Genomic DNA, 144,179 nt, shown 5'->3' with positions numbered 1-144,179 from the left:
ACACAATTGTGGGTATGCTGGATAGAAGTCTTTCTAATCCCTTTGTTCAGGAACTTACTAAGAAATATTGACTGTGTAGATACCAGACAATTTATTGAAGCTGTAGCCCTAGGGAGCTAATGCAAGTTGTAATGCATTATGATGTTCTGCTCTGTGGCATTAGTGCAAAATATATACCCTATGAGAGTCAATCTTTAATGCATTTTTCTAGTGTGATGAATCATAGTATATAAGACTTAGGGTCTACTTCATATTTTGAAATCTTCTTTATCTGGTATTGTTTATCTGGTAAAGTAGGTATTGTTTATGCCTTTAAAAATTACAGACTCCTTGGATGCATTATAAATTATATAGTTTAAATTAAAGACATTACAAATATAAGAAAACTGAATCAATAGGACTTTTGCATGAATCTTAGCTAGAGATTTGAACCATGGCATGAAGAGAGATGGAGAATCAATTGTATTAAGAGATAAAAGACAGTGTTTCAAATGGTTAGAACTGTTGTAAGGTAGACTAACTTTAACTATGTTGTGGCTGTGCTAAGTAATAGAAAGAAGACTGGTTGCAGATAAAGGACTAGATGTATTGGAGAAAGTACTGAAAATTATGGTTTAAAGTAAAATATAGAAAGGAGGAATCATCAAGGAGGGATGGTATGAGGGAAGTGTTTCTTATTTTTCTAAATAAGGCAGAAGAGTTGTGCAAATGCTGAAAGTGGTAGTGCTGGAACCTAAATTTGCAGTAGTGAATGCAAGAAGATGGTGCTGAGAACTGTAACAAGTTCGAAACAATTGAAGGTGTTAAGTACAGAGCAAAAGGAAAGCTGAAAGTCAAGGAAAAATCATGTCATTAGTGACAAATTATTTATCTCTGAATTTCTTTTGTTTTCTGGAAGTTCACAGGAGAAAATGTATTGTATGGCCAAAAACATGGTTAAAGTACATGGAAGTCATATTCAGTTTACAACAGGAAATGTTGTAGAATCATGGATGAGGAATTTCTTTTTTTTTTTTTTTTTAATTATAAGAAAGATAACAATTCTATAATTCTATAGGAACAGACAGCATCTGGTAATGAAGCCATTGCTCAAAGTTAAATAAAACTAAAATAAAATTAAATTAAACTAAACTAAACTAAAATAAAATAAAAGCATAAGAAGGATTCACACAACTAAAATTTAACATGTAAAATACATATGACACAAGGATAAAAGGAGTGTCCTATGTAGAATTCCCCCCTCCTTATTTATTTATTTATTTTTTCCCCAGTGAACATGCATTCCAATGTAAAACCAGGATTTCTTAGGAATTAATTTCCATTGGATGAAAAAGCAGGTTCTTCCCTACTGCTCACCAAAATGACATTTGTAGACAGAATTCATTAAGAACTTTGATATTCTTGATTAAAACAGAGAGGAAAAGCAAATACCAAATCTACCTAACACAAGCAAATAACTTGCTTTTGCTTCTCTGAGGCTGTAGTATAGTCACTGTAGATGATTCTTGCTTTCAGAGTCTACTTTGTTCAAACGCTCTAAAGAACATTTAAGAGGGTCATAACTTCAAAAACAAAATATTTCAAACCTTTTGTAAAGTGCAACAGGAGTTACTGTTGGTATAAAATGAATGCATAGGAGTCACTGAACATTGGTAACAAGAACAGAAATTAGTGTATTTTATAATCAAAACATTAAACTCAAAACTAGAATTAAGAATTAAAATCTAATGTTGGGTTGTGAAAGCATATTCTCAGTACTACTACAAAAGGGATTTATTTGAAGATCTCACGGAACACCCAGCAGTTCCTTTAAGATTACTTATACTATATTGTTACTTAGTGCCTCCTCCATACAATTTAAAATTTATAATTGTTGTAACCTGAGAGGCAAGAAAGTACTTCACAGGCAAGTGCAGAAGAATAGTAGAAAAATGCAGTAAGTAGTCATGATCATCAGTAAGGATTTAGAGGAGGAAAGGACAAGAAAAACTGAGCTTGTTTGTCATCAAAACACACCTGCACAAGGTGCAAGAGAGAGAGGATGGGGTAAGCCACTGACACCCAGAGGAGCCATATTATAAACTAGGTAATTTACAGCTGCAAAGAAAAGGGGTCATAAGCTCTGACAAATTGCAAGTGTGTTCTTATGGGCTGGTGAAAGAAAGGAAGAGTTGGAGAAATGCAGACAGCTACTTGGGAACATAGAATTTATATCTGGGAGCCAACTAGAGTATGCAGTATCTTTAACAGCAGTTCTTGGTAAGTGCTGATTCTTAATGGGAAGTACTGAAACAAGATCTCCCCAATCACTATCAGACATATTTCACCTTACAGACAAAGAATATTGGCTAAAGTACCCATTAAGTATTTGAGCTTTATAGTTTGTTTTAGCTGTACAAACAAAAAAGAACCAATAAAAATGCTAGAGACTGACCTTATGCTCTTTTCTTTACAAAAGAAAGAAACATATTCTGTGTAGATGAATTAGAAGATGGGAAACTATAGACTTGAGTTTAACTAAAACCACTGATCTTCACAAATTACACTTGTTTGACAATAGGGATCCATCAAAGTTCAGTAGCATAATGCCAAAAAAAACTTTTTTTTTGTTTCTTTTTGTAGAAAAGACTTCAGTTTTTTTATCTTTTTATCCTCCTGTTTCTGATTATTGTCTCTATTTTATGGTGATGGTGCTAAATGCTAATGAGGTTATCCCTGGACCTGTCTCAGTCAGCCTTTTTTGGCACAATTATTTCTGGAGCTGAACAAACTTTGTTGGATAAATGAGATTAATACAGCAGGAGACACTTTCAGAGGTTCATGTAGGAGCTTCTATTGATAATTTATCTTGTTAGTTTACCTGCATTGTTAATTTCTGTGTGTGAGGAGTATTATCTTCTGCAGTTAAGTCCCATGGAGGCAATAGTTCTAGCGGGTGGCTTTCCCATTTGCCATGACTATGAGAAGGATCTTTTTCCCCCTTTCTTGACAATATTTTTTTATTGATGGTCTGACTATAGAATTATAAGGAAGGCTAAGAAGTTAAAAATTCAAGAGAGCTGAAACATGACCAAGATTCTGTATTAATATACATACAGAGCATATGAAGCTGCATGAAGCAGTCATCAGGGGCAAAATAAAAACAATTAAAGGAACCTCCAAAGATCAGGCAGACGTGAATTTGGATCATATTATTTTTATTTTATTTATGTATTTTGTTGCAGTGTAGGTTTTGTTATGCTATTTTAAGAGAAAGTATGGAATTCTGAGCTGACTGATCATGGGTTTGGTTAGGGTTTAAACAAATTCTGATTGTTTAATTTCTTGTATCTCGATTCATTTTTTTATTATTATTATTATTTTTTCCCCCTAACTTTTCATATCATCTTTTTTTTATTTGTATTTTTTTTTTTTTTTGAGGGGGGACGGAGGGGAGGGAGAGAGTGGAAGAGGTTTCTTTTATTGCTTTTTTCATCTTTTTTTTTTTTTTCCTTTTTCTGTTTCTCCACAGGGTATTGCTAAACTAAGATAGCATATAACCTATTCATTTGTTCAAATCCTTAGCTGGGCTACAGTAACTTTGATGACCTCTTGTGAAATGGAACTGACCTAAAACATGCTTACTAAGTAAATGAGGTTTATCTACCAGTTTAATGTCCAAAAGGATGCTATGTATAACTATGTTATCTCACATCTGTTTGTTGCTGAACTCCTTTTGGTTCTGACCAATGAACTAGATAGACCTTCACTCTAATCCAATATGACAGTTGTACTGTCCCTCTGTTTTGAAGGATTTTTGGCTGGTGAAGAGATTCTGCTGAAGCTCATATGCCATTCCCATGTCCAACTACAGAGCAGGAAATAAGGATAGAGAACTGTAACAACACAATAATGCTTAACTAAAAATTTAGTTGCTAGTCCCTGAAGGTTTAGTGAAAGTGTCTTTTGATGTGTGCATTTGTTACCTCTTCCCTCAGGGATTTGTTAAGTATTTAAGAAAAATATGCATATATTCAACTTTTTCATTAAAGCTAAATGTTAAAGAAAACAAAATAAACAAACAAACAACAACAAGAAAGCAACCACACAAAGCTAAAACCATCTGTGTAAATGTTCTGATTAGCTCTCTAAATTGGGAAGCATAGAGATTTATTGTTGTGCTCTTACCCATTAAGCTAGGAAGTAGCTGCCTCATCTTCCCTAATTTGCAGCCAATTCCTGACTCAGGTTTTCCTGACTTGATCAGTTCAGAGTCAGCAGAAGTGTTGTAAGAATAAGGGCAAAATATAAGCTGAGTAAGGACTCCATTCTTGATCTACAGAGAGAGAGAGAGAAAGAGAGAGAGAGAGAGAATGATTGTAGGATGGTGGACATTCTGCTATTTTTAATGGAAACAATTTATAACGGAAAATATTCTTGGAAACTGAAGGTCTTTTCTTTTAAGCTGCTGCAGATTTCACAAAATATTTTGCAATCTACTCCTTTCTCTAACTGATCAACTAGAGAAAAATGAACCCGGAGTTAGATAATGTTTTCAAAGGTATGACTTCTGGCTCTGTGCATGCTCTGTACACAGAGTAGACTTTAGACCACCGGCAGGTGAAAAGACAGTACATATTATTAACGCCATATCATGACCAGTCATAGAGCCAAAGGACCCTTATCGTTTTTGCTTTCCTCAGTCAGAAAAAGGAAGAACGTAAGCTGAGGCCCACATTCATTCCCACAAATATGAACATCAAATTATCACTAAATCTAAAGTGGCAGAGACAAGCAGTGTATGAGCTCCTTTTACCTTTACTCACCTCCCTTCCTCCAGTTGTGAAGGCTTCATTTCATATGTTTTTTTTTGTTTGTTTGTTTGCTTTCTGATATGTCATAGCTTCCCTTTCCCTGCTCAAGAACATGGTTCCTACAATACAGAGGGAAGGAGGGTGAGAAGAGGGCAAGCCTGCCTTTTCTTTCTAGAAGTTGATAATGCTTTCCTCTGAGGTAATAGAACACTATGAGGTGTGCTCTTGCATATTACTTCCTTTCCTAATTAAATTGAATGTGATGGTGAGAGCAGGTTGACATTGTTAAAGTAAATGATCCAGGGCTTTAGTAATGAAGACACATCCAGAGTGAAGTTTATTGTTTTAATTTTAATCCTGAACAACCCAAATACTATTGAGTAGGTTGTTCTAAAATATCCTGCAGTGCATTTTCCCTGTGAACTATATTTCAACGTTACATACAAAATCATTTACAATAAGTTGATTTATGGATTGAAATGGCTTATTTATATGCAGTGTGAATTGATATAAAGTGTTTACTGAATTTTCTTCATAATAACCTGTCATTAGCCAGAATTCCCAGAGTGGGACAAAAAGGGCTAGACACTGGAGACTAAAAAAATGCAGTACTATGTCCCATCTGCTTGGATAGGATCCTTTTTTTATGAAACATGAATTTCAAAATTAGTAATTTGATTTTTCTTGTCTTTAAGCCAGAAAACAGATTTTGAGAGAGGCACCCAGGATATTTAAAAATTGGGAGGTTTATCAAATCTGGGAAACATGAAATATTTATTTATATTGGAAAAATACTTTTTAAACCAAACCAAACCAAAACATATATTTCTATAAAGTCCTTGCTTACCTGCTTATTACACAGTATATTTTACCTTTCTATAATTTCAGGACTTGAATCTCCTGTCAGTGCACTTCACTGGTATAACACGAGTATAAAAACTTCACTAGAATTATACCAATCTAGCAGAACACAAAATCAAGCTGATGCTCCTTCCAATATTAAGAAGCCATTTAATAACAGACAGTATGTCTGTTATACTACGTTTCTGCAGCAGAGCAGCTTTATTATGTACTGTTGCTTAACAACTGTTGCTTAACAACGGATGAGGGTAATCCTGACTCTTCTATCACTGAGCCCTCCAAACTAAGCATCAGTACTAACATCAACCTATCTGTAAGGATAAGGAGGAAATTAAAATATGTGAGGTAGTCACTGCAGATATTCTTACCCTGCTAATCTATTTTCATCGCACATACCTTGAGCATTCTTACCCTTAAGTGCCTATTGCATGTGGCAGCTTCATGAAAGATACTAAATATGAATAATAACCTGTAGCACTCCCACCCTCTGTGTTCACGTTTCTACCTACCTCTATTCCTATCACTTCTATTTTCTTACTCATAGAATGGTTATCTTTATTTTTATTTAGTGTGCTCAGGAGAGTATTTATGTTAGTTACAGATTACTGCAATTCTGTTACTCAATAATAGCATCAGTAATGAGAATAATGTTAAAAATTCAGTCAAACAATAAATATTACTGCATAGCATCAGATTTTATTATGTATATGTGTGGCAATTTGAGGGTGATTTCAAAATGACAAAGTACTCAGGGTTTCAATAAAACTTCCTGCAGCTGTGCTCTCCTTTAAGCTTTACTCTCCATTTAAGAAAGAAAAAATCTAAATCTAAATCATACATTATAAACTCACAATTTAGCCATTTCAATAGCAAGGGAAAGTTGAAAGCCAGCTCAGTCATGAATAAGCACTATTGAAAGCTTCAGACAACAACCACAATTTAAAAGCAATGGGAGGGAGAGGAAGAATGTACAGAGGAAACAAAAAGATTTCAAAAATCTGGAAAACAACTTTAAATCAACATTTACACATAGAAAAATGCTAGCTAAGTTCTCACCAGCTTCTCTTTCAGAAAGGTGCTCTAATGGATTTATGACAATATGTAAAAGAAGATTTAAGGTGGTAATCACATCTGACTTAAACAAAGGGAGCCAGGCTACCCTAAACCCCCACATCCATAAAGAAATACTTTTTTCTCTAGGGCAAATCAAATCAAAGTCCAAGTTAGGATTTTTCTCTAAACTGCTTTAGATAAGCCTCTCTTTCTCTATGGGGACATCTGAAGCCTTAAAAATCTAGTCCTTAAGCAAGGACTAGATTTTTTTGTACAGACGTCCAGCAACTGGTGTTTTTGTGGTGAATGCAAGTATTTTCAGTCTGCATTTGGTGTCTTCTGAGTATGTCTAACGAATTAAACCTCTCAAAGCTGAGTTCATGGAGATATGCCACTTTCACAGTCTAAATTCAGGAGATGCTCAAGCCTGGACAAGAAGTGGTGTCTTCTGTGGGCTTTCCCATAGCACAAGTATACTACCCCCGCCCAGATTAAAAGAAATCAAACCACTAGTAACCAATTTCAGCTACTTAAAGACTTACATATTTTAATTCTCTTTTTCTCCTTTGAACCTCTACTCTCACTTCAAATGTAGTTTAGGAACCAGGCCTTTTTCCTTTTTTGTTTGTTTTATTTTTTAATGTACCAGTAGTTTCCATGCCATGTTTTTTTTTTTTTTAATTAATTAATTAATTAATTTTAGGAACAAGAATGGATTACCTCAGCCAAAATGTAAACATCTAAATTCATCTATTCTCATCTCTCTGTCCAGCTGTCTGTTTTATGGATATTGTAAGGGTATGTAGAAGGAGTATGTGTGCTTCTTTAGGGGTCATGAATCTTTTCCAAGGCAACAAGGGATAGTAAAGGGAGGCAGAGGTGGGAACCAAGTTTGGTCAGTCACAGTAATTTAAGAGAGTATGTGAAAAGGTAGGAATGTTTATTCCAGCAGGATCATTTGATGCCTTCCAAGCTGGGAGACAATGACAAGAAACAAACCTCTCAGTCACACTAGTCAGTGGGCTATCAAAAAACAGGTGCTGCTTCCAGGAAGATCAACCTGGACTTGGCAGCTGATAAGACTGTGAACTGGGGCAGCGAATCCAGACTGGGAAGGTGAGGGAAACTGCAGAGTTCTGTGAACCCATGGGGGCTGTGTAGGGTGGGAGCAGGAGAAACAAAGAGGGGGATAGGTAGTAAACTGTGTAAGAGGGCCAGTTGTATGTAAAAACAGGGCTGGTAAGCATGCTTGTCTGGCCAAGCCCTGTGCTTGATCACTGCAGTCTGTCCTATCTTGTATTTGTCTCTCATTAAATCTTTCCTTAACTGCCTCTGCGTATTTGCATTCTCTCTCCCACGGCTACATAAAATGCAAGGATTAAGTGCCAGGTCCATTGGCAAGGATGTGGGTGAGTGAACCTCATTGACAGCTACTGGAGTCGGGCAGGGGAAAGGTACCTCAGCTGTGGTGTCCCCTACTTGAGCAAGTGAGGTCCCAGCATCAGCTGCTGGAGCAAGGGGCTCCCTCCTGTTGGGGCAGGAGTGTTGTATGCTCCCAAACAATCACCTGGGAGGAGGACAAGCGTGGGCTTGTATGTGTATGGACATGGACAGAGGAGCTCTGACAGACACTCAAAGGATCTGTGAACATGTGTACACTTGTGAACCTGGAAAGTGCTGTGTATGCCTATACTAGTGAACTTCTGTTTCTACCAGAAGGGAGGTAGAAAGGTCTCAGCTGTTTGTGTCTGTTTTATGTGAGTCCTGTGTGCAAGTGCTGTTGAAGGCAGCCTTTGACTAGGACAGCCTTTGTGGCTGGTGTGTCAGTGTCCTGTTTCTGTCTATGTGTGTCACAGGGATATGTGCTCAGCTTTGCTTTTGCTCAGATTGAACCTGCAAAGGGGAAAGTGGAAGCCATGTGCCCCTGCCTGGCCAGAGACTCCAGATTGCAGGGACTGGGCTGGGCCCCAGCAAACGGGCCCTGGGCCAGAGCAGCTGGAGGAGGCAGCTGGTCTCATCACTCTTTATCTCCCTTAACGTATCTATCTATATTTTAACAGACCTATTTATATTTGGAATATATCTGGTCTTAAAAGGTTTACTGATAACAAATTCATTCATGACCAAAGACTGCTCAGATTCCCTGTTGATGTTAGAAAGAACAACAAAAGTTTTTTTCTTTATTTATAGACAAATATGTTTTCACCAATTCGCTACTGAGTCATTTCTTTCTTCTTTCTCACTACATCATTATTTCTTAAAGTATCATGTTTCAGTACAACGTACTACCACACAACACACTACAGAATATTCCAGTATGTTGCAGTCCATATGCGTGCAGACACCTAGCGTCTGAGTTTACTCTGACTTGTACTGAATTATCAACCACCTTCTTACATGGGCAGGTCGGAGCAGAAAACACACACAGGCAGACAGAAGCACAAGCACAAACAAATTAAAGTTATAATGTGATTAATCCAATGATAAATTAAAACTTAACCCTTCATGTCTGATTGCTCAGTCACAGAATCAAAATGTGGTGAGCAGTGAAGCTAAAAGCTGTGCTCTTTCTCTTTCAGAGGGAGAAGGACCCTCTTCAAATAAGCAGTGCTTTTTGCCACCCTCACCATGGAATTCCTATTTATATCTTTATTTATATCAGTATTTATATCTTCCTATTACCTGCTTTGCTTTTTCACTTTGCATGGGATGTTTTATTTTTGTTGTATACATGCATGTTTGTTATGCTCTAATTCTACCTACTCACAGGACTGTACTCTTTCAGTGACAATTTGGGTGACAGTTATGCCCTTGATGCCTCAGGTATCATCCTGAGCCTCTATTCCCCAAACCTCTGCTATTTGTGTGCGTTGCTTGCACTCTTGAGGCCTGTTGCTACACTGATCTTGCAAGCACTTGTGAACATATTTAGCATTTCCCACAGCTGCAAATATCATTTGTAGCTGTCAGCTAAATCATGACTTGAAAAAGCAAAATTCTGGGCATACTGATTTTGTTGCATATTAAATCAAAATATTTTATAATGGGACAGACTAACGTTCAAGCAGGTATATTTAGAAAGATTTTTTCTTATATATATACTATGCCACACTGCATAGGACACACAGAACTCCTATTAGTGAAACCATTCAATATACACAACATGTTCTATCATCTCTAATGAAACAAAATGTGGAGAGAGGTATTGTACTCATCTTATTTGCAGTGCCTTATGAAACAAGTGCCGCTTGCCTGTGGAAATACCAGAATGGGCTCTGGGCGAAAATGCATCCATGGATGAAACTAGTCTAAATAATATTTATTTATTTATTTTTCTCTTACTGTGCCCCAAGAATTTTGGGGTGACATACATTTTGCCTTTTAGCAAAATGAACAAGCATTTAGCAGTTATGCAAGAGCATACATTTTTCTTTTTAGATGTGTTTGCAGTTTCATTTCCAAATTGCATGTGGGATGGAATGACCTCATGCGGCAGCACACATTGGGATCAAGTAGCTAGAAAGTAGTTTTGCTTTCTTGCTTTTGGGTCCTGGTGAACAGTAAGCTGACTATGAGTCAGATCTCTGCTCTTGCAGCAAAGAACACCCACCACATAATAGGCTTTATTATCAAGAGCGTAGTCAACAGGTCAAGGAAACTGATTTTTCTTTTCAGCATTTGTGAGTCCACATCTGGAGTACTGTGTCTAGTAGTGAGCTTCCAAATATAAGTAAAACAATTGATATAGTGGAATATATTTGCTGGAGGAACTCCAAGAAGGTCAAAGGGATGTAGGACATGCGATATGAAGAGACACTGAGAGAGCTTGGTCTGCTCACCTTAAAAAGAGATCATTAAGAGAAGGCTTTATTCTGTCTACGGATACCTAGTAGAGAAGGAGGAGCCTGATTCTTCTCAGCAGTGAACAGTGGAAGGATAAGAGGACACAAGCTGGAACACAGAATTTATTTGAAATGAATAGACAGTAAAAAACTGTACCCTGAGGATCACCAAACACTGAACAGGTTGCCTGAGGGGCTGTGGGGTCTCTGTGCCTTAATATATTCAAAACTCAATTGGGCACAGCCCAGGGCACCCAGTCCTACTTGGACTTACTTTGTTGAAGAGGTTGGAGTGGAAACCTGTGGGAGGTCCCTTCCAGTCTACAAAATTCTGTGCTCTGATGATTGCCTAAATTTCTCATTGCGCCAAACATGAAAGCAAAATCTAATTAATATTGTGTCTTTAATTCTTATCTTTCTTCCATTAATTCCCAAAAGAATGTAAACATTTTTTCCTATTGTAATGAGTTACTTAAGCATTATTAAATCATACCCTAGAAGTGCCTAGGTGTAGTGGGTTTACGTGGGTTTTGGTAGCAGCGGGCCATAGAGGTGGTTTCTGTGAGAAGGATCTAGAAGCTGCCCCATGTTTGGGAAGGGCCCCACTGCTGACCAGAGCCGAGCCAATAAGCGATGTTGTTTTGCGCCTCTGTGAGAGCATATTTAAGACAGGAAAAAAAAAAAACGCTGCCCCACACAGCAGCTGTGAGAGTGAGAGGAGTGAGGAACAGCCTTGCAGGCGCCAAGGTCAGTGAAGAAGGAGGGGGAGAGGTGCTCCAGGCGTCGGAGCAGAAGTCCCCTGCGGCCTGTGGTGAGGACCATGGTGAAGCAGGCTGTCCCCCTGCAGCCCATGGAGTACCACGGTGGAGCAGAGTTCCACGCTGCAGCCCGTGGAGGAGACCACGGTGGAGCAGGTGGCCCTGCACCGACGGAGGCTGCCGCCTGTGGAAGACCCCTGCCGGAGCAGATTCCGGGCCGGACCTGTAGCCCATGGAGAGGAGCCCATGCAGGAGCAGGTGACCTGGCAGGAGCTGCTGCCCGTAGGGGAGCCAGGTTGGAGCAGTTTGCTCCTGGGGGATGGACCCCGTGGTACGGACCCATATCTGGAGCAGTTCTGGAAGAGCTGCTACCTGTGGGAAGCCCACGCCGGATCAGTTCATCAAGGACTGCATCCCATGGGTGGGACCCCACAGCACAGGGGACGAGAGTGACCGAGAAGGAGCAGCAGAGAAGAAGCGCTGTAGACTGACCATAACCCCCATTCCCCCGTTCCCCTGCACCGCTCGGGGAGGAGGTGAAAGAGGGTGGATGGGGGGGGAGAAGGTGCTTTTGGTTTCTTTCCTTTGTTTCTCACTTCTCTAGCTTGTTAGTAATAAGCAATAAATCTTACTATCTCCTTATGCCTAGTATGTTTTGCCCGTTACAATAATTACTGTGTGATCTTCTTGACCTTATCTCAGTCTTTGAGCCCCTTTTATCGTATTTTCTCCCCATTCCTCTTTGAGGAGGGGGAGTGAGAGAGCAGCTATGGTGGAGCTCAGTTGCCCACTCAAGCGGAACCACGACACTAGAGCTCTGTCAGAGGCCCTGGTGCAAATGCCTCCATAGAAATGTCTAAATTCTGTGAGATGAAAAGCACATGCCCAGTCTTCTTGTTAGGTGTAAACCACTTTCATGTAGAATATAGAGAATTATTAGAAAAGAGTGGGTGCTCCTTTCCTTCAGACATTTTGCTAAGCTTTTTTTTTTTTTTTTTTTTTTTTTTTTTTTTTTTTCTCTGAGTACCTGATGGGGTTTCACGTTAAATTTTTTTACTTTGTACTCTAGAGTTGCTATTCAGAAATCAGGAAATTGGTTTTGTAAGTACCACTCAGTGTAGGGGAGGCTAATCTCGCTATACAGGGGAGGAAAAGGGGGTGGTAGAATTATGGAATTACTCTCTTTGTTTACAGACATATTTTTGCTTTTCAACAATGAAGTCTAATGAACAACATTAAGGAGCCGGGTATGGTTCCATGGCTTCTTACAAGGCTGGCAGCAGTTCCCCGTTTGCATACACTCGGAGACCATCTGCTGAGAAGGCCATGAAACACACGTAAGTAGTACACTCCTGGTTATCCACACCTCTCAGCTTCCTCTCAGGTTTGTCTCCAAAATGGGCCTTCAGTAGATAGCCTTGAACTGATACAAGTCATTTAGCCTTGTGGGCAGCAGCTGATCTCTGTCCCTGTTTTATTTAGCTGTATGGGCACAGCCATGGTGGCTCATATTTAAGACCAGACGCATGTCTTAGCTAGGAACATTGCATTTCCCTGCAACACCAAAACATGACTCATACAGCTTTGTGAGACTGAATATTCTTCAACTCACAGTTTGTAGAACTGGGAAGAAAAAAAAAAAAAGAAAAAAAAAAGTCTAACCAAATTTTAAATGAACCTGGCTTCATGCCATCCCATGTTTTTGCAAACAAAAAGCCCAACTGACAAAATATAGGCAAAATAAAAGTAGAACCTGGCTTTCTGAGCCAGTCACTATAATATACCTAGTATCAATTACAGGTTGAGATTTTAGTCTCCTGTGGCAATATTAAAATATTTGCTATTTTCTTTCCTGATTTATGACTGATGGAGTTACATTGCTATTATACACATTTGGATGTATACTTGTTTTATTATACTTTAATTTTGGAGTGGCTTTTCCAATGTTATTTTGTTACTATATGTTTCTGTAATTTAAGACAGGCACTTTAACAAATATGTCTTTTCTGAACTTTATATTTTGAGAAGGGAGAAGGAAATGTCAGGTATCAGAAAAAAGAGATTACTGAAGGTCTTCTGCAGAATTTGTAAAACTGTATATGATTATACATACCAAGAAAACAAAGGTTATAAAATGAGAAATGTTAAGATAAAGAAGGGTCTGTTTTATGATATGAGAATTCTTATTGGCTCTGGTCTCATGTACATATGAAGTACATAATTGATGTAATCAAGGTTGAACAGGTTTAAAAATTCATTTCCATGTTAATCATTTAAATAACATGATTTAAAGCTATACTGAATGTGCATTTTCCTATAATTATATATTCAAGCCACAATGAAACTATAACACTGAAAAATAATGGAATTAATAATCTCTATCAGCTTATAGTAAAACACTTCCCACAAATATTTCAAGGAAAGAAAGGAAAAAAAAGTTTTTGTTTTTTTTTTTTTGTTTTTTTTTAAATAAAAAGGATTAAGAGCTTACTAAAGTTCACTGAATGGACTCCTAAGCTTTGAAGTATGCTATTCAAAGAAGTGAGGCTTTTACACTAAAATCCACATTGTGTGGGAGCTTGTGACACCGTTATTGTTTCAATTATGTATCCACAGTAGCTTTTTTTTTCACTTTAACAAGGTTTTGTGTTAATGCTTCTCAAAAGCCACATGTGCAATGTTGTTTAACTGTTTAAGACATAACTGCATTAATTTATTATATTAAGATGTAGGTTATATAAAAGTGATATGAAGACTTTCCCTGCAGCCTTACAATATTTTTTTCTTTCATTTCACTTCTGTAATCATCACTACTGCTATGCAATATACTATTCTGAGAGTGAATTGGATTTAAACAAGTGTGTAGTTACAATATGTAGTTACAACATGTAGTTATTGTCAGTGACACTTAAACACTGCTAAATGTCAAGTACAGGCTTACATACTTCCCTGAATAATTTCCTAAAGGAATGGTTTAGGTCTTTGTACTTGTGTATGCATTTCTCATTCCCTTGCTGTTCTTCAGCTGTCCACTGTGGCATGCCAGACAGGTATATGTTATGCAACACAATGTCATTCCTCATTAAGACAAAATGACTGGGAAGTTTACAGAGGTGCAGTTGATATTTTATGTACCTGTGAGATTACAAAAGCCACTTATTTGACATATCTACCTTGCGGCTATTTACATAAGAAAAACAAACAAACAAAGAAACAAAAAAAAGTCATTCTAAAACAAGAGAAAAAGATTTGTGTGATAGCTTAGTGACTGATTGCATTCTCATTGAATGTAAGTAAGTGCCTGTAAACAAAATTGCACCTGAGTAGTCTATTTTCTTTGTCTGTGCTGAAAGTGAGGCAGAAAATCAACAAGCAACTTAAATAACATCCTTTCAACTTCAATATCCTAATATACTGGTAACAGAGGGAAAGCATTTTTAATATATACACCATATATCATATGTATGATCATTTACTTTTCTAAATTTTTTTTTCTGACATCTGGTTCTTCCAAAAGCTTTCTTAACCCTTGCAGGCATGTTTATTCAGCAGACATAAATGGACTTGCAGTATATATGTTGACATGTTCCAAGGTAATTTTGACGAGTATTAGCAACAGTGATGTTGGCACGGGCTTGCAGTGCTTACCTTGCCCACCGCCACTGCCTGTGTTGCCAAGCCTTTTGTGTTACTGATAGCTAAGAAAGTCCAGCTCTGCATGTAACGCTATCGCCTCTTAATCGGTGTGTGCAGTATAGCTCATGAGATATACATCTTCAGAGTGGCCTTGTTAATTCACAGAGAGGCAAAAAGCCTTTTATGAATTTTCATTCTACTTGTAGATAAGTCATTAAGACAGACTTTTCTGTCTTGATTGGTGTATGCATGTCTCCATAAGGAAATTCATAAGGAAAGGGCTACATATATGCATAGCCCAAAAAGGGAGTGGAGCCGAGGTGAAAGTTAAAGCTACAGAATGATATAAAACATATTGTAAATTAGAAGGAATTAGCATCTCACATTATATGCTACCAGAAGCCTCATGGTAGTGATTCCTTTCTAAGGTTTCTGTGCACTTAGTCTGAAGACTTGGCCTTAGTATGTGTCATTCACTGTTAATTTTAAACAACTCTCTCTCTAAAAAACATTTTTAAGAGTAAGTAAAGAGTAAGTAAAAAGCATTAAGAAATTTTGTGGCCCAAGTGGCTGAACTTTTGTCTGATAGTATTATTGACCTGGAATTTATTTCTGAAGAAAGAGTCAGAAAAGATCTCTGCATTTCCACCCAACCTTGTGTTACTACGAGTATTACCACCCTGTACTTGAACATTCGTTATCATAAAGCTGGATATAGTATTGACTTTCTGCCTTTCCTAAACAGTAGATTAAAGTGACTATTCTTCCTGTTTTGCTGGGCTCTCTCAAAATTTTAAGCAGATGACTTCCAGAAACATTTTTTAAATTTTAACTCAGGTTTTCTATTTAATGATTTGGAAATACCTATTCAAAGGAGAAATGGGGTAGAGAAGAGTTATACTCAAGGCCCTAGGTATATAGCTCCTGGGACATATGTTCCATACTTTTTGTTACTACATTTGTCTTTCTTTTTGTATGTGTGCATGCATAACATCGTAAGCAAGGAAAGCTAAAAATGAAATGAAATTAAATTAAATTAAATAAATACTTTATCTCTCAGTGAATTAATATACTGCAGAAATCAAAGATCTTTCCTCACTGGAAATGCATTGGTTACAGGCTCTGCTTTTGACCTTCAAATACCTTGGCAAGAACAAAGATCATCTGTGTAGATGGATTGAACTTCACAACTCAGAGAAACATAAGAAAGACAAATAGGTTTGCTGAATTTCCCTTGCTCCGACAACTAAATAAAAACTGTCCTGACTTTACTTAATATGGTGTAAATAATTATTGTTTGAAGAGTTAGCTATATTGTATTTATAATCCTATGTCCTTATAATGTATACAATGTACAATAGTTTGAAAATAGTGTAACAGATAGTGAAAGTTTTATGTAGTTGCATTGCATTAAAAAAAAAAAAAAAAGTGTCTGGAGCTCTTGATTTTCATTCCCCACCAGGCTTTTACCATGACTATTATTTTTAGGTGTCATGGTAGCACCTGTAGATAGTAAGAAAAATATGTGCCTCCCCTTGTCATGATGTTGGCCTTCCAAACGTGTATTTTATTGCTCTTGACTTCTATTTTTTCTGTGGTGACGCTTCAAAATGAACATCACATCCCTGATTTCCATAAGCACAGATGGAATTCATCAGGGAGACATAATTCCAATTCTTTCCCCCTTCCTCTCATTTTGAATGACAAGTGTAATAATAATGAGATCAGACGAAGACATAATCTTTAAAATTAGAGAAGGAATGGCTAAAGTGAATGGTCATATTAGTGAACTAAGAAATTACATTTCCATAAAGACAAAATTAGACACTTTCAGAAAATGCTTGGACAAAGCTGAAAATCACATGAGCTTTTCAGAAGATTAGATGCCGCAAATGAGACAGGACATCATCAAAGCACTGGGAAAATTATGTGCCATGAGGATGTGATATTTAAAACAGAGGAAAAATAGGAAGCTGCAACCTTTTCTATCTGAGAGCAAAATGGGAACTGTCTCCAGTTGTCATTCTGGACACATCTCTTATTTCAGAGAAGTCTTATCACGAGTAGATGTTTGACGTATTGCATCTACATCTGGCAAACACCAAAGTCTTTTGGTTTGTTTCTTTACTACTGTGCTTCAGCATGAGTGGCAGAGCTTGTTACTGTGATAAGTATGTTTGAACTGAAATGAGCTATTTAGGAATCAGTATCCAATTTTATATTCTTTGCTAAAGCCAGGGCTAAACACTTCCTACTGTAGAAGCCAAGGGATATTCAGTTTGATGCTTCTGTAACAATTGTGGATGATGCAGATTGCTTCCCTGAAGGTAGAAACCCCTTAAAAACATACAAACAAACAACAACAACAATAACAAAAACAGGATCAGAAGATCAGAAGATGCCTTCAAATATATTTATATTTCAAATACATCCTTTTTCCTATATGGGCAATGTCAGCATTTACTTTAGAAGGATGGCTTCTCTTCTTCTTCAAGAGAAAATAATATTCTAAAATGAGGTGGGATGGATGCCATTTTGTTCAGCTTCAATCTATTCTCTCTCTGACAGTCTTGTTAGATCATAATCAGCACATCACATCTGCTCCTTATCATGAACAGAAAAAGATGGTGGGAAAGCAAAATGATTCTTTCCATGCTGTGTTTTCTGTGTTTTACTTTATGGGTAGCTATTTTAATGCCTGGATGCAGAATGCAAGTGAAACCTGAACTTTTATAATGTCCTGTTGAACTCACTGTCAGCATTTCCTGTTCCATACACACTGAAATGTTTGTATTCTTGATAACAGAGTGAATCCAGACAACTAATTGAAAATTAAAAAAAAAAAAAAAAAAAAAAAAAAAAAAAAAAAAAAAAAAAAGTCTAAGATAGTCACCTAGGTTTCCTTGGTTGCCAGTGTGGAGACAGAAATCTTTTAAATGGTCATCCAGTCTATCTCGTGATAATGTCTAAGGTAAGTGAGGAAACTCACTCTCTGGAGATGTTTTTGTTCATCTCTCACCTTGTCTGTTGTTGTCTGCTCCATTGTAATGAATTCTGTGCATTATACATCTATAACTCAAACTATGAGCTGCAGCTTTTGGTCTGCCCTAGGTCTCTGGTACTGTGGTTTCCTTTTCATGCCCATAGTTTTACGCCACTCTTCAGCCTCCCTAAGGGCTGTCCTCTACACTGTGAAAAACATACCTTGGGCACATTATTTTGTGTTAGTGTGGTTTTGGATTTCATTTGAAATGGCATGAAATAAAAAAAAAAGATTAAAATTAAATTTTGAAATACATTCTTTTTGAAAGAAAAAAAAAGCAAACAACAACTATCTTGCATAAATATGTGTGATATACTGCAAATAAACAATTTCATTTTAATTATAGCAAGGTAAATGCAGCACTTCTATATAACAGATGAGTGATAAATGTTGTTTTGAATTCAGTACTCCAAGACAACTGCTAGATGAATAGTGAAATACAGTATTTTATTATTAACTATTCAGTATGCCCAGATTCAAAATCCAAAAGTTCCAACGTATCAGCTATATTTGATTCCTAAGGAAATTTGAATCCTCATCTGCCCTTATTTCTTTTTAAATTTTATTCTCCTAATAATCGTAGAAGATGAGTAAGAATTACATTTAAGGTAGAATCATTATTATTTGTGTAGCCTAGGCTTTTGTTTAGTCAGGAATGCACATTTTTTATTACAATTCCTGGGAAATATCCCCCGAAATTCCCAGTAGTTTTGTTAAGTCCAATAAATAAATAAATAAATAAATAAATAAATAAATAAAAGATGTAAAGGTTTCATAAAACTCAAACACATCACCATGGTATTGCCATCCTGCTGTTTAACCTATGAGGAGAATATTGCAGAACTACATTCCATGCTGTGCCTGTGCTTTTGACTGTGTTTTCTCTCCTGTTTCATTTATGTATTTAGGGTTAAAGAGCTGTCAGGGAAATGGAAGCCTCAGGGGTCAGATAGCACTCAGACAAACCTTTCATTCCTGGGTATCCAAACTAAGTGTATTCCTAAACCTGTCTCTGCTGTAAGCACTCACTCACTGAAGTTCCACATAAAAATGTGCTCATTGTGCTCCACATAAAAATGAAGCCTGTGAGAGACGTGTTTCCAAACAGAACATGTGAAAGTCAAGTCTGTAAGCAAAAGGCAATCTTTCTACTGGTTACTAAGCACATATCTCACTGAATTCCCCAAGTGCTAAAATGCAAGGCCATATCAATGGTTGAGCCTTTCTTCAGGTTCCACATGTTTTGAGTGATTTCAGCTGGTGCATAAAGAAGGAATAAAGAAGCATCATCTATGCCCCCAAACTTGATGCTGATGGAAAATAGAAAGGAAAGCTGTGACTTTGGAAAAGAGAGATTGGAGAAACTGGAGCTTTGGACTAGAAAGATATAGGAATTTGATGTGTAGGACAGGAGATGTGTGTGAGTGAAAAAGAGGTGGTGAGCACTGTGAGGCACCTCCCCTTCTTTCACAGCATCTTTGTTGTGGGACAGGAAGCACTTCTACCACAACTGTGGGACTATACAAGTTGCATTTATGTTATTCATTAAAAGAAAGCACAACATTGATCTGGCTTTGAAGACAGGTATCACAGAGCAACAGTGCTTAAGATTAACCCCCTCTGGAGGAAACTGGCCATGCTGCAAACTGCTAGCTACATCATGCTCAATAATGGAGTTCCCTGAGATGCTCATGAGTCGTAAGAGCCATAATTATTTCAACATTTTTGACAGTGATGTGTGGGTCTGTTGCAGCTTACAAGAGGACGTAACTGAGAATTAGTACTCCATGTGATACAGCATATGGGTGGTTAAGAATGCAGTGTTATGTGTAGGTGTTTAACACATTAGGGTAGAGCAAATAATACGAATGTACCTTATACACATTGACTTTTGGGAGTGGGATCTGATGTGAACAGCCTCCCAAGACTATGGGGAGAAGGTTGCTCTGTTTCAGCAGGGGAATAGAAACTAATTACTGTGAAAAGCATATGGAGGATGAAAGGTTATAGTAGAAATAAAAATTTGATGTCAGTTTCTGATATGGTGCTGTGATGAAATCTTACTGACATGGTTGTGATACAGTGTTTGAAAACTATGTGCCCTTCATTCATATTCTCTTGCCTAGTATAAGCCACGTCCATGCTAAACCCCTCCTACTACATATAAACACAGATATGCATGTGAGGTATCTGAATTTCAGAAGAGTACATCATAGAAATGCTGCAATTACTTGTATATTTTTCATCCCATTAATCACTTTTTAATCTATATTTGCTTAGGAACTGTGAATAATAACTCCCCTAAGACCCAATTTTCATTGATTTTTTCAAAGTAGGATTTCAGCACAGGTTTTTACTATTTGTGTAAAGCATCGTTTATACCTATGTAGTACTACTACTACAAATAGAAAAGATTCCAGCATTAAAGCTGCAAAATGATTTCTACCTGTATGAACAATTTATCAGCAAGAATTTGTCATTTCACTTTACATGTTGCCTTCTCATCTTACCTTACAAATTTTGAATGTATACTTTTTCCTGAGTCCTTGATTCTGATAATTGCAGAGTTTGAACATTGTGTTGGTAATGGGAAAGACAAGGAATGAGCAAGAAATTTTCCATCTTGAGCAGACGGACCATTTCTAAATCCTCCCCCCCTCTTTTTTTTTTTTTGTTAGAATGTAAATGAGGAGAAAGAGAAGGAGAATGCCACAGACCCTGAGATATGTTCTTGTATGTATGTGCCCATCTGCAGCTGTAGGATAACATTTAAAAGTTGTACGTATGATATTATTTTAGTTTAATATTTGTTTAAATAAAGACATGCCTCATCTTTACACATAGCTATAAGCAATTCTATTCCAAACGTAAAGAATAATATATATAGAATATGTTAGCAGCACCCTGTATGTCTCTTATTCTTCTTGTGAAGTAGAAGTTCAGCTGCTTTTCTAAACTCCAAGGGCAGGAAGATGTTACTCTCAGTGAGGGGTTGAACAAACATGCCTGGAGAATATATAAATCCAGGGAGGAGTAAATCAACTGGGTGACAAGGAAGAAATGGGAGCAGAGAGAAGTATGTCTCTTAACCTATCAGTATTGGAAAGGAATCTGTCTGAAGGACACAATAAAAATTAGTAGGATACAATCAAAGAGATGAGTAAATTATTGCTTAGTGCTACAAGGTCTCTTATAACGTCACATTTTTAATTTGACAACTGAGTTATAATTTACAGCAGGAATGAATTTGCCGATGGCAGATTTGGCTTGGGATGAGGGAATGCTTACTATATCACTGCAAAATATCAAACCATCTGTTTCATATATGGAGGCACAGATTGAGAAGAATGAATAGTTATCAATGCTTGCTAGTATTCCTGATCCCCATATTTTGAAACATAATTTTATTGCAAATCTGAAAGTACATATATACATATAAGTATATATATAATATAGAATCATAGAATCATAGATGTAGATATATAGCCATATATATAAAAAATATAATATATAATATAGTATATATATAATATATACTGCATAATACATATACTGTACCTTTAACTATTTTCTCTCTGTCAATCTCTGTCTCACAAATACATATGCACACACACAAATACTCAGCTGAAAGTAGAGTCTACATGCAGTTATTTTCATGTCAGAAATGGAAGAAATTCCATTTTAGAATTTAAAGTAGGCTCTAGGATCAGATGGATTTTCAGCCAAATATAATAAAATATTTAAAAACATTTTATTTCATATTACTGAATGCTTATACAAATGACTCAAGAATGAAGCTCTTCCAAATTGCATAGTAATTGTTGTTCTTACTTTATTAACTAAAAAATAGCCATTTCTGGTATGTGGTTCATAAATATCCTGTTACTGATTTAAAGATTAGATTTCAATGTGTTTTGAGGAATAAAAAATATCAAAAGCTTACCAGTTATTACATCTTAAGAGTTTGCCCCAGGAAGCAAAATGTAAAATGCCAGATTAGAGGAAGTGGTTTAATTCATTGATATCTAGGTGGTTTTACTAGCAGCTGACACACTTTCAGGAATATTCACAGGGTTATAGAGGTAGTAAATTTTAGAAAGGTTTTATATAGCTGGATATATAGTTAGTTGGAAAATCACAGTTCTTTTTGACTTGGAGACCCTCACCTATATGGAGTGACATTATATGCTGGCATTTGGGAATAGGAAAGCTAAACTGAGGCCATCTCTATTTAATAAAATAAAACATAATCAGAAACATATAATCCAAATTACTTAATTAATCCAAAAATTTTTGGACCACTTAGTAGATTTATAGAACTAAAAAGAATTTGAAAACTGATTCAAGGTGATGAATATTATCATTTGGGGTGAACTGGAAAAAGATTAAGACCCTGGTTCTGGGAGCAGGTTTAGGAAATAAAACGTTAGGAATTATGTGTATGTGGCTGGCTCATGGAAAAAAAAAAAGTAAGATCTCCACTCTGTTAATGTAAAACATCCAGATATGCATGTTTATGAGTATATCTGGAATTTGTAATCTGTCCAGAGAAAGCAAAGAAAGAAATACAGGCACAGAGAGATGAAATGACTTGTGCAAAGTTACCCTGAATGTCTTCGGGTGCCTATTTCTGTTAACTGAATAGTTACATACAATTTATGTAGCCTAAAAATACCCTTGAATTGTCAGAGGAGACAAGACTTAGTCCGGCACTGCTAAAATGTTTTAATTCCAAAGGGATGAGCTATTAATAGAATTCAATGAGGGAAAAATGTTTCAAAAAGCTTCTCATCCCAACATAGTTTCCCATTTTTCCTACCAAGAACCAGTCTCATTTCCCTTCCCACAGCTGATGGCCTTTTGCCCTCTCCTTATTGTCCCTGGTGACATCTTGCTGATCCTCTTTAGTCGCACCAGATGTGAGCCCCAATCAGTACAATGCCTTTCAAAGAGGCTAATCAAGCATGCAAGGCAGGCAAGTGTACTAGGATGGTGAAGGGTGGAGAAAGAGGAGGTGGTAGAAAGCCTTTCCCCACTGTTCATCATACACAAGAAGCAATTATAAACTGTGTTCATGGTGTAAGATACTGCTTGTTTTATGAACTATGTTTTAGAGGGGTGGAAAACAACACCAGACGTTCTGATGGAAGCTGACTGTGCTTTTCACAGGATGATGTGCAATGCACTCATCTCTCATTTACCAGGAATTTAATGAAAGATTTTCCTTACCGAATCACAACGTTGTCCAAGCTGCCCTTGATTTGATTCTGCTCTGTTCTACCTTCTAGTAAAAATTCTGTCAGAAAAACACAGTGTGGCACAGAGCTTGTCAATATTTGTCACTGAAAGAAATTTGGGAGAGCTGTTTTCCCCAGAGGCAAAGATTTCCGGCTGTGAGTAATTATGGCCTGTTAACATGTTCTGTCTATTCCTAAGGTATTTTTGGAAGCATATGTCGCACCTCTTCAATGTTCTCAGAGAATATTTGTGCCAAGACTTTGAAAACTCCAATCAGATAATCCTGAGAAAGCTACCATAAGATAAAATTCTGACTACCAAATCTGCAAGGCAAGTTTGGCTGTGGAACAGGAAAAGTTGAAATCATCAGTGTGATCCTGGTTTACCTTACATCAGCTGTCATTGAATTAAGCAGACCAGATAATGTTGTGGGGGAAAAACAACAACAACAAAACCAGCAGCATAAGATGAAAACCAAATGTCTTAAGTCTCTTAGAAATAAATATATACAGATTTCTGAATCTACTGCATCTGCATTATCCAGCTTTTAGAAATCATATTGCCAATGTTTTATATTTATGTTTAAATTTATATAAAACATTGCCAATCTCTCTTCTTCCCATACCTCTATAGGATCTTAACTTAAGATTCATGTATATAGTTAGTCTGGAATAATGCACCAATTATAAATTTGACCAATACTTGCAAAGATGGTTCCGGCGTATCCAGGTTTACCAACACTGGAATTGACCACAGCTGTCTTTCCTTTTGATCTCTCTGTACTTGCACATCAGCGATTTCAGTTTCTGATCCAGTAGTCAAGCTTGACTTGCCAGTGAAAATGGGTTTGCCTTAAAATGCCTCTCAGTAAACTGCAGAGACTGAGACTTAGACCTGTGCATGCAGGGTGGAAACTTTTGTAAGAAGGGTGGATGAACTATGTTTAGAGCTTTTCTGACAGAGCCTTGAGAGTTAAACCACATATATTTGCTACCAAAGAAATCTACAGAAGAAAACATAGACATCCACACACTGGAAAAATAGTTTCCGAATGCTTTAAAGGTGAAGATGAGATTGATTTTGTTTTGTTTACCAGTAAGGAAGCAAGGTCTACTGGAGAGAAAACTAAAACGAGTAATTCTTATTTCTCCTCTGCTTCACTCTGTGCTTTTCACTGACAGAGATTTGCAGTGTTTGTTTTTGAAACTTATACACAGGGAAGTAGGGAAAAACACAGTAAAGATTCTGACAGCTTAGTCTTTTTTTTAACTCATTCAGATGGTTCTGGGTCTTCCTTCAACTGTTATTTCAAAGCAGTTTGGAAACAACATAATATTGTTTCATCCTTTGATAACCCAACTTTGATAACCTAGGACTTAGAAATTGTTACCACCAAGAGTCTCAACCATTTTTATCTTCAATATTTTCAATATCTTCAATATCTTCAACCAACTTTATCTTCAATAGGTAGTGAATGCTCCAGAAAGTACAGTCTACAACTAGCAGTAATAGTATTAGCATAATGTAGGACTATGGCCACACTAAAGTGTGGAGTAATCTTTAATGTATTGTCTTTAGCCTCAAAAATATTGAAACATATTATCTCTGAGTTTTCAGGTGTTTCCTGTATTAACTTACATCCAGAAGAGATTTAAAAACTATTGCAATTTAGGAAAAGAAAAGCTTCTTGCTCTTTAGTCTATTCTGCACACCTTAGAAATGAAAGCTGCTGATTCTAGTTTAGCCTGAGCAAATAGTGTCACTTCTTAAATATCACTTATTCTTAGGACAATTAATTTGATTTTGGAGCTGCTTAAATAGCAGTTGTTACCTCTTTAAATAAACTGTCTATGATATACATAGATTGATATTGGGTCTTGATCTCAGCAGATATTATAATATCAGAAGATATTATAATGATAAATGAGGCCTGATTGCATTGCTTTTCAATAGTATTAATTTACATGTTTGTAGAAGTCTATTGGGATGGGGTTTTATAGCTATTGTAATTTGTAGGCTTTTGAAATTGCTTTGGGATAACTTGTCTAATTGGCTTTTTTCCTCTCATCAGAATGGTGGATATTTTGAAACTGACATCACTGTGGACATTATGCTACAAGGGTTTTCTTTGGCTTGTTATATGCAGGATTTTTTCCTCTTGTTAGTCTTTTGTACTTGTCATTGAAACTTTTCTTTTAGCTGTAAAAGCCTCTCTTTACACAGTAAGAACATGACGGAAAAATGGAAAATGTGTCAAATAAAAATTCATGAAAGGACCACCTATACAGTGATCAGCTGGGGGGAAGATTGCTTCCCTTGATAATTCTAATGCAGATCATTCTAAAAAGATACATCAACCATGACAAAATGTGCTAAAAGAACAAAGTGCTCAATAATCTCTTCTGAATGCAATTTTTTGTAATGGCAATTTGTTTTCAGAAATTAACTTCTGGCACATCCAAGATTACAATAGTGATATCGTCTAAGTTGGGGAGTTTTTGAGTAATTAGAAAACTAACCAACCAGTGAGTCTAATATCACATTTCCTGCATATTGAAGATTTCCTTTGAAGAGAAGAATGCTTGAATATACTTAGATCAAAAGTTTGGGTCTAATATTAACTTCTCCCAAGCACAAAAAGTAGATACCATAGTAACCTGCTCACAGAAAATTAAAGGCAGATGGTATGTGTGTTTAAGGAGACATAAACAGCTACAACCCGTTAAAAGATGTAAAGGTACTGTTCTTTTTGTCTGAGAAACTTAAGAGCTGGTTTTAGAAACACTAGGAAGGGAATCCTGACTTGTTGTACTCTCCCTTTTGAAAGATTATCATTGGAAGATTTCCTTCTTCCTTTAGGGACAGTCTGAGAGCCAAGTTCACTGTGAATATTATAGCTAAGGCTTCTTTGACAAGATAGAATTTTTACTCTTTCTAGTTTCTTTTTCTTTCTATTCAAACTTTTTATTATTATTTTTTTATTTATTTTGTCATGTGCAACTTCTGTGCAACAAATACTTTCTACGCTGCTCCTCTTCACCATTTTCTGCCTGACAGAAATATTAGCAGTGGCTAATACTAGATTGTTTTTCTCTTGCCTTATGCTGTTTTACCTACAGAAAATAAAACCCAGTCCTTAAACCCAGTCCTTGTCATTGCTCAAAATCTTTTTTTTTTTTTTTCTTTTCTTTTCTTCTTCTCCCTAAAGGTAATCAATAGAACATTGCTAAAAAGATGTCAAACTATAGGCATTCATTAGGTCCTGGTGGATAAAATTCCTCTTTTGTCTATATGTGTGTAGATCTGTTGCCCTTGCATTGCCACACAGATAAAAATGAAGGTATGAATTGGTCCAAAGGCAGTAAGAAATGGCAAAGGATTGCCTGCAGAAGTGAGTATTGATTTATTAAGATCAGTCACTAGAAATCCAATGACGGAAGTATACTAAGAATACCTTTCATAATACATTTTCTTCTGTTGTCTGATCTGTGCTAATACCAGATAGATTTTATATAACTGCAGGGATCTCAGTCATTTCATATCAGCACTTGAGATGGGAATTCATTGCTTTCCCAAAATGTAAATGTGGCCATCATTTCAGGCAAAAAAAAAAAAAGACAAGCCACATAAATTCAGCCATAAATGTCACCTGGCTTCTTTACTTCTCTTCCAGGATATTTGTTTCTAGAAAATAAAGGAATTTGAATATCTGTTATGTGTCCTAATAACTGATATAACTTCTTTGCTCTAACTATATTGCCAATCTTCAAAGAAAATGCTTATTTTAACATTTACTCCAGCATTAATTCCAACCCAGAGGGAATAGATTATTTAGTTATCCAAGGGTCATATACCAGAAAGTTAAAACGAAGTTCTTACATATTTTTAAGCAAATAAAAGCATCTGAATACAGAGTTTATGCATTCTTATTTGACATCTCCTTAGTTATTGTTTATTTTGCCAAAAAGGTCATGGAGAGTCCATGCATTATGTTGGTTGTATGAAATATGAACAGTGTAGCTAGAGTACAATCAATTCACTTTAATGAGAGATGATTTGATCCTTTTTGAATTTCAAAATGAAATAAATGTTAATATATATATAGAGAGAGAGGGTGTTTTGTGAACATTTTCATGTGTCTTGTTATAAATCAGCATGTTGGCTGCACCTCTGCTGCTGTGTATAATGAACTGCAGCGTGGCTTCCATGGATGAAACAACTGCCATCCACACTGGTTGTCTCTAAAAATGTTGTGGGGGCTGGCTCTGAGCTTGCTAAGTGTTCCCATCAACAACAAAAAATAGTGCTCACCAGCATTTAGAATTTCCCTTCCGGTATGTGTACCTTCAGTGTGGATAAATTCCATTTCCTTTTCCCACCTCATTATTTCCTGGAGGACACTTAACTAGAAGACTTAAATGCTGGTGGTCTGTTATGCAAAATGTATTTCTGGCACTTCATCTCAGCCCATCCTGAGACTTAGGAAGTACTCCTAGCAAAGCTTTCCTAGGAACACGCTGCTAGCTACAACACAGACCCAGAATTACTGTGCAATCATAATTACAGTACAAGAACCTAACAAAGTACATGAAACAAATATGGTTACTCACAAATAATGATTTACAGAAAACATTTCTGTTGTTAGCCTTCCAGGTCAGAAGATCTGTAAACTTCCACTCTTCTTTACAGCTTTTCACCTCCATTCATCTCCTTTCAATGGTAATACTAGGAGGAGAGTCTGTAGAGAGCTCAGAGAAATGACATAGAATCAAGCCCTCTTTTCACTATGGTTTTCCAAGAATTTGCATTCTAAAGTGGACCCTTTTCTCTGCCCAGACAGAGTCCATACTGTCATGTTTATTTTCTTTTTAAAAAGCTGGATTGGTTGAATATTCAAAGCATCCAGAAGAGATAATTTAGTCTGGGGAGCCAAATCATACAGACTGTGTTTATTTAGCCACTCCAGTGAACAGAAAGTGGCTTCCAGGAGGTAAGCTTTTCTGAAACAGTACAATTAGTGCATGAAAACTTGGACTTGAACCATGTCTCAGGGTTAGAAGTAGTATTAACTGCTAAGTATTTATCTGCACTCTGTCTGTTTGGAATAGGAGAATATACCAGCTGGTTCTCCATTTGCCTATTCCCTTCCTGTAAAAAAGATGTAGCAGATAGATAAATTAATAGTATAGTTAGCAAAGAATCAAAAGCTCAGGACATTTTAGAGAATGAGCTGTTTGCATTACTTATGCAAAGGACAGTGTATTAACTATACAGACCATTTGAGCAGAGTCCATATTTACTAAATGGACGGAGAAAATGGTAGATAAGAGAATTCTATACAGACATGGTGATGCGCAGCTGGTCTGTCCATTATTCAAAATTTGCTTTGAATGAGCACTGCTCATCTGCCAATTAGTCTATACTTACCTCAAGCACGAAAGTGAATCCTTAGTGGATTGTAAAGTTTATAACAGACACTGTAAGCAATTTACCTGGCTTTAGTGTAAGACACTAAGGATTTGATTCAGTTGGTTACACATGGGAGTCTACTGCCAGTTGGTATCTTTGGCCCCTTCATGAAGGCCAGGCTTTTCATGCATTCTTGATCATGGCTGATAGCCCCATATGAGTGTCTCAGATATTGTATGGCATCTCAGATGTCTGTGCCTGTGCAAATCAAGTATGCATCTAAACAATAACAACAAAAAAATTCCCTATGCTTCCCTTATGTCCATAACTCTGTGTTTAGATGTCTGACTAGAATAATCAGACTTTCAATTGTCTATCTACAGTTCTCTGTAATGATGATGAGGAAATATTATGTACTACTCTGAAGTGTTTTGTTTTGTTTTGTTTCTTACTTTTTTTTTTTTTTTTTTTTTTTTCTAGAGGGAGTTCCCATAAAAGCATTTAGGTTAACTACCACAGGGAATTCAAGTTGCTGCAGTTACAAATCAACTATACCTTCTTTATTTTATTAATCTTTGAACCAATATAGAACTCTGAAATTATAAATAAAAAAATAAAAATATTGATGTCCTATAAGTTCAACCGTGCTGGAAACCATCATGCAAAAAGCATAATCCTTAAACAAGGCACATAAATACTACTGTCTTTTAATGGGGCTTTAGGCTCTATTTCAATGTCCAGTTCATTCTTACTTGCCTTCTTGAACCTTGGCAAAGTAAACAAGTACTGTAAAAAATCAGATCCTAAAGACCAAAATTCCATTTTCTTACCTCATTTACCATAAAAAGGTGTGTTCATTGCTTCTCCCATTCCTACCCCCTTGCAATCTGTCCTTCAAGCACAATCTTTGCTTTAATGAGGTGCAAATTTTAAAGTCTAGTGGGACAACTTAAATGCTAATATTATTAAGCATGGGCAATTTTTCCTTCTTTTCATTCAGCTTCCCCCGCAAGGATATTAAACATGAAAAGCTATGTTAATGTAATGTAAAGTAGTATAGCTTGGCTGAGAAAGTTAGGAAAAGCAGTGTCTATTTTCTGTACCAACATTCAGTCAGCTATACTGCAAATCCTGTCTGCTTTATTGTAACATAAACATACATATGTTTTCCATATAAAATCATTGTTTCATAGCAAAACAAAATGAAAACATAAATGACATAAATCAACAGCACACCATAACCAGTTCTGTAAAACTGTGGCTGTCCTCTGTCATGCTGCAAGTTCTTGTATTTCTGAGGTGTATGGTCACTGCTGAAATCTCCAATAATAATAGAAAGATCTCAATAAAGATGAGGACTGGTTAAAATGCTTTTATTGATTACCACCAATAACCCTACTGGAATATTGAATTAACTGTTATATTAAATTTATTTTAAATAATAGTAATAATAATAATAATAACAATAATAATAATAATAAGGGGGGGGAAGGGGGGAGAATAAAAGTTTTCTATTCAAAGTGTTATGTCTACAGTCAAAATATTCTGGTGAAAAAGCTAAACATTTTTTTTCACTGTAATATCCTATTGGATATATAATATCCCATATATATAATATCTCATATAATACCCCATTAAAGGTGTACTTGAAAACATTCTTTTTTTTTTTTTTCTTTGTTTTGTTTTGTTGTTGTTTTCTTTGTTGGTAAAACTACCTTGTCAGATTGTGTTGCAGCAGTGCCTGTTCTGAAAACTGTACTCCCAACAATAGGGAAAACTCTATAAAGAAACCAAAAAAGACATTTTAGTCTATAAAGAGACAGAGGCTATAGAATATGGATATTATGGGTTTTTGTTACTGGATTTAAAAATAATAATAATAATAATATTTATTTATTGAAGATGAATATCCAAGTTTTTGGGTTAAACTATGATAAATTTTCAATTGCTTGAAAATTTTCCATGTTAAGAAGCATGTTTGTTCATAAAAAAAGACATAATGCCTTTAAACATGTTTTCTAGTGTCTTTAAAGAACTTGAAAGGGGAACTGGGAACCCCAGTGGGAAGATAGGAACTTCTCATTTCCAAGAAAACAAGCTCTCATTTCTAGCTCTGTAGAGAAATGTGATAATAGACTTTAAAATCACAGTATGGTTGTGTATAAAAACTTGTTACTGATCCAGGAACGATTCTTCTGCAGTTTTGGCCTTCAGCCCAATTGCTTTAGAGAGAGAAATGCCAAATTTGAAAGGCGAATGAAACATTCTTATGGCAATATGATCTTAAAAATAAATAAATAAATAAATATTAAAAAAAAAAAAAAGGAAGCCACCACAGTTTGAGGATTCAAGGATTAAAGATGTTGAAATAAAACTTGTGTTTGCATTTGATGGGACATGAGGAGCAGACCTGATGAGGCAGTGAAGATACACAATAAATTATTTTATACAATTCAGTTAAATATGTAGTGCTGCAGTGCATATATATTCATGTGAACATGAACATAGTCCTTTATCAAGGTCTGTATTTTTTAAGGCTACAACATCTTAAATTCTAAGTTTAATATTTGTGTAAATTAACATTAGCAAGGCACTTAATCACTGATTTGAATGAATTCATTATGGGCTGATCTACAAATAAGAGTACTCCTTTACAACAGCTCATCCTGCCTAGAGGTGAATTTTCTTCTCCAATAATATTCCAACTAGAATTTAAGTCTACTTTAAAATTTAAGATAAATTTCCTATGAAGATTGCAGAATTAATTGTTTTATATTGCTTTTGGACATTTCTTTTCTTTTTCTTTTTTTTTTTTTTTTTTTAAGGTTGGCAAAGCAAAATCAAGTAGACATTGAGAATTGTATTAAATAAACTCCAGTAAATTAAATAAATTTTGAGGCATGTAAACATGGCTGATGAGGAACATTTGACATTACACCTTCTTTTTATCAGAAGATTCCCTAAAACATAATCTGTAGAAATCCTTAATTGTAGACTGAGGTAGCCCTTCAGGAAGGATTTCTGCTGGTTAGATTTAGAAAGTAGATTGTCCATGTAAGCTTGTTTTCTGAAGTGAAGAGTTTAAAGCATTACTGCATACTCAGTTACTGATATAAGCCATGATGTTGTCAGAACATTTGACTTGGTTCAGAAACAAAGTTCACACAGACATGTTTATTACTTCTTTGCAGACAGAGCGGGTAACAAATGATTAAGAATATTTTAATTTATGAGTAATTCTTGCTGCATCATCCAAAAGGTAAATAACCCTGAATTATAAAATTCATTTCAAAAGTGGCTAATATATATATATATATATATTTTTTTTTTTTTTCTTCCCATGAGTCAGCATTAAATTAAACTCTAGAAATACAGTGGTTGAGCAGGATTTTGACCTCAGAAATATCAGTGCATACACAAATTTTTGAAGCCTTCTGTTGCTTTTTAGTATACATGAAGATGCTCATATACAGTAGGTCAGTTTCTTAGGTGTTGTTTATTATGTACATATGAAATATAGGAATGGCAGAAAATAAATTATATTCTGTGCTTATTTGCATAAGCTTTTAAAAATGTTCATTAACCATTCATAAATGACATATAAAAGGAGCTGTAGTATAAAATATCATCATTAAATATGATCAAATGATTTCATTGGTATATGCAAGTATATTAATTTCATACTGGGTAAACTCCAATAGTTATTAATAAGTGTAATAAAAAATGTGTTATAAAGAACCAACACCTTCCAAGTAGGTGATAACAGTTTGTGTTTTTGCAGAATGAGAGCCCTGTAATTCACATTTCTTTAATGACTCATAACAAACGTGTGCATTTTACTGAAGGAATAATAAATTAAAAAAAAAAAAAATGCAGCCTTGCAATTTCCCCCCTTTGAAGGAATTAAGATTTTAAAGGTGAATATATATATTTTTTTCTTCGCTTTTAGCCTGTGCAAGGAGCAGAACTATTCAGTACCAAACCTCTTCAGAATTAGCAAATATGTCAACATTAGCACAGGATCAGCATTGTTTGAAGAAGCTCACAAATCATATTTTAGTGTGATCATTTTCACCCATTGTATCTCAGGCAGTCAGCAGTCATACTGGATTTTAGCTAGACCTCAAACTAGACTTTCTAGAAAATCAGAGGACTTCAAACACTATGAGACATGCTTCATTCAGAGGGAACACTTCACACAGATGGGTAGCTCTTCTGAGTGATCTAAGACTGCCAGGTGCAGAGATTATAAGGAAGAGAGCTTGGTTTAGATTGACATTGTCTTCACTCTCTATTGATGAAGCATGTGTGCAGTATCAGGCATCACATTGCCTGATGAGATTGTAATTTAAAGTAATCAACTTGAAAGGAATGCAGTAGAGTGATAAAACACTAAGCCAGATTATTGATAATGAAAGTAAATAAATGAATGAGAGTGTTGAAGTGTAATTTGTGAAATAAGGATTAAAACTCCATTTGTGAGTGTCCTCTATCACTTAATCAAATTCATCCTTACTATCCTGAAACTGGATACATATCCGTACCCCTCCATTTTAGTTAATTATCCAGATTTGGTAACTATTTTACAGTGTTACTAGCATTTAATTTTATTTTAAAACATTGTGTTTTCATACAGGTGAACTGACTTTTAGCAGATTGTGTTACTGTCACTGCACAATATGCTTTTGAGAGAGTAGGGAAGAAGAGGACCTTGAAGTGTAACACATGCAGTGCTTCAGAAAACAGGTGATAGTCCTGGTGCTCCCAAGATTCAAGTTGCTCTGTATCAATAAGGATTAAGAGATTTGATCATAGTATCACAATTCTGCTTTAGACTTGCATTCAGTATCAGAAATAACTATGGAACTAGTAAGATGTGGGCCTCAAAATATACAAATATTTCCCTTTTAATAAACTTATTAAAAACAAAACCAAAAGCAAACAAACAAACAAAAACTTTTAGGTCAAACATACATTAAATATCATAGCTGTAGTCTTTCTTACTGATCTTAATGCTTCTCAAATTTTATGCCATATATAATTTGTCAAAATGTTGCCACTCTCAGACCAGGTGTCTCAGTACTGAAGATTTCTCTAGAGACTGCAGAAAGTTAGGCCTCCAGTAGTAAATTTAGTCAATGAAGCTGCAGTTCTGCCATTGATTTACTTAGGCTGAACCAAGTCTTTGTCCTTATTGTTACCTGTGTACTCCTACCTTATTAAATGCTTTAACAGATGCAAATAGTCTGAGGTTTACTGTAACACTTTCTCTTTTCCTTCTTATATAAGGCTGCACCAAAAGAGGTAGCATTATGACTCCAACAACTGCAAAGAAAAACAACAGAAGAGCTGTGAATGCATAATTTGAGGAAGAAAACTAGCTGTTCAACCTAAATTCATCTTTTTCTTTTTTTTTTTTTTTTAAATTAAAAAACATTACAATACTATGTGAGAACAGTAGAACAAACATTAGAATAATAGAAAAGAAGGAGAATAGAGAAGGAAGCATGTGACACATGCAAGTATCGTGAATGCCTTTCACATATTAAAAAAATATATAAATGAATAAAAGAGAAAATTTACCAAATGAAATAAGTTAAATTGAAACTAAGACTTATTGTTGTTGTTGTTGTTTTCATTTAATCGCAGTTTGCAAGACTTATGGACTAAATTCAGTGTCAGAAGCTGAGAACAGCATCGCTCAAGATATCATTTCTGGAAAGCATCCCTTTTCAAGAAAAGACTTAAACATGTGCTTAATGAGATGAAGGCAGATGCTTAAAGATAAATTTATGTGTATGCCCAAATCAGGGTCTATGAAATTATAAGGCGACAGGCTGGAAATATAAACTGTCCTTTCCGTCTGGAGATGGAAATACTTGTTGTCATATGTTCTATACCAGGGAGATGGGAAAAAAAAAAATCAGATAAAGAATATGTCAATTTTTTCTTTTTTATTTTGTTGGTAGTTTTATTCTAAGATGTCCAAGAACATCCTGGAAAATTAAAACACGATCAATATGGATATATATACATGTATATATATTTTTCCTGTTATTAAATCTTAATCTGCAAACTGCTACAACATTTTAACATAAAAACACCCAGCTACTACACTTGTTATGAAGTCCATAAAACATATAGGTTTCTTGTCTTCTTTGACTGAGTAGGAAAAAAAAAAAAAAAAGAAAAGAAGAAGCAGACCAGAAAAATACGGTAAATAGCACAAAGAGGGAGAAGATTTAAAATGCATTTTCAGTAAGTATTTTATTTGTAGAAAAATCAGTTTGCAGAAATACTTGTGTTAGTTTTATAGATGTTTGCAGGAAATGATTCAAGTGTGATAAAAAATTGTTAGGTTTCAGCCTACCTGTCTTTGAATGAGAACACAGAGTTCCATTATTGTTTACATTTTCTCTATGATTATTTTATTAACAATGACAGTGCATTTTGCATCATCTTATTTGCACTATGTTTACTTACTGTATTATTAAAGAAATCTGGAACTAACAAAAGTATATCAGGTGCATTTTAATTACAGGTGTTGCACGTCAAGACAGTTTGCCTAATTTTTTCTTAGTCTTAATGTTGAAGGACCCTTGACCTTTGTGTTATATACACAGAATATCTGCATGGTTAAGTTAAAACCCTCTATAGTGTTTCATTATATGCATGTCATACCCTTCAGAATAACTTAAACTATCAGCCTTCTAGTTCTTATCTATTTCTGTCTGAATCTTCTGAAAACAGCCTTGCCATTTCCCTGAAATCTACAAGTGAAAGGTTATCTTAGAGGAATCTCATTTATTATCTATTAAATGCAATAGGGAGTTTTTGTCACTGCATTTGCCTTTTAAGAGGGTTTCCCACTATGTCTTGCATTGCACTTAGGCACTTGTGATCTTAAATCTTTATCACATCTCTGTGAACTCAGCTATTTCTCTTAGCGCAGAAAATTACTAATGATTTACTTAAACAGGAGACATCAGTCTTTTCCTTTTAATAATTAGCTAGGTCCAGAGAAATTTAAATTACTTTCCACTCTATTGTATTTTTCCACAGGTTTCTCTTTTTCTGTATTTCCTGCCTTCTCTCTATTTATTTGAGCAAGATGACACACACACTTTTTCAGAAATACAAAGTGCCTGAGAGAAGCCATTCTCTTATTTGAAGGAGGTCTGGTATTGTCTGACCTATGAGCTCACTATTGGACTTCAAGACTATCTCAGGTAATGCTATTGTTCACTGAAGCAGATCCAGCTCTTGCAAATTACTAGTTGTCATATGTTTTCACTTCCCCTTCAAGAATTGCTTCACAGGCTAAATGTCTAGTAATGAAAAGAATAGGATAGTCTGTATTTAATAAATCTATTTTATAGCAAAACATTCTGGGATCATGTGGTTTGTAGGCTTACCATTGTGTAGAATAACAATACTATGTTATCGAGCACATAGGTATAAAAAATGCTGTTGTATAGAGGAAGCACAAGAGAAATTGTCCCACTCTTAGGGGGTAGAAAGGGCTGGGAGTTTACTATAAGACAGATATGGTAAATCGTTTTTTTTTGGCTTTTTAACCTTTTGCTCAGATAGCCTGTGTTTCTTCATGGCTCATATCAGGACGAAACTTATCATAAATCAAGGCTGTGCAGCAGACTAGTTGAGGTAGCAAGACAAAGGGGAGTGGGTTACCATGTGAAAAGTAACTAAGAACACGCTGCACAATACATTTTGTTGTTATTGTTGTTGTTGTTTTTGTTTATTTGTTTGTTTTCTTTGAAAATTCTTATTAACTTGCTGTTTGTTTGCTTGTTTGTTTGTTTGTTTTAATATGCCCTGACTTTTGAGCTCATAAGCCTTTAAAGAGGGTTTCTACTCTGTTTTTATAGTACATAGCCCAAAGTTTGGCCAGGCCTTGTTGAGATCCATCAATGCTATCAAACGAACCATTAAATATTGTATGTTCAGAGCAAAGAGACAGCATACCTTTCCATTACATAACACACAAATATACATATACATTTGTAATATAAATTAAAATATATACATTTTAAATATATAAATCATGTACTTAGATACAATTATGTTACATTGCTATATTTGTATATAAAATACATGTGTGTACAAATGCACTTACACACAAAGTACTTTCCTTATTTTTATGGAAATTAGTACAGTTTGGTTCTACAGTTTATGTGTATTTTTAATAAGCATTCTCATGCCAGAAAATGTCCCTTTAGATGAGGAAAGAACAAGGACAATGGAATATTATGAGTTTTGTTCTTAATCTCTGTTACTTTAGATTTCAGCTCCCACCACGTAACAACTGAGTTCTAGTTTTTATCTTCACACTGTCTTCTTTCAGTTTCTGTACCTAAGAGAAACTGCAGACTTCATGCTGTTCTTACCTGTAAAACAATAGGAAATAAAATGACACGACCAGTTCATTCAGGTTTGATAAGTGTTAGATAATATATTACATTAGCCTGTATTCAACAGGAAGATTTAAATTACATTAACATTGCTTCCCCTGGTGTGATAAAGACATTTTATGACAGCAGTTAAGTTAATCTTCTACAGCAATAAGGTTCTGCACCATAGTAAATCCCACATGAGAATGGCCATAAGATTCCATGTCATGTAATTCCATGTCATCAAGGTAGCCCACCTGGTTCCATAGTGAATCATAGAGTTTGTTAGATTACTTTGTAAAACCTGGAAGCCAAACCAATCGCAACTGTCTTGAAGAGATAAAGGAAGCAGTAACCTTACCAGCAACAGAGATACCTACAGCCTATCAGAGGATTTAGGCATATAATTCCATACGTCACTCATTACCCAATTTCACAGTAATGGGCCAGATTCATACCTCTAACTGTAAGCCCTTACCTTAGGGTAACAAATTGCATTTATTTGTCAATATGTAATGTTGTCTAATGACTGTTGTAGACAGCAATGTTTAAAAAAAAAAAATGTTATTGCTTTCCCATACTTCCAACTACGTATGCCTCATCTCTATCTTTTAGTGTTCTGATGTGCAAGTGACTTAATTAGATTCTTAAACTTAGGTGGGATGAAACTGAGAGCTGAGATGCATGTTCTTCTCACTAGAAGTAGGGGATCAACTCATGATACTTTGTGGTGACAAATAAGGATAATGGTCTCATTTGATATTCAAGGTGAATCCCTTTCTCTTTATGAATCATAATGGAAATTTAGAAAACAGTTCCACATGTGCAAAATCCCACTGGTAACTTCCTACTGCTACAGCTGAATTCTCTCATATTTTGCAGCTGAATTCAGTTATCAGAATATGGTCTTCTAGTGCCTATTTGAGTTATTCCAAGGTAATCTAGCTGTCCTCCAGTTTTCAGTCCAGAAAGGTGTAAATCTCTTGTAAATCTTATATTACACTGGCTTGTATGTGTGGACTTTCTAAATCCCATGCAGCGTCTAGAAAAAAGACACTGCCCCCTGCAGCATGTTCCAAGCAAAGAGATGAAGGCAATTAGAGGGATCCCAGAGATCCACTCCAGAGTTTTACAGATGTCAGTCACACTGCCAGGCCTTCAGCACTGAAGCTGGAGATTATCAGTGTGATGAATGATTCTGGTGGTTGAAAATTATCAGTAGGTAGCTGTCTTGAGGTAGCGTTGAAGAATTCATGTGTGTACACCCCATGTAACTTAAGAAACCTATTAATGTGATTTTCTAGAGATACTGAAAAAGATAACTAATGGTTTAAAAATTAAAATTGATTAAGAATTCATACAATCTGTGCTTTTTAGTGAGTATGATTCATATTGTACTTGGCAGCACAGAAGGTGAGACAGTCATAAATCTACAGAAGCAAGGATAACTTACTTTGGGTGAGACATCTGTTTAACCTTCCAGATATTTAGCTTTCTTGTAGGTTTTAGGTTTTATCAGAAGTCCAGTTTCTGAAGTCATTTTATTTTGAATTAATTTGCTTGCTTTTTTTTTTTTTTTTTTTTTTTTTTTTTACTATCATTAGCATTCTTTTATTTTATTATTATCCTTTACTGTCCCTTTTGCTGTCTCACCACTTTTTTTCTCTCTCCTGCCCTCCCCTACCTCTGCCCTCCCCTCCCCTTCCCAATGACAGGCCAAGGGGGAATGGTTTAAATCTAAAAGAGAGATTTAGATTGGAGGTTAGAAGGAAACTTTTCACTCAGAGGGTGGTGAGGCACTAGAACAGGTTGCCCAGAGATGTTGTGGATGCCCCATCCCTGGAGGTGGTTAGATGAGGCCCTGAGCAACCTGTGGTGGTGTCCCTACCTATGTCAGGGGGGTTGGAACTAGATGATCTTTGAGGTTCCTTCCAACCCAAACCATTCTATGATTCTATGATGATTCCTTTACAAGACCTAGTAATGGAAAAAGAAAGAGACCTGTGTGAAGCTATGCAGCATGTGTTTCTTTAATTCTTCCAAGATTATAAAATTATATTCTGAGATATGGTTGGAGCAACTGTATGCTTTGATGCCCTCAAATTTGGAATATGTAGGTAAAGCTCAGAGATACCTTGTGCTGAAGATGGATTCAATATATTTGAGTGTCTAAACTTGTGTCTTCTGGTTTTAAGTATGTATAGGCTCTTAATTTATTTTGCACTGTATGTACAAAGCAACATATATTCCTCAGTCCAATACCCTCAAGATATACTTTGCCACAGTTCTTATTAGGAATCTGTATACATTTCAGATAAAAAAAAATGTTTTCAGGATTATGAGATGCTAATTAGAATGTGATGAGGGTACTCATTCATTTTTATTTAATGAACATCTCTACATGCAAGTACTGTAAACTTTCTTTGAACTCTGTCTTTTGCAAATGCAGTTATTCAGAGAGTCAACTGAATGTGAACAAGAATAACTGAATCTATGACCTACAAAACCCATTCTCATATGTTCTCTATTATAAATATATAGAGAGACAAAGAGCAGACATGTCATGTAAGTATAGTGAAGCTGTATTTTTACCAAGTCTCTGTTCAATCTCTTATTTGGTTTCTGTCTTTATCTTGAAATGATTCACAGTTTTAAATAATGTATGGCAGTGATGGAAAAATTTATAAATTACCGAAGACACTGTGACTGCTAAGACAACTTGAAAAATTCTAACTGGCACTTGCTTCTGGTCTGCCTATGAAAGAATTAGAATCAAGACATTGCCATTGAGCTGCTGGAAACACACATTGGCTGTGTATTTCACCACATACTTCTGCAACAAAACCCTGAGTTTTGAAGATAATTCTTCCAAAATAATCATCTAGTCTGCTACTAACAATGTTAAATTGTGATTGATAAAGTAGATTTTCAATAAGTTTATCTTAACGTTATGCTTAATGTTTCCACCTGCTTGTAACTTCAGCAATTACAGTTTATTAACTGTATTAAGAACGTATTTAAATATCCAATGCATTCACAGTTCCCTTTGTCTCCTATCTCATTGGCTGCACGCTACACCTCACTGTCATCCCTGTTGTTTTGCCCCTCTCATGGCCATTTGAAATTTTACTTGAAATACTGTTTCCCTATCTCATCACTTTGGTCAGAACCTTACTCAGTTTTACATTCTTTTCTTACTGCTTTCTCCTTTATGATATCAAATTAAATTATTTGCATCTGTTTTAGATGCTCTCCATTTTCTGAATTTTTTTACTTCAATCTTACCTCTCAACTTCACTCCTCACCTCATCCCCACCTCACAGAATTTTCAAGTAAGCAATTTTCAAGTAAGCATCTTTTTTTTTTTTTTTTTTTTTTCTCCTTGTGCTGAGACATGTCCCTCACTGAAAGGAGTTTCCTGTAATATGATTTATTTTTTTTTTCATAATGTCTGTAAAAGACATGGAAAATGAGAAAGCTGTTCATGTTGTAATACAATGTCTGTCATGTTGACTAATTTTATCGCACTGCCTTCTTGTACTCTGCCATCTGTCTGTCTGTTCTTGTTATCCCATCTGATTGAAGCATGGATTGTTATTTTATTCTGTTTGTAGACCACCTTTTGCAGTGGGGTTCTGTTTCAAAAGTAGGCTTCCAAGGCACTTTAGTACCCAAGAGTAACTTGTAATGGGTCAGGAAAAAAAGATGAACCATACATGTATTCCAGAAGCTTGCAATCTAGGCCTAAAACAAGAGAAAGCAGATGGATGCTGACAGACAGATGGTGTTGAGCAAAAATAACACAAGTAATTACCAATAATATAAATAATGCATACTCAATGGAAACATAAAAAAAAATCAACATATAAGATATGTGTAAATATCAATGACAAATAAGAAAAATAGACACAGCTGGAATAAAAGCATTTACAAATGGAAAACTGAGCCAAAAAATGTATTTGATTTTAAAATTTCTCAGATAGCTTTAGATTTGAAAAAAATACATATAACATTCCTAGATTAGAATCTAGGTTGCCTTAGAAAATAATGTATTTTGAAGAATGTACTGATATTGCCTAACTTTGGGTATTCAGCTTAGGTGTCTAAGTTATGAAGTCAGACTTGCTAAACCTATTTATCACAGAAATGAAGAGAAACACTTCCAGATGGCAGTTACTACAATACTGGGGTGGGATATGACTGCATCATTACGGTAAACCATATAGAAATTTCTGACAAGTCTTTTAACTTCAAAGTTGAAAGAAGACAATGAAGTTGTGCATAAATTGGAGAAGCCATATGATTCATGTGAAACATTTGAAAATTGCTTCTTTTAAATTGGGATTTTGTCTCAAATGGAAAGCAGGAGCTTAACTTGTAAAGGTCTACATTGTTATCATAGTGTATGCAGATATCTGAGTAAGCTTGGCATATGGGGAAAGATGGTAGACTACAGAATGATAAATTCACAGAAAGGAGCTAAGAGAAAGATATCATCAGTGTTGGTTCCCAAATCTTTATCATTTTTGGATGTGAGCTACAGAATTTTGGAGGATCTGAGGAAGAAAAGCAGCTGGAAGAAAACCCAAAGGCTGACGTGCAGGATGCCCCCAAAGTATCTGTGTGCTTAACAGCATCCTGAAACGGTCTGAAAGGATTCAGATACCAAATCTGTGAGTGCTAGGCAATCCATGTGACATCACACAACTTTTTATTGTTATTTTAGATAGAGCTCTATATATAAACTTCTATATAGGCCAATTTCAGTAGCAGGTGTGCTTATAGACATGTTAATTTATTTAGGTATAGCTGTTGTGTTGACGAAGGCTATATTTGAACAGATATAACATCGATAAAAGAAAAAATCATCATGAATAATAACTTTTTAGAAATTTTCCACAATATTCAGAAAGTTATTTATCTAACTTGCAGGAAATTCTGTCCTCATTCACTTTTTATTTTAAATCAGCTGGAATGATTCAAGCCTCTATTTCTAATCTTAGCATAGGTTTGTGGCTCAAACCTTGGTAAAATAATCTGAAAAAATAGAGCAATGCTCTGTACTAACCCAAGATGTAAGTTGATACCATTTCCAAACAGGTTAGAGGTAAAACTGGCTTAAGATATGTTTCTCTCCATACCTAGCTTGTCTTTTATCATGTGATGTAGCACTTTCTTAGGTGTGCTGGCAGAAATACCTGTGGGGCTGAGCTAAAAAATGCTGAGAAGTCAGGGTTAAAAATATAAATATAAAATATCCATACAAATATGTGTCATAGTGTTTTATTTTAATATGGATTAGCTCCTTAAAATTCCTTCTATGTACATAGCTGTACTGTTAGTGGCAGTACAGTAAAGGGATCAGGGATTAGAAATTAGAAGGAGAGAGGAGGAAATGGTGATTCATTAAGATCACATTAAAATCAAGAAAAAGGCGTATGTAACTATGCCCCAAGGTTGTAGACAAAAAGGAATGTAGTAGGTTTATATAAAATTATTTTTTTACACATGTACTCATGTCATCTCATACTTATGACTTCCTTTGGCAAAGATTGGCTTTGTAAAGTGTGTAGTTTGGGGACTGTGAAGCTGAAAAAAAAAAAAAGTGTTTGGGGATTTTTTTTTTTTTTTTTTTTTGATCAGAACATCTCAAGTTCTGTTTTTAGTGCTTTTTTCATATGTTAACTACAAATTTCACCATTTTCTATCTGAATCTATGTATGGCAGAAGGTAAGGAGACGTCTCTAGTGTGTAGGAATAGATTACTCAATTACTACCAATGTTATTTCTGCTTGCAATTATTAGTTTCTGATTTTTACCTTTTATTTAAGAATTTTTTTATATGTCATTAAAAATAGTCTCATTTTTGTGTGATGCAAATGAATGCCTGAATTCAATATTGACTATATCACTTTCAGAGATTTAAATCAAAGTTCTGATGAGCTGAACTGTACCATCTGTGGTGACAAAAAAAGAAAAACATGCAAGTACCCTGATACGCATTTGCAGATCTGTTGATTTTTAGAAACCTATATCTCTAATCTCAAAATACAAACCCAGTACACAGATTAAATTATGTTATTTCAAGAAATTATGAAATCGCATCATCTTTTTCAATGCCTAGCTTTAAAAGGAAATTATTTTTATAGTTTAATGGACTTGTTCAGTGTATTTGTATATAGAACTGTGCAGATAATTTCATCAGTTTTAGTGTTGATGAATTTCTATTGTTTTTAGACAGTAGTATCTATAAAAAAATATTTTTTTCAGAACTTGAAGTCACAATAGATTAAAGTGAGGCTTTCTTAAATGTACACTTGTGAAATACATAATATGAAAAAACATTTAAGTTTAGGTGCATAGTCTACATGCATAGTTTAGGCACTTGAATCAGTGACATAACCTTTTGTATTCTGGTGTGTTCCTCCACAATAACATTGACTGTTTTATTGGAAAAAGACCCTGCAGCCATGTCATCCCTGGATTTAACTGTGGTACATCATTGTCTTCTTAGCATTCATTGATGCTGAATGTATTAATTTGAGGGCAGAATGGGTATAGCCTAAAATGATTACTGATATGAATGACAGGAAAATTAGCTGCCAATTTTCTAAATAGATCTAACAATTTTTCCTTAAGTAAAGAATAATCCCCCACACTGATACTTGCTCCCCTAGGATGCCCTTATACTCCAATGCATGATCCATTACTGGAATTTCAGAAGACATATCCTCCTTTCACAGTCACTGAACTGTAGCAATAAAAAATGACACAATACCAGATAGATAGGTAAATAACAGTCTAACACCGAATAGGGTTTGACCACTTGGGGGATAAAATGATTTCTATTTTGTTTTGTGACTGTGGGTTAGACTCCATGACTAACAAATAGACTGCTATGTCTGATCAGTTGAAGCAGAGGATCAGAAGTTGATTTTATTGGAATAAAGTTTTCTGTGCTGGAACAAGGGTATTTTTATGTATGTAGTATGCCTGACTACTAGTGTGACTCCCTTTACAGAAGCAGTGGCAGGAGAAACTGGAGTTCAGTGCTCTATAATCATCAAAAATAAATGCAAGTGATTTCTAAAAAGGAGATTCAATAAAAACAAATGAGGATGAAATGTTGCTTTTAAAGATTATTGTAAACTCCTGTATCAAACTGAGTGTAGCTAGTCACTTAGGCAAATATTTTATCAACTTGTATCATTACAGCATTAATGCACTGACCTCTCACCCCTGTGACTCTCCAATAAACAACAACAACATCAAAAGTTAAACAACTCTCCTGACCCCAAAATGATACAGTGTATAGAAGAATCTATGGTGTTAAAATTCTTGGAAATGACATCTGCTGATTTTCCAGTGGTGTGCAGTCACAGATTTTTTACAAATTTATTTTTCCTATTACCAGGAACAATTTTTATTGATATAAAACAACCTTATTCCTTCAGGTAAGAAGTGAACATAGCATTACGTGTCTGGAAAACGTCTGTTCTTGTTTGCCAGCCACAAAGTACTCCCATCTTATTCACCATGGCAACATTTACACAGCAGTCTCTGTTTCTGTTTCTACGGTAAAGTAGGTAGTGCTCCACCACCTTTTCCACAGTTTCTGATTCCATCACAGATTTCCAAATATTCAAATGGCTAAAATTTGTTTAGAAGCTTTTAAAATGTTGCAGTGCATAATCTGTGGAAAACCCACAAATGCAGAAAACAAGCCAAAAAAAAAAAAAAAATCTTAAAGATACAATTCCCTATCATCAATTCCCTATTATAAACATGTGGGGAAAAAATACAGTGGTCTGAGAAGGCAGAGCCAATTAAAGCTCTCTACCAAAACAGATCATTTTAAAGCTTGCTCTCTGAATCACAGATTTCTTTTAAGCTTCTTCTTCATCTTTTTTTTTGTTTGTTTGTTTCTTTGTTTTTGTTTTTTGTACATATGGCTCTCTTCAAAGCCTTTCTTCCTCGTAAGCACAACCCTTGTCAAAACTTCCTCTAATTACAAATCTTTGAAGTAATAACCATTTCCCAAACAGAAAGTTTTTCAAAATTCCCCCAGCACATAGATGCAAATTTAATTTCAGAGGAAAAAGACAACAGGTAGCACTCTAAAATTCACCAGAGTAAATTAGGAGCTCCAGATACATTTTCAAATATCACAGAATCATTTTGGGTTTGGGTTGGAAGGAACCTTAAAGATCACCTGATTCAAACTCCCCTGCCATGGGCGGGGACTTCTCCCACTATTTCAGGTTGCTCAAAGCCCAATATGGCCTTGCAAACCTCCAGGGACGGGGCATCCACAGCTTCTCTGGGCAATCTGTTCCAGTGCCTCACCACCCTCTGAGTAAATCATTTCTTCTGAATATCTTATCTAAATCTACACTCTTTTAGTTTAAAACCAGTACTTCTTGTCCTATTATGTAGTAATCAAATTACCCCAATAATGTCAAATTTCTTGTCAGAGCCAAGTATGTATAAAAGTTTTTTGTGATTCTTGTCTATCACATTAGGACCTTAAAAACACAATTGCCATGAATCACTTTTGAAGTGTCTGCTTCAAGCCCCCAAGTCACTGATACATTTGAAATATTTCTCCTGCATCTGTTTGAATACAGGACCAGCGAAAGTTCAAAAATCATAATGGCTTGTAGTCCATGACGAATTACCTTACATGAGTAATGGACTGTTGCAGAAATTGAGATTTTGCTTGTGATAACAGGACAAGCACCTATCAGTTACTCTGCCCCATGATTATAGACATTTTAATGAGCACTCTGCAACATACAAAGCATAAAGACCTTAGCACACGCAATCCAAAGCACATTGTTAGCATTCAAACATAATGCACTGCTGACTTGATTTTTTTGGAGTGGTATATATCCTCAGTGATTTTTGATTCTGAAAGCCAGAGTACATTTTGCAGTGCCTAAGTAAGGAGACAGGTAGCTAGATATGGACATGCAGCCCTAAGAAGAAAAAAGTTCCAAAGCATAGGTATAAAAATATACCTTCAAATACACTTCAAAACCACAGAATTGTGCCATTAAATTGCAGAATCTGTTGGTAGTACCTTGTAAAATGTTTCAGTAAAGCAGCCAGAGCTATCATGTCTTACCAATAATTTCCTAGTATATTTTAAGATTTCACTTACTAGGTCACTTCATTAAAAAATAATAATAATAAAATGAAAAGTTAAAGTTTACTCCAGCTAGAAGCATGAATTTGCATATCTGTTTCCAGAGAAGTCTGGTCTCAGTGCAATTCTAAAATAATTTTGATTATAAAAGCAGAGTTAAATACACTAGCTAAGAGACCAACTGTTTCTTCTGGGTCTGCAGCAGGTGATATGCTTTGAACTTTGTAGCTCCTGAATTTAATTTAATCTAATTTTTTTTTTTTTTTTTTGATGGACATTATAAGGGAGTTTTCCCAAAGTGGGTAGTTTTAAAGGTGCAAAAGCTGAAGCAATCCCCAAACAAAAACACAACATAAACTCAACACTGACATTTTCTACAGTTCTTTCCTCAAACCTCACTGCCAAATTCATAACATCCTACACATATTTTTTCCTTGATAAGAGATTCACAGAGATCAGCAATCTGTGAGAGAGGCTCACTGAAATACTTCTTAAGGGAGAAAGGATTGCCTCAAGTAAACAGCTTTCTACTGAGAGGAAAAATCTTGGGATTTCCAGAAGAAGTATATGTCCTTTGTAGCATGAACAGAAATGACTGCCTCTGCACACTATTCACAATAATCTAATAATTAGAGCAAAATGAAAACCTCAAAGAAGAGCAGACAAGATTTAAAACCCTCTGTAGTTAAATGACAGAGCTTAGAACAGTGACAGTGGGAGGTCCTGCATAAAAAAAATATATAAAACACTCTCCAGCAGAGAAGAGTTATCACTCTTGACTTGTGCATGTGAAATGCAAGGGATGTTTAGATGTAGAGCTTAGGGATATGGTTTAGTGGGGACTGTTAGTGTTAGGTCAGAGGTTGGACTCAATGATCTTGAGGTCTCTTCCAACCTAGAAATTCTGTGATTCTGTGATTCTGTGGTCTTGTCCAGAAAAACATGGAAAAGATTAGCTATGGTTTGAACACACTTACTAGAACAACTCTCTGTGCTTGGTAGAGTGACACCTATTTCATTAACATTGGCAGGTTTTAGGTTCACTAGCAAAAAGTAACTTGGCACCAGAAGATGGCTTTATATCACAGCTTTGTGCCACAGCACTATTTTAAGCACTCTGGGGACCTCACCTGCAGAAGCATTGGAACTGACAGACTTAAGACATCAACAGCAACTAGGTCAAGGCAATTGTGAACATTCTTGCTTGCCAAAAGGTTGAACTGGCAACTAAAAAGGCTTTGAAGTGCCAAATTTCACTTGCTAAGTCCCTTTCTGATCTCTTGACTCCAGTCATCTGGACTGTGCTGACTTTCATGCTATTTTTGCTGAAAAGATTAAGTGTATTCATTTGGCTGCACATGTTGCAAGAGCACTAAAAGACTGCTAAAGTACATGCTCGCCATGGGCCTGATCAAAGCCCTCTGAGATCAATGGGAATATTTCCTTTGACTTCAATGGACTTTTGATAGGATTCCAAATTACCCAGTGGAAAGTTAGCCTCCCAAGAACAGTCCTGATGTGAGCATACCCATGGGCACTGAGTACTAAAAATGTGACTCATCACCTGGGTGATACTTTGCATCTCACACTAGATCAGATACAAGTGCAGCATCTCATTCTGATATTTCATAAAATACCACAGTGGTGATAGAGGAAACATATTTTGATTGACAGGTTCAATACTGGCTGGTACTTGAAACAGCTTGTGGCTATGTCAGAATCTGGCAGGAAGCCAGACCTCATTCACAATAATGGGGCATCATACAAATATCAACAGGGCTGTATACAAACCAGCTGTTATTATTAATTTCATGTCTTTTAAGAGGAAGAGAGGGTTTTAGCAATTCGAAAGGATTTTTTTTTTTTTTTAATGGATAATTATACTGTTTGGTGATATTTAATTTGTGTTTATCTAGTACTCCCATATGAATTGGATTTAGAAGTACAATTGCTGTCTAATTTCACTGATTCACCTGAAATCTCTTCTGGATTTTTGTTACAGTAGGAGATTTTTGGAAGAAAATTTAAGACAACCAAATGGTGGAAATTAGAAAAATAAGTTGGGAGTTTTAGACAACTATGTTTTGATGCAAGAGGCTGCAGACTGTTTATAGAATCATTTATAGGAACACAACAACTACAACAAAACAATGATTTATTTATTTATTTATTTTTATTTGCAGTCATTGTGAAAAAGGCTTAACAATTGGAGATTAGAAGTGAGCAAACAATTCACAGTGAATCATTTCTGTTCAACAGAAGTTTCCAGTGTCTTCATTTCATTTTGCCTTAAGAGCTAGCTTGAGAGTAGACATGTTACTCTTTTCTGTTATACAGCTTACTTCTTTTTTACTAGAGAGAAATTCCAGTAAATAGAGATTTAAAGTTCAGCTAAATCTTTTAACCTGCAACAGCCACAAGTTTTCTGGATGCTTTATGGAAAAGGCCTAGTATCTATCCTAGAATGCTTCAGTAAAAGGATTGAATAGAAATATAAATGGCAGTGGAAGAACAAAGAAAATAATAAATTCTAGGATTATGGGGATTAATAAGGTAAAAGGGACAGACCTGTAGTAAGCTTTACAGCTAATACAAAGATTCATATCTCCTTTAAGTGACTTACACATGACATTTACATGTGGAACAAATTGCTTAATCTTTGATATTGATGGTATACTTTTATTGATATACCAGTGTTCATATGTACATACATACATGTAGGTGAATACAAATTACTTTGTATATGAAACATATAAACTGCACATATAAATGTTAGAGTTGTAAATTGTTTTCTTAGTCCTGATATGGAGGAGTTGTATTGACTGACTGTCAGAAGAAAACTACACCGGGTAGATATATACAGGATTTTTTTAAATTCTTATTTTATTTTATTTTATTTTATTTTATTTTATTTTATTTTATTTTATTTTATTTTATTTTATTTTATTTTATTATTTATTTTATTTTTATTTTTAATGTGGTGAATGTCCAGAAAAAAATTTGGCCATGATATAGAAGTTGTAGGAGAAGGGGAGGGAGAGTATCAATGGAGACTTCTGGTGCTCAATGACAGAGGGTGGAAGCATGAAGTGTTAAACTTTTGACACTTTAGAAAGTTTAGACAGTTTAGGTTATGAGCCATTCAGGTTTTGAGAGATTAGTGAGCTAAGATGAGATATATGACTTTGAAAGGGTATAAGTCTTTTCAAAAGATTTGGTTAAAATACTAAATACTGACACTCTTGGAAATGCCTTCAAGCAGATACAGCTCCCAGGAAGTAGAGGATGTCTGGTATGAACAGTACGTTCAGGGACTCTGGCTCCCAAAGTGAGGAAGTAGGAAGAATTTACAGCTGAAATTTAAAAAAATGAATAAATAAAATAATTAAAAAAAAAAAAAAGGTGTGTGCGGGGGAAAGGTCACATACATACTGTGAAAATAGGTCCTTCAAATGAATTGGTTATTTTAGTCATTGTCTAGACAAATAATCTGCTCAATTCCTGTCCTTGACAGATTTGAGTACTATCTTTAAGTCCTAATCTTGTTATCTCACTCCCTATCTTTCTGGTTTTGCTTGCTGTTTTATCTTCAGATTTCAAATCACAAAGTCAAACCTTGGGCTTCTGGGAAAAAAAAAAAAAAAAAAAAAAAAAAAAAAGCTCTGCAGATATACATATGAAAATGTATGTGTCTCTGAATTAATGCTGCAGATTTCTTTTCAGGTCTACCTTAGCAAAAATCCAGCCTATGTATGAGATACATTTATGCCTTCTGTACTTGTAAGTGTTTGCTAGCCTCACTGAATGTGCAGCTGGTAGTGATGTAGAGTTTATCCTACTGAGTGAAAATGAGGGAGGACATAGTTGCTGTTTCATTCAGCTAAAATTCAGAAATGCTGCCTCATACATTTTACTCTTCTGGTATTCTTTCTCATTCAGTCAAATTTCTCAAAGGTGCTTTTTCATAATACTAATGCTTAATAAATCCAGCACCTAGTTGTACTGTGTCTGGCTGGGATGTTAATTTTCCCTGCAGCAGCCCATACAGTGCTGTACTCTGCACTTTTAGTTGGAACAGCAGTGTTATCACACCAGAGTTGTGCCTACTGCTGAGCAGTGCTGGCACAGCATTGGGCCTCTCTCTCTTTTGCCCACCCTCCTAGGGGGTGGGCAAAAAGTGAGGAGAGAAACATCACTAGGGCAGCTGACCTAAACCAACCAAAGGGATATTCCATACCATGTGATGTCATACTCAGCAATAAAAGGTGGAAACAGGAAGAAGAGGGGAGGGGTGGGCTCTCATTGTGAAAACGTCGGTCCTCCTGCCGAACACCGGCTACATGCGTTGAGGCCCTGCTTCAAGGATGTTGTCAATCATCGCTCATTTGTGGGAAGTAGAGAGTAATTTCTTTTCTCTGTACTTCCACATAGCCTTCATTTGTTTTATTTGTTTGTTTTCCTCCTTTCTTTTTTTTTTCCCTTTCCCCCTCCCTCTTCCTCTTTCCCTTTTTATTTCCCTTTAGTTAAATTGTTTAGTTCATAATAATCTTTAATTATTATTATTATTTCCCTTTAATTAAATTATCCTTGTCTCAACCCGTGAGTTGTTCTTTGCTTTACTCCTCACCTGAAGAGGGGGAGTGAGAGAGCGGTTGTGGTGTTTAGCTGCCCAGCACGGTAAAACCACCACACTGGTTTTACATGTCTAAATCTCTATCTGACAAAGGTTAGTTTCTCTGCATCTTTAGGTGTATGAACAAGGTGGACATGATTAGGAAAATGTAAATCTAAGGACCAGCAATTTTGGATAGAAAATAATAATTACCCATGCTCAGTTATGATGAGTTGAGTAATTAAGAAAGTGAAAAAAATAATGTGAAGAATATCTTTTGCTTTCATACACCATTAAATAAACTAGAATATCACTTTAAAAATAAATAAATATTAATACATCTTATACAGCAACTACCTCTAGAATTATTACCTTCTAAAATTTCACCAATTCTTCTTTAAATCTTTTGGATCTTGAACGTCTCTAAGTTGTATTTTGTTAAAACATCTTATTTTATTTTATTTTTTAATATTATTTTTAAATTATATGTTATATTAAAATATTTTATTTTTTATTTTATTTTACTTTAATATTTATTATACTTATAGAAGGAGATATTGTTTTTCCTTAAAGCATATAGAATGCAAATCAATTGTTGATATACATCAATCTTTCTGTATGGTATCAATGCCTGCAGTATCTTGTATTTATCAATAATACTTGGGATTGCTGTACAGTATAAATAAATTCCAGCGCTTCCTTTCTGATAGTGTCTTTCTTTTTTATTTCCTTTCCTTTTTCTTTTTCAGTGTTACGGTATCTCTTCTGTCTGTGATGTACCAAGTTTCAGCATTCCTCTATGTTTCTGATACTATTTTATCTACATGTAGTCCTGTCTTTTTGCTCAGCATCTCCTTGAAAAAAACAATTATTTTCTCAAACCAGCACTTCAACAACTGCTGGGCATGTTTTATGTGTGTGTGCTTTGTGCTTTGTTGTTGTTGTTTCTTTGTATTTTGTTTGTTTGCTTGTTTTCCCATGCATTTATATATTTTCTTGAAGTCACAGAAAAAAAAATAAAAAAATCTCATCTGTTGGACTTTTTATACCATATGGATAGGATAAAATCTGATATCATGTGATTCTCTTCTTTTCTACAGCTACTGATGCTCCTGAGACTCTTTGTCTGCTTATGTGATTTAAGGAGAAGGAAGAAAGGAAGAAAATGTATCTATTTATTTGCATGAAGAAGAAAACAATGTTTTATTTCTGCTGCCTTGTTCACCAGCTTTCTCTTATACTGCATATGCATTTTTTATTTCTGTGCTTTTAGATCTCTATTATTTATACTTATTAAAAATCATCTTGTGGCTTAGAGTCATTTGTAATAAAGACTCTGTATCGCTGTCATTTTGGAGAAGTACTATGCTTTTCCCACTGTTTTCTCAAACGTTGTGTATCTATATTGTGAGGTAGTCCATCTCCGTATCAATAGCAGATTTTTTTTCTTGAATCTTTTACTTTTATACACTTTTCTTTCAGAGAACACTTGCAAATTATTCAAGTCTATTTCTTTGGACTGAATTTGTTACTATTCAAATCCTCTCGTTATTACTGATTCTTTAGTTCATCTCAGATCTTAAGGCTTTTTATTCAGTATCCCAAATGTGCAAGAAATTATAAATCATTTTTTATTTCTATGACTATATTGCTCAAGTTACATGTTCTTTTCAACTCTCTTGGTCTTGCAACATAGTTATCTTCATTTAATTCTATGTTTTACTTTCTATTTCTCTTTTTTTTTTTTCACGAACAGCATTCATTCTGAAACAAACATTCACTCAATGCCTGTATTTGCTTGTCATATGACTGCATCATTTAACGAAACACTTGTATAGAGATATACAAGTGGAACCCTTCATAGTGGGACAATTTGATGACGCTATTGGCTTATCCATACTGATTGTAGACAATTCCATTTGAACTTGATCTGTTCCATTCACTTAAAAAAAAAAAAAAAGTCAATTTAAATGAAGAGATTAGTTCTTTTTAGTTCTTTGCCTTTTCTATGTCTGCATCAAGATACATGGATATTTTCAGCTGTGAGTTTTTTATTTTTATTTTTATTTTTTTTAACTTTCAACTTTTCTACAGTACTACAATAGAATAGGGAGGTTTATGTATTGATAATTTTATAAAAAATTGTTGAAATAATTTTCATGTCAGCTTTAAGTTTTCAGATCAGAATCACTCTAAAAAAAAAAGTTTGAGAAATGTTGTACAGTTTTTGAAAAGTACTGTTTTCAAAAACATATCTGCAAGACCAAAATAAAGTTGTTTGTTTTTTTTTTTTGGTAGTTTTATCATTGAAATTTCATGTTTCAATTCATATTACTTGTCCCGTTTCTTTCTCCCTTCAACCTTTCTCATTTCTTTTAATTTCACTTTATTTTTCTTGTTTTATTTCTGAGGGAAACAGACAATATATATATATGTCATATGCTTCCATGTATCTCCTTCCATTGCATAAAAAAATGACTTGATTAAGGTCAGTTCTATTTTGTGTGAACCAGTGACTGACAGCTCCTTGCAAGTTCCTGGTCTCGGGCTTTTGGATAAAGTAGTAATGTTGCATGACTGGAAGCTACAACTGGCAGAGATTATTAGGTCTATGCTAGCAATCTCATAGCTAGATGGTATGTTTTAGGTCATTGTTCTGTACAGTTGCATGGTATTACTTGGAAGTACTTTCTCTAAATCAACATTTTGAGAGTCCTATCTCAGGACTACATAAATTAAATCAGCAGATCTCAATGCAACAGCTTATAAGGGCAGAAAAAAGGTAAGGATTTGTGACCCTAAAAAAAAAAAATGGGTTAGAGAGACAGATGGCCAACAGGAAGATACAAAGTCTGCTTTGCTTAAGGCTAAGAAGTGATCCAGAGTCACTCCTTTCCTTGCCTTTCCTTTCCTTAATGCATCATCAAGCATTCAAGAAGCATATGGTGGTAAGAGTATGGAGACAAGACAGTTCTAACAGAACACTGGAACATGCTGACGAGGGGGGTTGTGCAGTCTTCTTCTCTGGAGACATTCAAAACCCACCTGGATGTATGCCTGTGTGATATGACCTAGGTGTTCCTGCTCTGGCAGGAGGATTGGACTAGATGATCTTTCAAGGTCCCTTCCAATCCCTAACATTTTGTGATTCTGTATGATTCTGTGTAATTAGTCCAACAACATATGGGATTGCTTCTTTTCTAGAATCTCAACCTGATGGACAGACCTGTGGGTTTCCTTCTGGACCTTTGGAAGTGCTTAATGATTATCAACTTACCTTCTTGCCCAGATTTTGACTTTACAGAAATAAAAGGTAAGTATGGGGAACCTGAGTCTTAAGTTTTCAGCATGGAACTATATGTGGCTAGAATGTACTCAAGAACAAAGTAATTAGAAGCATTCCTAATTCTGGTAATCTAGACATGGTCAGAGACTATCAGCTGTCTCTGGAATATTACTCTCCTTCATTTTAATTCTTTAAAACTAAATCTCTTTACTTCCAGCCACCAGACAGGACAAAGCACTGCAATTCTGATGGCATAATGGGTGTGGGCTGTATTCTCACCAGTCATTTTCTTCCATCCATAACACCTCCACCTTTAATATCACTTCTGACAAGAAAACATCTTTTACATCTTGATTGTCTTTATCTTTGCTTTTTGTTGTTGTTGTTGTTTTGTTATTTTGTTTTAAATTCAACAAATCAAAATCCCACACCAACTGTACATCCTAGTTAAGATGGTTTTATTCCTGGGAAGGTAAGAAAGAGAAAGCTACTAGAAAGCATATCTTCAATTTATGGCAGACAGCAGTAGCAACAAGTAGAGCCAGTAAGATGTGGAATCAGGACCTTCCAAATCTCATATGTCCCTTGGAAACCACATAGACACAGAAGGCTGATTCATTTGAGTGTTACCAAAACCAGTGTTGCAGCCGGTTGTTAACTTGGAAAATCTGTCTACTCCTCCTCCTATCCTCCCCTTTCACTGTTAGGGTTGAGGAGAAAATGACGTAGGCTCCCATACCCTTGATGACCATCCCCCAAGGGCTCTTAAATACTGTTTGATGGTTTCTAATTTCCCCTTTGTATCATTAGTGCCCACATGGATGAGCAGCAGAGGGTAATAGTCTGATGCATAGACAATTCTTGGCAGCATTTCCATGACATCTTGTATTTGAGCCCCTGGCAGGAAGCAAACTTCTCTAGACAAGAGGTCAGGTTGGCAGACATTCATAAAACATAGGTGAAATTGTTTTCTTTTGTTTGTTCTGTTACCAAATTAGGAATCCCAGTTTTTCTTGAAAAAAATGTTTTTATCTCCAAGCCCAAAGCTTTGCAGTCTTCTAAAACTGTCCATGTGTTGAGGGACTTTTGAAACAGCAAAGATCCTGTGGCTTGCTGCAACTAAACAAACCAAGCTACCAGGACAACTATGAGAAGTTCCCATGACAGTGTTCCCACATCGCCCAACTGAGGAATTTAGAAAAATATTGTTACCAGCAGCTGGCTTCAAGGACAAGGTCTACGTGACTGCTAATCACAAGGGGGTTGTTTTCTTGCAGGTGTTTTTTTTTTTCTTGTAGTTGTTTTTCGTAGTACTTTTGACCAATAATCTTGTGTGAGATACTATCTGCCCCTGTTAAATTCGGATAATAATATGGAGCATGATCTGACCATACTAGTGTCTGTCGTGCTTTCGGCCATTCTTCCTGCAACATCTATGTCTGCAACTGCTCTGTATTGAGAGAGCTGATGTCTGGCAAGAGCAGAAGTAACAGTGTTATGTAGGTGACACAGCATTATATAAATCCTAAATTTCAGTGCTTCTCAGAAATCACAGCACTTACCTGAAATCAATACTTGGCTAAAGAGAAATTAAAAGGCAGTACTTAAAAAAAAAAAAAAAAAAAAAAAAAAGTGTCCTTAGGAGAAAAGAAAGGCTGAATAATTTGTCCTCTATCAGTCTGTGCACGATGAAATTGACTTGCAGCTTTTAGATACTCGTCTATTGCTTAGTATTTAGATCTGGCTCCTGTTGTGTCTGCATTAATAAACTTTTTAATGGTATTAACTGGAAGGGAATAATCCCAATGACATTAGCCATTTCTAATTTAGGTGTGTACCTAATCTAATTTTCAAGGCTCTTTGTACAGCGAGCAGAGCCAGTCACCTCCAGAGTACAACTGATGATATTCACAGCCTGCTCAACAGAGTAAGCAAGATTGTGTATCTGAATTGTCTATTCCACTGAATTCTCTCTTCCTTTCATTCAAAAATCTGTTTGATTTGTTAAAAATAGTGTGCTCATCAGCATAGAGGCTAAGTACCTAAGTAATCACATCAAGTAATTACTTTTTTTTTTTTTTTCCTTCCATTATGCACAACACTTCTGTTTCATCCATCCACAGAATCTAGTTGCCTTCTTCAGTGTGTTTGGTTATTCATGATCGTCATTATCTAGCTGTGTCTTCCATATGTCTTCTTCATTAGCAAACATCACTGTTTGTGCATCTGTGGCTCAGATGGTGGCTGTCCTGGTGCTTATGCAACACCAGATACATTACTCCTCCTTATAACTAGGTGAGCAGTATTTGGTGGCAGCTCATCTTCAATTATGATGGACAGAAGTGAAGTGTTCTTGGACACAACTATTATAGCCTTGTAAGGTGGAGGAGAAAACAAACTCTGAAAATCCATGACTTCTGGGGCCTGGTTGAAAGATTTGTTCTCAAGACAGGCAGGAAGGGGGTGAATATAAAAAGATAGATGAAACAAGATTGAGGGATGGTACAGAGAGCAAATGGAGAGGATGTGTGCATATGTCCATGTTGTTGCTGAATGAAAACTTTTCAGCACCTAACACTAATATTAATACCTCAAATAAATCATTGCTTTCATATTTGAGAAATATTTTAATATACTTTTCTCTCCTTACCCTTATGAGATGTGCAGCTATTGCAAATTTCATTGGTATTTCATTTTTCCTGGATTTAGCTGTTGCTAAAATGTTTTTTGGGGGGTTGATTGGTTGGTTGGTTTGCGCATTTTCTTCTTCTAAAATTAATTATTAATTAACCATTAGTTTTGGCAGAAAGACTACTTGTAATATACACCATAATACATCATCATATTTTTCATCATAATTACTAAGAGTAAGAGTAATATGTAATCTGAATATTAAATCAGGAATGTATTTTACTTCATATCTCTAATATTTCACATATTTAAAATGATTACTTGGGCCAGGTTTTACAGAGATAGATTTTTATTTATTTATTTATTTATTCATTTCAATAGCAGATTTCTGAGATTGTTCTTATTTTTAGCTGTCCAGCTCAGAAGGTTTACCCGTGGGTGACATTATTTTGACATTTTTTTTTAGCAAATTGTTGCACCATCTCTGCTTTATCAGGGATAGGGAGCAATGATCTAGTGGATCTTCATTTCCATGGATGGTGCACCCAGGACAATCATTGTAATGTAACTGATTTATTGGAATGCAATAGGGCTCCTTTGTAAAGATCTTGTTAAATCTGTTGGGAATGCTTACTTATTCTGTAAGCAATTATTTTCTGAAGTATTTATCCGTCTCTATATACTAACACTTACTTATAAACTAAACCTGACTGCCAACCTTGCAGAAAGAATTGTTACACAAAAATAAAATGTCTGATCACAAGCAATGTGGCTTGTGTAGAAATTACTATTTTTCTGAAGCTACGAGGATAAAAATGTTGATAAACTGCAGCAAGTCCAGTGGAGGGCTTCCACAGTGGTCAGGGCTGGAACATTTGCCCAGTAAACTGAAGCTGAGGGGTGGTGGAGATTATGCAGTCTGGAGGAGAGATGTCTGTTGGGGGACCTCACAGCAGCACTCAAAAGGAAACTTCTGAAAAGTATCAGTGAAGAAACAGAAGTGTGTATTAAGACACTTTCTAATATATATTTTTTTCTTTTTCTTTTCTGTGATTTATATAGACTTTAACTGGTTCAGATTCAGGAAAATAAATTTTGCTATTGAATTTATACTGCATGTATAAATTTATATTTTATATAAATTTATATTTTATATAAATTTATATAAATTTTTTTACAGTATAAATATATTTATACTGTAAAGCATTCAGTTTTGTCAGTCAGTTAGATGTAAAGATAGAAATGTTCTAAGAATGTTCCTAGGACTGTTCTAGGAATGTTCCTGCTTTTATTATTAACGTAAGCTTAGTTTGAGAGTATAACTTATTTTTAATCAATTCATTAATCATGCGAGTTTTCTCACAATGGTATTTTCCATCTGGAATTACAGATTTTTCTGCCAACAATGTTGTCCACTTTTCCACCGCATTTTCTGTTTCTCCAAGAGATCACAAGAAAAATTCATTTCAGTGGTATTAAAAGCACACAGAAAGATGTAGATCTGAATAAATGGTTTGGAAAAAATCCAAATCTCATCATGCATGAAAAGCACAGAGCACTGAAATAATTCAAGAAAATAATTTATCATGCTATTTTAGCCATACTGTGTGTCTGGATTTATCTGAATGCCAAGCCCAAATGTCTTGGGTGATTGATCATTGATTCATGAAGGATTTGGCTTACATGCAACCATGCAATGATACAAAATGTCATGTGAATAATATGGCTTGGTGTAACAGAAAAATATTCAGTCAATCAAACAAACAAACCAAAAACTGCTGAAATAGCATCATGAAGCTTTTTTACCTTCTATTTATGATTTTAATTCACTTGACATCAGTTCTGATTCTTGTTGAGAATAACAGAAAATCCATGGAGGTCTCTGATCTTTGGAGGAAGATTCAGTGGAAAGCAGCTTTATCACAAATAATTTTTCTTCATCTTTCCACTTCTCATTTCCATGAACACACATGTAAGTGTAAGTCATTTTAAGATCTGTTGGCATCCTCGAGTGAATAACACCAAGGTATAACTCTTGGGACCAAAACCTTGTGCCCTGTTTAGAGCCCAAAGAAAGAAACATTACATGGGAATATAAGAGACGAAATCCTCCCTGAGTTCAGATCTCCTGCGTTGTACAGTCACTGAGACACACTGATGTGGCTGCTTTGTATTTAGCACAAGTATAGCTTGGCTTGCAATACTGCAAGAGCACTTCTATAACCACCATTGTGCTGTGCTGGCACATGGGTTTTGTTCTGTACTTGCCTTTGAGGTCCATTGCTAATTCAGGAAGACTAAGGTTTACACTATATCACAACATTTGTCTGTGTTCAAGTTTTTGCACAGTGGAGTAACAGTAGTTCTATTGTATTCCTACATGCAGTGGGAATGAAAATTTCTTAATTGGTGGTTGTGCCAAAACTTGTCTCTAAATTGTGCTTGAAAATGTGTATCTTAGCAAGACATGTTTCCATTGTTATTTCCTATCTATATTTGTGAAGTACACTGCAAAAATTAGATGAAAGATTGTCCCAGGAGCTTTTGCTGGATTTCAGTCCTCAGCTACACTGTTCAAAAGAAGATCATAGGTGCACATTAAAAAGAAAATGGTAAATGTTGATGAGTTGGGTAGAAGCAGCCTACTTAGTCATTAGGATTCAACCTTACAGAAATTGTGTTATCAGAGTTGGCAATAATATAGAAATTGACATCCAACGAGAAATTCTTGCATTTTGAGTAATTGACACTTTGCATCAGAACACAAGTTAGTGTCTTAATGAATTTTATGGAATCAAAGGGCATACATATTTAGTTTTGGAAACAATTATATGTCCTTTCAAACTATTTGACCATTGCTAAATATAAATATAAACATTAAACATATAAATATAAATATAAAAATTGTTAAATATTAAGCATAATGAATGCATATAATGTATTAGATATAACAATTGAAATTAAAATCTTTTATTTTGGCTTTCATTTATGAAGAACATCTTACTTCAGAAATGTCAAAGAAACTGAAGGATTCAAGTCAAACGTTTTTTTATGTCATCAGAGTATTACTTTTTAATTCAGCTATGACCATTTTAATTTTTTAACTCATTTTTTCTTTACCTTTTTCCTATTGATTGCTAAAAACAGACAGTTGTACGCATCCTCATAACATAATGGTAATTTCCTTATAGGATGCAGAATTGGTGTTGAGAGTATTTGAGCAAATAATGCTTTAATGCTATTTTACAAGTTACTCTTGAGGTCTATCTGGAATACTATAAACATTTCTCATTGTGTTAAAGAAATATGAATTCAGAATTATTACTAATATGATCAAGAGTTTGGAAAACCTTTTGTGTTGGAGAAGACTTCAGCCTAGTGAAACAGAAATGGAAAGAAGATCTATTTAAGCTAATTAATAAGTTTCACAAGACTAAAGATAAACATTGTCAATTTTGTCTAAAAATTTGTCCAAAAATTACAAGACTCCTAATATCCAAATGTTTCACTATTGCAGATATCAGTATTGAAAACATAGGTGAGTGAGAACATATTTTTAAGTTGTAGCTTCCCCAAATTGGGATGGAATTACACAATATAGAAGATAGAAGACATTATAATGTCTTGCAATAGAAGACATTATAACTCAGTGATCTATTGGCTGTTGGGAGGTACTTCAATAAGGACTCTTGAGGTCTTTTTAAAGTAAGCTATACCACTTGTCTGACCTGCAGCCTTTCCTTATATGAAATCTAGGGCAGAAGAGGGATTTCCAAAGGGGAGAGAAAGAGATGCAGTACAACTATTACCTTGAAAGCACTCCCAGATCCAATAATACAGGTATAGCCAATTAATGCCTTTCTTCTTCTATATGCTATGCTCTCTCATTGCTAAAGATATTTTCAATCATGCCAGCTGAGGACTACTTTAAATGAACTCTCTAAGCACCAATGTGGTGAGCTGAGAGGTCAGTCTACTGTGTTAACACCTCTGTTGTTAAAAGGTAAGGTTATATTTCTAATTGTGACTTTAATGGCCACTTCTTACAGTTTCTGCTCCCTGTATGCTCTCCTCTTATCTGCTGCTTATTATCTACAGAAAATTTTTACTGTGACCATTAGCACAGCAGAAGAGATGCAGTGGAAGAAACACTGAGTTCTTTGTTGATTTCATGTATCACCACAAAATTTGTTACTTGTTTTCTTATTAGTCTTATGAATCCATATCATTCAGCCAGAAAGGATAATTTCTTGTTTCCAGCCTGCTTTTACTTTATCTCAAAAATCCTAATGAGCTGGCCAACATGTCAGCTGCCACAGAAATGTGTAAGAAAGCAGGAAGTGTCAGGCCACCTTTCAAAGTCATAGATTCTTACTTTTGTATTATTATTGTTTTGCTTGATTAGGAGTTAAATTGAGGAAGGGGGAAAAATATTTATTTATTTATTTTTACTCTGTTAAGGAGAGTCAAAAAGAAAGGAGCATTTCCTTGTGTGCATGGTTTGATTATTTTTTTATTTTATTTTATTTTTCTTTTCCCTATTACAGTAGTTTTTATTGGTTTTAAGATTGTTTACTTTCATTGAGTTTTCCTTTGCCTCCCAATCTGCTCATGCTGAATTCAGATTCATATACTGTAAGGATGGAAAGACCATTATGATTATCTATTTCAACCAACTGTGTAACAGGCCATAAAATCTGAACCAATACTTCACGCATCAAGTTCATATCTTCTGCTTGAGAGACAATATATCTTTTAGATAGACATCCAGGTCTGATTTAAAGTCTTGATTCTCTCTGACTAATATTAACACCTTTCTAAGTCATCTAGCAGGCCTGAAAAGGGCTATAGGGAAATAGTATCCTGACGTTCTTCTTTCATGTCAGAATTGATAATTTAAAAATGACTATTGCAGTATTTTTTCCCACTACTCAAACAAAGTAAATAAATCTCATAACATTTAATCATGTATGTCTCTCTGTAGATATAACTTCAGTAAAGATTCAATAAAGGACATGATCTGGAAAATAAGATCACTTTCAGGAACTTAACAAAAGAAAAAAACCTAAGAAAGTGACTATGTCTGCAGGAAACAGAACATATATATCAATAATAATCAATTCCCATTGGACTTTCTGAAATAATCAACAAGAACAACAACAAAAAGCCTTTACATTATGATTTCAGCTGCTAGAGAGACAAAGCCTGGCTGATGAATTATAAGGGAAAGCTGATCTTTGTCCTGCTTCCATGGATTGCTACACTGCGTGAAGTAGATAAACACTTCCATCAGTTGCACTAATCTTCCTACAATATTATATTTACATGTTTTTTTTTTATGAATAATCAAAGGAAACATCTGCAAACTTTGTGAAAGTGAACTTTTCAGTGCTCACTAAAGGCAACTGCAGGGATTTATGAGTAGATTTCTGTTCTTTCGAGATAAAATAGTTTACATTAAAGAAAAACAAACATACAAAAAAAAATAAACTAAATTAACTTGAAAAAAAAAATCAGTTTGTCTCATGATGAACCTTATTTTGGAAAGCATACTTCTTTTCAGATCAAAGGAACAACAAAGCTTGTTTTCATTCAGAACGAAATAAAACCTTTTATATTCAAAAGTCTTACTGAAGATTTTTTTGAAAAAAAAAAAAGAATCTTTTTGTTTGTTTTTGTCTCTAACTACAAACCTAATGAGATATTATATACCCATTTTCTTCACCTATCTAAGAAAATGGAAGTGATTAGTCCTAGAAAATGTTGCTAGAAAGGATCTACCCCATTCTTCAGTCCAAAGCAGGATTGGCTGTCATTGTGTCATCATTATTAGCATGTCATTCCTGAATGATTCCTCAGTTTAATCTCAAAAGGTTTACAAGGTCCCGAGGACATTTGTTCTGATACTTATTGTCCTGACTGCTGTAAAGCATTTTCCACTTATCTGAACTACAGTTCAGCTCTTACATTTGCCTCTGAATCTGACTTGCTGGGCACATTGCTGGCCACATCATTTCAACTAAGATTTGAACAGTGCTGAATAAGCAGAAGGATTACTGGATATGTTTTGCAGAGCATATTCTGCCTGTACATATCAGTCTGATATTTGCTTTCTTTGTAACAACATGACACAGTTGACTCACGCTCTGTTAGAAATCCTTTATAATTCCCAGATCATTCCCATTTGGACAGTTGTTTCCCATCTTATATTTGTGCAGCTGATGGTTTGTACATATGTAGAGTACTTTTTACTTGTCCTTTAATCTTGTTATATTGCATCAAACTCAAATCACCAGAAGTTGCATTTAGTGTTTCTTAGTGATAGCTACTTGAAGAAATATTGCTGTGTACAGATTAAGTTTCTGTAGAAAGTTATTTTCTGACATGAGAGTTGCACAACATTGTATCTGTATCAACTTTTTCCTTTTCTTTCATCAAATAGGGCCTGGCTTCAGATTCACTTTATAATAAGTGATGAATATTTTTCTAATTCCCACTATTAGGCCACAACAATGCCTAAAAAGGTATTTTTCATTTTTCTCTACTGCCATATATTTACAGCATACTTTGCTGGTTAACAAAAAGACATGAACAGGATTGACAATCATCCTACAATTTACAAACTCTTTTAAAGTCACAAGAAGAGATACAATTGCAGGACTAGGATCCTCATCAGGAAACATGTGGTGTTTATGGTCACAGCTTCATTTCTTTCTGCCTCAAAACTATTAATATCCAAGTACACAGATGCTGAGTGAAATAATCAAAATGTCACTGTCCCATACCCCTGGGATAATCGCAACAAAATTGTGTGCAGCGCAATCTAAGGAGTTTATTTGTACATCTTATTGAATATTTTACTGGGTTGCAGTGAGATATACATATGCTATAAATAAAAATAAATGATTACAGTGTGTATATGACCAATTAATGTTTTAGCCTAGACAGCTTGTTCTCAATATAGCTTTGATATCAATGTGTTCTACATTAAACTGTGAACAATTCAACAACACTTGCTAACCAGGACTACATTGAAAAAAAAAAAAAAAGCACATTGTTGCCTATTAAATTTGAACCATTTTATTTTCTAACATCTACAAAATGTAATACTTTATATATTTTATCTTTATATTTTATATTTTATTTATATATGTAGTTTTATCATTGCAATAAGTATTAAATATGCTAAAATAAAATATTTGGAAGACTACAGGTCTTCCATCCAAATCCCAAGACTGTATATTTAAGATAAAAATAAAAATAATGGAATTTCTTACAAAAATGTCAAGGTGCATTTTACTTAGTAAAAGATCAAATCTTCATGATGTGAGGAAAATAAGAATGTGAAGCAGGAGGATTAAATATTCTGTCAATGATGGTGCTGCAGTTCTGAATTATTTAGAAAACATGGAGTTCAAAACAGTAAAATTCATGGTTTCAGAGTCACAGTTTGTAAACTGGATATTAGAGAAATATGCTTTTTGATGCCTCCCAACTTTGGGGCCAAAGTTAAACACAAGTCATTTCTCCAGTCATGAATACTTCTATTGATTTTGGACTCTGACTGAAAGAAAACTCAGCTGAGGTCACAAAGTTTCTAGCGTGGCAGCCACAGTGCAAGTGATTAAAACCCTGTCTCTCACCTTAAGTGTTCCAATTCAGCCTTGTGAAGTTTAACACCTCACCTCAAGTCTCAGCCAAGTCTCAAGGGACTTTGAATTGACATTGCAAACACACCTCCAAGTTTAACAAAGAAGCTGAAAAAGACAAACAAGGAAAAGAAATACTTATTTGCCAGGAGGAGATATTCCATAGAGATTCAGTCCAAAGGAAAGCAGGAAGAAAACACTGCAAAAGCACTTTTTTTTTTTTTTTCCCAAGGTCTGTAACTAGCATACATACCTACTACAGGAGGGCTCAAGAGTGCCCAGATAAAACACTCTTAGCTTTTACCAAACTTTTTATTTGTCATAAAAAGACAAGTCTTTTTATGACAAATTTGGTGTTCTAGCAGTAGCTTCAAAGCTATATGAGATTTGGATTCCTATTTAAAGCCATATGTGACAAGTTCTCTCAGTTCTCATTTGGATCACTTAATGGGGATCCCATGATAAGGAAAACTGACATCCCATTCATCTTGCTTTGGATGAGGGCTTCATCTGTCAGAAAAACTGCATAACAATGTTAGTTTTAGATAGTCTTGAAAATGCAGCCCCAAATTAGTTGACAAAAAACAAGCAGGAAAAGGTGCAGACATAAGAAGATAGCAAGATGAGGGAAGGAACCGAAAATTTGAATGACTACAAATAAAAAATAAAAGAGTGTTTTGTGCTTCCTATTTTTAGCCAGAAAGACTTCTTTTTTCCACATGCTAGTCAAAATGAAGTGCAAGAAAAATGTCATAGAGTTTGAGCTCAGAAGGGATTATTTGATCATTTAAATTCATCTTCCTCCAAGGCTCTTATATCTGATCCAACACTCTTAAATTTAGCTCAATGGCCTTGCTTAAGATTAAGCACCTCAGAACAATGGATATAGAATCACAGAATCATTAAGGTTGGAAAAGACCTTCAAGATCACCTGGTCCAACCATCACCTACTACCAATATCATCCAATAAACCATGTCTCTAAGCACCAGGTCCAAGCTTTTCCTTAAACACCCCCCATGGACAAATGTCTCCATTTTAGATAGATGTGAAAAACATCAGGAACAGATACGACCACTTCAGCACAGAGGAGTGAATAATTCTTTCATATGCATGGCTGAGGTAGCGGTGTGTGGGATTTGACTATATTTTTTTGATATTCATTATGGTATATCTTAGGATCGTGTTGAGGATAGTGCTTTGAGATCTCCAAAGCCCTTCAAGAAAAGTAAATGAATCACAATGTTCAGGAAGTCACAGATTTTAGAGCCAGAAGAGGCCAGCAGGCACTGTGCAAAGTTCAAGCTCAACAGAATAAGAACTGAGCTAAAAGTGGATGTCAGTGGAAATCATCATTAAAAGGGGTGGTTGCAGTTGGTAAACTCATGGTTTTGTATTGCTATTGCTGTTTACAAATGAAGTAAATGTATAATTAATTTTAGAATATGTGAATGACACAAAGTGGTAGAGTGACAAACTATGTTAGACATAAGCAGTCATGTGGAGTTATTACAAAAAAATTAAGATGGGGCGACTATGTGTGTATACATCTGACAATACTTCATTTTCAATAATAATCTCAATACAGTGAATGTGTTTATTTAGGAAATAGGAATGTGTTCCCACTGAAAATGGAAAGTTAATGCTTTGGAAAGGAATAAGACCTGTCAACAAAGAGGTAACACTAGCTCTCAAACATAGAAAGAGCAATATGGGGTTTGGATGTATAAATTGTAGGAGTACTACTACAGTGAGTAGGACTAAGACAATAATGTGTCTTTTTCAGTGTTGTTTGGCAGGTGTAATCTTAAAGATAATGAGAAAAGTTTTGCTGAGGTTAATAAGCTAAAGGATAGTCTATTAAAGCCTCGTGAGGCTATAAAAACGAATTGTTGTGAAACAACAACAAAAATTGTTTACTGTGAAAGTATTCAATCTGCTTTGTTTATTAAAAAGAAGATGGTGGTTTGATTACAGTGTTTTTATATCTTAATGGAAAGAAGAAGAAGCAGCAGGTATTAAAATGCTCCTTCATCTATTATTATTCATACATATTTTGTTACTGTTTTACTATGTAGCATTATCAGTCTAGAACAGAGTCATGAAGGAAACACAGGAGAATGAAGACAGACATCTAAAGTAAATACTACCTTAAGAAAAAAAAGAAAAAAAAATCAGAACAAACAAACAAAAAACATTTTATTAAGCTATGAAAAGAATAAGTAACTCTTTTTGCAGTGTCATCATACTGGGACTGTACAATCATTTGGAGTATTCGGTATTAGCCACATAAAAGTTATGTGAATAAATAAGTTAGGAAAAAACTCCATAGTTTAAGATGCACGGCATGTTGAACATGAAATTATTGCAAAACCTTTACTTTTAATTTCTCTGTGTGCATACATGAAAAAGAAATTAACTAAGAAGAAACTGAAAAAAATCATTTTTTTTAACAACTGAACTTTCAATTAAAGCCATTTTAACTCTTATATTGGTAGATAGGAAAGAGATGAGAGCAAGAAAGAAAAGTCCTTTTTGTTATTAATCAAGGTTAAATAGATTTACATGTGAAGGCTATATAATACTTTCTCCTTTTGCATTATGATAATGAAAAGGAAAATTGATTTTATTTCCATTTGCTTAAAGTATTTAGTAGGCACTAAAATAAAACACTTCATATTTTTGGCTACATTTGGCAAGATATGACATTTCACCCAAGATAAAGTTTATGGTTTAGTGTGGATTTAGACCACATCATGAAATTCTTAATAAACAATGTGTTGCTTTAACTAATGTCTAAATGATGTGCAAGACATTAAAAATGGCTTTTGTCATCCATACATGTAAAATGGTTCATGCTCAAAATTAAAGGAAAAAAGAAATCTTGTGATCACGAAGTCTCTTATTTGCTGCTTCATCCTTATATAGAGTATAAGGAAAGAGGGTTAGAAAGACTTTAAACCCCAGTGAAGTCTGAAACTTAATAAACAAATTATAAACCACATCTAGTCTTCTGTACATGCTTATTAACGATGAGTTTAAAAGGAATCATAAGGTTACTAGTCTCAAAGATAACCAGTAGAAAGAAGATTAACTGAAAAGGTTAGATAAATATCAGGCTTCACTTTACAGTCAAAATAAGTACAGAAATAGATTTCATTTTTTTTTTTCAAATGTTTTATATTTGCAATATTTTAGCATACTTTTGACTGAGATTTACCCCAACTTACTTTTCATCGCAATTCTTTGTAATCCTTTGGCCATCATAATACTGACATCTATAAAGGAAATTTTATACAACAGATTATTTTTTTTATAAGAACAGACATTACGTTTTCTCTCTATTTGTGTAAAGACTAGTGAAAAAACTTAATGGCTGTTCCATAGTACTTCATATACCAAAATAAAATACATAAATAAAACCGGCCTTGTCCGCTTCTCTTGAAAACAGTGAAAATGAGTTTCAAAAACAAACATTTGAAACTAACTTATGTTAGAATAAATTCAGGAAAAAATATAATCTTTCAGTAATATAAGTATCATAAATAGCATGTTTAGGGGCCAGACACCAATGTATAAAATACTAAAATGTTCTAAGATTTTTCATATCTAGACAAAGTATCTGGGATTCCTAAGAGACCGATGGTCTCAGCCTTGTATATTTAGAAGGATGTGATGGCGTCTTCAAGTTAACTCAATGTGAACTGTACTGCTGAAATGTATGAGTTCCTTTCATGTTTTCCAGTTGTCATTTTAGCAGTGATATCACAGTACTGTGTAAGTCAGAAAGACACTGCTTATTGTCGCAGCTAGTGTCATCAAATATTAACACTGGGTCATTTACAGTTACATACTTAATACTGTCCAAATGTTCCAATGTTTTTCTGTTTTGGTCTGTATTTTGGGGGCTAAAATAGTGATGTTTTGTTGTTGCTGTTGTTTTCTGTTGTGATGACTTTTAGAACATAATCATATACCAAGTTTTTCTAATTTTTAGTTATATCAGTGTATTTTAAAACACACTGTTTCATTTGTAGATTAAATTCAGGTAATAATGCAGATGCAAGGAAACATTCCTTTCTTTAACTCACTCTAGTCTTGAAAAGAAACAAAAATTAAAATCTCACATACCCCACAGGTTTCCATAACAATCCTGCTATAGCAGCATACAAAAGAATTGCAGGTGCAACCTGGTACCTTCCATGCAATGAACTCCTAGAATCTGAAGTAGAAAAAAGTGGGAAGCGTATATATGTGGGAAGATAATAGGGCCTGATATCTTCATCACTGTCATCATCATCACCACCATATATATTTGTATAAATGTTTTAATGAAAATGAAAATTTGCCTCATATAAGTATCAGAAATTTATGTTAGTGTGTATTGTATGTAAAGTGGGGTATACTTTGTAGAATAGTAAATCACAGTGGGTTGATTAAAGTTAATAAACTGAATGAAAGATATGAAAAATTGAAGTTAAAAAAAAAATAAACAGCTGAAATATGAGTCATTTATTTGATTGGATTTTGGAGAGGTTGCAATAGCGACTTTTCCATTAGTTTTGCTGCAACTGTCATGAAAACAAATTTCTGTGTTTGTTTAAACGTTTGCCAAGGGCATAGACAATAACAAATAAGATTCTCTTAGTTACGTTAACATTATGAATGACAATAGTTTTTAATGTAAGCCCCAAATTAATTGAACTGAAGCTTGAAAGTATGAGTGAAGACAGTATTTTATGTCCAGTGGTTCATTTTTGAATGTAACACATAAATTTGTTTTCATTTTATTCCTTTTTTTTTTTTTTTTTTTTGTCTGTGTTTTACATTAGTCACTTTTCAAGAAGATTCCCTCTCTCCCATAAGATCTGGCATCTTACGGTAATATGTTGACCTGAAACTCCATAGTAATAATTCTGCTGAATGATAAAGAAATTGCTTTCAAAAGTATAATGCCTCTTAGGCACTTTGCTCAAGGCCTGTACTTCCTCCTTCTGTCTCTCGAAGGGGCCCTAGGCTCTTAAGAGCTACAGCTGGTCCCTCTCTGCATGATAAGTAGACGTATATATCATACCAGGGTATCATGAGTACATAATACAGCTGAACCATGCAGTTCATAATGTTTACTGAATGCTTCCACAGATTTCAGGCACAGTACGCAATCTTTCTGCCTCATGTCTTCTACAGTGTCTTCCTTAGGGTTAGCTATGATATTCCAATGTCTCAGTGTTTTCCAAAAGCTGAAGTTATTTGTTGCTTCTTTAAACACCCTCCACAAAATATTTCAGTTGTTTCTCTGAATACAGAATACTGCTTTTTCCTGACTTTATACAATTTCAATCTAAACTGGAGATGAACAATGAATTGAGGGTTTAAAAGTGAGATATAGGGATTTTCATCTTTCAGGTAGTATTCAGAGTCTTTTTGCTTTTGACAATAGTTTTGAAATTAAGTTCCAGATTTTTTTATTTATTTGTTTTTAATTATTGTGAATCCCTTAAGCCTCACACACATTGTCTTGGGATAAACAAATGCAGAGTTTTAGAGAGGACGGGAAATGAAACAAAAACAAAAACAAACAAAAAAAAACAGTGTTATTTACAATTAATCACTTTAATGACTTTTTTTTTTCTTTTTTTCTTTTTTTCTTTTTTTCTTTTTTCCAGAATGATTTTCAGTAGGCAAGTAGAGAGGACATGATGATGATATGGTTATTTTAGCAATGGTTACTCAGAAAACTTTAATTATTTAATCGCTTCACTGTCAGTTAATAATATAACATTCTGTTGAGATATTTCCCTCAATATCCTATATCTAAACCAGTGAGAATTCTGGAAGGAGTACTTATTTTATCTACAGAGTAGGTTCAGAACTTTTGCAGACTGCTTGCCAATGTTCCTTGGTCTTGACCTCTTGACCAGGTAGGTACTTCTTGAAAGCAGAAAGAATCTCTGCTCTTGCAGCGTTTTTTCTTTTGCTGAGGCAGCTGTTGAAATGTCAGTTACTTTATAAATATGAAGTGTCTTCAGAAAGCTATAATTCTAAAATAGATCTGAAACTCTTAGGCCAGAATTATTCAATGAGCACACAGTTCATTTAGCAAAGTTCATTTAGCAAAGTTAAAGAACTTTAGTTTAAAGTTAAAAAACTTCAAAGTTAAAGAACTTTAGTTCTTTAACTTTTAGTTCTTTTTAAAAAATTCTTTTTAGTTTACTAAAAAAATAAACTAAAACTAGTTTTAGTTTTAAAATTCTTCTTAGTTCTTTCTAAAGAACTAAAGTTCTTTAACTTTGCTGAAAACATGCAGGCATATCATACAATCATTCTTTCTGTTTCTGAATAATATATGTTTTATGCTTTCTATGACAGTATCTTCAAAGTCAAACTCATTTGGAAGGTTAATAAATAAAATACTAGGAAACAGTATAGCTAAAGACAGACATCCTATAACCACACAGACAAATTTTGTCATGTAAGTCCAAACAAACCAAACACATTTTGTTTGATACCCAGACAGATCACTGTGTATTTATATTCAATCAAAATATATATATATATACATTTGTGGCTTCCTTCATTCTATTTATTTCTGGTGTTTCAATGTAGGATTTATTTACATGTTGCACTTTATGTATTTACTTACTAACTGACTTGTGTACTTTGATGAGTTAAACTTGTTTCGTGAACTGGGCATGGCAGTCCTGTTGTTGACTTTGTGTGTATGTATGCATGTGTGTTTGCTGTTGTTGTTGATTGGTATTTATTTAGGACCTGCTCAGTGGAGTAAACAGTAATTTATATGCTCTAACTTCATTCTTTCTGACTTGTAAGTTAGAGCAGTTTTAAGACTGCTTTGGCTTATTTTTGGCAAGCAAAACTTTGTTGGCATTAGGAAGTCAGGACACAAGCATTACAGTCATTCACTGCAAACTTTCATGCTTATTTTAAACACAGTAAGATTTAAAACCTGGCAGGATGAAATTAGGTATTCCAGATATAGTTACCATGGTAAATACAGAACTCTGCCTAAAATAGGGTAGAGCTTTCCTTGGGCTGCTCTACAGGTCATTTGCCCTTTGACAACAGCAACAACTAAGACTTTGGTTCAAATTAAACTTGTGAAGTGGAAGTTCACTGATAATGAAAAAAGCAAACATATCACGAAGGGACCTGACAGAAAGTGCAAAGAGGAAGTAAAAATGGCTGCTCATTTTCCAGTATCAGTTTTACCTTTATCCACTCTATATAGATAAAATGGGGTAATACAATATCCTGAATAGAAACATTCACCTTCTGTTTTTTTCACCTTTCCTAATATAGAAGCCAATAACAAAAGAAGTTCACTACAAGTGACAGGTTAAACTACTGTCTATCACCACTGCAGGGACACCTCTGTAGAAAATAACAGAAAGCAAAATATTGGAAAGCGTGGCCAGCAGAACAAGGGAGGTGATTCTCCTCCTCTATTCTGCCCTCATGAAACCTCACTTGGAGTATTGCGTTCAGCTCTGGAGGCCTGAATACAAGAAAAACATGGACCTGTTAAAGTGAGCGCAGAGGAGGACCACGAGAGCTGGAACCCCTCTCATATATAAGAAGTTGGAGAGAGTTGGGGTTGTTGAGATGTTCCAGAGAGAGCATATTTCAGCTTTTCAGTACTTAAAGGAGTCTTACAAAAAAGTCAGAAAAAGACTTTTTACCAAGGTCTGTAATGTCAGAACAAGGAACAATGGTTTTAAACTGAAAGAGAGTAGATTTAGATTGGATATAATGAACATTTTCAAGATGATGATGGTGAGACACGGGATGTGGATGCCCCATCACTGAAAGTGTTCAAACGTGTTAGACCTAGTGAAAGATGTCCATGGCATCCATGTCCAAGTCTATGGCAGAGGGGTTGGACTAGATGATCTTAAAAGGTCCCTTCCAAACCAAACTATTCCATTATTCTATTATTTTACTGTTTATACAGTCAAGATAAGCCTTGATTTTCCATATAATCTGTCTATAGGTATGCAGTTTAAGTCAGAATGTCCGTCTCTGATCTGACATAGTCTGAAAGAACAAGATTCCAAATTTTGGTCTTGTGAAAGTCAATGGCAATAATCCCATTGACACCGGTTCAACCATGATTTGTCAGAGACAAGGTCTTTTGTTCATTAAGTCATCATAGTGATGCTTAATTTTAATATTTTTCTCTGAATGTTACTGCATAGTGAATGGTACAAATCTATCCAGAAGAACTGGTATCAGAACTAAGAAAGCTTATTTCACTATTTATTTTTTTAGCATTTGGAAAAAACTCCTATCATGAACATCTGTGTTTTCACTGAAAAACAAACAAACAAATAAAAAACAAAATTCGGAGTGTTCATAGCATCACTTTCTACAGACTGGTAATACTGTGGTTTTATGAGTCTTATCTATTATTATACAGTGTGTATGACAAACTAGTATTATTTAACAGAAGAAAAAAACCCTGTCAAATAGTTGATCTGTTCTACAGTAGGAAGGCTCTGCAGAAGCATCTGGATAGACTAAGGCCTTGTATGAAGTTCAACAAGACCAAGTGCCTGCACAACCCCAAGCAGCACTACGGGCTGGGAGATGAGTGGTTGGAAAGCTGCCAGGCAGAGAAGGACCTGGGAGTATTGGTTGAGAGTCGACTGAATATGAGCCAGCAGTGTGCTCAGGTGGCCAAGAAGGCCAAGAGCATCCTGGCTTGTATCAAAAACAGTGTGGCCAGCAGGAATAGGGAAGTGATTGTCCCCCTGTACTCAGCTCTGGTGAGGTTGCACCTTGAGTACTGTGTTCAGTTTTGGGCCCCTCACTACAGGACAGACTTCGAGGTGTTGGAGTGTGTCCAGAAAAGGGCATTGAAGCTGGTGAGGGGTCTGAAGAACAAGTCTTATGAGGAGCAGCTGAGGGAGCTGCGGTTGTTTAGCCTTGCGAAGAAGAGGCTCAGGGGCAACCTTATCGCTTTCTACAGATACCTTAAAGGAGGCTGTAGTGAGGTGGCGATTGGTCTATTCTCCCACATGCCTGGTGACAGGACAAGGGTGAATGGGCTAAAGTTGTGCTAGGGAAGGTTGGATATGAACAAATTCTTTACTGGAAGGGTTGTTAGGCATTGGAATAGGCTTCCCAGGGAAGTGGTTGAGTCACCATCCCTGAAGGTCTTTAAAAGATGTTTAGCTGTAGAGCTTAGTGATATGGTTTAGTGGAGGACTTAGTGTAAGGTCAAAGGTTGGACTAGGTGAACTTATAGGTCTCTTCCAACCTAAACAATTCTGCGATTTTGTGATTCTATACTGACATATTAGGGTTGCCTTTTTGGGAGAGAATATAAATAACTGCACAGGGAGAATGGGTGATATTCATTTCATTTAAGTTTAGGTACCAGTGAGTCACCTAAATCTAAGCTGGTAATCCAAGGTTCCCTATATACAGTGAGTAGAGGGATACTGACACCTCCAAAGGGAGATTTTAGAGACTTGTTTTAGAAGGGAATTCAACTGCCTATTTCTCAGCCAAGAATGGGAAATTAGATGACTGGCACAGACAAAGATAATTACTTTTTAGTTGTCTGAAGATATGTGAGATGAATCCCATTTTATGAAGTTAATTAAAACACCTTACAAAATGTGAGACTGTCAAACTACTGTTTTCATACACATTTCCTCCATCATCTTGTCTTCTAATGGTTTGTCTTCACTCTTGAGAAGAAAACAAATTAAAAAGTTGTGTTTGCTATAGCCTCCAGAAATCACGAGTAAGATGAGAATAGCCTTAAGACAGGTAATTCTACATTTATTTTGAAGTACACTTACTCAAATCAGCTGCAAGTACAGTAAAAACACAATCTCAATGTATTAGGACAATGTATTTAAACTTCCTATCTATCTTAGAGGGGACTGGCAGCTTCTTATGCTTGTGAGACTCTTGATTATTAACACATTCATTTTGATATGCACTGTCCCCTATCCCCTGTATTAGAATGTTTTCCTTTTAATTACACCTTTCAAAATGTCTGCATGAGCATGAGATTCAGTTTCCTTAGGCAGTTCACCCATATCTTTCCTGTGAATATTTACATGATTTCAGGAAAATACCTTTATTGGGAGCGACTAGCTTTTGGTAGTGCAGAAAGCTATCTCTTTGGCATGTCAGCTGTCATGACAAGCTGAGGATCTGTCCTTTCACCTTTAGATGCAGGTATTACTGCTCTGCTAGTCAAACTGGTTTCTTTCAATGATTTAATTTTATAAATTAATAGATTCTCCCTAATTAAGATTATACAACTTTTTAAAATGTCCATAGTCATCTTTTTTTCATTTAAAATAAATTTTAAGTTAAATCAAGGAAAGAGAAACAAAGTCATAGATTCCTGCAAAAGTGAAATACAGAGAGATATTCCAAAATATCACAATACAGCTTGTCACCAGCACTAATTAAAGCTATCCAACCAGTTCTATATCACAGTCATAAGACAACATCATCAGCAACAACAACAGCAAAATAATATATAAGGCTGTATTGCTACCAGTGTCATCTTTGTTGATGATTTGGATGAGAGAATCGAGTACACCCTGAGTAAGTTTGCTGATGATACCAAGTTGGGGGGAAGCGTTGATCTTCTACTGCCACGTAGGAAGGCCCTGCAGAGCAACCTGGACATGATGGATCAATGAGCTGAGGCTAATGGGATGAAGTTCAACAAAACCAAGTGCCAGGTGCTGCACTTTGGTCACAACAACCCCATGCAACACTACAGGCTTGGGGCACAGTGTTTCAAAAGCTGTGCAGAAGAAAAGGATCTGGGAGTGCTGGTTGATGCTTGGCTAAACATGAGCCAGCACTTTGCCCAGATGTCCAAGAAGGCAAATGGCGTCCTGGTTTGTATCAGGAATAGTAGGACCCAGCAGGATCCAGGAGGTGATCATCCCTCTGTACTCTGCTCTGGTGAGGCCACACCTTGAGTAGCGTGTTGAGTTTTGGGCCCCTCAGTACAAGAAGGACATCAAGGCCCTGGAATATGTCCAGAGAAGGGCAAGAACACAAACCAGCAGAAAACCGCTTAATTTGTATCTATCACATAAAACGGCAGCGAAAATGAATAATTTCTCTTGGTCAAACTCTTATATATTTAAAAAATAATAATCATCATTTTCAGCTGAATTCAAATATATTGCATTTTCATCATATCAAAGTATAAAGTCATATACCATTAAGTCATGCACACATAAAGTCATTATATAAAGTCATACACCAACAAAATTCATTATTTGTTACGAAACATTAGTATATACATTTCCGATGTACACACATCATATTGTATACTTATGTAATATTTAGAGAAAATATTATGACTCTTTGTCATAATATTTTTCCTCCTATATTTCATCTGGATAATATGTAGTTATACCTAGATGTTGCATATACTATACACAGCAGATATATGTAGATGATAAAGAAACTGCAAGAGAATGACATAGACAAGGTGGACAATTGTTACAGTAAGAGATTAAAACATGGAAACTGGTCCTTGAAAAAAAAAATAAATAAATAAAAATTAAACAATGAGGAGATTAAACAGGGGAGTTTAATGTTGTACAACAGATGGAAGGTTTTGACTACAAAGTGAAAGAAATAAGGTAGTACACCAATAATACCTTTAATATGTATCTGCATTTACTTATCACACCACATGAAGCCAGCTTTATTGCTGTGGCTTGGGGATAAACATCTATGTCCTTTGTGCCAATTTTACCTTTAGCATTTATATAAGGGATGAATTATGTGTAAAACTAGAGAGATTAGGGATTGCTAGGCATCTGCTTGTTTGGCCTTGAGTGCTGTTCTTTTGTTGTTGTTGTTTATGATAAATTTTTATTTGTTGATATTATTTTTAACTTTATTAAATTAGCTTTTTTACAATATAACAGAAGCATTTTAATTATCCTTTTGTCTCTAGAAGCGATAAACACAGTAAAACAGAGAATAGAGATAATAACAGTAGCTTAGCAGCCTGTTTTCTGTATTTGTGAAGCAAAACCCATATATTTCTGTGATAGCTGAAAAAGAATGGAGTTACGTAAGTGTGTCTGTGGGAGCGTTTGTGTGAGAGAAAATTACAAGATATGTCGTTATGTTACACATGCTAGCTGAAGAAGTCTGGTATATGTGTATGTGTCCATGTAGCTGGATTATTGACACTGTTTTGAACCTACAGAAAACAACAGCAGGAAAACTTCTTGCTTTCTCCACAGTGCTGTGTTTCTGTTGACCATATTCAAATGCAAAATTGAAGTGAACACAATTTGCTTATATGTAACCTTTAACACATCCCCTAGCACATGAAGTCCTTCATGGCTGAAGAGTCCAAATTATATTTCCTTGACTGTACCTGAGTGTAACTGCTAAATGGACAGGTTGCACAGAGACGTTCCTTAAGGAAAGGAACTGAGGGCTACGAAGATGGTGAAAGGCCTGGAGGGGAAGACGTACGAGGAACGGCTGAGGGCACTGGGCCTGTTCAGCCTGGAGAAGAGGAGGCTGAGGGGAGACCTCATCGCAGTCTACAACTTCCTCGTAAGGGGGTGTCGAGAGGCAGGAGACCTTTTCTCCATTAACACCAGTGACAGGACCCGCGGGAACGGGGTTAAGCTGAGGCAGGGGAAATTTAGGCTTGACATCAGGAGGGGGTTCTTCACAGAGAGGGTGGTTGCACACTGTAACAGGCTCCCCAGGGAAGTGGTCACTGCACCGAGCCTGTCTGAATTTAAGAAGAGATTGGACTGTGTACTTAGTCACATGGTCTGAACTTTTGGGTAGACCTGTGCGGTGTCAAGAGTTGGACTTGATGATCCTTAAGGGTCCCTTCCAACTCAGGATATTCTATGATTCTATGAAAAATAAACAAAAATAAAATAAAATAAACAACAACAACACAACCATCAAGAACAAAAACATTCAGATATCTCTGTGCAATCACTTAGTATTCAGAAATCAGGATTTCAGACCTTACAAAAGCCATGTTGGTGGCTGAATTTGATTTGCCTTTATCATCCAACTTGTGAGCAGTATTTATCTTTTCTCCTGAAAACTCAATACCTATAGTCTTAATAGAGGAAATCAAATGTATCTGTGCAGAGAGAGAAGTATCTGCAAAGTGGAAAAAATGTGCTAAGGAAAATGAGATCTAATTAGAAGACATGTAAAAACTGTGCTATGTGGGGAATGGGAGCTTCTGCAAGGATATTTTGAAAATGTTTGTGGGAATGTCAGTTGATGGGGAGAAATTGTTAATGCTAACCCACAAGGAACACTTCCAAAGCTTCTCTCACTGTGCTAACCTCCCTGTGACCCTGCTGTTACCAGCACTCAGGAATGTCTCTTAAATTACCTGAGTTGGTGGGGATATGGGTTCTTAGAAAGACATTTTTTTTTTTAGAATGGCTGTTCTCACTCAGTGGCAAAAGCAACGTTGAAGAAATTCACCAGTTCTCTTAGTGTTATAGTACATTGGCAAGGGGGTAAAAGACAGTTTGGGAGTTTTGAAGTTCTTTTGCTTTCTTCTTGCTCTGGAAAATGGAAAGAACTACAGGAAAAGCACACACAAGACTAGGAGGCAGGACAGTTTGAAAAGTAGCACTATGCAGGAACAAAGGATTAATGAGCAGAGTAGATGTGGAATTCTGGAAAACAAAATAGATTTGGAGATTGGTACAAAATAAATTTCTAGAAAGGATACATGCTAAAGGAAAATGTAAACATTCTTTTTCCTCCAGAGTGCTAAAATCACCTTTCCTAATATTGGTGGGAAAGTGGGTAAGTCTGCTTGTCTTATGAACATGAAAAGGCCCAGAAATTTTTCAATTAATTAAAATGAAATAATAGAGATACGGTATATCTGTGAGCATTATTTAAGCAACCAAACTCATAATTTATTATCTATTAAGATTCACATTACTACATTACTGTTTTCTCCTCTTTCCTCCCCACTCCTCAATGTAATCACCAATGGATACTGATCTCTATCTCTCAAACCTGTTGAGATTTCTTGAAAAAACCTTGTAAGGGAATTCAAGTCTCAATAATATACTTTCCACTAGGACTAACTCTCCCTAGTGTTTTCAAATCTGACATTTAGAGCTACGTGCAAATTATTTGTGACTGAGCAAATTAGCTAATTAAATAATTGGCTTAGGGCTTCATAAAATTTGGCTGCTATGGAAATGAGGCTGTCTACTATCTTACAAGCTTCATCTAAGCATTAAAAGTACTTCATGTCTCTACTCCTGCTCAAATTGCACTAGTAGCAGATTTGTTTTTAAAATGGTTGAGTTTAAAATGGTAGAGTTGTTCTTGAATGATTTCCAAAACAACATGCATGGGATCCATGGGATCCTTCTCCTGAGAAGCACTGCACCCTAGAAAGATTGCAGTCTAGGTTCCTCATACCATAAGTTTGCAAAACAGTAAGTTTACATAGAAGTATGCTTATACTACATTTTCAATTGGTATTTAAAATCACATTTCTGTTTTAAAGTGTTTGATGTATTATATTGAGATATAAGTCTCTAGACAATGCAGAACAACAGCAAAAGCAAGGAGTAAGTTTTATTTGGAATGGTATATGGTAACAATAACCCCATTCCACTCATCCCAAAGTACCAGACCAAAACAAGAGTATATAAAATAATACATGTTTAGAACAAATTCAAGGTGATTTCACTTTACCTAGCACTTCAGCCATCTGACCTTCATCACTTTACTATAAATAAAAGTATTGCTGCTGTACACAAAAATATTGTGTATGCAATAAGGCAGAATAATAAATAGACTGAATCAGAAACATATATAAAGTGTAACATATATATATGTATACATGCATATATATACATATATATTCCTATCACCTATTGAAGTATCTGGTACTAATGAAGGTAACAGACAGATTGTAAATAAAAATATTTTACTGTTGCCAAGATCCACCCCAACAGAGCTCCCATGTGCCATCATGTCTGCTATTGTGCATGCAAAGCATCACCTATTTCCCGCCACCATTAAACAACTCGGAGACTTTGCCCTCTGAATTTCTCATATTGGTATATATGGATGAATTAATGTTGCCTGTTTTCCAAGACACAGTTACTTCTAACAGTTTAAAACACGGCAGAGAAGACAAGCAACCATCTGCATCTCTTTGGGGAAATATTCCATATATTTTAAATGTTTTGTCTCTTCTGAGATGTTTTCATGTCTATCCACCTGGGATACTGACACTGCACATATAAATCATTTTGTATTGTTTGCTTTACTTCAGCAGTATTTTGACTTTTGCTTACTCAGCATCTACAATATGTAGGACTCAACTAAATTTCCATTTCTAGCTACAGCAGATGTGAATTTATGGATACCATATAGTAAACAGAGACATGTTGGGCATTTCAGGTTTCCTAACTTATTTTGACTGTCAAAACTTCTGTCTCTTGCATTTCTTAACCTAACAATGAGACTGGAGGAGGATAAATGGTTTGGAATAAGATGGAGTCCAATCCAATACTCTGTGAATCACAGAGCTAGCTGAATTTTTGCTTTTTATGAACAGCAGGTGATATAAAATGTAAAGATGGAAAATACAGAATCTTTCAAGACTAATAACTGAAATTAACTTTTTTTGGCTGCATAGGAACTACTAAAAGAAAAATGATAACATTTTATCTTCTTCTCGTGGATATACCTGTAGCCCATTAAATATGATTAGTGCAATTACTTGTAAAAGGACAAAGAAGCTGTATTGACCTGACATTGCAGGGTCTCAGCAGTTATCTGGGCTTGTCTTGGTCTGAGTTGATTTTAGCTATTACAGCAATTGTCTAATGTCCAAGTGACTGCCTGACTATTGGTAGTCTGACTACCTGACTATTGGCTATTCTCACTTGACTCTTTAAATGCCACATATTCTAGGGATCTGAGAAACTCAGGCACTCATAAGAAGAAATGTTATGTCTTTATACTTGTCCTTTAACTGAGGCTAATTTCATAACTTCATTATGAGGCAATGAAAGTAATAGCAACATTATGGAACCATATAAAAACAACCCTAAGAAAAACCCAAGACTGAAAAAGAAGGGTTCGCAATGATTAGTATTGATGCATCCCAGAGACAGTGTACTGATGGCACATCATAATGCTTCCTTTACATTAAATTGAGGAAACCTGCCACTGTTGACCCACTGGGATACACTGGGAAAGGTTCCAGAGGAAGTAGGTAGATAGTAGAAATTTAGTGCATAACACTTTAACTGGATCATTCATGAGGTAGAGATTAGATAATTTGGACAACAATGTTAGTGTCCATTGTAATTGGACTCATAATAACAATTTGTATTTTGGTTACATGGCTAAGGCTTTAAATATACTAACAGTAAAATCATGGCTAGATGGTATTTCCCCTTTTATCCATAACAAGATTGTGAGGAAGAACTGATATCTTTAGTTAGTTTTAACTTGTTGAAAAACTATGTTCTTACTTTTGATTAAATGCTAATGTTTTCATAGTGACCTTTGGAAATAGGCTTGAATAGACAATTTGGAAATGGTTGTTCAAGTATAAAGAATTTTGTTCTAGCTACACTCTCACAGACAGTTTTTTCATTATTACTTTTTATTATTATTATTTGGAGACAGTTTCTCCATTGCTTCAAACATTTCTAAATTACAAATTTAATATATGACAAATAGCTACTTCACGTCCAAGTTGTTTACTTTTAAACCCTACTTATCTTTTTTCAGGCTACAGCAAGATAATAAAATTTCTTCCCTATGGGGAATAAGCAATCTAATACTGTCAGAAGTTGTAAAACGGGTCTAGAACAACTATTTCTTACTAAGCACTATTATATTTATTGATTTATCATGCATACATTTTCATGTGACAAGCAAGTTAATGTCATCAGTTTGCATTGCAGTACTGAATATAATCTATTGATTTCAGCAATCACTTCAAAAATACCTGAGGCATATGACTATGGCATTATGATAAGGAGAGATGCAATCCAGCAAGTCTAAAATAACTGTCTGTATTTCCTATATGGTCAATATCCATAGGAACCTCTGAAACCCTGGAGAGGGAGATCCAAAATACCCTATTTATCTGCCTCCCTCATCATATTGATCATCTAAAGATCTTTCCTTGTAACTGATGCATTAGTCCATATATGCTAGTGATCAAAACTTGATCAATTCTAAGAGGTAAATATTCTATCTCTTATTACTGATGCTAGTAGTCTGTTTGGATCATCTACATTGCAGTTTAGGGAACTGGGACACTATTTGCTCTGTATTTTTAATTTTTCATTTTAGCCAATATACAGAATTGCATTTTCACTCAACAGTTATGACAGCAATTTATGTTACTTTTGTATTTCATACGGGGTATTATTACTATTTTTGAGCTTTAGATGTAGGAAATATTAACTTCAAAGGCAGACCATTTTATACGAACTACCCATCAGAGAAAGGAACTAACATATGACACTATTTAAGTTTTAAAGGACTTCCAAGGGTCAGTGGCTGAATGAACACATGCCTTGTTTTTCTCTCTTGCCTAAGTAACATTTCTATCAGTCATTAAAATCTATAAAATGATTTGCTAGCTCAGAATCTGAAACAAAGGCAAACAAACAACCAAACAAAAATGTTTTATAGTCTCCAAAAGCTCTGTTCTAAAATCCTCTGCACTTAGAGTTTATCGAGTCTTCTCAACCAGGAGAGGAAGTTCTTCTATCTTCTGTCATACACTGCATATTGTTTGGTGTGGTCTAGTTAAAGCTCGATGAGATGGGAACATCATTCCGCTTGTAGGTGCAAAAAATAGTGTATCCTTTCCTGAAGTATGAGTGAGGCCCATAAGATGCTTATTTGTCTTATTTAGAAGTGAAATTAAGAAGCAGGAAATTTTCTCTGTGGTCATAAGGCTTTTTTTTTTTTTTTTTTTGCTAATGTGCCAGATGAAGAAAGGAAACCAGAGGATAGCATTGCTACTAGATGTCTCATGCATGTACTTATTTTCCAGAATGCTTTGTGGGTTTGGACAGGTCTGATTCTTCTACTCCTCTCATGAGTTCAACACCTGTGGGTCTATGGGCACAATATCAAACACAGGAATGTATCTGAACACTGAGCCTTGAAAACAGATTTTGAACTTTCTAGGCCTTTTTTTAGAGTCCAGCAGAAATTACTGGGAACCTTAGAAATGGCTGATTCCAAGTGAGAAAGATTAATGCTATTACCTATTTTGTAAACTGAGTGAGGCACCAGCATCTTAGCAATGCAAAACAAGCAAGCAAGCAAACAAACAGAAAAGCAAAAGTCTTCCTGACAAGTTCAGTTAATGTGATGCAATCAACTGACCTGATCTTTAAGTCATGTGATCAGTGGCTGTAGTACTGAGTAATTTACTGAGTAAACTGGTAAAAAACAGTCCTTTACCTGAAGGCTTTCAATTTTAATGTTTCTAATATGCCAAATTTTGTATACCAATGGGGTATACATATATTGGATGTCAATGTCAAGGTGCTGATACTGGGAGAGGTTGTAGGACATCCTCTGTGAGAAGCAGAGGCTGCCCCATGCCAGACTCAGATGGTTCAAGCTGGATCCAACAGCCCCACTGCAGGGCATGGCTGGGCTAATCAGTCATGTTGGTAGCACTTCATGGAAATTGTATTCAAGAAAGAGCAGAAAACATCACACAGGAAAAGGAGGGGAATAAAAAAGGGGGAACTGCAGAGGGAACAGCAAGGTCACTGAGGGAAGAAGAGTAGGAGGCACTACATAGAGGAGCAGACAATCCCTGTAGCCTGGGGAGAGCCCAAACAAGAACACCTTTTACTGAAGGACGCACACTGGAGCAGGGGGGAAGTGTGAAGAGAAAGGAGCAGCAGAAAGGACCTGTTACAGAGAGACCACAACCCCCCATTCTTCATCTCTCTGTGTTGCTGGGTGGAGATGTCTGGAGCAAAGGAGTGCAATACAGCTCAGGAAAACAGGAGGAATATTAGAATTATAGAATCACAGAATGGCTTGGATTGGAAGGGACCGTAAAGATCATCTAATTTCAACCTCCCTGCCATGGAGGTTTATGGCTGAACCTCCCAGCCACTAGACCAGGTTGCCCAAAGACCCATCCAATCTGGCCTTGAACACTTCTAAGGAGGGGGCACCCACAACTTCTCTGGGAAACCTAGTCCAGTACCTCTCTACACTCATAGTAGAGAATTTCTTCCTTATATCTAGTTTAAACCTACCTTAGTTTAGTTTAAAATAATGACCCCTTGTCTTACCACTACACTTCCTGGTAGAGAGTCTCTCCCTATCTTTCCTGTAGGTCCCCTTTAGGTACTGGAAGGTTGCCCCAGAGCCTTTTCTTCTCTTGGCTACATAACCCCAACACTTTCAGCCTTTCTTAATGGGAGAGATGCTTCAGCCCTCTGATTATCTTCATGGCTTTCCTCTGGACCTGCCCTGACAGGCTCATGTCTTTCTTACACTGGGGGCCCCAGAGCTGAATGCAGTACTATGAGTGGGTTCTCATGAGGGCAAAGTAGAGAACCACCTCCCTTGACCTGCTTGCTACACTTCTTTGGATGTAGGCAAAGATATGATTGGCTTTCTGGACTGTAAACTCACATTTCCAAGTCAAACTTTTCATACCCCCAAGTCTTTCTCTACTCCAGTCTGCTCATCACCAAGCCACACTACCCAAAATACTTATTTTACTTAGCAATTAATTAATTTCATTTTCCCCAGGCCAAGTCTGTATTTCCCATGACAGTATTGGTAAGTGATTTCCCATGCACTATCTTGACCCACAGACTTTCTCATTCCTGTACTTTTTATTTTCTCTCCTTGTCCAGCAGGTGGATGGGTGAGTGACTGAACAGCTGTGTGGGAGCTTGGCATTTTGACTGCTAGTCAAGGATAACCCACCACAAAAATATCAGTGTGTTATGAGGATGACATATTAGGATCCCCTTGCATATGGGATGACTTAAAAGACAAAGGAAATTGAAGATATTTTTGTGAATATTCATATCTGCTTTGTAAATAAGGTAAGGAAAAAGCTTTCCAGCCAAATATTTAACAGAGAGCAGGGACTGCTGTTCCTTTTAAAAGAAAAATAATAATGGCTTCTATTTAAACGTGGAGTTTGAGAACACTGAATTACCAAGTTTGGATTTAGACTGTGTATGTAATGCACAAAATCTTCCTTTATTCTGATTTGCTCCATTTTTACCCTACCCCCTAATATTACTCCATATGCGAATACATTTTAGGACAGCAGGGAGAAATGGAAATAATGTTAAGTGTCTTCAGAGAGAATGGGACTGATGGTGTTTTTAATTATTTTGATAACATCATTGGAGTCATTACCTCATAATAAAAAGTGCTGAATGGTCACCTTTTCCTGACCTTTCTTACCACTTATCATCAAAAAGCAAAGCATAATGGGCAGCAGCTGTTTCTGCTATGCCATGGATTTAGCTACACTCCCTAAGTGAGCAGTTTAGTTCACCAACATTCATTTCTCCGTAAGTCCATAATTACAAAACCAAAGTTAATCTGCAAAACATTAGTATCTATTTTTAAGACAGATGAAGGGAGGCTTTTAGTTTTCATTATGATAATTTACATTTCTTGTTTGGCCTTTCTCTTTCTTTCTTTTGTTTCATTTTGAGATTCCACTCCCACATCTTTGCACTTTTTAACTTTCAGCCTTATTACAATTCTTCCAGCCTTTTCTCTTCCACATCTTTAAAGTTAGAAAGCTACAATTTTGTGTGTTTGCTGGCTTTGCATCTTTGTATTTCTACTTTTATTTTGTTTGATTTTTTTTTTCCCAGTTTTGTTTCTTTCCCTTGATTTCTGAGACTGCCAGTGTCTGAGTGTCTGGGTGGAAAAAAAAAAAAAAAAAAAGGACTACAGAACATATACAAAGTCAAGTAAACTGTTACAGTGGAAAACTTTACAGAAGGAACAGTTATTATATAATAATACATAATGAATATAGTAAATGAAATATTTTCAGCCTACAGGGACAGAGCATATTTTTGAGTTTGAGGTTTACTAAGAAAAATAATTTTTGTTCAAGAAATTTTTGATTTCAGGATGAATTTTGCAGGAAAAGTTTTTCTTAAGCTATGGATGAAATTAGACTTCCTAAATTCATCATAAATATTAACATTCCCCTTACAAAGAGAAGAATTAGACAACTAGTATAACACTCCTACTCACTAGTGATAGGTATGTGGCAAGTCATAATAAAACAAAAATTTTTAACTCTACAGTTTAACTTAATGTAGGAGTATGACAGTGAGCTTCTAGCTGTTGATCCTGTATGAGAATTTGACATCTTTCTGGAGCATATATGTAAACTGTGTCTAATCGTATCCCCCAGAAATCAGTAGGAATCATGATAATTTCAGTGACATCCTGGACCAGGTTCCACTTGGTTTAGTTTTTAAAGAATGGAGGATGAGTGCTCCCATTTGGTTACTTGCTAATACTCAAGGCAATATGTTAATACTGAGGCCAGTATGTTCAGTTTTTTATCTATTTTATCTCACAGGGTTAGAAAATAAAGACGTTCATTTGTTATGAAAAATTTTATATAATTTTTTAAACAGTTGATTTCCCTGCAATTGAATTGAATCAACTGTTTTTTAAACAGTTGATTTCCCTGCAATTGAATTCTGCAATGCCACTGGCTGGTATAAGGTGTAAAAACATCTTTATGGTTAAATGTTGTTATTTATTTTTTGACATATTGCATCACAGTGTTTGTTTTCCTCATGGAACACACTTAGGCCTCTAAGGAATACCATTATCAACCATATTCCTCCGTCTAGACTGGGAGGATAATCCATTCTTTATGTGGCTATTTGGATTTTTCAGCTGAAAAATGTTCTAACTTTCAGCATGGCTAATCCACTACTAATCCATAGAAACCTTTTACCATGAAGCTGCAAGAGGAGACAAAAATATGTTTTACTCATTGTATACCTAATACCAATATGTACATATCATTTTTCTTACCTTTCAATATGATAATAAATCCAAAGATGGGTTAATAGTTTTGGTTCTTAATTAGAGCAAAGAAATACAACTTAAAAGAAGATAATAATCTTACTTTCTTATTGCAAAATAGAAAAGATGAATCTGCTCACACTGCAGGTGAAATTTAAAAGACATCCTACTTTGTAGAATTCTTCAGTCTGGAGAAGAAAACTGGAGATTTTAAAACAGAACATTTTGAAAAAATGCCCATTCAGTGTTTGCTGCATAAAAATCATAAAGAGGATCTCTCAATAGTGAAAGCTTGTGATTTTCTGTTCTTCCTATAAAAATCTATTTTTTCCTTTTTTTTTTTTTTTAATTCCACATTTCTTAAACTTCTTTAGTGATAGGAAAATATAATGTTTTTCTTCCTAAATGCAAATATTATAACTTTGACTTGTACAAAATGAATATATATGTATATTTCCTTCCTTCCTTCCTTCCTTCCTTCCTTCCTTCCTTCCTTCCTTCCTTCCTTCCTTCCTTCCTTCCTTCCTTCCTTCCTTCCTTCCTTCCTTCCTTCCTTCCTTCCTTCCTTCCCTCCCTCCCTCCCTCCCTCCCTCCCTTTCTTCATTTTCAGGGAAGTTTATGCATTATGAAGGAGAGCTGAGCAATCAGAATTCAACTTCATGTATACAACACATATGTTAATTGTATGAAATTGTATTGGGTTTATGTGGCAAGGTTTTGGTAGAACGGGGATGCAGGGGTGGCCTCAGTGAGAAGAATCCAGAAGGTGCCACATGTTAGATAAGGACCAGTTCCAGCTGGCTCCAAAGGAACCCACAGTTGCCCAGAGCCAAGCCAATATGTGATGTTGCTTGGGCCTTTGGGAGAGCGGATTTAAGAAAGGGGAAAAAAAAATGCTGCACAACAGCAGCTGGGAGAGTGAGGAGTGAGAAACAGCTTTGCAGACCTCAAGGTCACTGCAGAACAAGGGCAGGAGGTGCTCCATGCAGCAGAAGTTTCCCTGTGGGCTGTGGAGAGGCCCCTGGAGGAGACTGGCCTGGAGGAGACTGCGGACCATGGAGAGCCCCCACAGGAGCAGGCCCCATACCTGAGCTGCAGCCTGTGGAGAGGAGACCACTCAGGAGCAGGGGGTCTGGGGGAATCATGGGATCTGGAATTCCAGCCAGATAAATTCCAGCCAGATAAACTTATAAGCTTCCGATCTGAAGCTTATGGTATAGAAAAATGGAGGACACTGGAAGAAAGACCTCCCCTCCTCCTTCCCCTCCCCCCGCCCCTTTTGAAATAAAAATAAAAATCTTCACCTATACTCCTATATGAGAAATAAAACAAAAAATGTTCAAACACAAATGGTCAAAGGCAAGTAGTTATGAAAAAAAAAAAAATGCAATAAATTAGTTGTCTCAAAAAATCATTTATAAAATCATATCTCAGCAACCACAGAGGGTTATTCTTGGAAAGAGGTATAAAAAATCAGAACTTGAGCATGGGCCGAGAATTGTCTGTATCAATTTATTAGGGTAATTATATTTCATAAGGGCTCTTGGCCAAAATTGTTTATGTATTGACACTTCTCAAATATCCAAGTCTTCAGCCCGTGGGAACTCTAAAATGGCTCACGGAATTGACTAGACTGTCATAGCAGAGTACAACACGTTTTTCCTTTAATAAGGAAAAGAGTTTATTTTTACAAGCATGGTTGCTTTTCATTTTGTAGCACAGCAGTGGGTAGATGAAACATGGTGATGGCAGTCAAACTGGTGAGGTCCTCCCTGACCCAGAAGATGCAAAAAAAAACAGCAGACAAAATGAGAACAAGGCACCCATGCCAAGAAGAATGTTGGCTTTTCACACAAGGAACCATATCTATGTCTGGAAGCAAGCAATGAATATAATAATTAAATCTCTTCATAGAACTGTCAGTGGGAACAGAATAGGGAAGAGAAGATCTGATTGAGAATAAAATTCTGAAACATTAAAGCAGCTGATAAAGTAATTTCAAGTGTTTCATTTCCTGAGATCATTTTAGTTTTATTTTTTTGTTTGTTTGTTTGTTTTAATTTAAAGGAAAAAGCCAGGCAGAATTAGCTAGTCAAATTACAAACTCTAGAATTCAGCTATATTCTGAACAAAAAATTGATGATTGAACATGTGATGTCACTGTGATAGGACAGATCCTTTTCTTGCAATAATCTATTACTACATAAAACATACACAAGGACCTGTAAACCAAACAGGTAAAAGTATCACTCTCTGGAAGGACAAGTTGGAGAGCAGAAGAAAGCAGAAAACTTGATCCAGTTTACTGTGAATTATGTATTAATTAAGGGGGGGGAAGAAAAAAAAAAAAAAAGTAATTCTGTGGACAAAATGCAGGAATGCAGGCTATTATTATTATTTTATTTACAGCAATGACAAATACAGCTGTTGTATGTTTAAATAGTACAACTACAAAAGGTAAATTCATTGACCAGTGAAATTAATTAAATTAATTAAATAAATTAATTAAACGAGGCATTGAACTGATGAAGTCTGGTTTTCTGTCCTCTACTCCATGCATACACAGTGTAATAGCCCAAATTCCACCCAAGTTTCTCCTGTGTATTCATCATACTATATTTTGTTTCTGCTTTTCTACTCTGAATCTCTGTAGTCAACAATAACATGAGTTCATATTCCCCGTGTCTCCAAATATCCTTTCCTCAGTCTGTTTTCCCCCAGTGTTCCCAGAGAAGTTTCTAAAGTAGTTTCTCCAGCTTCTTCTCATGTCTCTAATTGGTAACACGTGCTTTCCTGTCCAGAGACCCGTATGTGTGAACACCTTAGTATTTGCAGAATGCTTCCAGCCATTCAACAAACAGACTTATTGATATGCTTTCAGAGAAATAGTGTAACTAAATTGTGGAGCCAGTTTTGTAATAACCTCATCTGTGCTACTGAGCAACAACATTAGCTTGGAGATGTGTGAATAAGTATTAGTGGTGTGCAGTAAAACAGTTGTGAGGGCGATATAAACATCTATAGGCAATACATAAGAAAGAAGAAAGAATATTGCATCAAATCAGTTAATACAGAGAAGAATCATGCCATACATAAGAAAATTTGAATGATAAGCAAAAGTCATTAACCCCATATAGTCAGAATGATCAGAACCATATCAAACGACCAAATAATACAGATATCAACTGGATATATACATGTATATCAACATGGATACAAATCCATGACAGAAAATAAGAGCATAGCACAATATGTCATGCCTTAAAATTGTCTTACCTGGAGCAAAGATGGAGGAAAGTGATGAGGTTTGTAGGGAATACAAACCAACAGTAGCAGCAACCAGCAGAGGAAAGAAAAAGAAAAAGAAACAATGAATGAAACAAGCTGAAAATCTCAAGATTGATGAAGATAACTGTAATAAGGAGGATTGATCAAAGCAGTTGAAAAATATAGAAGTTTGAGTGGACGGAGAAGTAAAATTTAAGTGTGCTTTTTGTTTTGTTTTGTTTTAAGTCAACTTAATTAAAATCCTGTTGCCATCTTTCTTTTGGTATATCTTGTTCTATATAACAGCTTCACTTATATTGTTATGCTAAAAGTTTGGTTCTATCAAAAAATTCCATTGTTGTGGTTCCGCTCGAGTGGGCAGCCGAGCTCCAGCACAGCCACTCTCTCACTCCCCATCCTCAAAGAGGAATGGGGAGAAAATATGTGGAAAGGGCTCAAGGGTTGAGATAAGGACAAGAAAATCACTCAATAATTATTGTAACGGGCAAAACAAACTCAGCATAAGAAGACAGATAGTAAGATTTATTGCTCATTACTAACAAGCTAGAGAAGGAAAGAAACCAAAACCACCTCCTCCCCCCGAGCGGCGCAGGGGAACGGGGAAATGGGGGTTATGGTCAGTCTACAGCACTTCTTCTCTGCCGCTCCTTCTCGGTCACTCTCGGCCCCTGTGCTGTGGGGTCCCACCCACGGGATACAGTCCTTGACGAACTGATCCGGCGTGGGCTTCCCACAGGCAGCAGCTCTTCCAGAACTGCTCCAGATATGGGTCAGTACCACGGGGTCCATCCCTCAGGAGAAAACTGCTCCAACCTGGCTCCCCTACAGGCAGCAGCTCCTGCCAGGTCACCTGCTACTGCATGGGCTCCTCTCCACGGGCTACAGGTCCGGCCCGGAATCTGCTCCGGCAGGGGTCTTCCACAGGCGGCAGCCTCCATCAGTGCAGGGCCACCTGCTCCACCGTGGTCTCCTCCACGGGCTGCAGCGTGGAACTCTGCTCCACCGTGGTACTCCATGGGCTGCAGGGGGACATCCTGCTTCACCATGGTCCTCACCACAGGCCGCAGGGGACTTCTGCTCCGGCGCCTGGAGCACCTCTACCCCTCCTTCTACACTGACCTTGGTGCCTGCAAGGCTGTTTCTCACTCCCTTGACTCTCCCGGCTGCTGTGTGGCGCAGCGTTTTTTTCCCTGTCTTAAATATGCTCTCACAGAGGCGCAAAACAACATTGCTTATTGGCTCAGCTCTGGAAAACAATGGGGCCCTTCCCAAATATGGGGCAGCTTCTAGATCTTTCTCACAGAAACCACCGCTATGGCCCCCTGCTACCAAAACCTTGCCACGTAAACCCACTACATCCATACATTCCAACACTTTTTTTAAGCTGACCATTGTCCATTGTCCATTGTATTTCAAAAGAATTTTTGTCTCAGAGAAAATTATGTTACATTGAGACTCCGCTCATAATAGTTCTTGTTGTTATAAGACTCTTCTTGTAATAGACTCTTCTTGTTAAGTGCAGTAAAAAGATGAAGACAGCAAGATAAGTGAGGTGATCCACACAAATATATAGGATTTTGTTTTCCATTACACTGCAAAATATACATATTTATTCAATACAGTTTAATCTTAAGATCATTTCCCTAATCTTTTGTCTGGTCATCAGTATTCCTTTTTCTGATGAGCAGATTTAGGAATGTTTTTGAAGACTTCCCAAATGTAACAACAGGTAACCTGAAAAAACTTCAATATTGTTTATTCATAGCCCTCAAAAATAACCTATTTTTGCCACATGCAGCCAGCAGCCATTTCATCAAAAACAAATTATAAAGATTCATTAGTTTGAGCCAAGACAGCCCTCAAAATGTACATGAATTTACCTAAATCAGTAAGGAAGGTATACGAGTTTATGAAAGCAAAATTTGGTTCTGTGGCTACAAGCTAACAAGGGAGTTGTTAAGCTAAGGTGCATTATAGGCACACACATATATATATATATCATGCTATAGAGCTGCTGTCCCACTTCAAATCAAATTGTGATTTTTAAATGGGACTTCTTCCATGCACTTCATGTCCTCTCTTCCTTTGTGAAAAAATGATTATATATTAGAAGAATGTACAACTAAACTCATTTATCATAAGTGATTATGTCTTAGAAACCCTTGGAATATACATACATTATCCTGAGTTATGACTTACATTTTCCTAAAGGGTTGAGAAATTGATATATTTCTTTTTTAAATAAATAAATAAATAAAAATCTAGGAATAACTGATAATGTGTCATCAACCTAGGGAAGAAAACAAGAAGTAAAACAAGTAAAACATCACATTAAAAATCACTAGGAAAAAAAAAAAAAAAAAAAAAAAAAAGGAAACCTGCAAAGACATTTTATGCAAGACATTCTGTTATTTTGACATGAAAATAATAATAATAATAATAAATAAATAAATAAATAAATGAGATGCAATGCAACAAAGCAGTTAATAAGCTGTCAGATATAGGAAGTGTCTTGAATAGTTGAGATTTTTAAGTCATTTTAAATGCACTGAACAGTATTTAACAGGAGAAACACTTTAAATCTTATTTCTTTTGGCAGGATTTTCTAATGAAAAGGTCACTATTATAGTGTTTTTCATTTCTCTTCCTCTTCACTGATTTTACTGTTTATTTATTCTCTGCAAGTGGTGGTAATTGGCTCAATTTTGGTATTCTTTAAACTCTTACCTAAAGGGAAAATGTACCCCTATTTCCCTCTATGCTGTAGGGTACTGAAAAAAAGACTAGAATACAACCTATGCTTTTACATAAACTATGTCCATGCTTCTACTGTAGCTCATTTTTAAATCTTCAGGTTTTGGTAATGTATGTTATAGATTATGTAGAAATTTCTATACGTTATATTACATCTATTACAGTCCATGTCTTGGCAAAGGGGAATCTTGGTGTGTTTGTTTTTCTTGCATACGACACCTAATAACAAAGTCACTAATTAACTGTCTTACTAATGTTTTTTTGAGAACTGGATATCAGTATCAAAATGGATTTTTATATGTTCTGAACAAATACACTAGGTTGTCATTTAGTTTTACAGAGGAAAACAGTTATAAAATACTGTCACTTCTATGTAAGTAAATTAAATACCTAGGATCATAGTAGTGATCATAGCACCAATACCACTATCATCGGCCTTGCTGTGGTTGGTGATACAAGCTGATGTATTGGTTTCATCTAGCAGATACAGAGTATATTAAACCATTCTTTCTTTTTTATTTTTTAGATATATAAATGATATTATCCCACAGTTCCACCCACAGTCTAACTCTGTGGGATACCTGCGTCATATAATGTTCTCACACAACCTTTACCTTGAAATCACTTTCACACAACAGGGATTTTAAAACTGAAAAAAATATTAATTCTACTAGATAAGCTTTTTTCAAAGAAATATCTCATCTTTTCTGCTTCTGTCCTAGAGCCCTAGAACTGCTGTGTGCGTTTGTCTTTTTCGTCCAGTCCCAACAATTTATCCAGCCAGTCCATTTTTATTCGAGTATTTTTATGATATTGACAAATTTTATATTTATAGACAAATAGTCTATACGACAGTGACACCCTGAGTCATCGCACTCAGATCAGAAGCCTCCTTTTCAGGGAAGGAAACGTCAAAGTGAAGTGTGAGAAAAGTCTTTAGTGAATATTCATTTAACCATCCTATAAGGAATTTGAGGGTTCCCAGCTATTCCATTGATAGATTGTCTGTCAATATACTTGAGCTATGACAGTCTCTCTCCTTTTTTTTTTTTATCTATCTATATTTTTTTTAGTGGAAATCACCATAAAAATTAATAGAATATAAATGAACTGAGGAATTTGAATAGAGATTTGAAGTGTGACTAACTGAGAAATAAACAAGGCAAACAGGAAAGGCTGTGACAGAATGGGTGTGTTATCACAGTGAGGTCATTTGGTTACTCAACTAGAGTTTGAACTCTGATGTAACATCTTAACAAAGAAATTTTTAAAATACATAATCAACCTGATGACTAACTTAGCCATACCTTACAGTGTGGCAGAAAGTGAGATTTCAAGGCATTAAAAGAAATCTTTAACTCGTAGTTCATTGAAAGAGGTCTACAGACAACTTCTGATGAAGTTGGCATGTGAGGTATTGAGGTAGATATCAGTGGCGGCAGGTGTAAGACAGAATCAGAGATATGGTTCAACAAATAGAAAGGCTGGTTAGAGAAAGGACTTGAGATCAGAATGATGACTTCAGTGCTCTTAGGTTTCGAGTGGCTCAAGAGCTACAAATAGAACAAGATTCAGGTGTTTCTGCATGTTCCTATATGTTCCAACCAGAAAGATCCCTGAAACAGTCTGGCTAAGAATTCTTTCTTTATTTAAATCACAAATTAAATTATACTTAATCTTGTTGTTCATCTTTTATGAATACATTGTTATTTTCCTAGCTTAGTTTTAAAGGGAGAACAGGTTGTTGTTCTCAACCAAGTAGTAGTGACATCAACTGTCTCCAGTTCTGTGATTTGTCCTTTTTGAATAGCTCATGCATAAGTTCAAATTCTCATTTCCAGAACTGCAAGGAAACCTTCCCGGAATTGGAAAGGTAACCATCTCTAAGCTAAAAACAGCTCATCCCAATGTGTATGAAATGGAAAAATAAATAAATAAATAAATAAGTGAGATATTTTATTTGCCTCGATTTTTTTTTTTTTTGCAAAGGCTGGTCTCAGGCCTCCCAGCTTCCTGTTCTCAACTGCGTACATTAGTGAACAGAGTAATGGCATCAACAGAAAAAGATAGTATGAGTATTCTTAAGAAAACCTGACATACACAAGTCCATGGGAAAGGATGCGATATATTCAAGGGTGCTGATGTATCTGACTAACTTTGCAGGCAATGTATCTTTGAAAACTTGGAGCAATTGAGGAGAGGCTTTCTTTCCTGCAAAAATGTGTATATCACAACCATCTTCAAAAAAGGCACTAGAAGTACTTAGGGGACTATAGTCTGGTCAGCCTAATTCTCCCTGGAAGGATTATGGACCAAATAATTTCTGATCAGAGGGATCTTTACATGCTGGAGAAATGGGAAGAAAAAAAAAAAAAAAAAGTTCAGCAAAGACAAATACAAGTTCCTGCCTTCGTGGCAGAATAACATCTGGCAAATGAACAAGCTGGTCAATTAGCTAGAAAGGAGCTTTGCCATAAAGGATAAGGGTCTGTGGGTCTAGTAGATAACAACCTGAAAAACGCTCAGTGGACAGCAACCCTCAACGTGTTTTTGTGGTGATGAAGCCTAACCACACTCTGGTTGCATTAGTACACACAATAGGAAGGAATTTATTATTATTCTCTTCCCAACCTTTCTGAGATCATATCTGGAATTCTGTGCCTAATTTTGGGCTTGCCAGAGTAAAAGAGAAAGAGACAAAACAGACAGAGCCCAAATGAGGGTACGATGATGGTTAGGGGACTGAAGCACATGGAATATGACTTTTAGTTGAGGAAGTCAGGAGCAGGTATTTTAGGGGGAGGGTAGAGAAAATTTAAATTGCTGTCTTCAACAAGCTATAGTATGGCTACAGAGAAGTGAAACAGAGTTTTTTGTGGAGATGCACTGCGAAAAAGGCTACAGTCAGGAGCTGCTGCAATGTCAATTATGACTGGATATAATCGAAGCAATTGTTACAGTGAAGGTGACTGAGCATTGGAACAGGTCTTCCACACAGGCTATGGGATTACCCCCTTTCAGCACTCAACTGAACAAGACCCTTAGCAACCTGACCTAACTTTAATGTTAGACTTGCTTAGATCAGGAAATTGACCTGGTGAGGTGACCTCCAAAAGCAATGATGTACTCCAGACTGCTTAAACTTTAAGCGTTACTATGTAGTAATTTTAAGATGCAGTGCACAGTAGATATCAATCAGCAAGTGGGGTACACTGTCCATTAACCGGTAAGAATCACTGACTTATCTACCATGTGACGAACAGTGATGAACAGTCTGGCTGGTGCACTGTGTGATAAATGTGAGAAGCTGTAAACAGCAAAAAATGGATGAACACATGGGAGTTACTTGCTAGACCATGTTATCATCCTGCTTTGCCCTTCACTCTCAGTTGCCATTTGCACCAGTACAAAATAAGTGGAAAAGGATCATAAATCATAATAGCAACATTTTACTGTTCCTTTGAAGAATAAGTCATCATGGTTTTACTCAGGTGGGCAACTGAGCTCCACCACAGCCTCTCTCTCACTCTTCCTCCTCAGAAGGAAAGGGGGAGAAAATACGATGCAAAGGGCTCAAGGGCTGAGATAAGGACAGGGAGATCACTCAACAATTATCATCATGGGCAAATCGGACTCTGCATAGGGAGATTAGTAAAATTTATTGCCTATTACTAACAAGCTAGAGAAGTGAGAAACAAAGGAAAGAAACAAAACCACCAACAACAAAAACAAAACAAACAAACAAACAAACAAACAAAACCTTCATCCCATCCACCCTCTTATACCTCCTCCGCCCGAGTGGAACAGGGGAAGGGGGGAATGGAGACTGTGGTCAGTCTATAGCACTTTGTCTCCACCGCTCCTTCACGGTCACTCTCTGCCTTTGTTCCAGTTAGGGTCCCTCCCCCAGGATGCCATTTTTCCCAAACTGAGCCTGTGTGGGCTGCCCACTCTCAGCAGCTCTTCAAGAACTGCTCCCGCATGGCTCCATACCACAGGTCCATCCCCCAGGAGCAAACTGCTCCAGCATGAGTCCCACACAGGTGGCAGCTCCCCCCAGATCCCCTGCTCCTGTGTGGGCTCCTCTCCACTGGCTGCAGCTCCTGCCTGGGGCCTGCTCCCGAAGGGGCTCTTTGGGCTGCAGCCTCCTCCAGGCCACATCCACCTGCTCCACCGGGGGCTCCTTCACAGGCTGCAGCGTGGAGATCTGCGCCATATGGGACCCATGGGCTGCAAGGGGACAGCCTGCTCCACCAGGGGCCTCTCCACAGCCCACAGGGGAACTTTTGCTGCATGACTGGGGCACCTCCTGTCCTCCTGCACTGACATTGGTGTCTGCAAGGCTGTTTCTCACTCCTCACTCTCCCAGCTGCTGTGCAGTAGGCTTTTTTCCTTTCTTCAATCTGCTCTCACAGAGGTGCAAACACCATGGCTTATTGACTAAGCTCTGGCCAGTGGTGATCCCCTTATCTAACATGGGACAGCTTCTGGATTCTTCTCAGAGAAGCCACCCCTGCAGTGCTCAGACCAAAAGATGGACCAAAAGACCAAGCCTTGCCATGTAAACTAACTACAGTCATTTCCATTAAAGTCACAGAGATTATCATTCTCTATTATGTCTGTTTTACATTGGTAAATTTGTTTATTTCAACAAAATTCCTTATTTCTGTCATTCGGTGTAAAGGAGTGAAGAATCAAATATGTCTTTGTGGAGGTAGCCATTAGGTACACATATATAGGCATATTTATCACCAGCTCATAGAAATAAGGTAATTTCAAAACTCTCCATAATAAAGCCTTATCCCACTGGAAAACATCAGATATGCAAAGATATTATAAATAGATATAATAAAAATTCTTTTATTCTTTAAAAAAAAAAAAACAAAAAAAACACTGAGACAAAGTTATGCTTTCCAAAGTCAATGTGAATTCTATGTGAATTCTCCTGCTTACTACAGTGAGAGATAAATGGAATCTAAAGTAGTTTGCATAGTTTCATAATATGAAAAGCAACACAAACGTCCTTTTTTAAGGGTTTTATTTCATTTCACTGATCAGTTGCTTGCTCCCTAGTGGCTTTTCTCAGTCTTCATAAGAAGCTTCACATCTTTGGGTCAAAAAGATAAATTACTTAGATGACAAGTGTTCAAAAAAATGAGCTACTTGACCTAGTGGCAGGCTACAGTCTTGCTGGTTTTCTTTTCCCTTTTAATTATGTTAGTCTGTCATTTGGGTTATGCAATGTGATAAAAGTAATTTTGAAGGCAATGTTAGCCTGTTGTTAATCAGTGTTTTGAAACCTAGGAGGTGCATCAGACAATGATTTAACCAGACACTAAGATTGTATTTCTTGATTTCTATCTAGAAAACTTAGCTGGTTATAGTAGTATAGTAGTACTAGCTGCATAAATAATTCTGAACAAAACAGGCATCCAAAAATCAACAAACTCTTTTTTTTTTTTTTTTTTTTTTCCAACACCGTTTTAGTTAGTCATAGTTCTGTGCATTTAATCACACTTGTTATTGGTACCATACATCAGCACTCATTTGAATGCCTGAGTTCCTAAGAGAAGTACTGTATACCCTTCGCCACCTACATTTTGCAGCATGAGAACTGTTTGGAACACTCCAGATGGAGCTGTGTGCCTCTTAGGGACATGGCATATGCTACTTAGCATGCCCTCCAAACTTAATTTCAATTTATTAATAGACACAGTATGAAACTACTAAAATAAAGCCTAAGAATACATCACATACAGGTCACATAACCGACTAGGACAGTGATTAAGGAAAGATCATACCAAATAAACTGTCAACATGCAAACAGATACATCACTGGTCATAACTGTGCTGAATATGACTTCATGTAAGAAGTTTTCAAGCATTAGTGATTTCTGGGTGATGTTTAGGAATGTGTTTCATTTGCTGTGGAAGATATGTGAATTTGATCTTCCCAGTCATTTATCTTAGATCCCTTAGAAGCATCTCCAGGACTACTGTGTAATTGACCACAAGCTGAAAACTCTGATAAACACAGTTAAAAACATGACTTTCTCCTGAATGGATTCTAGTGTAGGGCAGCAGTGAGAATAGGATGACCAACAACATCACATTCCATTATTTTGTTTGTTTGTTTGGTTGGTTGGTTGTTTTAATCTTCCTGTCCCAATGCATTAGCTAATCAAAACCAGCAAAATTAGAAGTCTCTCTGTGCATCTGTACTAGTCAACACCTTCTCATATCTGATGCTTTCCTAGTTTGTATTAAGAAGTGTGAATTTCTTCTCAATTACATACATGCAAGGAAAGCATATTTCTTCTGAGACCAGAGATATACGTGAAGCAACATTCAAATGTATTGGCTGAGGACCTCATTATTTTCTCATCGTCATCTTCTCTAGTTTTTCAAAGAAATTCTAAGACATTAGGAAATGGTATGTTTGTCCTTGGTAATATTTTATACTGACTTACACAATAATAAGTGATTACAGCAAAAAGCTTGAGTCTGAGATGCATTAAAACCACTTTATTTTTTTTTTGGTTGTGTAAAGTGTCCTTGAAGAATATATGAAATCTAACTGCACTACCTGAAAAGTGTAAAGGTACTCCACTGTAACAGGGAGGCTCAACATACAAGGCCACAGAGAATCAAACTCTTCCAGCTGAAGTTTTACTCCAGATCTCTGAGTAGAAAGCCCCCATTAATGTTTTAGTAAAGCTTAAAAGCTTCATTTTCTGTTGGGAAAACTTAATATAGCATTAAAAAAAATACTCAAATAGGCTTTTCACAGGGAAAATGATGTTTTAATGCTTCAAAAATTGCCATGGGGGCTTCCTGTTTTGAGAAGGACTTCTAGCACAGCTACCCAATGTTGCTCTAAACAAGATTTTTCTAAAAATTTAAAAAAAAAATAAATATAAAAAATTGCCCTTTTGGGCGATTTGGGAGAGGCATTGATTATGTAAATTTAAGGTAACATAAATAGTAGGCTTCAGTAGTTAAAACCTTTTTCTTGGTGTTATTAAAGCTATATTGATCTCAGAGGGTATAGGTACTATCAGTGCTGGTATTCAATACTGCAGTGGAGAACAGGAGGCATATTTAGGATGTGATTCGTCTGACTTATTTTAGTTATCTGCTTTAAGATTAACCAAATTGCATCTAAAAACATTCTGTATCTCTGCATTGACTGTAAAGGCCTCATAAGGTGATCCCACTGTATACATTTTTACTTTGTCAAATGAATCTACCCATCTTAGATACTGACATGGCAACATTTCAAGTTTAAACAAGTTTTACTGCTCAATCATCAAAAGACATGGAAGTCAATTAAATTTTGCCCAAATAAAGTGTTTATCCCCTTTTCTCCAATACGTAGACTTCTATCAACATGAGAAGTTGTAAATTGGCTGAGGTTATGAGAATACTTATCAGACTAACAAAAAGATCACATCTCTAATGGTAGGTTCCAAGTAGCTAATGAGGAGTGAAATCTTGCTGAATCTAGATTAAATTTAAATCATACTTAATTCCTGCATAGTTCCTGAAGGAATAATAATATTTCCTAATATTTTTCTTTCTTTTTTTTTTTTTTTTTCATATTCTATACCTTCTACCCTTATTTATGTCTTGCAATACTATTTTGTTTTTGTTGTTGTTGTTATTGTTGGTTTTCTGTTTTGAGGAAGGAGTCTTGCCAAAGAATCATTTCATTATTGGAGAGCTGAAATGCTAACTTTCACTTTGCCAGTAACTTAATTTTCAGTTGGTAGCATTTTATAACGTCTTTGTGGAAATGGAAATTGCCAACTGTGATCCAGAAGATCAGGTCTCCCGAGAAACTGATTTAAAGTGCTTTTTTTTTTTTTTTTTTTTAAATGATACATTAAGAGGCAATATCAGTGCTTACTAATTAAAAGAGACAAAATGTAACAAGTACTACCTGGCTACAGAACAAAAATAAAAATAATTTAAAAATCAACAACAAAAAACTATTCCACAAGCCAAGTTCAACTCTTGTATGGAGCTTGTCTTGGCAATAGAATTGAAGGAAAGCAAAGGTAGCTTTATAAAACTTTTGTGTCTGGATTTTTATCTGTCCTTTGAAAGAGATAGGGCTGCTGTAGCCTTTTTTTCCCTCTCTTAGTAGCAAGCCAAGAAGGAGAAAATGAAATGAGATGATGAGATGATGAGCCTATGAAGAGTTTACTTTCACTTCTGTTGATGAAAAATTCTGAGGTGCAACTTCCATGCTATGTTTACATTCAAGCTCTGCTTTTCTGATCTCATATTTTACTAGCTCTTTATACTGAATAAGTAAATGATCCTGAAAGGTTGTGAAATACTTAAACTTACAAAGAAAAAAAAAAAATTTATTTGTAAACATAAATATGGATGCAGTTGCCCAAGAGTTACAATAAATTAAAGGAACATAACTTGGGTGAGCTGCCAACATTACAGCAAGCTGAAACCGTCTTGGCAACAAAAAAAGGAAAAAGGTAGGTCTCCTGCCTAAAGTCCCTTTATAGTAATGGCAAAAATAATTCCAGTAATATTGAGAAAATCTATAGGCTTTTTGAAATGAAACAAAAAACAAAAAACAAGCAAACAAACAAAAAGAGTCAATCACTATAAAGTCTCAAATTGCATTGGGGAAGTTTAGATTGGACATTAGGAAGAATTTCTTCATGGTTAAGCATTGGAATGGGCTCCTAAAGTGGCCCAATATGGGGGACTCCTAATGGTGGAGTCCCATTCATGGAGGTATTTAAGATGTATGGATAGGGCACTGGGGGACATGGTTTAGCGATGAGATTTGGTAAGGGCAGTTGATGGTTGGACTTGATGATCTTGAAAGTCTTTTCTAACTTATAGTTCCATGATTATGTGATTCTTTAATTAACCTTCATAGTTTACTACTTGATTTAAATTCAAAATATTATATTATTATTGGAAGGGGGAATTGAGATACATGTTGTATGACATCAGAAGAGTGTCCATTCTCCTCTGAGTAATTTTACTGGTTAGTTCCTCTTTCTTCTATATCCTCTTTTCTCACTGATTATTAATTATAAATCTGGATGAGTAGTGGACATGTTTGAACTCTGTATGTGTGTCTGAAGGCAGATATATACACAATAGATCCAGTGATCCAAAAACTTACAGCTATTACAAATTAAAATTATAACTGTTGAAATAGAGGACAGAACAGGACTGAACATGGCAGAGGTTGAAATATTGCTGCAATCATAAGCTGGAACATGAAGATGAAATCTAACATGCATTTTGATTTGCCTGAGAAAATACCGAAAACTTGTGGCTTTTTTTTTTTCTTTCTTTTGTCTTTAGTTCACTATTCATTCCTCTGGGCTAAGTGTGATCTGAGATGCCTCATCTTGGCTTTCTGATCAGGCAGTTAAATTCCTGATGAATGAATGAAAGGATCATTTTGTCAGAAGAAAGGCTAACTTGAGGATTTCAACTTCTTCAGACTTGAGTGAGTCACCAATTCTGTCTGCTTCTCCACTGTAGCTGCAGTTAAGGACACTCAACATAAATGCAGCTAGGGAACTTTATTGCTATCCCTTGTAAGTTATAAGGATCATGTTCTTGGATTTAAGGACCTATATTCCAACTAAGTTCCATTGCAGGCATTTGTCTTGGATAAAAAACAAGGTTTTTCTATGTATTGTTTGAAGCAAAACTAGAAATTCAATGCTTTTGCCACATTTTCCCTTTTAGAATCTTTTTCCCTAGCACAGCTAAAATTTCAACAATTTACGCTGACGTTTCCTGGTGAGCTGAAGGCTGATTTGGGGATAATAAAAATGCTTCAGATTCTTCCAATAAATAAATTGGTAAAATACACTATCTATAAAAACCTATACTGAATTGTATGATAACACAAAAAATAGCCAATCAACCAACCAACAATCTTAATAAACAGAAGCCGATAATCCATATAGAAGAAAGTTACTTGAGAAGTTATAAACAACTCTTGTTTTGGAAGAAGGATTTGGTATTTGGAAGGTGAAGATTAATACACTTTTTGGATTTTCTGGGAAAAAGTATTTATATTTTTAAGTATGCTTCTCTGCTATCCATTTTTTCCCACTTGCTCAACAAAGTATTCCTAGCCAGTTTTCCAAATATGTCTATATACTGTACATATACTCCATTATAGAAACAATGTCTGACTAAGATAGGAGCCTGACTGAAGAGCCACTGAAGTTGGCTTTAGAATCTAACTGAGGTGTTTCTTACCATTACTCTCTCCTGCTTTTTACAGGGGATAAACAATATAAATAAATAAAAATACTTAATTTATGTCTGAAAACAAGTATAAATAAGGATGGTTTTCCATGAATATTTCATCCTCAAGCAGTAGATTGTTCTTCACCTTGTCAGGCCTTGCTTTCGAAAGGCCAAGGCTCCCTTTATCAATGCCTTGTTTTGTAGTGGGCCCAGGGGCTCACTACCATACTTCTTCACATATACATATTACATATATATATATATATATATATATATAAACGACCCATCCCCCCCCCCCAAAAAAAAATATATATATATTATTTTTTTTGGTGTTTTTTTTTTTTTTTCTTTCTGAATTCTTTGTAGGACAACAAATTGAAGATCTTTCCTTTTAACAATTATTTATTTGTGCAGCTGTTACAAGGGTTTCTTTGGATAAAGGCTTTTACTCTCAAATCTTGCTAAATATCTACTGGGAGGAGCTTCACTCACTTTCCTCTATCTTATCAGTAGTACAAAAGTATTTATTGTAATTCTGACTATTAGAAACATCTTTGACTGATTATACTAAGAAAATCTAAACAAAGACAAAATCACCAATAGCTAGGACAGATGCAATTTAATTTACCTTAAAAAAAGTTTTAACCCTTTACACCATTGCTAATTAAACACTAGAGTTCTCATCAAGCAGTTGATAACAGAATGAAGGAAATAATCTCATTTCCCATTAATAGTGGCTTTTAGATTACTGATAGAAACTACAGCTTTACATCTGACTGTCAAGGAGTGCATCCATTACACATCTGGGTTCTAAATATTCTGGAATCAATGAAGGAGAAGAACAAAGCTGCAAAGGTAAATCTCTGTCTCATGCCTGATTGCTTGGCAATGTGCAGTTACATGGGAATCATCCCATGTGAAAGTTCATTCAGCTTTGGAGTGGAGTGGCCAGAAATTCTGAAAGAGAACAAAGGTAAATGTTCATGTCTGACTAGGTCACTCTGGGTCCCTTCATAATCAATGTAGAACAATGTTAAGCACAATTCATCTCAGGCTAAAGTTGATATCTACCATAAGGCTTAAATATCAGTGATTTCCTTGATGAATACTCTGATGTCTGATAGTAATTTCCTTGGGTCATGGCCCAGGTGTTGTAGAAAGCATCTGTGAAGGGGTAGGGCGATGAAATAGTAGTTGACATGCAGACAGGTCCTCATGTGTACTTGGTATAGTGGGGTCAAGGCATTACACAAAGTTATAACAATGTTCGTTTCTGTGACAGATGTTACTTTATTAAGTTATTAAATATTGGTTAAAAAAAAAAAAAAAGTCTAAATTGGTAAAAACATTTGTCCATTTTTTTGCCTTTTTTTTTTTTCCTGCAATCATCCCTTTGCCTGCAATCATAACTTTGAAAGTCTACATAACTATTTACCTAAAATCATGAATTTCAAAGTAAAGAAAACCCTCTTAATCTAGATAAAGAATTAAACATTAATGAATTAAATATTTTTCTAAATATATTTTCACTATGTTCAATATGGGCAGTTATCTTTACACTATTTGATAAATCTGTACAGACTGATAAGGATAAACTCAACAATTGATAAATTGCTAGAACAATTAATAAAGCAGATAATCTGTAATCACCTGAAGGAAAATAACTTGTAAATAGGCAACATGGGCTCATCAAAAACAAATCATGCTGAACTAAACACATTTCATTCACTGATAGGATAACAAGCTTAGTGGGCAAGGAAATGCTGTGGACATAGTATGTCTTGATTTTAATAAATAATTTGATACAGTTCCACATGACATTCTCATAAAGAAACTAGAGAAATGTTGATTAAATGCAGTCACTGATAAATATAGTCCAATGCTGGGAGAAAAAAAAAAAAGCAACAACAACAACAAAATAAAACCCACAGAGAACTTATTAATGGTTCAGTGTCAGGTTACGAAGTATCAAGTATGGTCTACAGAGGTCTTTTCTGGGTCATGAGTCCTGAGTCCAATTTTATTTACTATTTTCTCTGTGTGCTTGGAAAACGAAGTAGAAAGTATGCTAATCAATATATATATATATATATATATACATACATATATATATATACAATTTACATTTCCTTGGATATTTTTTTTTTTTTTTAAGTAGTGGCACACAAAAATTAAAACAAAATAGAAAACAGCACAAATCCCTGCAAAAGTTTTATCCACCCTTTGAATTGCCAGCAATGCCGTAAGAAGGTATACTGATTTTTCCTGGACTGTGTGAGTCAGGATAGCTTACTTTCACATAAAAGAATCTTCTGTATGAATCAAGAGTATTTCACATAAAAAGTTTAGTTTGGATCAGCAACTCAAAGGGCTTTTTGTGGAGCTGTGAGCTTCACATTGAAGTAGATGCTAGGATACAGATAAGGATCAACTCCTAATTCTCACCCTTCTGACAGGCTTCTGGAGTACAGAATGCATGGTAGAGATGCACATGGTTTTTCTGATCTAATAAATTTACAGTATATAAACACTGCTGCTAGGGTTGGAGATGGGCCTCCAAAAATCTGAAATGATGGATTCTAATCTTTAGTTACATCAAATTGAAATTATTTTAGGTAAGGAGAATCCTAACAAGTAAAAATGATATATTTGATTATCAGTATCAGCATGTGCGCGTGTGCACACACACACACATACACACAAAAAGGCCTGGTCTAGTTAATCTTTTTAGATTAACTAAATCTAAGTATGTTTGATAACATCACAAAACTATGCATACTGTATGTACAATAAGAGAGTAATTAGCCAGCTCTGCTTGACAGTTGTCAGGCTTAAGACAGAGCATTCAGTTTTGGTTCCAATTTTTTTAAAAAATAAAAGAAAGAAATGGAAAAGATAGGGGAAACGCCATTATTGTCTAGAAATATATAAAGAAATATTAGGAGAACAGGGGACATTTACTATTATTAATTGATAAAGATAAAAAACGAATGGTCTAAATCAACAGTGAAAGATTAGAATAAATATTAGACAAAACAGAATACACAAAACTTCAATTATATAATTTTATCAATTGATTCAATTATTTAAATTTATCTGTTATGTACAATTTAGTCCTTCCATTCTTCATCTCTCCAATTATACAAATTTATTTCAATTACAGACACGTTATTTTTGGCCTTCAGTTGTATACATGCTTCTTTACCAATGCCAGAATCTCCATGGAGGGATACTGTAGTAAAAGTCTTTTTCTATGAATATAGAGCAAAGATGCACAAAACTTCACTCAGAGTTTGGTGAGGTACTGGAATAGCTTGTCCAGAGAAGCTGTGAATGCCCCATTTCTGGGAATGTTTAAGGCCAGACTGAATGGGGCTTTGAGAAACCTGGTGTAGTGGGAGGTGTCCCTGCCCATGGCAGGGGGTTTGGAGCTATATGATCTTTAAGGTCCCTTCCAATACAAGCAATTCTATGATTTGATGAAAACAAGTAACTAAGTTTGTGGAAGGTCAACTGCAATATGCTTTTATCAGCTCCATGCACATTCCAAAGGGTACACAGATATAGAGGCATTTAAACACCAGACAGTAACTGCCCCCTGAGGAGCAGCAGTGATTTCAATTTCTTTCCTGAATAAATACAGAAAGAAGGTGGTGTGGTTTGCCACCTAAGAAGCAGGTGTCTCAACAGACATGTTGACATGTTAGGTTAAGGAAATATATCATTATCTTTCTCTTACAGGATGGAGAAGTAGAGTCCCATTGATGTTAAGAGCAATTTCTGAATTAACAGCTGATTTTGGAGGCATTTCTGCTGCACAGTGCAGAAATGCTAACATATGTGGGTCAGAAAAAAGCTCACCTTCAGATACAGAAGATAGGAAGACATCTAAGGTAGGTGTTTAATGCTTGTATGATCTCCTTATAGGCAGTATAGATCTTCACAAACGTTTCGAGAGGAAGAGGAAGAAAAAGCAAAGAATCCTTTTTTTTTTTTTTTTTTTTTTCCTGTGTTGCAAAGGGTGTGTGAGAGGGTGCAGGTATTTTAACTTCAATGGAGTCCTTTTAAACATAGTTTTCAGGGCTAGCGTTGGTCAATAAGGTGGAAAGAGAGAGCAAAAATTTGCATATTTGTACTCTACTGTGTGCAGGTGATTAAGAGACAATGTTATTCTGGGCTAGAAAAGAGGCATGGAAGAAGACTAAATACTCTGTGAATGACAGAGTAGCAAGCCTGACAATAAAAACTGAAATAAAATAAATAAACAAAAATGAAAAATAATGATAAAAAATAGGGAAAAATCTAAAAGACGTGGAAGTTAGGAAGGAAAGAATAAAAAGACAGAAAAAAAAAAGCATATGTAAAATAGGGAAAAAGGGACTGTAAAGAATGGAAAAGTAGTGAAAATTGAAACTCTGCAAAGAAACAAATTTATTCAGGTAATTTATGTAGGTAATAGTAATTACCTAGTTATGTAGGTAATAACTACATGTGTACATATAAGTTACAGATGTATGTTAAATGAAGAATGACTATTGTATCACAGCTGTTTCTGCTGAGGTATTTACTTTTGACTATCTGTCTAGCATGGCCAGGATAATCTTTATATGAACCATAAAATCCTTCTGTCAAGTGGATGAGAAAAAGACTTCATATTTACCACAGACTGCCCTGGGGACTTGCAGAAGATATTTACATCAGCATGTTCCAAAATCTACTTTTAAAGTAAACCTATAAGTTGCATTAGATTCTTTCTGATGCATCTCTACACTAAGTTTCATTAAAGCACTGTCCATTTGAGGAGATGCAGTACAATAACAGGCAGGTATATTAGAAAACTCTTGGCCTTATACAAATCCAAAAATTCTAAACAGGGATCAGTCAGAGCTGCATAATACTGAGGAATTAGCCCAGAATTAGTTTGTACAAAAAAATGAATGAATAAATAAATAAAAGTTTTTTATAAAAACAGTATTTGTCTGTTTTCAGAATGTCATGAAACAATCAGCTATAAGGCTGGCACCTCGTAATGTAATTTTGTGTGACATATTGTTTCACTTTTAAATGTGTGCATTTCAGTAAGCCTGCATTTACAGTTTACTTCCCCAGCTTTATTCACTTGAGTCATTACTTTTAAGTTATTTATCTCTACAACAATATGTCTGGAGCACATTTTTTTACAGTTATATAAAAGAGCACAGGAAGATTCCTCTCTGTCCTCAATTGTAATTTTATTAAGAAGAAGATGACAGTATAATCTTCTAATGATAACTCACTTAGAAACATTTTCATAGTCTTAGAAATGAAGTGTGTCTTTGTTACAGTCAGTAAATGAGGAGATGTGCAGAAGTCAGGTGTGATTGAAGCAGTTCTGGGCTTTTGTCTTTCTGCCAGTTGTTCTGTAGGTTCCAATATTGTCTCTTTAGTGTACATCACTGTAGAATTAGTTATATTGATTAATTTATTAATTAATAATATTTTATTCTCACGCTACTATAACAGTGGTTTTATTTCATTAAAGATTCATCCCTCGTGCATATTTATTATTGGTTATGGGCATAGAACAAAGCTCTGAAAAATAAAGAAAAGGAAAATGTCCACTAAAGAAGGTATATTTGGACATACACAGAACACATAAATACTCTAATATTCAAAAAAGAAATGCATGTATATGTTGGCTGCTGCCACATCCTTGATACTATGTCCACTCTTATTGGACAACACGTAGCAAAACCACTTCTCTGAAAGAACTGATTTCACAGTGCTGGCTGACAACATGAGAAATACATATTTATTAATATATAAATTTATATTTTGTTTTGCTTATTCATTCAAATATCTTTTAATCCAAATTTCCTGGCCACTATGAGAAATCAGATTTATATACATTTTCAGACTATATCTGAATATGTGTGTTTTATTCTTTCTATATCTTAAATACTATACCGTAAAACAAACAAACAAACAAAAAAAATTGACAAGAAGAGAATACGATTTTTGAGACTAAATCGAACCATGATCTTTACGTATAGCCTTCCTAGATCTCTCCCAATGAATCCTATATGCCTCAAAAAAAGGGCGGAAAATTACATTAATTTTCTGGGTATATTTTGTTTAACAAGACTGAAAATCTAGACTTTAGTTTACTTTAGTTGTAGAAACTTTAGTTGTAGAAGAAGCATATTTCAATATGTATGACTGGAAGCTTGGCACAAATGCCCACCCTGTGAACTTAGAATGTGTGAACCCAAGCTCTTTAGCTGTCTCTAATGGTGAAAACACAGCAGAAAGTTGGTTTCTCAGGTAAGAAGGCACAAAATCATTTAAAGGTTTCTAGGTCAGAATCAACACCTACCTGTTAACCGCAAGTCTTTTAGTTGCTTCTGCATGTCAGTGAAGTATCTATTCGTATCTCTGGGAGCAACTCCCATTGCTAATGAGAAGCTGAAGTTTCCCATTGGAACATTAGTCATGTAGCAAAGACTGTCTTTATACTGAAAATATGTGTTCTAATACCACTATGGCAAGCTATGCTGAATTTGCTGTTTCACAAATACTAAAGAGTGCTTGACCTGCTGCAAGAACCCCTGGAAATACAAGGTTTAAGTTGTAGTCTTTTGTAACAGACTGAATGATGGCCTCATCATACAGTTGATCTACATGGAAAAACTTGGTAAGTTTGATATTAGATCTTGAACATTTATCCTATAGTAAATTAAAATACCTTAATTCTTGGTAGTGGTGATTTTGAGGGGGTTGTTTTTTTGTTTGTTTGTTTTCTTTTTTTAAAAGAGAAAATAGAGGTCACAGTGAACAGGAATCCCATATATATATATATATATGGGAGATTATATACATATATGTATATGTGTATATATACATATTTAGTCAGATTTAGTCAGAACACTTTAAAAATGACTAGTTAAATCCTGATCAAATGTATGTGTTCTCTCAAGTTTAAAATTAAGGCATATAATAAACTTCATGGAAGTGAAGATATATGGAGATATTATATGGAGATATAATATCTATATATAATATCAGACTATAGATTAGATAGGAGTGATAGGTCAGACAGTACTGGCTAGTGAATAGTTTAAGTTATGTAAATACAGAGATATGTCTTTGTCAAACAGCCCAGATCCCAAGTTCACTGAGAATTTTATGTTCTTTTATGTACACTGTCAACTACCCAGATGTTTTTTCAAGTGAAACAAACAGTAGCCTCTGGTTTTATATTAAATCCAGATGTATAAGAATATATTTCCTTCAAGGATATGTTGATGTCTCCACCCAAACTATGATGTCTTCCAGTGCCCATTCTGATGTGTTGCAGCATAGCGAGAATATTGTTTCAGTTACTTTGAACTCAAAAGGTGTGCACAAAAATAAAAATCACATCTTGAGACCAGAAAACAGGCACCGTATGTGTCCTGGACCAAGTAGTAAACCTTGTGAGCATATACATTATGCTCTAAAGAAAACTGAATTTACGCAATGTGGTCACAGCCCTCCCTGTATCCTCTGACTTGAATCCCAAGGTTCTTTACCGCTTTAGTTGCAGATAAAGTCAAGCAAGGCAAAAAATTAACTGTATCAACAAGAAACATTCCCTCTGATTTGAATATTTTGTGTCTAAATAGAATGAATATTGTAGGAAGGTAGAGTTATTAATCACCTGAATAAGATAGGTATATTGACTGGGACATGCTAAGGGAGATGAGAGAGATTACAATGGCAGAAAACTCAGTAATAATGAACTCAATTATTTCCATGAAGATTGGCAAAAAGTAATTTGGGGACATTTTGTAAAAACTAATTTTAGATACTGTAATGATTGCCCCTTGAAACAGCTATTTTTTACTTAATTCTGAGCAGAGCAAAAGAACTTAAATTTTTACTACTGAAGAGCCATTCTGAAATCCTGACCACAGCACACTAAAATTCCTCTTTCCTACAGAAAATATATACATATATATGAAAATATAAAACAGGGTAATTTTATTAATATAAGCATCATTTGAAAGACAAGAAAAGAAATTACAAGGAGAAGCTTAAAAGAAAATTCTTGAATAAGTCATTAAAACTTTGTAAAGGTCATTCCAATAAACAAATATGTGGTACTGATAAAAAGCACAACATATAAATTATTAGAGTTAAAATCTTAAGGTCAGAAAGTGGAAATTATATCCACTTAAGAACAATCAGAATATCATAAGCTCTGGAAACTTTAATGTAGAATCAAGCTAAGACCAAAGAAAGGCTAAGAAAGCCATGTGAAAGGCCTTTTTTCCAACCTATGAGAAAGTCTGCCAAAGAGTATGCAGAGCTGATAGATGATGGAGGTGTAACAGGAGAACTCAAAAGAGATAAGACCACGGTAGAAAAATTAAATGAGTTGTACACACTGACACTCAAGGATGAAGAGTTCTGGGAGGTTCCTGCAGCAACTGTTTTCTTTGCAAAGGATGAACTGGAGGAACTATCTCAAATTAAAGAGTCAATAGAAGTGATTTTAGACCAAAGAGGTAAATAAATATTGCCAAGACAATATGGTATTCACTCAGGGGGTATTAAATAACTGGAGTTAATTCAGCTTCCATATGAGAAGAAAAAAGGTCAGGAAATGTTATACCTTTTTTTTATAATGCCTGTACAAAAACTAGGCAGAGAAGATGTGGAAAACTGAGAAGTGGTATATTTGACTCTTTACAAGTAGGTTGGTAGAATAGGATTTATAGACACACAGATAAATATAATAAAATGGGGAGGAATCAAAATAATTTTAGTAGAGAGAATTCTTTCTTAACAGGCTTTTAAAAGATCTTAGTTGGGTACAGAAAAAATATATTTATAAGGGTAATCTTCTTGATACACTGTGCCTGGATTTTCAAAGAAAAACAACTTTTGACAAGATACTATATAAAAGTTCATTTAAGCAAGTAAACTGTCATGGATTATATAAAGGAATTTATATAAAAAATATTATATTATTATTAATTATTATTTTATTAAATATAATTATATTGTATCATTCTTAATTATATAATATAATACATTAATAATACATTAAATTTTATATTATAATAATAATTATATTATTATTAATTTATATAATAAATTATATATATATATTTTTAATAAAAAATTTCCTTAATAGGACAGCATTTACAACAGAGAAAGGGAAATAGGACTGGGATTGAACTTTTGATCCAATCAAGAAGTTCCACTCTTCTCGGATCTTCTGTTCCTGTGACACCTGAACATGAAAAAATTGTCATTCTTCTAATATATGGGGTCAGCTGTTCAGGTAGCATAAGTCAGTGTTGTACTGATCTCAATTAGTTATCTTGATTTAATCTATGCATAGATTGGACCAAAGCTACTTATTTGAGGTATATACTTTTCTACAGCAAAGCTCTTGATTTGTACTTCAGACGGTGTGCAAATATATATAAATGAAGATATAAAAATTGATATAAACATTTATATTTATGTAAATGTAAACTATGTAAATAAAAATACACATATAAACATAAATACAAATATATATAATATTTACTTCATATTTCACAGTGTATGAAGAACCTAAGCAATGACTCGAGTCATTACGAAGCTACATACAGCTCAGAGAAACCATGTTTCTGCCCTATAAGTATATAACAACTGCATAAACATTCTTACTGTCGATGCTCACAAATACTACATAGTAATAAGCCAATTATTGCTACTTCTTAGGCCAATGAGCTGGGGGAGGGGAGAGGAAGTTTTTAACTAGAATTAAAGAGAACAGATTTTAGAAACAATAACTTACTTTAGTTTACTTCTCTGATGAAACCTATTTTCAGGCTATATTTGCTGTAGGCAACATAAATACAATTAGAAGGTAAACACAAGATTAATACAATGAATAATGTCAACTAGGCAGAAATAAGTATAGTCAACTGGATGAAGTTTATCATGCATTTGTATTAGATATGGGGCTCTTTATTTTACTTCATAGAATTAAACATATTGAGCAAAACCAGAACTCATCAATGTCCATCTCATTTGACAAAATACTACTACTACTACTAAAACAGGCTGCTAGAGAAGAATGTCCCCAGTAACACGGTACAAAGGTAGGCTATGGGAAATGAGATGATTATAGCTTTTATTCTCCAGAGATAAGACACTTCTGAAAAAGGAATTGAGAAGTTCTGACATGAGGCTCTGTTGGTTCAAAGGTAATTTGCATGTGTTGGGAGAAATACTTTCATTCTTTAAAAAGGTTTACTCAAGGAGAATATTTCGACCTTTCAAGGGAGATATGCAAGGTAAAAGCACTTCAGTGACCTAACAATACACAAACCTTGCTATAAACCAAGTGCATCCAATTCCCAAACACTGAAATGGTGAACAGGTTGAGTTACTCAGATTTCCTTGCAGCAACTGCAGCTTCTACCAATACCAATTACATATATATATATACATCCTGAGTGGGAAAATCCATGTCTTTCCATACAAGGAATTTGCCTGCATTCCTTATGCATCAGTCATCTCTGATTGATTTATAAGTGTCATATTTCCACTTGTATCTGTGAAACTGACTGTCTTCCATGTTATCTAAAAGATCACAGCACAGAAAATGCCAGGAAGAATTTTCCAAAGCATTTTAGAGAGTATTAAAAAGTCTATCAGATTCAAAAATCTTGGATTTAAAGCAGATGTGAATGAACCTATAAAATCTTCTGTACAAAGTATACAATATGAATCATTTCCACCAGTGGATTTTTAGGACTGGCATGAAGATCGATATGTTTTGTACAGACTTAGTTTCTACCTGAAAGGAGGTTGCTAAATGATAGGACACAAGACAACAGCCTCAAATTGCCCCAGGGAAGGTTTAGTAAAAATATCAGGAAACATTTCTTCACAGAAAGAGTGGCTAGGCTTTGGAACAGGCTGCCCAGGGAGGTGGTGGAGTTACCACCCACGGACGTATTTCAGAGATGCGTGGACATAGCACTGACAGACATGATTTAGAAGTGGACTTGTAGATGGTTGGACTTGATCTTAAAGGTATTTTTCAACCTAAATAATTATATGATTCTATCTGATGTTTACCATATACTAAGGGGTATGTGGAGGCAGAATGTGCAAAATGACACATAGTTCCAAGTTCTTTTTTTTGAATATTCTTCCAAACTCCCTTTCATTTCCTGTTTTCTACTTAAGTTTTCAGGATATCACTGAGGAAATGAAAGGTAGAGAAAGGTACTATCAGTTTCCTACAACATTATGAGATTAAGACAAATATTTAAATTAGGTATGAACCGTGCCATAGTTATCCACACCTTTGACTCACAGACTGGACTTCAATAATGATGGATGTGCGAGAGGGTTAAGTAGTTAAAATATTTACCAAGATGCTTGGCTAGACCAGATAAAAGAAAGAGTTTCAGCCCATGAACTTCCTATTAATTTCTGGCTGCAGTTGGAGATGGTGATATTGACCTTTAAAGTTCTGTGTAATTTGAATGCTGGATAGCTCAGACATCATTTCTGTTCACGAACACAGCTAAAAGAGTTGAAATCAGCAAGTTCATACCTGCCAGCATATTTGCACATCTAGGAAATAGCATTAGGGCTTTTGACTATTGACCTGAGACAAAGGGCTGATGATACTGGAATTTAGTCCTCCACTTGTACAAGAACTACTGATTTTAACTCAGTCAAAGCATACAGTAAGGCCTGGTGCTTTACCGTAGCTTTTTCTAACATAAGCAAACAAAATATATTCATATGTGTGAAGAATCTGGATTTCTACTAAAACTCCTTATTTGTAACTTTTTAAAGTAACTGTTGAGTCAATTTAATTCTAGGGCAAACAGATACAGAAGCTTAATGTGCATGCATTTTTATGAAGAATAAAATATCTTGTCTACCAGAAGAATAAGATTTCTGCAGAATAAGAGCTTGAAATATCCTATATACATTTGAGAAAAAAATATGTATCCTATAAGAGAAAAAAAAAGAAAAAGAAAAAGAAAAAAAAGTGGTAATCAGAGCTTCTCAGAACAGAAGAGATTTTTTTTCTTTTATAAAGAAAATAATTTTAAACTTCATATATTTTAAACTACATCACACATTTTAAAACACTTAAATTGCATATTTCATGAAGATTTTACTCCCTCAACTACCAAAACACCTATCTGCACAACATTTGTTTCATCTAAACATACTTATTGCCATGTCTTAGGCTTTTCAAAAGATATCAGTGTTGCTTTGACAAAGTGGCATATTAAACTAAGGCATATTAAAAGTGGCATATTAAACTAAGGATGTAGAAATCACTGTTTTAGTTACATAGATTAAGAATGAATTACTTATGACTCCAGTTATTGGGCAGCGGGTGTCAGAAAGTCATATAAATGTGCAAATGAAAATTGACCCGCTCAGCATTTTAGGAGTGGGTTTCAGAAAGATAAAGATAAAGATAAACATATGGTGAGTCTTAAAATCCTAGATATCATAAATTTCTCAGAATTATCTGTGCTGAGTGCCTAGCAATAGGTGATTTCACTTGATACAGCAGACCACTAACACTCAAAATACATGCACAATTCAGCCTTCAGCTTTAAAATCTACTGAGGCAAGGCATTTAGTGTTGCACTAGGAACACACTGCATGAATCCAGCTCATAGCAAACAAGCTATGTCTGATGAACTAATTACTGTAATTTCACTTTAGATAAGATTCAGGGAGGGGGAGGGGAGGAGAGGGGTGAGCTGGGAGGTTAGAAGCAGACAATCACAGTGCCCAGGAAAAGATTGTGAGGAAAAAACTGCCCAGACATAAAAAGAACATCAGTAAAGAGGCACTGGAAAGTGTTCCTTCCAGTTTGATTGCATGAAAATTGGGCTGGACTGAGAACAGAGTGTTTTTATTTACTGCACATAAATGTCATATCTCTCCCATTGGGATAAACCCCTATCTTGAGTTTCTTTTAGCATGCCTCTCCTGTTTATTTCTATGTTCATGTCAATAGTCACAGAATCACAGAATCACAGAATTTCTAGGTTGGAAGAGACCTCAAGATCATCGAGTCCAACCTCTGACCTAACACTAACAGTCCTCCACTAAACCATATCCCTAAGCTCTACATCTAAACGTCTTTTGAAGACTTCCAGGGATGGTGACTCCACCACCTCCCTGGGCAGCCTGTTCCAGTGCCTAACAACCCTTTTGGTAAAGAAGTTCTTCCTAACATCCAGCCTAAAACACCCCTGGCGCAACTTAAGCCCATTCTACCTCGTCCTGTCACCAGGCACGTGGGAGAACAGGCCAACCCCCATCTCACTACAGCCTCCTTTAAGGTACCTGTAATAGTGATGCTTCACTGCTCATCTGAGTGCTTCCAATCTGCCTATGATCAAGAAATCTTTCTTAAAGCATTTAAAAAATGAATTTCTTCTTCTTTCCAGGTGATATGTGGTTTTCTGTAAGCAAAAATACACGGTAAAGCTTGGAAATCAGAAGCACCTATGGCACTCCGAACCTATGGCAATATACAACTTTTTTCTCTGATGTGTGGTAATAGGACTTTGATTTGATTTGCGTGCACTTTTAGGCAGTTTAGCAATTCAGTCTTTTTTATCATGTTTTGAACTACAAACGTAAAGGAGTAGTTTTAATACCTTAAATTTTAGTGGTGTTTGAATAAAAATAAGAGACGTATGGGATAAGTTAGTTGCATTTCCCATTCTGTGTTGATGAAAGCTTAAGAATTTTCTCAGATTAGTGTCCTGCCAATGCCAAATGCATTAAGGAAAACTTTTTTGGATAGATTTATTTATTTATTTGTTTAATCTTTAGGGGGAAAAATAAGAGCAGATGAGGATAAATCTAATAATCCTTAGAGAAGCTGAAAATGCTCCTGAAGGACATCGAGGAAAACCTGAAGCATTAATAAAGTAGTTTGTTGTACACCCCATTTCATTTATTCAACTCATACGTTTACCATACATTATGCATTTGTGCCTTTACTCACTTTGTACTCAAATATTATGAAGTAAAACAAATCTAAAATCCCGATGTTTTTTCCTCTCTCAGAGGGTTATTCTAAAGAAGTGGCTAATGAATTATTTTAATAATTTGCTCCCTCTTTTCTAATAGTCTGTGGTCAGCATTGGATTTATTTTTATTTTGTGAATTTCATAATTAAAAGTATAGGTAATCAAGACCATTTGATCTTTCATCATACTTTATGGACATTCTTTTGTCTTCTGAGATGGAGTGTAGGACAGCAAAGTAAACAATCTTCTCATCTTTTATCATTCACTGACCTACTGCTGAAGAAAAAAAATTCTTGATTTGAATTCTTGAATGTATTTCTGTATTCTAAATACATGAATATTTTAAACCTATGCATACCTACAATTACTGATTCTCTTTGGTATTAAGCTTTTTTTTTCCTGGTTAAGAAGTAAAAGATGCTGCTGACCTACTGGTTTTGTTGTTGTTGTTGTTATCTGATTGCACACCCATTTATATGCACACACACTGTCTAAAGGTTTCATTATTGCATACAGTTTTAATGAAAATGAGGTGTCAAATTTTCAAGATGGCAATAAACCATTTAATTTTTGTTAATTTTATGACATACCTGCCTTCTGCATTTGCAGCAGCTGTAAAACATATGTTAACGTCCTAATAAAACCTGAGTAATGCTTTATCTGTCACCTCCCCGCAGCCCCCCCTTTTTTTTTTCTTTTTTTCTTTTCTTTTTTTTTTTATTTTTCCTGCTTAGAAACAGTGCACAAGTTATTACCTAGGGAACAGTTGTTGCTGTCTCCTGTACAGATCCATATCATTCTCAAATTTGCATTCTGATGGATAAGCAACAAATGTTACTTAAATCCCAGGAAGTGTGTTAATTACACTGAGCTCCATGAAATTATGGGTGAAAGAGCCAAAAAGAAGTGTACAATTTTATCTTGGGTCTCTTGAGCATATCTTGTCAGATTAATGTCTTTGTCACTCACATGATAACCTTAAAATTGCTTTTCTCCCTAAGTGATATGAAAAATCTCACACAAAGCTAAATAGCAGATGCAATTTGTATTGTTTACATAAATAATGCTGGTACTTTTATGAAAATAAATCAAAATTGAATTTCATTAACAAGTACTGCTTGTTACTTTCCTGTAATTATTTTATAGTCCTTCTGTGCTTCTGCTTACAAACTACAGTGCTAGTCTTCAACACAATATCTCTTCCTAATTCATCCCTGGAAGAGAGAGAGACTAAAGTTATGTAAACTGCTTAAAATGTTGTGTTTCATCTTTTTCTCTCTCTCTGCACACCCCACCCACCCATTTTACAAGCCTTGAAGAACAAGACCTGCCTCATTACTTGAACTCAGTAGTCAATGTGCTATGTAGCAGTAATAGAAATTGTCCCAGAAAACATGCTTACATGGGTATCTCATCATCCTCACGACCCAACAGAAGGTTTCTTAAAAACATGTAGTAAAGAGGATTTTCTGTTCCAGGGATTGAAGATCCATGTGTTAGCTCCCCATCACGAGACATACTCTACCCTAAGGAAGCTGCAAGTCTTCTCACAAAGTCAGAACTATGACTGGTGAAACTCAACACATTGGAAATCTATACTAGATGTCAGATCCGTCTAACAGACAAGTCTAATCCTTTTGGCTGAAAAATAGCTCACAGCAGTCTGCTGCTCCTAGTTTACTGGTATTTGGAATATTAGTTTGGTTTGACAATCAAATGTCCTAGAGCCACCAAAGACCTTGATATCATTATTTTTCCTTTAAGCCCATAAAGGATTACTAGAAGTTAAAGAAAATAATAATAATAATAATAATAATAATAATAATAATAATAATAATAATAATAATAATAATAATAATAATAATAATAATAATTTTATATATTTATATATAATAATATATAATATAATAATAAGATTATATATTATATATAATATAATAATATCTTATTATTATATATTATTATATATAATTAATTATTATTATTATTATAAATTCTGTGATGCACCGTCAGTATTACTTATTTTACAGTTTTGCTTTTATAAAAAATATGGATATGTTACTAAGGCTTAGTAGTTTAACAATTTGTAATGCATTTTAGAGAGTTGTAAGCTTCACTTTCCTATAGGAGAAAGGCAGTGCACAATCTGATGTGTGTGTACAGCAAGCAACTTTGAAATCAAGCCAGTTCTTTTTGTCTACTCAAAATCTAGGAAGTGCTAACTGATAAAGTCAAAAGATAAGAACCTGTAAAAAAAAAAAAAAAAAAAAAAAAGGCACTAAACCCAAAAGAACTGTAGCAATTTACACTGGTTAAGAATCAGTTCAATCAAAAAGCTTTGAAAATTAGAAGGACCTCACAGAGGTCCTTCCATGGCTTCACACTATAAGCTGGGTTTTATGTGACCATTTAAGTTTCATAATGCTCACAGAAATGTGGGTTTTGTGTTACTAAACACAGAGTAAATACAAAATTCATGACATTGGTAATAAGATCCATAAACATAATACAGAGTTACTTTCATTTTCCCTGACAAGAGAACTTTACATTTAAATGTTCTTTCTTAAATGTAAAATTTTATAATGCAGCTTGAAAAGGGGATGGTGGGAATGAAAGAGTTATGCTTATGGAAGTCCTTCCATCCAATCTCTGCAAAGCTACCAGACCTATGAATAATGGAAAAAGGCCCTCAAGCTAGGGATGCCAAATTTAGTAGCATCTAATGAAAAGATAAGAGTAAAGTCCTGGAATCACTTTTCAATTAACTTCAGTAGAGATGGGGGCCTGAACTGAAAAGTCTTCAAGAAGGTATTGGTAGAGGTTTCTCTGATGATCTTTATATTCTTTGTACAAATAACTAAAAAATAAAATCATAATTAAAATGTCTGTTCTAGCTATTCATTTTAAAACCTGATCTGTTTATCCAAGGCTTTTCAAGATTTGCTGAAATTCAACATAAGAAGGGGAGGGGAGAGACAAATCCTCATCATTACTTTTTAAAATGATTTAAAAGCAGCCGACAGATGAATAAAGGAATGTCTAGCAGGACCTATGTGGAAGTCTGTCTACAAAGTAGATTGAAAAAGTGTTCTGTTTTAAATCCTAATCTCATCTGAAGTCTCAAGAAGGCTAACACGAGAAGATTGCCACAGAGATGAGTGATATTTGTCACCAGACATCTGTTAGGACACAACCACTGCATATTTTCCCTTCTGGATGACATGTAATGGAGGTTACCCAATCCAGTGCTTACCATGAAAATTCAAATCCAGTGTTAAGAGATTTTCCTACTGCAGTTCTTAATGAAAGGTTCCTTCTGGATCAGTTATATCAGCAGGCTGACAGGAAATGAGTGGGATTGAACATAATAATTTGTAATCTTTGTGATTCCCAGTTTTACTGTACAAATGATGAAGGAGGAAATAAAGCACAGTAATGCTAGCAGCCAGTGATAGGAAGAACAACAGGGCAACAAAAATATTTGTGTATAAACCAAAGACTGGTTATCTTAAAATTACAGTCAGAAGTTCCTCTTCTGAGCTGTCTCACTTATTCTGTGCTGTAAGAGTTGTATCATTGTAAAAGAAAAAGTGAAAGTGATAGTTTCTTGTCTTAGAGAAGAGGTGTTCAGGACTTGAGAACAGATGAAGGAATGTTAACAGACTGGTCAGAATTTGGGGAAGGTGTGGATGACCTCGAGGTAAACATCTAACCAAATTGAGTGTTGCCCAACACTTACAGTGGATGTAAGTGAAAGGATATAATCACAGAATCACAGAATCACAGAATTTCTAGGTTGGAAAAGACCTCAAGATCATTGAGTCCAACCTCTGACCTAACGCTAACAGTCCTCCACTAAACCATATCCCTAAGCTCTACATCTAAACGTCTTTTAAAGACCTCCAGGGATGGTGACTCAACCACTTCCCTGGGCAGCCTGTTCCAATGTCTAACAACCCTTTTGGTAAAGAAGTTCTTCCTAAGATCCAACCTAAAACTCCCCTGGTGCAACTTTAGCCCATTCTACCTCGTCCTGTCAGCAGGCACGTGGGAGAACAGACCAACCACCACCTCGCTACAGCCTCCTTTAAGGTACCTGTAGAGAGCAATAAGGTCACCCCTGAGCCTCCTTTTCTCCAGGCTGAACAAACCCAGCTCCTTCAGTCGCTCCTCATAGGACTTGCTCTCCAGACTCCTCACCAGCTTTGTCGCCCTTCTCTGGACTCTCTCAAGCACCTCGATGTCCTTCTTGTAGTGAGGGGCCCAAAACTAAACACAGTACTCGAGGTGCAGCCTCACCAGAGCCGAGTACAGGGGGACGATCACTTCCCTAGCCCTGCTGACCACACTGTTTTTGATACAAGCCAGGATGCCATTGGCCTTCTTGGCCATCCGAGCACACTGCTGGCTCATATTCAGCCGACTATCCATCAATAATCCCAAGTCCTTCTCCGCCAGACAGCTGAATTTAAGAAGAGAGTGGACTGTGCACTTAGTCACATGGTCTGAACTTTTGGGTAGACCTGTGCGGTGTCAAGAGTTGGACTTGATGATCCTTAAGGGTCCTTTCCAACTCAGGATATTCTATGATTCTATGATACTATTATCATCATTATTGTTATTATTATTATTGTTATTATTATTTTCCCATCTAAATAAACTGTCTTTATTTCAACTCACAGGCTTCACTTTCCCATTTCTCTCCCCTATCCCAGAGAGGGAGGGGGAAAGGTGAGTGAACAGCTGTGTGGTGTTTAGCTGCTGGCTGGGTTAAACCACAACAACAACAACAACAACAACAACAACAACAACAACAACAACAACAACAACAACGAGAGAGAGAGAGAGAAAGAATTTTGCAAGGAAGAGGAAACAAAATATGTAAATCTTACTGAAAGAAAGCCACAATGCTTCACAAAATTGCAGTACTTTCCCTTTATTCCTTTCTGCTATCATGCAAAGAATTCAGCTGATCTTCCTTAATGCCATAATAAGTGCACCAATAAAATATAGAACCAGTCAGATTCTTCATATACACAGTTATGTTCTTTCAAAGGGATTTTCAGATAAATGTTTTGCTTTTGCACATAAAAAATATTCATTTGATTGTAAATACTATTTTACTTTTGTTTCTTTAATAGATCTCACTGTACATGGAAAAAAAAATGGGATGGGGATATATCTGAGAAGCGTTTACAGTTTAGATGCCAAGATCCAAGTTAGATATTGTCTGGTCTAAAATCACAGCTCTTCCAAATAAGCTAATGAAGTACTGTAACTCCTCTAGCTCAGTCTGACAGTCATTACTTGCAGATCTGCAAACACTGCATTAAATCTCTGTGTATCCTTGGTGACTTTTATTAGTAGGCCTGGGTATATTTCACTAGACATCTGGAATTCAGCTAAGATTCTCAATCTGAACTAAGCCATAACGGAACTAAAAATATTATAATCACTCTCTTTCTCAGAATAAAGCAGTAGAGAGAGTAACTACTTCTGCCTCAAATTGTTTGATTTTGATAACCAAAAAATTTCCAAAAGAGCAACCCCCTCTCCAACACACAAGTGCCCCCATGCAGCACGCAGTTTTGGTGTATGTTTGGGCATCTGCATGAGAGCTACAATTCGCATAAATACTCAGATCCCCCATATCATCCATCTACCTCTTCCAATATCTCGAATCTAATGTAGGCACTGCTGACACATTTAAGGCCAACAGTCAGCTTTTACCTACTTTGACAAACATAAATTCACATCTGCAAGGAAGCTGGAAGTCTCCTTTACCTTAATGTTACTTATATTCCCATTCTTATTTTAGAGGAAATATTTTCTAGATTTGTCCATCCTTTGACTAGACAAGAATTCCAGAGACACTGGACTCTGATCTCAGCTGAACACCTGAAATTAAATAAAATGAAGAAGTACTAACATCCTTTGAATTTTTGGATTGCACTCTCTCAGTATCTAACTCAAAATTTTAATGTCTTTTAAGTAGTGCAATCCTGGGTAAGAGTAGGTAAATAGAATTTAATTGCTTTATTTTGCTAGAAACATACAGAATTAAACAATGCTTCATATAAAATACCACATTTCTGTATCAATGCTTTTACTTATCCTTGTACCAATAGTACTTCACTAATAATTTTTATTTTTCCAATTGTAAAACAGAGGGTTTTATTTGTTTGATTTTTCTTTTTCATTTGTTTGTTTGTTTAACTTAACTCATCTCAACTCAAACTTAACTCATCTCAAACTTAACTCATCTCAATTAGTGTTTCTTGGATTTTTCCCTTACTGTAACCACTTTAACTAGTTACTAATGTGAGGTCATTCAGAAACTTACCATGTTTACTGATATCTCATTGCTGGCTGACAACATTGTTCACACTGAATGTCTAAAGTCAGATTTTCAAGAATATATGTGGGATTCTTGTTCAACTGCTAGCAGTTTCTGAAAAAAAAAAAAACAAAAAACAAAAAACCACAGATATCTAGCAGCAGGTAGACTCCCTAAACTCTGCAGCATGAAGAATTGCCATAGGCAGTGTACATTTGGACTTGGGGAAAATGCTGTTGAACCATTTCACTGCACAAGCACTGCTGAGTCAGTGCTGATGTGTTAGCCCATTGAAATAACTGTGACAACTCTCTTATTTTTTTAATTTGAATCCTCCCACCTGTATTTTATGTCCAAGCTCTTCAGCTTCAGTTGCCATCCGAGCCCATTTTCCCTTATCTTCTCACACCATTGAATACTGTGCTAACCAAACAGGAATCTGCTATGAAGTTTTCCTCTAAACAAACTCTACTAATGCCTTCTTACCATGATAAGTGAATAGCCCTGGTATCCCTGTCTTGGCCTACTGTTAACTCTGGATGAAACCATCCTGGAGAGCTGTAATTCTTCTATGACACTTCAAATAAATTTGAAATAAGGCCACTTTTTTTTTTTTTTTTTTTTTTTTTTTTTTCCTTCAGTTATTTGCATCTTCAGTTGAAACCTGATAGCTACAGACTTCTGTACAGTCTACTCTATTTTTGTTTGCACTTTTAGATATATCCATTAGATGAATTCTGGCTCAAATAAGGAGTTCCCAACTTTCCAGCTGCTGGATACAGGGAGAGGATTTTTGAATGGTTTCAGCATAAACATACCCTGTTATTAGGGTCTTCCATTAGCATCTTATATTTCCCACCATTGCCTCCAGTGAAACCATTCTCAAAACTCAAATTGACTTGTATAATCAGAATACACTTTTATGTGGCTATTAATTTCATTTTTGCGTGTAAGATTATTTCTAGGATATCTAGATCACCATGTAATAACTACTTCCTGCTTATTCATAAAACGAACAGGTTAATTCCTTGTTTAGTAACATTGCTATAATTATGAAACACTTCTAATAACAATAATGGTAAATGAATGGGTTTGGAATTTGTACTTTACACCTCAATTTTGTCCTTAGAACGTGTGCAAAAGAAAAGTTATGTGTTACTTAATGAGTGCAGAGAACCAGAGCTTTTCATTTTGACTTTTACATGTAAAAGATATTACAGATGTTACAGATGTTTTCCTTTTGACCACAGTAGTTTCAGTTATCTAACTGATTTGGGATTCTTCCCTCCCTTTTCCCCCCAGTTAGTGACGGATAGAATTAAATGACTATCTGGCACATCTTTAGTTGAAATTCTCCAGAGAAAAATCAAAGGCAGATGTGAAGAAATGTTACATTTGACTCTGGCCAGAGCTCTGAGTAAAGAGCTGTGGCTGATCAATACTGGCCCTATTAATTCTGATCTTGGACAGATGATCATTGCTTCTGTTCCCTCCTCAGAGCTAAATTACTTTGAAACAGCACAAAAATTGCTCACAGGAGTTAGTCTGAAGACATACAAAAATATTTTCTTCCATACTGCCAAGTATAACTCAAATCTTCACAAATTGAATAAAGAGAATTTGGTTTTACATCACACCCTTCATCTGCTCCAAGTACCTCCAAAGCAGTTTGCACATTTGAATTATGGAAAGCACTGACTATGCAATGAGTGTGAAAGCAATAGCTCAACAATGTTATACAGAATCCCATGTATTAGAACCCATTTTGCTGAGGTATGGAAAAGCCTTTCTTATGGGAACCCGCACTTCCACCTGCATTGCTAACTAGTAATGGGCTGCAGGTGTTTCGTTTAAAGGTTTTATTGAATGGTGCAGCACAACCTTTATGCAGCAGTGTCCACATTAGTCATGACTGCACATTCCAGTGAGCATGAAAAAGGAACCACATTATAGTAAACCTTTAGGTAAATATAAAGAACTGGAGCTTCAGCTGGTGAAAATTGGCATTGCTTCACTGAACCCAACATAGCACTGTTGATTTCCACCAGCTAAAGATCGGGCTTTAAGTATTTTGGCACTGAGCCAGGCCTCTTTCACAATTGTGTTAAGTCATTAAGCTTTTTACTTGAGTATACAGTTCTATCAATTGCATGTAAATAGCTAATTTATCAATTCTTTGGGAGTTCAGTTCTGTGAAGACATAAACACATTTAAGTATGATTTTCCTCCTTGTTCAGCTTTCAAGCAAGCAGAGAAGAAAGGTAAAGGAGGGAAACCACATTCAGTTACAATTGTTTTTTAATTATGCATATATGTACATAATTATATATTATATTATATTATATTATATTATATTATATTATATTATATTATATTATATTATATTATATTATATTATATTATATATGCATATGTATATATGCATAATTTGGAAATCAAAATGAAGGGAAAAATAACTCATAAAACACATTCAGAAGAAAAATATTGTATTGAATTCTAGTGTCTACTTTACTCTTATTTTTATTATCATTCTTCATAAATATTCACTACGGATGTCAATGTACTTTTGGAGGATTGCTTACTATCACAGAATCCAATTATGCCTATAAAGTGCTATTGTGCTATTGCAGTTAGTGGAAAAATATTAACGTTCTTCTGAAAAAAAAAGTGAGGCAAATTTCTAGGCTAAGTACTCTGATGATGTGGGTCTACATCTTTCTGGTAAATCTACACTACTCGCAGTCGAACTGTCACCTCTCTGGCAATGTAATAAGAGGGTTAGAAACTGTTAAGCTGCCAGAAGTATTCAGTCACACAGTTTGTTGTAACCTCATATCAGTCTTGGTCCATGAATGAATATTGATTAACAGCAATTTACAGCAAAGACAACACTGTCCCAACAGCAAGTAGAGTACAATGGTGCTCAAAAGACAATGTTCAAATTTATCTAAATCCATGGACCTCTTGGTACTCCATCTTTTAAACAGGAACATTTCATTAACTTACTTTGTATAAAAGAGACAGATATTCCCTCTCCTTGCATATTTTTGTGGTGTGGTAGGTTTATCTTGGCTGGGTATTGGCTGCCAACCCAACTACTCACTCTCCATCTTCAACAGGGCAATGGGGACAAAATAATATGAAAAGGCTCAAGTGTTGAGATAGGGAGATCAATTATCAATTGCCATCATAAACAAAAAGACTAAACTTGGGAAAAATTATTTAATTTATTGCCAAACAAAAACAGAGTAGGATGGTGAGAAATAAAGAGAAAAACTAAAACACCTTCAACTAGCTCACACCTTTCTCCCAGAATCAACTTTACACAACTTCAACATTCTCAACACCTCTTCCTCCTTCCCTACAACTCAGGGATGGGAAATGGGGCTTTATGTCAGTCCATAACATTTCCTATCTGCTACTCCTTCCTCCTCAAACTTTTCCCTGTGTCCAGTATGGGGTCATGGACTGCAGTTCTTGCCAGAAAACCTGCCCCTCTCCATGGGCTGCAGCTTTTTTTAGGGCAAATCCACCTGCCTTCAGTATGGCTCCTCCATAGGCTGCAGAGGAATTTCTTCTCCTGTGCCTGCAGCACCTCCTCCACATCCTTCTCATCTGACCATGGTGTCTGCAAGGCATTCGCAGCTGGGCACAACTGTGCTCTGCAGTTGGGCTGGCTGCAAGTGGCTGTATCCTGCATGGGGCAGACTCTTTGAAGAGGCCACCCCTGCAGCCTTGCTCTGATACCAAAACTTGGGTTTGTAAACCTAACACAGAGGGAAAAGTTGCATTTCAGGCACAAATAACATATGAATCTTTAAAACTTGATAAGGAAGGGAGCAACAGCTCCCTTCTTTCTTCTGTAAGATAAAAATCATGAAGGAATTTTTATCTACTTGATAAAGAAAAATCTGATCCAGAATAAAAAAAAAAAAAAAAAAAAGATTTTTTTTTGTAGTTGTTCAAATGATTCATAAACAAACAAACAAACAAACAAACAAAACCAACTTTCCATATAGGTGCTAACATTAGATCCAGAAAACAAACAAACAAACAAAAAAACCATACATATGGATACCGAAAATTGTGGAATTTACCCCACTGAACTTTAGACATCTGCAAATGTCACCCACAGCTGAGGTGATCACTTCAGATACTTTTTACAGTTCATGGAGAGAGAAAGGTTCTTTTGGGTTCAAAATTTTTCTGATCAAATACAGATGACCACTTAAAGTTAAGAGTCTTACACTAAAAGTGCTTATTCCTGTCTAATAATAAAGGTAGTTTATCTGCATAAGTTTGGTGAAATAAATTCCACCTTAGGTGTTTTATGATCAGATTTATTGTTATATGGATGCTTATTAAAGACCATAAGCTGATGTATTAAGACATGCCGAGACAGCAAAACTGCTTCCTCAGTACGACATGATAACTTTAGTCATAGGCTGGTGGTAATTAGTAAGCTAGAATGAGAGTGAAAAAAATCAAATCCTTGTTCCATAAATATTGCAAAAATTTTTATATAAGCAGAATTTTTTAAAAACAGATTAGAAAACCTGGTCTGAATAACAAATAGCCTATTGGTTAACAGATGTTTCTGGTGATATAGGTTCAGCTCCCTACGGTAGACTGAAAACTGAAACTGGGTCTTCCAGGGGCATAGGTGAATGCTCTAACCAGTAACCTACCATGTAAAAATTGGAAAAGGCAGAAGGGAGTAAAACATCTTCCACCAGTAGTTTCTGTGAGGTTCAACCCAACAGGCATGGTTTGAAAAGTCAATTCAGTCTCAAATGATAAAAGAGAAGAAAATATCTAGCTGTTACACTGTCAGAGCTGATATATATACTGGGATCTTGTATGTTCAGTGCTCTCTAGATTTAGGCAGTTTCAAGTAGACACTTAAGGTTCATAAGCAACTTTTAAATGTAAAAATAGATATTTCTAGTGTTAGGCAACAGGTTTTGAATCTGAAGTCTACAGTACTTAAATTAGTATTTAAAATTTTTTGAATATATATTCTCATTTCTGATGTGAAGATGAGTTAGAGTTTTCTGTGTTATATATGGTCTCTTTTTTAATAGAAAACATATGATTAAATAAGGTGAGGAAGTTTTTAGCAAACAAAAATTTGTGGGTCATTACTAGAGGAATCTGTTTGTGGCTGTCTAGTGTTCAGCTGTATTGAGATCCAAACACATTATGTAACTATACCCTTTCCTGGAATTGCTTTCATATCACAAGCAGTGGTGTATTGGTCTGTGCCATTTCAGTGTGATGTGTGTTGACAAGGTGATGCCCTGAGTATTGTTCTGTGCACCCTGTGCTAACCTGTCCCCAGGGTACTTCCTCACTTCTTCACGTGGGCAGTGGGTAAGCAGAGCTGTAGGCAGAGACTCAGTGTGTTCAATAAGCCATGATAATACACAACCTTCAGCATGTCAAATATGGTGCAGAGCTCACTTCCCCTTTTATGTATCGCTTCTGCTGCTGTTCTCATTTATAATTTTTACTGTACCCAAAAGAGTATTCCTAGGCAGGAGTAATTCAGCAGCATGGCAGTTTCATTAGTGCAGAGTCAGGCTCTTGTGTTCAACACATTTTACTTTGCTCTTACAACATTCTGCAGTTCTTTAGGCAGGATGAAGGCTTATATCTCCAAAAGGAAATGTGTTCCCTTATTTAAACATTTCCTGCCCCTTATTTCCATAATTCCTCACCATGAACAGACTTACCAAAAACTAACAGAAGCTTCTAAGGCTAGATGACTTTAAGATCCCATATCAATAACATATATAAACTATTTGCCAAGTTGTTGCTGCTAACTACTCAAGTACAGGAGCAGGAGTCTCTCCTTATAGATTACAACAATCACCATTCCTTTGCTACATGGAAAAAATGCATGACAGGCTTAAAGTATTTTGGATGCAGAAGCTTCATCATTTCCTTTTGCAAACACAGCTTCCCTTGGAAATGTACTAATAGCTGTTTAGCAGATGCCAGAGTATAACTATAGAGATTTCCTCTTTCAATTCTGGGTTTGCATTGCTTTGTTTGAAGATTTGGTTTTGTGGTTATTTTGAAAATATTTCCTCACTTTCTTTTTTTGTACCTTTTACTGGTAGCATCTTCAAAACCTATCCTCTCCCAACCTGCCCTTTCCAATGTTCTATATATAAATCCAAAAACAAAGAAATGCATATTAATAAGTAAAGAAGCACAGGTGTGCCTTGCAGACAGCAAGTTTTTAAAGTCCTTCCTGAGTTCTTGTATCATTATCCCTGAATAATTTATACTTTGTTACTGTGTGCAAACACCATACCTAGCCCACAAAGAAGAGATGTGAGACATTTCAAAAACAGACCTTGGATTTTCACATTAGAGGACATAATCTATTTATTTATGTATCAAATAATTATGAAAATTTCTGGCCATAATCAAAGGAATGTGAAAGGAAGGCAAAGAATATGTTTGCCTTTCTATCCCTCTTGCTTAGAGCCAGGGATGCTGATTCTACGCCAAATCAGCACTGAGTCCTCTTCATTGTCTTCATCCTCCAGCACTTCTAACACTTTTTCTATGGAGAAAAAAAAAAAAAAAAAAAAAAAAAAAAAAAAGGATCCCTGTTAAACTGACTGCCAGCTTCATGTACTAAAGGGAAAAATAAATAAATAAAGTAAGTAAGTAAATAAATAGTTCTCTGGACTAACCTCATTGAATTTACACACAGGACTATACACAGACTGGTCCTGAGCACAGACACACAGAATATAAATGTATTTTACAGTACTGTTCCAGAGGAGCAACAAAAAGCCTGAACACTGTAGTATGCAAAGTCACTCCACTCTGCTTTCCACTTTGGGAATGCACTCTGCATAATATCCGAACTTCAAGTTGGTTAAATACATCACTGTAAGCTAAACTTTTAGTAAATTTTCCTTTCAGTTTGTAAACATATATACATACGTGTGTGCATATGCATAATTTTATATATATATATTTATATATATATATTTTATTTTTTTTCTTGAAGAGTACTGAACCCTTTAAATAACCTTCTGTGGTGAGTTAGTCTTGGCTAACAGCAAAGTGTCCACCAATACGCTCACTTATTCCCTCTCCTCAACAGGACTGGGGGAGCAAATGAGATTAGAAAGCTTGTGGCTCAAGATAAAGACAGGGAGATTTCTTACCACTTACTGTCATGAGAGAAACAAGTTTGGCTTGTGGAAAAATAATTTAATTTATTGTCGAGTAAAATAGATTCGTGTAGTGACAAACACTTAAAAATACCGTTGTTTCCTGCTCTTCCTGGCTAAACTGCCATCCTTCTTCGCAGCCTCCTCTGTCTATGCCCACACCTCAAGCGGTGCAGGTGGATGGGGCATGAGGGCTGTGGTCAGACTGTAACAGCTCCTCTCTGCCTCTCCTTCCTCTTCACACTTTTCCCATGCTCTGGTGGGGGTCCAGTAAGTTTGCAGATGACACCAAGCTAGGTGCGTGTGTCGATCTGCTCGAGGGTAGGAAGGCTCTGCAGGAGGATCTGGATAGGCTGCACCGATGGGCTGAGGTCAACTGTATGAAGTTCAACAAGGCCAAGTGCCGGGTCCTGCACCTGGGGCGCAATAACCCCAAGCAGAACTACAGGCTGGGAGAGGAATGGTTGGAGAGCTGCCAGGCAGAGAAGGACCTGGGAGTGATGGTGGACAGTCGGCTGAATATGAGCCAGCAGTGTGCTCTGGTGGCCAAGAAGGCCAACGGCATCCTGGCTTGTATCAGAAACACTGTGACCAGCAGGGCTAGGGAGGTGATCGTCCCCCTGTACTCGGCTCTGGTGAGGCCGCACCTCGAGTACTGTGTTCAGTTTTGGGCCCCTCGCTACAAGAAGGACATCGAGGTACTTGAGCGGGTCCAAAGAAGGGCGACGAAGCTGGTGAGGGGCCTGGAGAGCAAGTCCTACGAGGAGCGGCTGAAGGAGCTGGGCTTGTTCAGCCTAGAGAAGAGGAGGCTCAGGGGTGACCTTATTGCTCTGTATAAGTACATTAAAGGAGGCTGTAGCGAGGTGGGGGTTGGCCTGTTCTCCCATGTGCCTGGTGACAGGACGAGGGGGAATGGGCTAAAGTTACGCCAGGGGAGTTTTAGGTTAGATGTTAGGAAGAATTTCTTTACTGAAAGGGTTGTGAGGCATTGGAACGGGCTGCCCAGGGAGGTGGTGGAGTCACCATCCCTGGAAGTCTTCAAAAGACGTTTAGATGTAGAGCTTAGGGATATGGTTTAGTGGGGACTGTTAGTTTTAGGTCAGAGGTTGGACTCGATGATCTTGAGGTCTCTTCCAACCTAGAAAATTCTGTTCTGTTTCTGTCCTTTCCATATGTTGCAGACTATCTGCAGCTACATCGTCCCCAAGGTGCCACCAACTTGGCTGCTGGGCCAAGCTGTGCCCTGCAGTAGGGCCCTTGGAGACAGCTGGAACCGGCTATGTCTGGCATGGGGCAGCCTCGGACTCTCCTCACAAAAGAGCTCCACAGTGCTGCCCCCACCTGCCTCAAATCTTGTCAAATACACCCAAATACACTCACCAAGTACAGTATTTATTATTCTTATTATCATTAGGTGAAAATAAGAAAAGATGCATGTGAAGAAAGAGAATTTAGTGAAGATTTCACGGAGGCAAAATGACCACTAAAGTCATGCTTGTCAAATGGGAACATTTTGTTTGAACTGGAACAGATTTTATTTTGTAATTTTTTTAGAAGCCTTGTCTTTTATTTATTTATTTATTTATTTCCCTCTGTATCTGGTGCATTTTTTAAACATTGCAATGACATTTTGAAACAAAAAGTTAAAAAATATTATTTTAGGAATGCTGAGATTTTTAACACTATTGATTTGAAGCACTCCATTTTGGAAATGTCAAAATGAAATCTGTATGACTTTTTTCTCCTTTACTATTTTTATCCCAGACTATGTTGGAGTGTAGGGGGAATTTTCTAGAGATTTTTCTCTTCTGCTACATAGAAATGACTCATTCTGGGTTTTTCAGAATAGCAAAAGATTTAAGCATCTGTCTAAAGTCCACACTGTGGCATTGCCTTGCAGCTACAAAGAATATTTTTCACCTGAAAGCTGAGAAGAATAGCTGTGAGGAAATGAGAGAGAGTTCTACTGGATACATCTCAGTTGGTTAAGATTTCTGTTTTGATGAATCAACATTTTCACTGTGGATTTATATTACTCTACAATTTTTCAACTAAGTTAATTGTTAATTCTTATCATGTCATTGCTATAACTTTATTGACCCTGCTTAGTACAGAAAATTTTATCATTTTACATGATGGAAACTTACAGTTTGATAGTCATGCATAAAGTATCCAGCAGTGAAATTAAGTCAAGTCAAGGCTTGTTTGATTTTTCAGCAAGTTATTTTCAGTAATGGTTTGTGGGTTAGGGGAATGTGTTGAATGCCAGTATTGTAAAATTGTTTCCACAACTTCCACAGTTTAAAATCCTTTGTTGACCATCCCAGTTCAGATGCTGATGAATAAACAGGAATGAAGAGTCTGACTCAAAGATGTGGTAGTAGTGGAGCCAGATATGCATCTTAATTGTGAAATGTGCATGAGTACTAAATGCTGGCTATACCAGTCTGTCTATTTTTGTGTCTAAATATATTTTTTTCTTTTTCTTTTTTTTCCTTTTTTTTTTTTTTTTTGGCAGACTAAAGAGAGAGAGAGAAAAAAAAGTAGAGTCTATGGTACAGGCATACTCATTTAGTATATTTTTATTTCTGAAATAACTGAAAATCATGATCAGGTTGCCAGATTAAATCCATTTTTCTTGGCACAAAAATTTGATCTTGTGATTTAGAATGCTTATCTCTCTTCATCATCTCACTTTTTAGATTATTTATTCTTTCCTCTGAAATCTGTCTGGATAGTTTGTATCTCATTCTTTTAAAAATATTATTGTTTTTAATTTATTTTTGTTCTTTTTTATCTACCCCTGCTCTTTCATGTACAGATTTTTTATGTCTCCAGAGTGCCAGAATTAAGGGGTAGAATGCAGATTGGAATTTTTAAAGTATAGGAGTACTCAACTATTTAAGCTTTTGAATGCATAGATACATATTTTTGTGCTTTCAGACAATTTTTGTTGTAGTAGTCTGAAGTGCACCACTTTAATAATCATTGACTGTTTTTCATCCATTGCCTGTTGTGGGATGGAATAGCAATGAGCATTACAGCTTTTCCTAGTGGGCTCAGGGAAGCTTGCTCACTGTGTAAATAAGTCATCAATAGTCCACTGCAGGTATTGCCAGAATACTCTGTCAGGTGGATAGTTTCCTAGATGCAAACCAAATTATTTTATGCTTGGTTAGTTACATGGTATATTTCTACATTTACTTGTATTGTTATGCTGCATTTAGCTGACTAATGACTCAAGAACTTTATTTGCTAACTTCATCTACAGCACCTGCTCAAGTAATGCAGTGATATAAATAATTTCTATGGAATTAACAGAGGAAAGAACCACTTTCAGCCAAAGTTCAATACTGCTTACAAAACAAACCATGATTGCTTAATAAAATCAGAGTAAAGATCTGGCCAGAAGATTGGTCATTAGGGAAAGCAGGACATATTGATGTACATCTCTCAGTGACACTTTAGGACAGATTTGCTGAGGTAAAGGTAAGATTCTGGGGCTGTAGCCAACCCATCAAAATGTCATTGGGCAGTATGCAAGGATGTGATAGGGCAGTAACTTTATAACTGCGAAGGTGTGATGACCATACTAAAACTGGATCTGATCTTATGTTATCAATGGATAGATACTGTGGGTTGTTTTTCTCCAGTCTCATTATGATGGAATTTAAGCATATATTTAAGTGTTTTGACTTATGGCACTCAGTAACAATGCAGAACAAGAACTGTTTTCCAATAGCACATGCTATCATTAGTAAATCTCTACCTTATTAAAAATTTCTGATAAATTAGAAACTTTAATCTTCTCATTTTCAGTCTTACTCATGTTTATATTGTGTGATAATCTATTTTTAACATGTAGACAAATAATTTTATGTAGTGATACTTAACAATAGGAAGGAAGACAGAGTTCAAGGATGTGTTCTTGCACTAAAGTATTGACTAAGGCTGTAGGAAAGAATGGAAAGAAATCTACATATATTTCTTAGAGGAATGAGAATGTATTTGTTCCCATTCTAGTTTCAAGAAAACATACAGTAAATAAACACCATTTACCAGACATAAAATTGTGTATGTGTATTCACAGACAGTTAAGAACAAAAATATGTCCTATCTTCAGAAGATGTCGTTTATTATTAAAGTTCCATGTGCATTAGGCAACTTTTAGGGGCTGAACTTATAAGCTTTTCGTACATACACACATACACACAAACATTTTTAAGAGCACTTTTAACTGAAAACTATGTTAAAATGGTGAACTAAGCTTACAGAATTCATAAAAATAACAAGTGAAGAAGGAAAACAAAGAATGTAAATCTGCATGATTCTCTACCTGATGACTTCAATGCTATATTAGTATTTCACCTGAGCAGAGCAACAACCATGTTAGATCGATGCAACTGGAAAAGGAAGTGAATCTTATTCAGTTCAACTTCAGCTGTCATAAATTAAAATAAATTATTTGATCTTAATTTTCTAATATATATTAGCTGAACTTTATGATTCATATTGGAGGGAAAGGACTCTGCAACAAGATTTAAAACTATTGCAAATGGTTCTATGTGGAAATAAGTTGACTTGACCAGTGAGCAGTTGACATATACTAATATTAAACAAGCTGTCAAATTTAATGAATACCTTTGACAGTGACATTAATTACCTCTGGTTTGACTTACATACAAAATAACAGAAGGTATCACATTAAAGAAAAAGAAAAATATTTATAATGTACTTTCTTCACTGATGAGTTCTGCAAACAAGGAACATCCAGGGCCCATTCAAGTGATAGACAAAATGAGTTTTCTCATTTAAATTTGAAAAATGTGCACTTGACAGTTTTTAAGAGCTGTTTTCAGAACAGCCACAGATTTAAAAGTTAGCCAGGGTTTACCTGAGACCTGACCAGAGCATTCTATTCTAAGGGAAATAAAATTGTTGAGGTTTCTCAAGGGACCCTATAATGTGCTGATTTCTTTTCTTTCCATATCTGATTGGCCATATTCACCACCACTGCAGTTCTGCACAAAGTAAGAACAGACTAGAAGATGTCTTGGTCTTGAAGTTATGTTTCAGGGAATAATCTCAGTGGTCAAAACATAAAATTCTTCTTGTGTCAGGAAAGTAAAAACCAAGTCTGTGTTTATTATTCTGTGTTTCCATATGAGAAAGTGATTCTTGAGTCCCACTATTTACAGTTCTAACAAAATCTACGTTTTATTGAATAGAAGGTATCACCTTATCTGCACTGCACAGGGAACACATAACTGAAGTGTATTGTTATCAATCTAAGTCAAAGATGCCAGTTGGGGACATTTGCATGGAAACCCACATAAGATGCAACTTAAATCATTTAAAAGCATTCTAACCTATCTGTTCCTCAGGGTTCCACGCTACTTTGTTACATTTTCATTGCTGAGAACTAATCCTTGTCTTGCTTTTCTATTCCTTTGAATAGAAGGTGGATTGGATAAAATATCAAAAAATGGCTAGCTTTTATCCAAGTCACTCCTAAAGGAGTAAAGTAGCCTACTCTGAAAGGAAAACTGTCAGAATTTTCATGTATAAATGCTGAAGAGACGGTTTAAAAAAATGTATTATTTTGATATTGGACTACTGGGAGAAGAATTAGATCACACTGATGTATTATTCATTATTGATATTATGTATCCCATATCAAAACTAAAAGCATACTAAATTTTGAAAAATTCTCTTGGAGCTACAACGTTGTTTTCAATGTAGATCTAGTTTCTAGAAATCTTTTAAAACATTTTCTGTCATTTATGTAAACAAGCTAAACAAAGATTGTAATTCATTTTCTATCTTCTTAATATTTGGAGTTTGTCCTTATTTTTATTTTTGATTTGTTGCATGCATATATTAATCCATTAGATAGTATGTCACTTCCACTACAAACAGTGCAGTCTTCTGAGGTGTATAACTGATAGGGCAGGATGCAGCTTCTTGGACTGTAATCAGTACAAAATGAATTGACCATAAAACATTAAATCTTAGTTCATCAGCTTGCATCAGCCCTAAAGTTTTCTGATGGATGTATGAAAAACTATGAAATCTCTTGTATTATTTGACCTTTGCATTTCAGAATTTTTGATGAAATCATCAAAGAAAGCTTTCATGATACTTGCTTTAGGAAGCAGGTTTTCAATATGTTTCTGTCTAAATAGAATTCTTTACTATGGGAATACATTTTGCTTTTCAGTTGCAAGTCATGCTGCTTATTCCATTTCTCCTATTTGGAATTATATATCCAATATGGTGTGTCATTATGTTTTGGTATTTAGTTTCCCACTAAAGAACTAAATTGATTGTCTACCAGTTATTTGGTTACTGAAGAATTAAAAGTTTAAATGTTAAGACTTCTGAAATGTAGGGAGATTTTAATTTTGTTTTTAAGTTGAAAAAAAAAAAAATCTGGACTGAATCCCAGGTGTGAGTGTTCCAACATTTTAAGGTGTCTAAAATCTCCCTATGATTATAATCCTGTAATGTAAATTTATATCCGCCTATTTTTCCTAGAGTTCCCTATATGTATGTTTATGTTACTTTTAAACATACACACACACACACACAAAAAAATCATTGTCCTTCCAATACACCAATACAATATTTTGGCTTTCTGTTTTAATGAGAATAATGTCCCTTTTGAATGTAAACTTTAGAAGTCTGTGATTACAGCATGAACTCCTATGACAAAGACAAAGAGATCTATTTACATCAGAGTATTTTGCATTGCTTTATTGCATATATTACACATCAGCCTGTGCTAAGGTTACCAGGACATACAGAGTCTCTCTGACTTAGTTTCAAAGCAGCCTATGACATGCAAGCATATCAAAATCAAACTACTATATGGCCTACTTCTGGGGAAAAGACTTAAATATGTGCATGTGTTTATATATATTTTTTCAGAGTAATCTATCTTTTGTTCTCATTTAAGTTCCATAAATTACATGGCAGTTTCCTTCAAATGTACAACTTAAAATTGAATATTAATGTGACATTAATATAATTTTATATTTACATGATGTCCCTACTTTAAATTCTATGTCTTGTGATTACAATACCTGTAATAGAAGCTCGTACACACAAAAGTTTGTAAACTATGAAGAGATAAATGAAATAATATTAGTCCTTTTTCATAGGTGAAAACTGAAAGAAAACAGAAGTAAAAGGGGAGAACTATGAGCAGTCATCTGCTCTGATTTATGAGTTTAAGCATGAATTGATTATTCAGATCCATCAGACATTATTTCTGGAGCACTAGTTCTGTCTCCTCATATCATAAACAACTGAAGCTTCACATAAAAAGCAATAGTATCACAAACTACCATCTCCAAGAAAATTAGATGTGACCATGCAGTGACTTTTCAGGCAACTCTAAAGACAGAGGAAGAAATTAGATGTCTTGGATATTTAACCTGATTTTCAGTGGGTCTCAGTGGATGTATGGGCATTGTTAAAAAGAATAAAAATAAAAATCTAGGGAAGAAGATACATAATAAATCTATGCACTAGTATGTCAGATTGTCAAAGCAATTAAGAAAGCTGCATGACTGTCTAGGACAGGTGAGTTTCAGTTGGGTAAGGCAAGTTAAAGATAGGTAAATTAAGGCTGGATTTATGTGGAGTGTATCTAGCACTTAGAACCAAGCAATTGGATGCAATCATTAAATGAAACATTCAGAACATGTACTCACCAAACGGGAAATTTCCCTGGCAACCTAAGCAATGGGCTTCTGACATTCACCGAAAGATTGCTCTTTTTCACATACTGTATTGTGCTTGTTGAATTAAGCAGCAAAAGTGGGTCACAGAACGGAACATGTGCACTAAGAGAAAATGTCATATAAGTAACAGAAGTCTATTTGCTACAGTCTGAAGTCAATATGCATCTTGCTGAAACAGCTCATATTGTTTTATAACTGCTCTTTCACCTGTCATATTTCTATTTTACAATAATATCAATATGCTGCATTGATATGATAATGATTTCTGAACACCTTTTGTATTTCTAAGCATCATGTACCTGTTCAAGGTTTCCACTTGCAGGGAATCTTAATTATTCTATGCAATTAACAAAGATCTAAGTTATCTTATCCAGTGAAAGTTCAATAGCACTTGCAAAGCTGTTCCTGGCAGCATCAATTTACAAAATTCAAGTAGTGCAAAATCAGCTTCCATCTGTTAGGGTAGATAAAGTGACACTTAACACATTGAAAAGATTAAGTGAGTATATTGGGCAACATTCAGTAATTACAGGTACTTTAAAAAAAAAAAAAATGGCCTCCTTACCTAATGAATGCTATGAATGCTATGAATACTTTTCTTACTTTTCTGAGGAAGGAGATGTGGAGATGGAGGGGGAAAAGGAAGATCTAAACTGATGACTCATCTATCTATCTATAAGCTTGCCTAGTGACTATTTTTCCAGAATATTTTTTCATCATATAGATATAGAAAAGACTATTTTATTTTTAAATAAGTGTTAAATAGAAAACTAACTAGAGCTGTTGAATGACTCCACTGATTAGAACATAGCATTCTGACATATCTATGTGTACAGGAAATATAAAGGGGAAAACATTAAACTGTTTCTAATACAGAACTCTTGGAAGCTGAATTTTAGCAGATGTGAAGACCCTCCATCACCATAACAAGGTAAAATTAGGCCAGATCTGCATGGGTACAAATTAAAATAAACCAATTCTTTAGTAGTTTCTTTAGCTAAACGATGGTCTAAAAAAGCCTGTTACACCACAAAACTGACAGCCACAGCCACTGTGCAAGAAATGAGGGTTGGGTAAGAGACGTTGCTCAGAAACTCACTCACCTGGTAAGTCCCTCTTATTATTACCCTTTATTGTTTTTGTTTGTTTGTTTGTTTGTTTGTTTGTTTTCAAGTTGGCAGTGATGAGATGGCAATGAGAAGCCCAAGAGCTGGGCTTTGGGGTGATTGGTGAAGGATCAGGTGCACAGGTGTTTTCCTCCATCCGTCCAGTAGAGAGTACCAATACTGAAATGAACAGACAAATCCAGCTGATCAATACATGGCTCCAAGGCTGGTGCCACCAACACAGTTTTGGGTTTCTTGATCATTAGAAGGTTTATGTGACACCATGCTTACTGGATCCTTATGGGGAGCACCTTTCTCAGAGGGCAAAAAGGATTTTTGCCCAGAAGTTAGTAGGGGTGATTGAGAAGGCTTTAAACTATATTTTAAAGGGGAAAGGGACAAAACCAGGCCACCAATGATAAGCTATGGGACTGCATGCCAATTTTTGAGGATCTGCATGCTAGTGAGGTCCTCCAGTCTGCCCTGTGAGGAGCTGTATTGAAAGAAAGGCATCTGACATGTTTCTATTACAAACATGCACATCACGAGAAACGAACATTTTAGCTCCCTGAAATGCTTACATCCTAATGCACATAGTATTGGAAACAAATGGAAGAACCAGAGATCTGTGTGTGGTCACAAGGCTATGATCTCATTGCAGTCACAGAGACATAGTGGGATAACTCACACGACTGGAGTGCTGTCATGGAAGGCTACATGTTTTTTAGAAAAGACCAGCCAGGAAGGCGGGGTGGTGGAGTTGCTCTTTATGTGGCAGAGCAACTGGAATGCTTGGAGTTCTCTCTAGGAGTGGTTGAAAAGTGAGTTGAGAGTTTATGAGTAAGGACAGGCTTCCATGGCTGATACTGTTATGGGTGTTTGCTACAGGCCACCTGATCAGGAAGAGGAGGTAGATGAAGCTTTCTTCAGATAGCTGGAAATAACCTCTCAGTCACAAACCCTGCTTCTCATGGGGGACTTCAAGCACCCTCATATCTGCTGGGAAGACTACACAGCTAGGCACAAACAGTCCAGGAGGTTCCTGCAGTATATCGATGACAACCTTTTGACACAGATGGTGGAGAACTCAACAAAGCAAGGTGCAATGCTGGACTTTATAATAACAAATATTGAAGGCTTAGTTGAATATGTGAGGGTGGGGACAGTCTTGGCTGCAGAGACCATGTTATGGTGGAATTCAGGATCTTGCAAGGAGGAAGCAGGGCAAAAAGTAGGATTGCAACCTTGGGCTTCAGGAGAGCAAATTTTTGCTTCTTCGGGGATCTAGTTGGAAGAATCCCATGGGTTAGGACCCTAGAAGGAAGTGGGGTCCAAGACCACTACATCTCCCACCAGTCCTTCTCTGTTTTTGAAGAGAAGGTTTAGCAGGGCACCTCCCCTGGTAGGCTCACTAACCAGCTGTGTCAGGAAGCTATCTTCCACACTCTCCAGAAACCTCCTACACTGCTTTCTCTAGGCTGTGTTGTGCTTCCAGGATATGTCTGGGAAGTTGAAGTCCCCCACAAGAACAAACGTTGACAATTTTGCAACTTCTGCCATCTGCCTCTAGAGTTCCTCATCCGTCTCATCATCCTGGTTCAGAGGTTCTATAACAGACCCCCAACAGGATGCTTGCCTTGTTGGCCTTCCCACTGATCCTAACCCATAGGGTCTCAACCTTATCATTCCCAGCCTCAAGTTCCATGACATCAAAACACTCTCTGATATAGAGAGCCACACCACCACCCCTTCCGTGTTGCCTGCCCCTTCTGAAGGGGTTATAGCCAGACATTGCAGCACTCCAGTCATGAGTGGTCCCACCATGTTTCCGTGATGGCAACCAAGTCATAGCCTGCCTGCCACACAATGGCTTCCAGCTCCTCTTGCTTGTTTGCTGCGTGCATTACTGTAGATGCACTTCAGTTGGGCCATTGCCTTCTCTCACAGCCTTGCCATTGTTCCCCCTAACAAGCCTTGTTTCAGCCCCGTCCTCCTTCTTACCTAATTTAAAGCCCTCTCCATGAGCCCCACCAGCTTCTGGGCTAGGATTCGTTTTCCCCTTAGAGATAGGTGGGACCCATCTTCAACCATCAGGCCGGGTGCCAAGTAAAGCACCCCATGGTCAAAAAATCAAAATTTCTGTGTTGGCACCAGGCCACGTGTTTATCAGGTGGGCTTTCCGTGTCCTGTCTGTACCCCTCCCTGCCACCGTAGGGATAGACGAAAACACCACCTGTACTCCAGCTCCATCCACTAACCATCGCAGTCCCCTAAAGTCCTGTTTGATAACCTTCAAGCTTCTCTCTTCAATATTATCACTGCCAGTCTGGACTATCAAAAGAGGATAGTAATCAGAGGGGCAAACCAGGTTGGGAAGCTTTCTGGCAGCGTCCCTGACCCTGGCCCCATGGAGGCAGCAGACTTCCCTATGGGTAGGGTCAGGCCAACAAATAGGGCCCTCCGTTCCCCTGAGAAGGGTGTCACCTATAAAAAGTCACTTTTGACATTGTCTCACATAACATCCTCATAAACAAGCTCAGAGAAGTGGTGATACCCTAGAGGGTTGTGCTGCCATTCAGAGACTGGAAATTATTGGAGGGTTGGGCTGAAAGAAACCTCTTGGAGTTCAACAAGGACAAGTGTAGGGTCCTGTACCTAGGGAGGAATAAGCCCAAGCACCAGTACAGGTTGGAGGGTGTCCTTCTGGAGTGCATCTCTGCAGAAAGGGACCTGGGTGCCCTGGTTGACAGCAGGCTGAGCATGAGTCAGCAATATGCTCTTGTGACCAAGAAAGCCAATGGTATCCTGGGTGCATTTGGAAGAATGTTTCCAGCAGGTCAAGGGAAGTGATCTTCCCCATCTACTCAGCCCTGGTGAGGTACACCTTGAATATTGTGTCCAGTTCTGGGGTCCTCCATACAAGAGGGACATAGAACTGCTGGAGCGAGTTGAATGGAGGGCTACAAAGATGATTAGAGAATAGGAGTGCCTGTTGTATGAGAACAGGCTGAGAGAACTGGGCCTGTGTAGCCTGGAAAAGAGAAGACCAGGGGGAGACTTCATCAATGTGTATAAATATTTTATGGGAGGGTATCAAGAAGATGGAGCCAGTCTTTTTTCAGTTGTGCTCAGTGAGAGGACAAGAGGCAACAGGATCAAACTGAAGCACAGGAAGTTCCTGCTGAACATGAGGGGGCACTTTACTGTGAGGGTGAGAGAGCACTAGAACAGGTTGCCCAGAGAAGTTGTGGAGTCTCTTTCTCTGGAGATATTCAAAACCCACCTGGGTGCTCATCCTGTGCAAGGTGATCCTGCTCGGCAGTGGCCTGGACTAAATGATCTTCAATGGTCTCTTCTAACCTCAACCATTCTGTGATTCTGTGTTTCTGCAATCAAGACCTAATAAATACTAAAAGGAAGGGGGAAAAAAGAGGCAGACATCTATACAAAGGAGTGTCTTCCTGTTAGTGCAGGATGGTATAGATATATAGTAACAAGGTCTTTTTTGCAACTGTTTTTCCTTAGTAATATTTAGCAGGTATGTATAAATAAAGGGATTCTCTATTTCATGCTCCTTTATTGCTTAGGAGTATTGTCTCCCTCTGCCATTGATAGGAGCTACCAATACCCAATGCCATTTGGGTAGCATTTTATGATGTTTCAGCTGTACTTATATGGAGCCCTTACAATGCCTTATACCCTGTTCCTTCAAGAAGAATTTGAGGAAAAGATTCTGAGAATCTAACAGAAGACAAAGAAATACATCAAGGTTGTTTGGAGTAAGAAACTTTTTCTAACATTCAGCCTAAATGCCCCTTGTCACAGCTCAATGCCTTTTCCTCTGGTCCTGTCGCTGTCTGCAGAGAGCAGAGCTCAGTGCCTGCCTCTCTGTTCCCCTCTTGAGGAAGCTACAGGCTGCCATGAGACCTCCCCTCAGTCTCCTCTGCTATGGGCTGAAAAAAAAAACAAGGGACTTCATATCTTCCTCATACATCTTGCCTTCTAGATACTTCACCATCTTTGTAGCCTTTGTTTGGACACTGTCTAATAGTTTATGTCCCTGTTGTATACCATGGTGCTCAAAACTGCACACAGTACTCAAGGTGAGGCCACACCAGAACAAAGTAGAGCAGCACAACCACTTCTCTGAACTGTCTAGCTATGCTCTGTTTGATGAACCCCAGATTATGGTTGGCCTTTTTGGCTGCCAGGGCATATTGTTGACTTATGTTCAGCTAGCTGCCAGCTGGAACCCCCAGATACGTTTCTGCAGTGTTGTTCTTCAACCTCTCATCCCCCAGACAATCTAGTTGGAAGGGACCTACAAAGACCATCTAGTCCAACTGCCTGACCTCTTCAGGGCTAACCAAAAGTTTAAGCATGTTAATGAGGGCATTATCCAAATGCCTCTTGAAAACTGACAGGCAGGGGCATCAACCACCTCTCAAGGAAGCCTGTTCCAGTGTTTGGCTATCTTCACAGTAAAGAACTCTTTCCTAATGTCCAGTCTGAACCTCCTCTGGTGCAAATTTGTTCAGTTCCTGCTTGTCCTGTCATTGGTTACCAATAAGAAACCAACAACTCTTTCTTCACCTCCCATCCTCAGGAGGTTGCACAGAACAATGAGGTCACCTCTTATCCTTCTTTTCTCCAGACTAGACCATCCAAATGTTCTCAGCCTCCCCTCGTAGGACATGGCTTCCAGGCTTTTAGCAGCGTTGTTGCCCTCCTCTGGGTCTTTTCAAGTTTCTTAACATCCTTTTTATATTTATATTATGGAGCCCAGAAAGATGTCTTTAGTCCAACACAATATGTCACATATGTCATAGGTTACATGAGATACTATTTAAAAAAAAAAAAAAAAAAAGTAATAGGAGTAGATACCTTGTATATTCTCTCTCTTGCTCAGATTCATTCATTCTGACTTGAAGCTGTAGTTTTACTATCATTCTTAGTTTTATTTTGCATCATAG

The 144,179-nt window shown here is 35.9% G+C and overlaps 2 long non-coding RNA genes and 1 pseudogene across 2 annotated transcripts; all 3 read left to right on the top strand.

Moving 5' to 3' along the window:
- Positions 1–2,069: 2,069 nt before the first annotated feature.
- LOC137850112 (uncharacterized) lies at positions 2,070–16,858 on the top strand. The gene is made up of 3 exons (XR_011092270.1): positions 2,070–2,259; positions 12,502–12,644; positions 16,063–16,858. It is a non-coding gene; the product is annotated as an uncharacterized lncRNA (long non-coding RNA).
- Positions 16,859–50,473: 33,615 nt separating this feature from the next.
- LOC137853448 (uncharacterized) lies at positions 50,474–86,079 on the top strand. The gene is made up of 3 exons (XR_011094510.1): positions 50,474–50,593; positions 54,009–54,117; positions 84,294–86,079. It is a non-coding gene; the product is annotated as an uncharacterized lncRNA (long non-coding RNA).
- A 44,615-nt stretch (positions 86,080–130,694) lies between these two features.
- LOC137850111 (uncharacterized) lies at positions 130,695–131,431 on the top strand (annotated as a pseudogene).
- Positions 131,432–144,179: the final 12,748 nt, after the last annotated feature.

The sequence above is a fragment of the Anas acuta genome, chromosome 1 (genome assembly GCF_963932015.1).
Source record: "Anas acuta chromosome 1, bAnaAcu1.1, whole genome shotgun sequence".
NCBI lineage: Eukaryota > Metazoa > Chordata > Aves > Anseriformes > Anatidae > Anas > Anas acuta.
This window is presented reverse-complemented; position numbering and strand designations above follow the sequence as displayed.